Source organism: Pipistrellus kuhlii, unplaced genomic scaffold (assembly GCF_014108245.1).
Source record: "Pipistrellus kuhlii isolate mPipKuh1 unplaced genomic scaffold, mPipKuh1.p scaffold_m20_p_7, whole genome shotgun sequence".
Classification (NCBI taxonomy): domain Eukaryota; kingdom Metazoa; phylum Chordata; class Mammalia; order Chiroptera; family Vespertilionidae; genus Pipistrellus; species Pipistrellus kuhlii.
Window position 1 is genome coordinate 46,159,084 of NW_023425573.1, and position 124,305 is coordinate 46,283,388.

The 124,305-nt window shown below is 37.8% G+C and overlaps 2 protein-coding genes across 3 annotated transcripts; both read left to right on the forward strand.

Moving 5' to 3' along the window:
* Positions 1–18,783: 18,783 nt before the first annotated feature.
* On the forward strand, positions 18,784–82,909 carry LOC118709659 (fibroblast activation protein alpha). The gene is made up of 26 exons (XM_036421916.2): positions 18,784–19,051; positions 19,393–19,477; positions 28,424–28,525; positions 29,703–29,797; positions 30,695–30,769; positions 32,118–32,170; positions 36,744–36,816; positions 37,498–37,618; positions 38,401–38,555; positions 41,268–41,371; positions 41,823–41,958; positions 46,056–46,100; positions 50,990–51,094; positions 51,193–51,263; positions 54,240–54,293; positions 55,196–55,320; positions 58,901–58,948; positions 64,287–64,385; positions 64,846–64,915; positions 65,651–65,845; positions 70,557–70,611; positions 78,887–78,986; positions 80,014–80,078; positions 80,550–80,622; positions 80,885–80,958; positions 82,519–82,909. Exons 1-26 carry the CDS (start codon positions 19,046–19,048, stop codon positions 82,618–82,620), a joined length of 2,286 nt encoding a protein of 761 aa, XP_036277809.1. The 5' UTR covers positions 18,784–19,045; the 3' UTR covers positions 82,621–82,909.
* Positions 82,910–101,445: 18,536 nt separating this feature from the next.
* Positions 101,446–111,418, forward strand: GCG (glucagon). 2 transcript variants are annotated; one of them, XM_036422127.1, is made up of 6 exons: positions 101,446–101,575; positions 104,662–104,762; positions 106,487–106,648; positions 108,315–108,452; positions 110,162–110,302; positions 110,950–111,418. In XM_036422127.1, exons 2-6 carry the CDS (start codon positions 104,671–104,673, stop codon positions 110,954–110,956), a joined length of 540 nt encoding a protein of 179 aa, XP_036278020.1. In that variant the 5' UTR covers positions 101,446–101,575; positions 104,662–104,670; the 3' UTR covers positions 110,957–111,418. The 2 variants fall into 2 exon arrangements, with proteins under 2 accessions (XP_036278020.1, XP_036278021.1); XM_036422128.1 differs by lacking the exon at positions 110,950–111,418 and having other exon boundaries at positions 110,162–110,306.
* The last annotated feature ends 12,887 nt before the right edge of the window (positions 111,419–124,305 follow it).

Here is a 124,305-nt window from a genome sequence, read left to right on the forward strand (position 1 = left end):
CTTCACAGAAGCATTTACCTCCCTTGACTAAGAAGAAATAAGGTGTTGGAGGAGGCGAAAGAAAATTCTTCTGTGATTTTGATGGGTTCATTAAATTCAGTCTAACAGTAACTTTGGATCTTAAGAGGACTTAAGCAATGGTGAATATTAACCAGTCAGAACTCTTGAGAATGCAAGAAGGCAAAATAAGTTTGCGATTTCTTAAAATACCTTTTAAAACTCCAGCTGACTCCACTTAAAGTATTGCTCTCTTCTAAAACACTTTTGAAACTATGCAAGAAACCAAATGCATAACATAGCTAAATGTACTACTGTAACGTATGTAGACTGTTTGTAAGGTGTCAACAAATATCAGGGTTTTTTCATCTATGTTTCCCACTAATTTTTAAATAAAGAAGTGTTACCCTGTTTTCCCGAAAATAAGACAGTGTCTTATATTAATTTTTGCTCCCAAAGATGCGCTAGGTCTTATTTCAGGGGATGTCTTATTTTTTCATGAAGAAGAATACGGTACACATTTATTGTTAAATGAAAATAAAGGTAATTTATTACCTGTATACGGTACGGTAGTACGGTAGTTGTCAACACAAACCAGACAAACTGTTAATCCTACCGAATCAAGAATTTACTCATCTATTCAATGACAATTATGTCATCATCTTCTGGAACATCATCATAACAATCCAATTCCTGAATTTCCTGGTGAATTTCTTGTGACTCCATTTCTTTCAGAATCAGTGGACCAAATCTCTCATGTTTAGCCTAGGGGGGGCCTTATTTTCGGAGGGATGCCTTATATTTCACTCAGAAGGAAACCTGTAAGTAGGTCTTATTTTAGGAGGATGTCTTATTTTCGGGGAAACATGGTATTTCTACTTCAAAGTTTTAAAATATATGTTTCGAATAGTATAAAACTTAATATGTGATGGTACAACTCAAACTATGGTGCAACATATTTCATTAAAAAACAATTGCTAATTGTAGCATTTTTATTGATTGTTATTGAACAGTTTACTACCTACAATATGTTAGGGTCATTTACAGAATATGTTCATGACATGCAGACATCAGCCTGCAGTTGGAATCCCCAAGTTTTTTGTCACTATAAAACCTTTAGCTAGTTGGGTGATGTTGAGCAACCTCCTGTCACAGGGCCTCTGTTTCAACCTCATCTCATAGGACCTGTGCTTCCTCTCCAGGAAAATGAGATTGGATTAAATGATTTCAAAGGTCTTTTGTAACTCCACCATTCTCCTAGTCCAGTGGTTGGCAAACTAATTAGTCAACAGAGCCAAATATCAACAGTACAACAATTGAAATTTCTTTTAAGAGCCACATTTTTTAAACTTAAACTTCTTCTAATGTACTTCTAGCTGGAATCACGTGTCTCAAGGCAGGTTTGAAAGGCCTGAAAGTCGGGAAATTTTAGAACAACATGCATTCCCAAGTAAACCTTGTGAATAAGAAATGTAAAATTTTATACCAAAAGTTTGAGGTCATTGCAGACCATATGAAATTAAAATACAGTAACTCATGGTTTATATAAATAGCTTGAATTTAGTGCATGTCATGAGCAATTGCTGAAAGTGAAAATGCTGGAAGAGAGGTATTTTCCTCCCTGCAATGTAATATTCCCTACATCAGAGTCATGCTTTAGGGAAAAGTTGGCTTCTGGTATTGCTTTCAATTCAGTTGAAGGTACAGCCAAAGAGGATTTGGAGTTTCTCACCATTGTTGCTTTGAAGGTGTGAGAGACTTGAACACACTTATGTGCTGATGAGGAGGAGAGTGAAAAATATTAGTAATGTTCAACCTCATAGTAAATTCCTTACTGGGTATTATTGATATTTTCTACCAAATGCTCTTGCTACCGTTTTTTCTTGTCACCCTGATCCATTCTCAAATGTGGGCCTATGCACGTGGTTAGAAGTCCTTCTTCACCACCTCGTCAGCAGCCATCCTTCATGTTCTTCAAAAACAAAACCCCCGTGTCACCTCCCAACATCTCACATAGTTCACTTTTTCAGAACTGGAATGGGGAGAACATACAAAGAAAGTGATGCTCACTCACTCTGAGCATGATAAAGTGCTCGTTTCCAAAATCTGGTAAACAATTACATGAGTCATGGTAATAAAGAAAAAATAAGAAAATTATTTTATTTTCTTCTAAGAGTTATGAAGTTCATTTGGAATGATTGTAAGCTTTTGTTTTCTTCTGTTTTGGAAATTATCCTTAATTAGTTGTACTAGAGATACAATTTTGTAACTTAGTTTTTGTGGGGAGAGAATCCTCACTGGCTTTGTGACTTGGGTAAGTCATGTAACCTCTCAGAGACTGCAGGGAACTAATACCAACCTAGAGGGACTGGCATGAGAATTTGGGTGTGGCATGGAACATATCCAGCAATTGGCACTTAGCAGGCATTAATATATGGAATATAGTAGTGAGAGTGGTCAGAAAAGCAGCAGCAGTTGTAACACAGCTGTAGGTATAACATAACAATAGAATTTTTTAGACCTACATTTGATAATAAAAAGCCCCCACATCCAATATTTAGTCTAGATGGTTTATCCCAAGAAGTATATAGTGGTTGTAATGAAACATGAGCACTCTGAATAAATGTTCGGTGTAGCTACAGTGAGGATTTAATGTCCAGGAATTTTGGTCCAGCATAAGAGGTGGTTGCCTTTTATTTGTTTCTAATTCCCTAAACTTTCCCCCTCAGGTCACAGGTTATAAAATATAAAATACATATGGAAAGCACTGCAGATATATTTTTTTTATATATTTTTAGATATTTTCCCTAGCTGGCTTGGCTAGTGGAGAGAACATAGGCCTGTGGACTGAAGGGCACCGGTTCAATTCCAGTCAAGGGCACATGCCCAGGTTGCAGGCTCGGGACAGGCAGGAGGCAGCTAAAATCAATGATTTTCTCTCATCACAGATGTCTTTATCTCTCTCTCCCTCTCCCTTCCTCTCTGAAATCAATAAAAATATATTAAACTAATATTAATAATTTTTAGAAAATTCTCACAGAGTATTACTAAGTTCCCCTTTACACAAAATTAATCATTCCATATGCATTTCATTTAAAATGAAATTGGACAATGGTGAGCCCTCTTAGTACATTATTTTTATATCCAAGTTAAAGGCCAGATCCTATGTGGGAGTGTGGGAAGAGGGACAGACTGATTATAGGAAGTAATATAAAACCATGCAGTTATTAGAATATATTTGGGCCACTATTTAAGTTGAATAAACCTGATAATGTATATTTTTATTTAATAATTTCAAAAATGGACATTTTGACACTTATGAAAGAAATTTAAATGTTTAATTCAGTTAGTTATATACATATATAATAATAAATAAAAGATGAAGATTTTTTCAACTTAAATATCTCCTTTTGCTATTCCTGTCTTCTGATATTTTTTCTGAGGGCTTGTATTTTATCGACTATGTATAGATGAATGGACTGCTGAATGGCTAATTATTTCATTTTGAATATCTTAATAGGTCATGGAAATTATTGTAATTTATCAAGCTATAAGGATTTTTATAATACTAAAATGATAAAAACAACTGATTTACTGTTAACTTGAACAGGGTTGCCCACCAGAGATTAGTATCAATTCAGTACCACACTAAGGTTTCTACTGCTAAATTTACTTTTTTTCATAACATTTGACTTAGGTATATAATTGCATGATTTTACTTTGCACAATTCATACTAAATATCAATAACCTCTTGATTTTAAAATTTCAACTTATAACTTTCAAAGGATTTATTTCATAGATAAATGAATCCAAAAAATTTCTCTAACATATTGATGGTTCTTGTGTTTAGTTTAAATATTTTTTTCTTTTGAAAGCCACTAAGCTATGAGAATAAGTTAAGGTTCCATAAATTTTGTAATAAACAACTTAGTTTAGTATTTTATTTTTATCACTCATTAATTTTGAGATAACATGTAAAACTCAAATAAGAAACCAAAGTTTTCATTCCATGTAAAATAAGTTTTTGCCTGAGAAGCAAAAAAGAAAATAAAGGTTAAAAAATGAAAAAAAAAAATGAAATAGAAGCAAAGAAAATAAAAAGGGTACACTAAAATATGTAGACAAAAAAATGAGAAATGAAAAGGCAAAAATAAATTTAATAGGTTTATACATTATCTATATCTATATCATCTACATCTATATCTATATCTATATCTATATCTATATCTATATCTATATCTATATCTATATCTATATCATCATCTATATAAAAGGCTAATATGCAAAGTGTCCTCTCTGAGGTTTGACAGGGAGACCGGGAGTTCAATCAATTGCTATGATGTGTGCTGACCACCAGGGGTGGGGTGGAACATGGCAAGTGACCAGTGGAAGAGGGGTGCTGAGGGAGCAAGGGAAGGAGGAGGTGGGGAGTCCAGTAATCTTATCGACCCTGGTTGCTGGCCAGGCCTAGGCACCCTACTTGTGCATGAATTTTGTACACAGGGCCTCTAGTATGTAATAAATGACCAATTATTTATTTCACATTTTCATTATTTGATGAAAACCATTTATTAAATATTTTAAAGTCATATTATTTGTAAGGTACTCTAGGCACAGAAAGTAGTGAGAAAAATAAGGATCTTGCCCACAAATTCTCTTACACAATAGTAAGGATCAAAAGGTTATTGCTTTTAGGATTCATTTACAGAGATTTATCATGTGCCTAAGTGACAATAATATACAGAAGACAATAATACATGGTGCCAAAGGTGGGCAGGAGGAGATTATTTTCAACAGGAATGACAGAAAGATGATGGCATTAGATTGCAGTATCCAGGTGGTTACTTAAAGTCCTTTTGGGGGTAATCCCATCTTGGGCATGGGGATGTTAAGGTTGAAGAGTGTAAAGATAAGAAAAAAGGGGAACACCTGACAACTCATAAAAGAAAATTTTACCATTAAATATTGTTATGATGACCTCCCATTAAAAAGAAAAAGTCATTCTAATTATGTTTAGAATAAAATATTATTTTGTTTAAACTGTATAAGTTTGAGATAATTTTGTAGCTTAACATAACATTTTGTTTAAAAAATATTTTAAACTCTATTTACCTAAGTAATTATGAAATAGTGAAACTAGTATTAATAAGATTTAACTCCTCTGGAAGGGTTTGAAAAGGAAATAAACTAATGAAGGAGGATGCCAACTTCTGACTGAGAAACGGTCATGGAGAACGGTCAAGACTTCTCTGAGTGGAGCTAGAGGTAGGAGGACTGTGAGATGCCTGTGTTTCAATCATATCCGTCTTTTCCAAGATGCCTTGAGACCTAATTCTATTTTTCCAACATTCTCCTAGACAAAGGCCAGAGAACTGGCTCAGCAAAGTCACCTTCTGGCCCAGGGGAGGTCATTACTGGACAGCTACTGAGGAAAAAGCCCTAGTTTGTTCTGAAAACAGGATGGTAGGTAGAGAGATGGATAGTTGGTGGCATGCACACCTTTGTTCACAATACCCAATTGTTAGTATGTTTTCAGTATGCTTTACACTGGGTACCCAATTTGACTGAACTAAGTGATTAGACTAAGAAAAACACCTGTGCCAATTAAACCTTGTAAATAAGCTTCAACAAAGAGTGAATTTGAGGTGAAGAGGAAATAGATGTAATAAACATAAATTATCTTTAAATGGGCAGTGTTAAAAAAATAAAATAGATGGGAACATTTTTTTTAAAGGATTCTAAATTTCAAGCCTGTTTATAGGCCGAGGAGTAAGACACAGGGAGAAATTCAAGACTCAAGAGGAAGAGAAGAGGGTATAAGTGTTGAAACAAAATGCTCGGGAACAAGGAAGAAAATGAGACTAAGAGCACAGAAAAAAGTTAAAGTTGGATAGAGGGTGGCTGCTGCTTCTGAAGCAGAAGAAAAAGAAGTATGAATGAAAGATACAGTTAAGAAAAGGTACAAAAGTAGACAGCTGGTGGGATACATTCACCTGGCATCCATCACTAGGCTACCTGCTGAGTCAGGCTTTGAATTTGAGGATGGACATGGGGACATAAGAAAAGTAATAAAGATTTTTAAACATGTTTGAGGAAGGGAAAATGACTAACTAGAAACTGATAAGAGGACTGTCATGCAGTATTAGAACTGGCTGAAATGGAGATGATAAATGCAGATTTACTACAGCGATTTTCAACCTTTTTTTTTAAATCTCATTACTAAAATTCTGTGGCAAAAATGTTCGCCCATGTAACAATAAATACATAGGTATACTTTTGAGTTGTTCACACCACATAGTTATTATTGTGTTAGCTGTTATCATTTTTTTTTATTTGACAAGCTAAGGGAAAAGAGGTTAGTGCTCCTGAATAAATATTCAAGTATTGCATGTTTTAAAAATACTTGAGGCACACCAGTTGCAAATTGCTGATTTAATAAATATGTCCAATATATGAGACTAAGTTCTGTTACATTTATTATTTGGTATATAAAAGGAAAAATATCTGAATATTTAAAAATTTGAAGGATTCAAAAGCTTTAAAATGTTCTGCTCCAGTGTAATCCAAATAAAGCTGGTCCTCTCTCAGCAAGAGGTTGTATCTATTGTAGAAGAAATCTAACGTCAAAACCCAAATTAATTAAAAAGTCATTTAAATATTTCTGACATGCAGAAGTCCAAATGTATATTGCATATTATACAAATAATTTAAAATCTTTTTGAAGTCTTACTTTCCCAAAGAATTATTCATGATACTTTGGAAATACTTCACCACTTCCTTTTCCAAATCCTTAACATTACCTTCCTAAATACATCCTGTGTTCCTCTCTGCCTTTTCCACTCTTTCCCCAGTCTCTTTCTGTTATGTCAATCAATAGGCTATTGCTGTGTCCTTTCTTTTTCTTACTGTCCCTTTTCTTAGTCTTGATAAATGCCCAAACCACAAATGGCTTTTCCACCTTAGAAAGGTACATTGGGAAGTGGGGAATTTTTTGGTGAATATTCACACTAACATTTTTAGTCCCTGGAGTGCCAGTTAGCGATTTATTGCCTTTCATCTTCAAATTCAACCTTTTTATTTGCTCCTAAATGTGTATCTGGGCTCTTTAAATATTTTGGCTTTGCTAGTTGGCATGACATTAAACTTTGTCTTTAGAAGGTGCAGGAGAGACTGCAGGAAAGAAAGGCTTTGCTTCCTGGTTCTGGTGGGCCTGCTTGGCAAGCTTCGGCAGTGCTGGTGGTTTTTCTGGCTCTGGGTCCCTGTAGGACATGTGGTTTCTCTAGCACCAAGGCCTTGTATGGCAGCCAGCAGTGCGCAGTGAGCAGCAGCTGCATCTTCTCAGGCAGTTTTAGGTAGCTTGTCTCCAGGGAGAAAACAGCTTTCATGGGACCCAATGAGCATGTTTCCAGCAAGATCCAGAAAGCAGACATCCAGCAGGTTCTGGGGGCACCAGGGCAGCTCCTGTGCTGTCAGTACCTATGATTGTCCTGTTCCATATGGTCTGAATCTCAGCCTTGGGTGTGCTATCTCAGCCACCAAGGAAGTGACTGCTTTATACCCCTGCTGTTTCTAGACACTTGAGAGTTCTTTTTATTTCTTATTAGCTAAATCCTCTGTTATTGTAATCCCTTTACTTTTAATAAGTACTTATATTAAAGTGTACCTGCTCAAATAACTCTATGGTTTCTCCAACCAGAATGAACCAAGACTCATACACTATCTCTAAAGGAATAGGAGGATTTGTTCATAAGAAGTTATCATTTTCAAACAGCCAAAGACTCTTATATGTAAACATTGTATTTCACACAGGAAATGACTCAAGTGCATCTGACCAATTCTCCAACCAGAGAATTAGAAACAGGACAGAATGTACTCTGTTTTCTGAATCCAAACAAACACTTGTATAATAACGGTAGCGTAACCAAAAGTTCTTGCCTTGCATGAAAGTCCATGTAATGAATTGGTTTAAGGATTAAATGAGAAAATATGTGTATTGCAGAGAAAATAATTGCTTAAAACTGGGAGCACACCTCTCAAGGAGAAAAAGAACTATCTTTGTTTTAGAACCCGCACCCCAAACAGGGGTGTTCAGTTTTGAAGGCCTTCTTACGACTCCCTGGGTAATTAATCAAAGAGACAGATGAATTGTTTTGCATGAAACAGAATGAGTTAGGAGGCTCTGAAGAGGAAGGGAGAAATGTGGAAGAGAGCGGGAGTCCCAGGAGGAGGCAGGAGGCTGCAGCCCAAATGGAAATTATCTGTGGAAATTCCACCATCATTGTCCCCAAACACCAGTAAATCTGCTACTTACCTACTTAAGTTGGTTGCTATTTGGCACCAGGCCTCAGGGCCACTGGCAGGGCAATATGGAAATGCTGAGCATACACAGGAAAAGTGGATACAGAAAATTCCAGATAACAACTGGTAAATGATTTGTGCAGTGATGGACGAAAGGAATTCATTCAATAAATATTAGTTTCCCTTTTTTTGATTTGGGGTATAAGTTGCAACCTCTGACCTTGGGGAATTCACAAATTCATTTTGAGTTCAATGATTATAGGCACAAAATTATCAGAAAAAAAGATGAGAATACAACAGTTGTATAAATTATAGGTCTTGTAGAGTTCAGAAATTCATGGATCAACTGAGGAAAACTTCTGAATTAGAGTGAATAAGGTATTTGTTCAATTCTTATTTCTTTAAAATAATTTTAAAAGGGAAGAAGAGTACCAAGTGTGTTCTAAATGGAGGGAATGAGGAAGAAGGAGGAAAAAAACCCATATTTTGCATATTTATTGGAATGTCACACTGAGTCTGAGCTTGATTGGGTAATCAAAAATGAAGTCATTTTAATTTTTGAGCAGTGGAGTGACATATTTTGGAAAGATGACCTATAAAGAGTTAGCAGGCTATGTCAAAATAAAGAGAGAAACATTGGAAGGAAAAAGACCTAAGGACAGATCTGGCTGTGGTCATTCAGGCTGTAGTGATGAAAATGTGGACTTGGTTATTGGCAGTGAGAATGGAAGGAATGAATGGTTCTGAATGACGCTGAAATAAAACCATGCTATGGGAAGACATGGCTGGCATGGAATTGATGCCAATAAAGAAAATAAATACAAAAGTACAGAACTGTTGGTGATAGAAACAAATACAAGAAATTTCTTTACATTAACTCATTTTCTCTCTCACTATGACTAAAGTTCTGCTTGTTGGCATCTAGCGCCACATGTGGTGGTCATGGTCCTGGCACATGGAGTAACTATGTAATTGCACCCAATACCTTCCTCACTGAGCTCCAGCTGTTTCCTAGTCCACCTAATGGATTACTGAGCTGTGGTGGAGATAATTTCCTTGTCCTGAGGACAAGGTTTCACATGAGTCAGAAGCTCCTGAATAAAGCAAACCCTTTACTTCCCAAAGGTTCTGCGTCCTAAGAACAGCAAAGGGAATCTCATCTATTTCCTACTTCCATTCTTACTCTATCAATGGAGGTAGCCTGGTTGTATGACCCAAGTGCTATCTTGATATCTCAAGAACTAAGTATGGTGCTTTTGGGTTACCATTCCAGTAAGGCAGGGAAGTAAGTTTCTGGAAAGACGATTTCTTCACTCCCTATTCTGTGTTCCCTTCCAATGCTGCTCTGTCTCAGGCTGTAGTCTGAAATGATACCTTTGTTAGACTTTATGATTATTCTAGACTAGCTCTGCCCAATGAAACTATAATGTGATACACATCCCTAATGTACAGCTTGCCAATAGCAACATTTAAAAACAAAAAAAGATGACATTAATGTTAATAACTTATTTAACTCAATAAAATAAAAATATAATATCGGCATATTATCAATATTAAGTCATTAATAAGATGTTTTACATTATTTTTTTTCTTCAGTGCCCAAAACTTAGTATGTATTTTTTATGTCTGGAAATCTCAGTTTGAACTTGCCAAATTTCAAATGCTCAATATTTGGCTAGTGGCAATTCTATTATTTTAAGAAATCATAGAAAAGTTCAGCTTAAACGTGAAATTCCAATTGTTTTATTGCAAGTTATTACCTAACTTTAGATTCTCTCATTTTCTCTTAACTTCCTGGTTGTTCATATCTTTATATCTGATAAAACAATTACTTGAGAATACCTAATGAACACCATGATTCTCTGACCAGATTCTTCCTACAGGGCTAAGACACTTTGCTCCTCAGCTCACAGCTGCCCATCTTTCTGGGTATTACCTTAGGCTCTGGGGAACTGCCACACTAATGTTATGTCTTGAGAGTGGCTGAAGCCAAATGACTGATGAAGAAACACAAGCCGGTCCCCTTTACTCCATTTGGGAACACTCTGAACGGCTGGCCATCACACTCCTGAGGGCCCTGTAGGGTAAACTGAGACCACTTTGCAATTCTAGTGCGTCTCAATGTCTTCCTCTCCCCCATCCTGCCTTCTTCACTTCCCTTCACTTTTCAACCCCCCACCCACTTTCCATCTCCCCCAAAAACCATACTTGAATCTCTCCATCTCAGAGGTCTGTTTCCAGGGAGCCCAGTTTAAGAGAGAATATGAAGTAGAGTATAATCAGTTTGAATTGAGGAGGAGGAAAAGCAGGTGTCAGGTTTGATTCATTTCTGTGTATTATAACTATACCTCCTCCCATGTGAACTCTCTCTGACCCTCCCTCTGTTCGCTCTTATCTTTCTTTTTGCATAACGAGTCTTTCCCAAAGGCCAAAGTGACAACTGATAAAGGGTCTGATCAAAACTGGTGTTCACAAACAGCACCACATTGAAGCATGAGAAACATCCCCAAACAAAAAGGTGTCAGCTGCATGATACAGCAGCTCAAACATTTCCTGGCACTGACAGAGTACTGTTATCTTCCTTTGGTTGGCTCTCCAGAGCCTACCTGATAGCTCTGAGATGCAGAGCAGTGTGCAAGTTATGGTAACATGATCTTCTAAAGCCTCCACTTCTTTCTTCTCCCTCCTGGAAGTCCCACCTTTCTGGCCTTTCTATTTATATCCTTATGTTGGTGTCTGTGGGTCCTGCTGACCAATGGAGAAAGGAACTGGGAAGGCAGCTGGCTAAGAAAATTGAGCCTGAGCTTGGTGGCAGCAGCCCAGTGACCTCTCAGGGTTCACCCACCAATGGGATGATCAACTCCATTAAGAAGCCAATAAAGTTATGCTGGGCTTAAACAACAACAACAACAACAACAATAACAACAACAAAAAAACTCCCATAATTCTGGCACATGAATGGCACAAAGAGTTTTTCTAGCTCTCTAGCATTCCTAGAATGTAATCAAATGGTTGCTTTTGTAATTAAGTATATATACTGGTACAATTGTTTTATACAGTATAGTTTAAACTACAAGTTGCCAGAAAAAGTATCAGAGTGAAACATAGCAATAAATTAAATTACATATTCATTGAAATTTTGATAATTAGAATGTCAAAAGGAAGTAGTCAGGGAGTTAAACTAATTCTCACTTTACTAATCTATAAACAGATACTTCTTGTAAAGAGCTGGTAATCTTTCCTTAGTTCTCAGGAAAAACTAAATGAATAGCTGCAGTAAAGTCTCCTATTACTAATTCTCCATGCTATAATGAACAAAACTACAATTCATGTTGAAAAACACCCTGAAGCGGTAGCACAAGGATTAAATGACCATTGTTGGGTAACAATGGTTAATATACTGTATAATTGTTTAATAATAATAAGCTTGAGAGTTTAATGGTCACACCTGGAGATGCTCTCCTTAGTGTTATCTAACTTGGGCCTATAGTAAGCAGGGGGTGAGCTCCATTTCCTCTATTCCTCCCTCCCTCCCTCCTTTCCTTCCTTCCTTTCTTCTTTCCTTCCTTCCTTCTTTCCTTCTTTCCTTTCTTTATTTATTCATTTAGTCAGCAGTATTTATTAAGCACTTATTTTATGCCAACCATTGGTCCTACATCCTTGGGACGTATGAATGAGATAAGCCAAAAATGGAGCTATATGTGGGGCAAAGAGGAATAAGCAGTAAAAAATATGTACATACATATATACATAAATACATATTACAGGATATTGAGAAGTGGTAAAATATGTAGAGGGAGAAAAAAGAGAAAGCTAGGAAAAACTGCAATTTGAGAGTGGTCAATTTTAAATGAATGATTTAGCCAAGGTGATATTTGAGTGAGGACTACAGCCCTTGTTGTAATGTCTTTCCTATTTTCTGATCCAAAAATCTTACTGATGTTGTCTCTTAGGCACATAAGAAAATTATTTATATAAAGGCTTAAGATGGTAATGCATACATGTTAGGTTAGTGACAGTTTATTATTATTTTTTTTTTATGATAGCACATGATTTCTCTTGAAAGCTAAGTGGCCTGACTCTATGATATGACATGGATGTGCTACCAAAAGTTGTCTCTCTCCTGCTCTACCAGTTCCTTTACTGTTTTATAGTGGACTTCTTAAAGAAGTTGCATAATTTTCCCATCAGTCAGCCAAACTGTCTGAACTTAACATCATTAAGATATTCATTATGCTACAGTATTATTAGAAATTCTATTTTAAATTTAAAGTTTTCCATGGGAATAAAACTCAAGGCAGGGGGGGAAGCACATTCATGAAGAGAAAAGGCTGTGTCTGTGGCATAGATTTGCAGGTTTGTAGACAAAGGTTTCCTAGCTTATACTGGTAGACCAGGGATCAAATGGGGGTGGGGGGCAAGACATACAGATAGAGACCAAGCAAGAATTGTAAAGGTCTTAAACTTGGCTTCATACACTTTGTATAATGAACACACAGGGATGTTTGTTACCCCCACAAATAAATTTTCCTGACCATCAGGCCCTCTGACCTACCTTTATTTTCTCACAGGGATACCACTTTTTGACCTTTGTTGGAATGGCATACAAGTTGGGGTATGGTTGGAATGGAGTAGTCTGCTTCAGTAGTAAGGAGTATTTATCACTACAATTCTTTAGAATTGCTGGACAGGGTGATAATAAAAAGCAGATTGATTTTAGTGGGTTTTAGGATTTTTTCTAAATATGCTATAGACCAAGTACTCCCTTTATTTTCTGCTTCCAGAAAAGACTACGTCCACCACACACTCCCTTCGTCCCCAAAGCTCTGAGGAATGTCTTTCCAGAGTTTCTACTATTTGTACACCTACATAAACATTTTCTTCCTCCCGCCACAAAAAAATGAGAAGACTACGTCCACCACACACTCCCTTCGTCCCCAAAGCTCTGAGGAATGTCTTTCCAGAGTTTCTACTATTTGTACACCTACATAAACATTTTCTTCCTCCCGCCACAAAAAAGCAATAAATTGTAGATGTTTTCTATGTCAGTACATTTAGACCTGTGTCATTCATTTACATATTTTATTATAGCATATTATGCTTTTATTATTATATAAAAGCATAATATGCTAATTAGACAGGTGACCTTAAGGATGACCTTAAGGATGAAGCCAGGGCTGTGAGAGAAGCCTGGTCCTGGGTACCTACAGCAGCTGGAGGGGAGCCCAGGTCCCAGCTGCCAGAGGGAAGCCAGTGCTGGAAGCCAGGGGAAGGAAGGCCTACTCTCGCATGAATTTCATGCATCGGGCCTCTAGGATTCTATAATGGATTTGCCTAATTCTCTTTGGCTGATTTTCCATTTCTAGATATTGTAAGCTGAATTTCAACAACACTCTCTGGTTGCATATTTGTACACTTATCCAGTATCATCCTTTAAGTACATTTGTAGAAATAGAATTGCTATCCCAAAAGGAGATGACATTTACCCCTAAATGTACCCCTAAAAGTTTGTAGTACTTTCCTCTACCAACATGAGAGTGTGTTTTTTCTCTGCACCCTTTCTTCCATTTGTAAATCTGTTAATCCAGTAAGTGAAAATTATCCCATTTTGGTATTTTATTTTGTATTTCTTTGTTTTCAAGCAATATTTAACATTGCTATGATTATATTTTTATAATTATTCTATCTAATAAAAGAGTAATATGCAAATTAATTGTCACTCTAAGACACAAGATGGCCACTCCCATATAGCCAAAGATGGCTGCCCCCATGTGGACACAATATGGCCGCCACAAGATGACCAGCAGAGGAGGGCAGTTGGGGGAGACCAGGCCAGCAAGAGATGGCAGTTGGGGGGGGCCAGGCCTGTAGTAGAGGGCAGTTGGCTGGGGGGAACCAGGCCTGCAGTGGAGGACAGTTGAGGGGGACCCAGGCCTACAGGGGAGGACAGTTAGGAGTGACTGGGACAACAGAGGAGGGCAATAGGGGGAAGGGGGAGACCAGGCCTGCAGTTGAGGGCAGTTAAGGGGGACCAGAACAGCAGGGGAGGGCAGTTGGGGGGAACTAGGGATGCAGGGGAGACCAGGTTAGCAGGGGAGGCAGTTGGGGGGAACCAGGACTGCAGGGAGGGCAGTTAGGGGCAATCATGCTGGCCAGAGAGCAGTTAGTTGTCAATCAAGCTGGCAGTGGAGTGGTTAGGGGATGATCAGGCTGGCAGACAGAAGTGGTTATGGGCAATCAGGCAGAGGCAGGCAAGTGGTTGGGAACCAGTAGTCCTGGATTGTAAGAGGGATGTCTGAACATCCAATTAGGCTCAATCCTGGTGTAGCAATCAGACATCCCTCAAGGGGTTCCAGATTGGAGAGGGTGCAGGCTAGGCTGAGGAACACCCCCCACCACGTACACGAATTTTGTGCACTGGGCCTCTAGTATTTTTATAATTTGTGTACTATGTAAATAATGCTTCTGAACTAATTAGTTGGATAGAATTACATTTCTTTCTCTGTGGGTTCAGTAACATTTCTCATGCTTCTCAGTAGAGAATATTCTTAAGATTCTACTTTTATATCCCATCAGTTATGTGACTCTTGAGAGACTTTTTGCAAGTAACATGAAAACAACCCAAACTTAGAATCAGTTACTCAAAAAAGAAGATCTAATTGAGGATCTACGGTGGTAGTGGGATAGGTGGAAGTTAGCCTCACCGCCTCTCAGGAACACACTTGAATTACAACTAAGTTATAGAAAAACCAAGCTGAATAACCAACTGAAGACTAGGTGAACAGAAGTCTGAAGACCAAGGATTCACAGAAGACACATCAAAACGAGTAGGAAGGGTAGAGATACTAAAAGGCCTGGTCCCCCCCCCCACACACCTGAGATAGCTAAGCATTCAGAGGGGATTTTCAGGTGCAAAGATTTCCCCTGAGAAGTGTGGAGTCCCAGCCCCAGGCCTGGCTTCTAGACCCAGAGTGTCAGAGCAAGGAAGAGGAGTACACATATTACCAGGCTGTAAAAATAACTGGGGATTCTGTTCACAGGGAGAGAGAGGAGTCTGCTAGAAACACAGGCACCCTCCTAAAGGGCCAATTCACAAAATCTTATTTACAGTCACTCACTCTGGTCTCTGGCAGAGGGAGGGCAGGGCAGACTAGAGTGTGTGAGGAGAGATTGAGGTGTGGCTCCAGGAAGAGCTGAAGAGACAGTGGCCAGGCTCCCTGTGATGAGTCCCTCTCTCATACCACATACAGATGCCATCATTATTGGGTCAAGCTCTTCCCGCCATATGACATTAGCCTGAAGGAATGTATCATCCCCACCCTCAGGGAGCTCATGCCCTGCAAGAGAAGTCAGCTGCTTGGGCTCAGGGTGTAGAGGTCCAGAGAGACTCAAGGGGTGACAGACACAGCCTACTGTAACTCTGGGAGGAGGCCAATCCTTGCATGCCTGACAGATGAAAAACCCTCCATTTGCACAGCCAACACTTTGTCTGTTTGGGCCTGATAAAGTCTACTGGCCTCCCCTTGATGACTCCAGGAGAAAGGGTTCCCTTGCTTATTACTCATTCTTAAATAATCTTTCTTAGCTTTAGGTAAACAAATGCTTCCCTTTTTCTTTCTCTCTCTACCCACGAATAAAAAGACAACATCCTTACTATGCTTGCAGCATGGTCTTACCTTCACACTTTAGAAATATATAGCTGAGTGTATTTTCTAGGAAAACAACTAAACCAAAATAATTTTTTAGCAGACCTACAATGGCTATTACTAAATAGTTCTAGAGAACTCTTTTAGAAAGTTGAGGATTTATGTTCCAGTTAATTTCTCCAGAATGTAGTCATATTCCAAATTAAGTCTTATAAGGTCCATATCTGGGGGGGGGGGAAGCCCAGTTGAGCATCTATTATCCTAATTCTTGCTCTTAATTTTTACAGTCAAAGTCATACTTTCTACTTCTGTGGCATTCTAATAGATACACAGCTTTTTGAGAAAAGTTCCAGTCTGACAAAATTAGACTTGAGTTAAGGATTGTACAAATATGTGCTGTGTACATTCTGCCCCTCTCCCTGGGTCCCTGCAGAAATCCACAACCAGCCAGGGGGCTCTTTCCTGCTAAGCTCAATCCCAACTTGAGGCTCTCTCTCAGCAGAGCTCCAGGAAGGGGGAAAAAAGCGTATGTAAGAATTCACCTGCCACGATTGTCCTAGAAGGTAAGCTTTCTGAGGACATGGGCTGAGACTTTTTCATAATCTACCTCCTACCCCCCCACCACCACCCCCCCAAAAAAAGTCTACTGGGTGCTGTGTAAAATAAGAATAATGGTCAGTTTCTTTAATGTGTTTTTTTTTTAAGTATTAGCATTAGCATTTTCATTTTGACTTTAAAAGGAGAAAAAGCCAGTAAATACAGTCTAATGTAAAATAATCCAAATTTTTGTAGGATTCCCCATCTGGAGAAAAATTGAAACTCTTACACATTATCTCAAAAGGGTGGAGATGTGTCACTCTGTTATAAGTAATATATTATTAATTAAATGGGGAAAGAAAACCTCTTTTCAGGTTTCCTTTCCCCTTTTGATTAATTATATATTAATTTCTGTAGTCAGTTTCATTTTTCTCTTAAAACAGCTTATAACAGTAAGTTGCAGTTTAAAGCACCCAAAATTTGAAAAAGAAATCACCAGAATAACCCCCACAAACCCAAACAAAACAAAATAAACATGTTTTAGACTCATAATTTCCCCTCTCACAGTTTCAACTTAAAAGTTGTCCCTCTTAAAGCACCTCGATTTCTTCATGGGAGCTGTTTAATGAGTCGCCTGTGGATGCCCACACTTGGCTGCAATCCTAAGCGGCACACGGGCTAGTCTCATGTCGGTGCATTTTTAATTGTTAGAGCAAATACTATCCATTTTAATGACACCTTAATCATTTATGACAATCCGTTTTTCTTCAGAGCACTCAGTCTTTTAAATAACCCACTAAAAGGTACTATGGGCTGTGGGGCTTTGGCAAGCTGAGACAGAACTTCTGAGAACATGCTGCGTGGATTTTCCAAAGAAGGCAGTCAACTTGAGCGGTCCCACATGGGAGCAGTTCACTGGGAGCTGACTGGTGGCTTTTCCTTAGATTTAAGGATCTCACCATCACACGGAGATACCTACTGGTGTGTAGCATAACGCAGATATTGCTCTTAATGATTGCTTAATAACTGCTTCAGTTTGCAAAGAGCTGGCCCCATCAACTGCAAAGGAGGGGCCTCATGTGGAAGCAGGGTAGCTACAGCTCTCTGCCAGTAAGTGCTTAGTGACTCATTTTCCTCAACAGAATTTTCATGAGACTGGAATTCAGGGAGGGCTGTCTAGAGAATGTCTGAGAGGAAGTTCACAAGCCTCCGTCCTGCTGTCTGCTGGAGAAAGCCTCCCATGATAGCCACACCAGTGGACAAAAGCAAACAGCAACAGATTTCGGTAATGTTTCCTCATGGTCTTCCATAACATCCCCTGAAAGGTCGCCCTGGAGTTTGTGTTAGTCAGGTTGAGAACATTATAAACTTCAAAAGGAGAAAACTACTAGTGGAAAAACTAGAGACACAGAAGGCTAATAACTAACGATTGGTGTGGAACACAGGCTCTGTCCATGTGCATTGTACTGAACCAGCCAGAGTCCTCCTGGACCCTGTTGTAGGTATGTTTTCAATTCACTCACCCATTTTACTGATCTGGCATAGTGAGCCATTGCTTTGCAATTAGGTGGATTCAGACAAAATGAAATTGTACATATGGCTTCCTTCTCTTTTCAAATGTTTTTGTGTTTATTTTAAAGGCTTTATCATTGCTAAATGTTCTCCTCTCTCAGAAGACATTCTGAAATGGAAGCAAAAATATCACTTTCACAAAGCCATCTCCATTCTTCCAAAGGTCTGCTGGGAAATTATTCTTCCTGATCTTTCCATCTTTCTGGCCTGTGCATACACACCTAACCCATACTAAATTTCACCAGATGGCATTTTATTTCTTTAAAGGAAAGCAGCCGTGGGTTTAGACAGTTGAATTTTTAAACTTCTGTATTTACTGGAAGTGCATATGGTGCTATATGGACAAAGAATTTGTACTGAAAGGAAAACATTTCTGTCTGCAGTACCTCACAGTGTCTTAGAGGAAGAAAAGTACAGTTACATGGCATATTTCTCACAAAATCTTTCGTGGCTGTGATTTTCTTTCTCTCTTCGAAATTAGAGTATGTGTACTACACATACCTGAAATTTGGTGCTATTTTAATTCTTCTTTGGGTTGCAAATAGAAAAGTTATATGAAACTCAATAAGTTGCCAAAGTAATCTGTGAGAGATTTCTAGAAGAAAATGAAACATAAAACTAAACTTGTTAAAAAAAAAAAAAAAAAAAAAGGCTTAAAAACCTCTGTCTGTCAACGTAAGCAGATGTTGGTGTAGAATTTACAAGGATGAGAAGGCTGTAAAACCTCCCTGAAGCCATTCACAGTTCATTTCAAGGCCAAGAACGCCCCCAAAATCTGTTTCTAATTTTACAGAAATCTTTTGAAATTTGGCACGGTTCTGAAAAGTCCGTGGAAAGAAAAAAAAAGAAAAGAAAGAAAGAAAAAAAAACCTTGTCCTAACTTCGGCTTCCAACTCCAAAGAAGACAGACTTGCTTCCTTTCAACGGTTTTCACAGATGCAGTGACCCACACTCCGAAGTCAGAATTAGCTGACTTTCACAAACATCTGGAAAAATGAAGGTTAGTATATGCAAACTCAGGTGTTGCTAAAGAATGAGGGCTGGCAGAATGAGAATTAAGTGCGAACAATGTTTTATATTGTTTAGAAGGTGAGGATTTGTCCATAAAGTATGTACTTCCTGGAGCGGGTTGAGATTGGGAGATTATTCTAAATATACTGTAGAAACATTTGTCTGTGTGGAGCTGGAAAAATTCCAGCAATTATAGCCAGACCAGAGGAAGACAATCAAAAGTTTGTGTGAAGGAGAACTAAGATCTAACGGCAAACAAAATCTTGTTTTTTCTATTATACTACTTAGCAGAAACTGTATGTATATCTAATTCACTTTTATTTTACATAGACTTGGTTAAAAATTGTATTCGGAATCGCCTCCTCTGCTGTGCTTGCTTTATTGGTGATGTGCATTGTCTTGCGTCCTTTGAGAGGTAAGAATTTTTCTCTAATTTGCTCTGTCAGCCTTGGAAAATGCACTAACACATGGTCACAAGTTACTGGACATTTCCAAGGTGCTTATTTTCCAAAGTAAATCTGTTATTTCCATGAAGACGTATAAGCTCACAGATATGTTCTCGTGCAACCAGAAATCATGAGGAATTTCAGGCAGGAGTAGAAAGAGATTTTTCAATATTATTTCAGCAATAGAAAAACATAAGCACTTTCTGTATCATTCCCACACCTTCCCAAATATACACTAAATTACGAGCTTTGACAGACTTTTAGAGGCAATATTTTTTACTAACATTGCTTTCACAGATTGCCTCATGGAAAGTAAAACTGAGTATGAATTGAAAAGTTAAAACAGAAATGATGGCTTTGTGCTTGTTTGTTTTATTATGCATCTTTTCAAAAATTTAGTTGCAGTAGCAATGAACAATTACAATACATTAGAAAAAAAAAACATAAGCATTATGTTTAGTGATAAATGAATTCTTTTAAAAAGGGTTTAGATTAACACCAACCTCCATATGCTGAAAGTTGGAAGATACTATGGACTGATAAATTTAAATTAAGACTTTGTCTATACATTATCCAGCAATATTAAAGGTATGTTTCTGTAAAAGTTATGAAGAGAAGCTCAAATTATGAACCAGGGGAAAAACACAACAATAACAGGTCTTGTGCTTTGAGGGGAAAGTGTGTAGCAACAATTATTAAAAGCTTTTAATAGCTAAGGTAGGGAATACCTTTGGTTAAAAGTTAACTGTTAGTAAAGGAAACTCAATGACAAATCTTTAGCTAAAGAATCTAGGAGTCCTAAATGATCCATTGTTTTAAAAATTAAAATACAGAAAATACTTTGAAAAATTCAAAATGCTCATGGGATTTTCACAGAATTACAAAATGAAGAGGTTAACCAATATGATGAAGGCATTGTACTTGCATCTTCAGTGTTAATCTTCAATCCATTTCCTGCTCTCTGCCAGCACACAATTATTCTTAGGCTGTTGAGAGGTATTATGTGCATCCATATTTTTTATGTTTTTTCAAGTTAAAATTGTTTCCAGATCAGTGCTGTACCTCAGTGGCTTAGGAGCCATATTTCACTCATGCTAGCAATTGTCAGGTGACATGTTAGGTCCCACTGACCCGTTGAATGTCAATCTGTTCAGAATTACCTCCTGATTTTAAAAGGAACTCCCAGTACTTGAGATCAACATGTTGTTGCTCCCTCAGAAATGAATATTCTGAGTACCAAAGTGTCTGGACTAAATTGTGAGCTGCTCCCATGTTCACAGGCAAGGATGGCTTGCCTTTCCACTTTGCACTTTGGAATTTGAGCCATAATTTCTAATAGGAAATATACTATAGTTGCACATTTACAAATAATAGAAAAGTATACACCCACATAGATATTTGTGTAACCCTATATAATAAAACCCTAATATGCAAATCAACCGAATGGTGGAATGACCAGTCTCTATGATGTGCACTGATCACCTTGGGGCAGACGCTCAACACAGGAACTTCCCCTGGCTGGGAGGGAGGTGACCTGTGGCAGCAATTGGTAGATGATACCAGGCTGCTGGCCAAGGTGGGTGCCAGTAGGGGCCCCCCAATCAACCCTCCTGCCAGTTGCCCCACAGATGGCCCTGATCACCAACCAGGCCTAGGGACCCTACCCTATATATTGGGAACAGTCTCTTAGATTTAAAAATTAAAACCTGACAAGGATACTCACTGAAACAACAGGATGATGCAGCGATGACATGCATGGACTCTGGCTTGCATGTTTTGTGGTCAGCCCTGACTCTGACACTTATAACTGTGTGACAAAGCCAATTACTTAACTTCTCTCTGCTTCAGTTTTCCCACCCATAAGATGGGGAAAATGGTACTATTGCCTCAGAAGGATCATGTTGTGTACTATATTTTATAATCAGAGCAAAAAAAAAAATGTAGCTATCCATACAACAGCAAGATACCTTTCACCTGTATGAAAATTATGGTCGCTATTGCATGCAGCGTCCTGGATTGTGAGAGGGATGTCTGACTGCCAGTTTAAGACTGACATCCCCCAAGGGGTCCCAGATTGCAAGAGGATACAGGCTGGGTTGAGAATCCCTCTCCTGCATGAATTTGGTGCACCAGGCCTCTAGTTATTTATAAAATTAATCCTTACCTTCTCTCCAAGTTTAGACATGTATGACATGTACATAAATGTATGTTATAAAGTACATCTATATTAATAAAAGGGTAATATGTTAATTAGGATGGACATCTTTCAGACATCCATCCAGACAAAGCCACAGCTGCTGTGAGGCCTGGAGATCAGGCAGCCCTGGGCTCAGGCAGCTGAGCCCCGGCAGCAGACAGTGTGACAGCAGCATCAGGATGATGGGGGTGGTGCCTTCCCCTGATCAGCCCAGTCAACTCCTGCGAGGGAGGCCAGACTGTGGCTTTATTGTATTCTTCACCCTCATATACACATGCATGCAAAGATGATGACTAGGCCCCTCAATTTCAACAATGTTCTTAATTAAGAGAGAGAGAGAGAGAGAGAGAGAGAGAGAGAGAGAGAGAGAGAGAGAGAGTTGTGAGGTGTCTTTATCCTTGGGTATCATTCTTGTTCTTATTCCCTATCTCCTTGGATCAAAAATAACAAATATTTTTTAGAAACTTTTGTGTACAGGGAACTCATAGGAGACATCAAAGACATGAGGCAAAATTAGAAAAGAAGAGAAAAGATAAAGGGAGTTGGGGGAAGGGTGGAATAAAGTTGAGTGAAAGAAACAAAGGAGGGGAGGTGCCTCTCAGATCTCCCTGCAATCCTCTTGTCTACCTTTAAATGTTGTTGTTTTGGGCCTGCTGTGTTTTATAGAACTTTGTAATAGTCACCAATTTTTAAAAATTAGAGGGTTTCACATAAAAATTTGTATTTTTGGCTTCTCTTTAAATATTAAATCTGGCAGCATTGGGCCCATGGTAACAGTTCGCTAAGAAGCAGGTGCCTTCAGATGGGCAATGCTTTCTCCAGTTTCCCACAACTTTCTATTTCATTATGTACAAAATGCCATATTCATTCACAGTATCAGCCTGAAGTTTATAAACATTGGATTTTTAAACCTTGGACTGAAAAACAAAAAACAAAAAAACAAAACACTAGAAATGTATATGATGCCTCCTGGGATTAAAAATAACTATAATACTAAATATGAAAAACCTGAGATTAGTATCTCATAGTCATCCATTATCCACAATATTCAGTCCACTGTGGCCCCTGGTAACTTGGATTATTTGTCCAGCAATTACTTATTAAGTACTTTCCAGGTATCATCCTGTTATCTTTGCATGCATGACAAAGACTCTACCTTTAAGAAAGAACAGTTTGATAGTAAATAGGTAAATATATATATTAACATAATATTTCAAATTTTTAAAAAGTGCTATCAAGACCAACTGGAGTGGCCGAGCCAGTGTTGCCCAGTAGATGAACATCAACCTATAAACAGAGGTTCGATTTATTTCAGAAGATATGTGAAAATTAGATAGAAAACAATATTTTGCAAAAAGAAATATAATTTAGAATGCCCGTGATTTAGTCAGAAATCCATTGTTATTATTATTGTTACTATTACTATAACCTCAACAACTACTTTTTAGAATATAAGATATATGTGAGATGAAACCATCTTCACAGGAGATGAGAATATGTTTTTAAGGCTTGAAATGTTCCCAGTATCAACATTTAGAACTGTGAAACAGACTTCCTCAAACATCCTAAGAGTTTTAAGCTTATTTATTCACTGTTCTTTTGGAGGAAATATGGAGAAGTCTAAAGGGTTTAGAAAGTTCACAAACATAAAAGAGCTTTTGAGGTGAGGGCAAATAAATCAACTTTGCAGATTATATTTCTCTAATTTGCCCTTGGATTTTAAAATCGCAAAAGATGAATCTTGGCAAACTTTATTTGAATTCTGCCAAATTTTAAATAATTTAGAAAATAATCCAAGTCTTTGGATGATTTCCATAAAGCAGAGGAGGTTACCTGTCTCCTATTCCCAAAGCAAATTGTGTTACAACTTATACAAGAAAGTCATAAGTACACCTTGAGAAACACATGTTCTAAAGCTCAAATTGAGGATGTGGAATCAGAGCTCAAAGTTTTTAAGAAAGAGACACAGTCATGCAGAGCTTTAAAATACAGCAATAATTAACATTGTAGGGACAATTGAAATGATATTTTCATATAATATTTAAATACTAATTAACCTTTTTCAAATTTATTGCCTTTGTTGTTGTTAATCCTCACCAAATGATATTTTTCTATTGACTTTTAGAGAGAGTGGAAGGGAAGGGGGAAAAAACAGAAAAAATGATATTTTTCTATTGACTTATAGAGAAGTGGAAGGGAAGGGGAAAAGAAAGAGAGAAAGATTGATGTGAGAAAAACACATTGATTGGTTGCCTCCCCCATGTGCACCAACCAGGGCTGGGGATTGAGCCTGCAACTGAGGTATGGGCCCTTCACTGGAATTGAACCCAGGGCTCTTCAGTATGAGGTCCAATGCTTTACCCTCTGTGCAAAACTGGCTAGGGCTTACTGCCTATTTTAAGTAGAGAAAAGAAATTATTGTTCATTTTAGTATCCTGGTGAACTTACAAAAATTATGTAATATAAACAGAGTAACGAAATCCTCTTAAACCTTTATTCCTACCCTATCTAATAAGAAGGAAATATGGTAATTCACTGCCCTCTATCAAAGATGTGGCACCCACAGCCACAAGATGTTGTTGCCCAGTCCCCTCAGCCCCACAGCTGCCCAGGGCCAGCCTGAGACACAGGCAAGCCTCAAATGACGGCTTCCCAGCCTCCCAGGGCTGCTGGAGGCTCAGATAACCCAGTGTCTGCCAAGGCTTGCACTGCCAGCAGTGGCAGCAGCAGATGTGTGATGGGGAGTCGCCTTTCCCTGATTGCTGGGTTGCCTTGTGCCCCTGAGGGATCCTGGACTGTGAGAGGGGGCAAGCCAGGTTGAGGGACCCCTTTCCAGTGCATGAATTTTCATGCACCAGGCCTCTAGTGAATAATAAAAAGAATTTCTTAGTGTCTAAATTAAAATTTTTAATGCGGATTATGATTTTATAGTTGGTAGAAACACTGATGTGATAGGATTCTTTAAAAGAACAATATGCCTGGCCGGAGTAGCTCAGTTGGTTGAGCAACATCCTGTGCACTGAAAGGTTGCCAGTTCAATCCCTGATCAGGGCATATATAGAAGGCAGCCAAGTAGAGGTGACAAGGAAGAACTTTAATATACAGGTCTGGAATTCAAAGGAGAAATCCACTGGGGGGTCAGGTCAGGTGATGGGGTGAATCAGTCTAAAGCAGTGGTCGGCAAACCACGCCTAGTGAGCCACATGTGGATCTTTGGCCCCTTGAGTGTGGCTCTTCCACAAAATACCACGTGCAGGTGTGCACATAGAGTGCGATTGAAACTTCGTGGCCCATGCACAGAAGTCGGTTTTCGGCTCTCAAAAGAAATTTCAATCGTTGTACTGTTGCTATTTGGTTCTGATGACTAATGAGTTTGCCAACCACTGGCCGAGAGCTATGTGATGGAAACCTCGGGAGAACAAAATGGCCAAGAACAGAGGCTCTTCCTCAGACTCCAAATAACACCAATATGAGCCATACCACAATTTAAGGTAGAGATTAGGGGAAGATGAGCCGACAAAGAAGACTCAATGGCCCTACATTTCCAGGAATAATTATTCTACCTCCCTTGTGTATTGCTTGCTTTTTTACCTAATTTTTGTTTGGTTTGTGTTGCTGTTACAGTTATTTTATTACACATGTTTTTTTCGCTTTAAATCATAGTTTAGTGATAAAGTGCCCAGCCTCTAAAATCAGATGGAGCTGGATGTAAACCCCAGCTCTGTTATATATTAAGCAAGTTACTTTGCCTCTAATTCCCATGGCCTAATCTGTAAAATGAAGTTAGTTACAGTCCATCTCAGAGAGGTGAGTGAGGGTTTCATGGGACCGTGCATTTAGAGTGCTTGGATTTACAAAAACTTCTTCAATTACAACACTTCCTGTTATTGGTTTGAAGTTACCTCAGATCCATTTGTTCCCAGTTGTCAGCTTTTGCCCAAATATATTGGTTTTTAAATAGTAGATTCTACACTTAAAGTTTCCTACATTTGCCCCTGTGGTTCTTACTCCAGAAAAACAAAAAAACAAACATGACTTGAAGCAATGGCTAGAGATGATGCCTCCTTACCAGTATAGATAGTTTCTCTGCAAACCCAACAGTAAGACATGTGTGGTGTGCCTGGAAACCCACGTCACTTTCCTTAGTGTGGCTTATTTAGCATCAGTTCCGAATCAAATACAGAAATGAGAACAAAGGGACCCTGCCATTTGTGTGCACGCTTTAATAAACCATATTTTCTCATTTAGTTTGTCATAAATATTAGAGCTGACATTGAATGCTTCTGCTCTGGCACTGATCCCCAATTTTTCAATACTAGAAAATTAAATGGCAGAAATAGAAACAGAATCTTAATAAAGAATAAGCAGAAGGTTTTAAGAAAGAATTAGAATAGTGAATCATTATTTGTGAATCATTTCTGTGAATTGTAATTTCTTGGATTCATGATTGAAATAGTTTTCAGCTTTGCTTTAATAAGTAAGTGCAAATGCAAATGTATAGTTAATTAGAGTGTTTAAGCAGTGTATGAGGAACTGTGCTTTAAACTGGGCCAAGTTGACTCTAAGGACACTATGAGTAATTCAGTGTTAATCAAGGAAGTGCCAGTTACATATAGAAGAGAGATGTTTTCAGAACTCATTCCTACTTCAGCTCAAATATTTAGAGTTTAAAAATTATACATGTCAAAACCAAGCTTTCAAAACAATCAAAAGGTTATATTTCAATATTAAAACATTATTTGGGGAGGGGCATGAAAATCTAGTTATTCATTCAATAATTATTAGCAGCATCTTTTTTAGGTGACTGGAACTTGTTTAGTCATGGGGATGCATTTTATACTGACTTACATAAATACACACATTCATGACACTAGAAAACAAAACCCCAGTGCTTTCCTGGCAATCTTGTTTAAATCTAATCTGGGCCAGAATCAGACCCCTTCCCCTTTTTTCATTCTTCAAGGATCAGCAGAGGAAATGTACTTAAGAAGAATCCAATTGAGTGTAGCCTGAAAAGATAGTGGGCAAGAGGACTGAATAGGGGTACAAACATTATAGATCATTAACATTCCTTGCAGGCCACGATCAACACTTAGTTGTGAGGAATCTACATCCCTGAGGTATGGATTGCTAGTCAGGCCATGCCCATCCACATACAAGAGTTTATAGGCAAAGGGAACCCCAATTTTAGGCACAGGGCTACCCGTAAAGTACAATTCACCGAATAGATTCAGTGAAATCACTAAGTTTGGATTCTTTGCAGAAGAATATCCTGGAGGTTATAGGCAAAAATGGAAGTTAGCAGGACCTCATCCCCAGAGATTCTGAGCCATTAGGTTTGAGATAAGGACTAGGATTCTACTTTTCAAATAGCATCCAAGTGACTCCAGGAATTAAATTTGGATACATTTTTTAATTAGGGCATATCCAGGTGGAAATTTACCACATGGATAGGAGGGTAGAGAATAAGGCCAGGTACATCTTTTTTTTTTGGGGGGGGGGGCGGAATTAGTGAAAATAACATAAAATCTGTCAAGTTGATTTATTTTTTTTCATTCAAAAATATTTATCATGCTCCCACTATATGTGAAACATTATCCTAGCTGCTGGGCATATGACAGGAAAAAAAATCAAATAGATTTTTTTCTCTGTTCTCATGGATAAAGACCTATCCCTTATACAAGTCACATAAATATAGAAACAAAATGTTTTTATTCAATAAATTGAGCTTAAGTGTTGATATAGCAATAAACCAATAGCTTTTTCATAGAGCCCATTTCTGCTGATGGCTGGTGGTACCGGTCAGCATTGATAATGCAATGAAACATTACTATGTTTATAATCTTTCTAAATATAAAAGAACCAGAGCTAAGATTGGAATTTCTAAGTAAACTTTATGTTTTATACTTCTGAATATGTGACCTAATGCAACATCTCAGAGCAGACACATTACTTCATTACATTTATGAACAAAAAGAGCAGAATGACTAAATCAGAGTCTTCCCATTTGATTTGGTATCATTCTGAGCCCCACCTGACTCCAGCATAATCAATCACACCTCTGAGCCTCGCCTGCACCATATGAGAGGTCCGTACTCACCAAACCCAAATTTGTGCATGTGCCCTATTTCTGAATAGATATAGCTGGCTCTTCTGAATATATTTTCTATACATCTACACATTGCTTCTTGGGTGCTGGTGTGGCTTATTTTCATCATGATAATTAGTAGTACAATTAACGCATGATTAAAATTGCTATACAGGTAACTTGAGTCATAACATGACATATGCTAAGTTCTCTATATAGATTATTGGCATTTATAGCTACTATGAGCACATCCTATATACTAAAAGGCTAATATGCAAGGCTTAGATATGTTGGAACCTCACTTCACTCTTTTCTTAAAAAAGATTTGACAATTCTCCACAAACTGAACAATAATGCCCCCACTGCTTGGCACCATCCCCCTCCATATCCTTCATACTCCCCAATTTTTTCCCACCAGTTTTCTCTTCCAGACAAACCACCTGTCTAGGCCTCAGTTACCATGTTTATAAAAGTGGAGATAATACTTATATCTACTAAGACAAGAAATAAACAAGTGTTTTGCAGATGGCAATATTTTTATTATATGAGAAAGAATATATGCAAGAAAACCTTAGACTTGGAGTTATTAATATTCTTTTTAGTAATAATATGTTTCATCTTCCCCCAAAGATTATAACTCTGAAGAAAATAATACAACAAGAGCACTCATATTAAAAGATATTTTAAATGGAACATTTTCTTATTGGACATATTTTCCAACTTGGATTTCAGGTAGGTGAACTTTTTCTTACTTTTGGGATTATTTTTAAAAAGGTCAAACTACAGCGGGAAGGCAGAGAGGGTTGGAGAGAGTGGTAAGAGATCAACTGAAGGGCTTGTATGTATGCATATAAGCATAACCAATGAACACAGACACTGGGGAGGCAGGTAGTGAGGGCATGTGCTGATGGGTAGGGGAGGTTAATGAAGGAAAAGGGAGATATATGTACTACTATTTGTAATACTTTAAACAATAAAAAATAAATAAAAATATCGGAAAACATAATGCTATATATTATATAGCATTCCGTTTTTGCTTTTAGTGCCAATGTATCTTTAGGGTAACAAAAGCCATATCAGTTTACATGGGGGGGGGAGGGGAAAGAGCGATTATTTAGATAAGTCAAGTGACCAGAAAAGCACTTTTGACAGAACCTTTTAGACCAGATTTCATCCCAATAATGAGGCCAATAGGAGTTTAGCAGAAAAGTAAAAGCTGAGAATTATTACAATATTCTGAGCATATGGTATAGCTATTCAGAATGGAAGAGAAATACCTATTTAGGAGAAGTCATGAGAATTTTACCAAAAGAGAAATCCATTCTTAATCTGGATAATCACAGAAATGGATAAATCCTACCCTAAAAACAAATCCTTTAAGGGCCATAAAATTGATATTTACATACAGTTTTGTAAAATAAGATGCCAAATAAAGCTAATCAAAAATAATAAAGTCAACTAAATTATTTATGATATTATAGTTTGTCTAAACTGCCACTAAACAAAATAAAATATTTTTATTTTTTTATTTAGAAAATTAAATGCACTTAAAAAGGTTTTAAATTCAACCAAGCATAACCTGAATTAAATGAATTTTTATTGCAAAAGAAACTTAACATTTAAAACTAGTTTTTCCTCTTTGTAACACAGATGAAATGCAATTTTATTCCACCACACTGAACCGGTTAGGATAGGGATGTTAGTAACAAATAGGGCATCTTTGTAGAAAGCAGAAAAAAGTATTCTTTCTCCATTTACAATTAACTTATTTTAAATCTCACCAAGTAACATATACTGAACAAAGAGGAAAAATAAAATAAGTCTGTGAAATAGAGAGGTTTCTCCTTTTATAAATGTAGTTCCTCTTAAGGAAGATTATTTAAAGTTTTGTTTTCCTTCTCATTTAAAGGACAAGAGTATCTCCATCAATCTACAGATAATAATGTAGTATTTTATAATATTGAAACAGGAGAGTCATATACCATTTTGAGTAATACCACCATGGTATGTATATAACATTATCTTCTTCCTCAAAAGACTTTGCCAGCTCTTCACTGATCAAGAAAGAGCCCAAACTCTTAGCACCTGATCTGGACCCAGCCTGCCTTCTCAGCTCCATCCCACTATACTTCTCTTTTAATTCTCCCTTCTTCTCACTCTAGACTTCCCTCCTCTAAATCATCCAACATCTTTCTTCCTCTGTGGAAAGAATATAGCCTGTGATAAGAGTTAAGAACTCAATCCTATAGTCAAGCATACTGAGGCTGAAATCCTGGCTCTGTCACTTACAACATGTGGAAAATTGTTGTAACTAACACTATACTAACACTACCAAGCTTCAGTTTCTTCTATAAAGTAGAAGTAATAATACCTCTTAGAGTTTATGTACAAATTAAGTGAAGTAACTTAATTTGAAGGTGCTTTGGATAATGCCTGACATAGAATAAACAGGCACATGCTACTTGGTCCTCTTAGGCTCTCAACCCTCCTACTTTCTCTCCCCTCAAGAGCCCACTAATCTTTTAAAGCCACAGTCAGATGAAGCTCTCCTCCTCTATTCTATGCAAGCAATTGCTCTCATTTGGATTCAAGCACTTCTTCCTTAATGCTTTTGTAAAGTTATATCTATATCTCTTTTATAGAACTAATTTGCAAAGTAAGTTACTTATTTACAAGTTTAACATTATAAGCTTCTTGAAATCACCAAGTATATCTTTATTATATCATCCCCCCATAATATCCAATAAGTTTCTTCCTATACAGTAGGCACTACATCAATGCTTTAAAATTGCACTGAAGATAAATGCAAGTAGGATATATTGAAGATGTGTTATTCTCTTACAAATTAACATGGCTCTGTTATTTTTTTTCTGCATCTAATCAATTTTTTCATAATTTCAGAAAAGTGTGAATGCTTCAAATTATGGCTTATCACCTGATCGGCAATTTGCATATCTAGAAAGTGATTATTCAAAGGTAATCACTACTTAATTTGGATATATTTGGTTATATCTCTTATTAATTCACAGTTTGCTTTATAAATATGAGAGGAAGCAAAAGTCTATTTTTATCTCTAAATGCTCAAGAAGTTAACATGGGCTCTAGATGAGCCCCAAAAGCATAACTGAAACATAAGCAAATCATGTGGCTTACTTAGCTGGTTATCAGCAAGTGGTAGCAACTAGTTTTCTCTGGGCACAGATATTCACCAGAAAGGGGTGAATTATCTTTGTATTTCTAAAGCTACAATATTTGGTATCACAGATCATTAGTTAATTCCCACATTTTAAACTCATCAAAGTTTATTATTTAAAACGAAAAAAAAAATCAAGATGTGACTTATTTAGCTCAGTTGCACAAACAAGATGACATACACTTATTAATAGGCCAGAAGTTTAAATCTGTCTCCAAAAGCTTCGTGTAGCAGAATCCCACACCCCAGACCATTTGCCCTTACTTAATTTCCCCGTCCTGACGGAAGTTGCAGGGTAAGTTAAACAACTTGTTTTTTTTTCTATTTATACATCTTCAAGATAATTTTTGTTTTTGTAAAAGGCCAAGGGAATTTACTATTGAATTAAGCATTTAACAATTATTTTTAGATCAAGAACCTTTAGTTTTAACTATCATTTTTCATATCCTACTTGAGATGCAAAATTCCCCTAATATTCAGAATGAAATGTCCTTCTACTGGCCCTTCTTTGTCAAGAGTCCAAAAGCCCTCTTAAGAAACAAAGTTTAAAAATACCTGCATTGTTCACTAACCATGATATAAGTATACTTATGAGAGAAAAAAACACTAGTTTTTTAAGGAGTTACATGCTCTAGCTCCCCTACTTAAAAAAAATTCTATTAATTAAAAAAGAAAACATACTCAAAGAAAGGCAAACATTTTACAATAAAACAATACATTGAATGAAATTCTTTTTACGCTGTCTTATGAGTGTCATGATAACCAATGATTCAAGTGCAGGGTACTTCGTATGAGCCATGGAAATCATGGTGGTTTTATTTCAGTCAAGTAAAATATAAAGGGAAAATTCTATAGAGGATGTCAAGGAAAAGCTTGTTATATTAAGAAATGTCAACATGGTTATTATGGAGTGAGGGCTGAATTCTGGGATATGGACAAACAGCATAAAAGTCCACAGTAAAATTCTTTAAATGAAGACTAATTATGAATTGAAACATACTCTTCCTAGTGCCCTGTGAAAATAGTCCTTTTATAATTCTGAACTTTGAATTGAATGACCTATGACTATACATTCCTGATATAAGCTTTTAAAAAATTAAAATATATCTTTGCCTCTCTTCTTTCTGACAGCTTTGGCGATACTCTTATACAGCAACATATCACATCTATGACCTTAGGAATGGGTAAAACTTCATGTCTATTTATGAATACTACTTAACTCTATTACATAGACTTTTCATTCCAAACTCTGATTTGAGGTTGATTCCTGTTACTGATCTTAGCTTCTTGCTTCTTTACAATACATGTGCACCCATAAATTAAGAAATTCAAGGAAATATTCCTATGTAATATTCATCTTTTTACTTGGCTAATATTTTGCATTTTTATAGACAATATAGATCCCCCATAGGTCTGAACACCAAATTACAAATATACTACTATGTTTATTTCCATAAGTAGTATATTTGTAATTTTGTACTTTTACTACTTATGTTTATTTCCATAAGTAGTAAAAGTACAAAACATGCATGGGAATGATACACTGCTTCTAGGAAGGAGGCTACTTCCTGGGAAGGAATTAGTTCTCTTTGAACATATACTCTGTTAGTTGATTCTAAATTACGGTTTTTTAAAAAATTGCAAAATATTAATATCTCAAATTTAGATGGTAGATAAATTGCCATCTATTGTATTGTTTTCTTTATTTGTATGTTTAACTATTTACAATATATTTCAAACAGAAAAATATATACAAATAAGTCAGTAGGAGAAGAACTGAGAAAGAGAATTCCTGGCAGGAGGAATATTATCTAAAAACACAAAGGGAATGGAGAGCATGGTAGGTTCAGAAAACAGAAAGTAGGTCAGTTGAGTTGAAACTGGAGGAGGGTATGACTACTGGGAGGTGATGTAAGGCTGGGAAGGAGCTGAGGCCAGGAAGTCTGGGCCAAATAATAATGAGGAAACTATTAAAAGGAGTTTACATTTCATTCTGATGACAATAGGGAATCACTGAAGAGTTTCAAATGGGAAATGACATGATCAGATTTGCACTTTAGAAAAATAACTTTGACTAAGAATGGACAATGAATTGGTTTAGTTACTCATCTTAATGTGATATCCCATTTGTGTTATGTAAAAGAGAAAATAATTATATACCTTGAAGAGGTATTAAAAATCTTATGGTCTATTTCCCCTTTTATTTTGCAAGAGCACAAAAGTTCAAAAAAAATTTACCTACTTCTTTTAAATGTTCAGTGGAGACTAACTCTGATCTTCTTAAACTGTCAAAGAAATAGGAACTAGTACATAAAGTAGAATCTAAATTCATCTAATGCATTGAGTCTTTCTCTTCTCTGATCCACTGTGTCACCAAATATTATACAAGAGTTACTTACTGAGGACTTATTTTGTGAAAAGCATATAAGGAAGAGTACAAATGAGCTGAAGTTACCAACCCTACTCTCAAGAAATATTTAGACTTGTAAGGAGAAAACCTACTCTTTCAATACAATTTTTAAAAAATGTACTGAATTACTTAATGCTTTAAGTAAGTCATGCATTATTTCCTTACTTTTCTTTTAACCATTTTGAAATTCTCAAAGTCCTATGTTCAGATTCACCAAATTAAACAATTCCAAAAGAATATGGCAATACTAATATTTTAATCATGGTTTGTATAAGCTTTAAGGCCTAGAATCATTGTAGATGGTTAGCTTTTGTGCAGTGAATTTAATCAAACCACTATTGTTGGTTTTTTCTCTTCACAACTATTAATTTGACAGATTGTTTGCTTTTGTCAGTTAAATATACAATAATTTAGAAAGTGAGGGATGACAAATTTGTTGAGGTTTAAGACAAAATTGGGTACCGCTAACTGCAAATGTTCTGTGTGCCTTGGAAGAGTCTACAATTTACCACGGAGAAAATGAGCATGGTTCTGGTTTTAGGCAGGGGAAGGGATACTGAGGAAATGACTGCATTTGAAAAGCAGCCTCTGCCACGTCCTCTCCTGCTGTGAATTATTTAGAAAACACAGAAAATAGCCACCTGCTGACTTGCGGGTCATGAAGAGACTGTGTGCTGAGATTTGCGCTTGGTGCTGTCTTCATGACTGGGCAGATGAAGCTTGAGCCATGGCAGGGTGCCAGACAAGGCTGTCAGTCTATCCTCACCAAGATGGTTCAGAGCAAATAAGAGAATTGATGTAAAGGGAGAAGCCAGGCTGCCTTCACAACCTCATTCAGCCTCAGTATTTGGCAACATCAGGCAGTGTTACAATGTCAAAGGTCACAGGCACACTGGCTTGATCAGAACTGTAAATCAGGTGAAGAACATTTTCCCGTTGGGTCATTTCCTTGCCTGTGCCCTGGGATGACTTTCAATATGTTCCAGACCTCCCAGGGGCCTGGTGCCTTAAACTGCTCTCCAGCAGTCAGGATTCCCATGGTACCAATGGTCTTCTTCCTCCGGGGCCTCCACCCTTTCTCCAACCAAAGCTGGTCTGTCCAGTGGCCTGCTCCCTCATTGTCTGCTAGGCCTCATGCTGCATGACCTAATACATTAAGTCAATGTATATTATAAGGCTTCATAGTTTCCAAAGTTTAAACAAGTCAGGTATATGTTAGGTCCAGGTTGGAGGTATTTTGGAGAGTGAAGGAAGGGAGTCTTTCTTCTCTTTCTTCAGGCTTCTCACATTACACCTAGAAGGCAGGTCTTTTTTTTTTTAGAACTTTTATAAGAGTATTTTTAGCCAAATTGACAATGTATGCCAGAAGGCAAGATTCCAAGTGTTTCCCAGATAGGTCTTGCTTTGTGTATCCACAAAAGCATTTATTATTATTTTTTTTAGTTTACCGTATTTTTCGGACCATAAGACGCTCCGGACCATAAGACGCACCAGTTTTTAGAGAAGGGAAATGAAGAAAAAAAGATTCTGAAACAAATAGTGTCCTAAAATATTTCATGTGCATTAAAACCCAACATCACAGTCATAAACACATGTAATCAACCCTGTAAAGTAAACAGCAGCATTTAGAACCATTTTAGAGCCGGGCAAGCACACAGAGACCACACAGAGCCGGACAAGTAAAAAAACTTTTTTTTTTAAAGTATATGTGTAGGCTATATTTGGACCATAAGACGCAGGGACTTTCCCCCCCCACTTCTGGGGGGAAAAAAGTGCGTCTTATGGTCCGAAAAATACGGTAATTTATTGGGGGTAAATCTATACTAATAAAAGGGTAATATGCTAATTAGACTAGGTCAACTGACATCTTCCTGTCATCTGGTCCTCCTTCCAAACAAAGTCACTGTGGCTGGGGCCCAGGCAGAAGCAGTTAGGGATGATCAGGCCACAGGGGAGCAGTTAGTTAATAAAATTATATAGGTTTCAGGTGTATATTGTATTGTGCTCATCACTCCAAGCAAGTCTCCTCCCATCACCGTTTAGTCCCCTGTACCCTTTTCTATCTCCCCGATCCTCCTCCTCTAGTAACCACCATACTCTTGTCTTTCTATGAGGTATCTGTTTGCTTGTTTGTTTTGCTTAGTCCATTCATCTTTTTCACGCAGTCCCCCAACCCTCCCACCCCTCAGTCTGTTTTCTGTCTATGAATCTGTTTATATTTTGCTTGTTAAATTCCACATATGAATGAAATCATGTGGTATTTGTCTTCCTTTGACTGGCTTATCTCACATAGCATAATGTTTTCCAGGTCCATCCATTCTGTTGCAAAGGGTACAATTTTCTTTCTTTTTATGGCTAGGTAGTATTCCATTGTGTAAATGTACCACAGTTTTTTAATTCACTCATCTACTGATGGGCACTTGGGCTGCTTCCAAATCTGAATGAAACTATTAATACAATCTTCAAGAAGATAATTAAAACTTAAGCATTGCATCATATGACTCTTTAATACATTAAATCTGAACACATTCTTGCTGAAGAAGTACAAAAGCTCCCCAATGCAAGACAGCCCACTGATAATTTGCAAGATGACTCTAAGGATCAAAGTGAGGTTTTTGGCTAAAAGGATATTTGAAGTTTCCCTATGGGTTTAGGACTTTGCACGCTTAAGGCATACTGCCTAGTATGCAATCTGTTTTTCAGCTTAGCTTAGATCGGATGTTCCTTTCTGTTTCTGATTTCAAGTCAGATCTCTGGGGAAATTGTCAAATGGCATCTTATTTTCAAAAATTTGAAATGCATGTGCATTCACAGAGATGGGGTTGTACATGGGCATGTGCAAGAGTACTTATTAAACTTCAGCACCATTGTAGAATTTTAGAGCGGGAAGGCACTCCAGCGACCATCCTACCCTGGTGTGTACAAAAGAGAGCCAAAGACTTGAGTTTAATTTGGGCCTCTGCCAAAAACTAGTAATGTTGTTTTTAAAAGTCATACTATTTCTCCAACCTCACATTTCTTTTCTACAAAATGGAGTTCCTTTGGATAATTTCTAGAGATATCCCCACTTTCCCAGTCTATAAATCTTTAATCTAGTCATCTCCCTACAAAGGCTGGCAAACGGAGGCCTGGAGAACTTACATGACTTCTAAGTAGCTAGGAAAGAGCTACCACTACCGCCCCATCTCTCCAGTCCCAAGTGGCCACATCTTTCCATTAGGTTTGAAGAGGCAGAGAGAATGACTCTTTGTTTTTTATTGTTTAATTTTTCTGTTTATAAAGATTGTTTTTCATTGAACAGCAAGGTTTTGTGTGTGGTTTTTCTTTCCATCTTTCTTTCCCTCTAGAGATTTTGTAAGAAGAAATGAGCTTCCTCGTCCCATTCAGTATATTTGCTGGTCACCTACGGGGAGTAAATTAGTAAGTGTTTGAATGATAGAAGTGTTGAATCATTTACATAAAAGAGGAGCCATTTGGTTTTGGCCTTTGTTAAATTCCCTTGCTTAAAAGAAAAAATAAATAAATAAATGCATTACTATTTTTTTTAGTGATTAAAAACAAGAAGAGTTTTGATAAATGAAACCCATCTGAGAATTCCGCAAAATCTCAAGCTCATGGATAGACTTTAAATATCTCAGTCAGAAACTTTATCCTTATACTCAGCCAGAATGCGTTGTGCCAGAAAGCTCAGGAAAAATATGGTTTTCACAAGTTTCCCAGACTAGCTTCAGACAACATGAAATTTTGTCCAAGCTCTTATTTAAGGACTCTAAATAAAGATTAGATCTGGCTAGCTATTAATAATCAGAGATTGATTTTACTTTTTGTTAATAAATATATAATTATTTACTTGGGTAATAAAACCACAAATAAATAGTGACTTTATTCTTTATTTGATATAGACTTTAAAAATCATAACAGATGATAATGGGAGTCAGTTGTTTCTTGACCTATTAAAGTGAGGTAGTACTTGTGAGTCTTTTTGCATCTGAATTGCTACACTTTTAAAAGTCATTAGGTCAATAATTAACAAAAATATATAGACTTAATTGTATTTCTTATGGAATTTCCTTGTATTAACTAGCTTACCGCCACTTCCAGGCATATGTGTATCAGAACAATATCTATTTGAAACAAAGACCAGAAAACCCACCTTTCCAAATAACATATAATGGAAAAGAAAATAAAATATTTAATGGAATCCCAGACTGGGTTTATGAAGGTAAGCTGTCTCATTCTTTCTACTGCTGCTGTGTTGGTTTTTAATTGAAAATAATTGCATACATTTAGTAGCATTTAGATGAGTGCTATGCTGCTGAGATGAATGGTGGCATTTCTGAAAGCTGTTATCTGAACAGGACGTGCATGTTCTGAAAGAACAAAATCTTCAGGCTTGTAGAGTTTATTTTTAATGAGCATTATAAAGTGGCAGCAACAATTTAGATTCCAAGAAGTTTATGGTCCTTAAATGCTGTGTTAGTTCATTTTCTCAGGTTTGTTTTTTCTTAAGAAAGAAATATTTTTTCCAAAACTAAACAACTGTTTATATTATTTTGCAGGAAAATATCCTTAAGTTGTTATACTTCCATGAATATTCTTTTAGAAATAATATTCCCAGGAGAGAAAGTCAACATTCAATGTTTATGTTACTCTGTAGTACAATTACAGTTTCCTTGTTTTGGCTATTTTAGGTGACTATAAGAACCAGAAGTTGCCCCCAAAAGAAAAATTAATTCTTGTTAATATATTTATTATTTATTTTAAAATTACATTTCTGAATAATGTCAAATCCTAAGAAGACTGTTAGATAAGGGTATAAGGCTAAACTATTCCTCTAAACCCAGGTTATTTATCTTTTAATAACCAAAGTAGGACATATATTGCATCTATATTAAATAAACTATTTTGGGCAATAATGGATATATACAATGTATTTTGAAATGTTTATAATGATTTTTAGAAGAAATACCAATTATAATTAATATGCTAGTATTTATTTTTCAGAGGAAATGCTTGCTACAAAATACGCTCTCTGGTGGTCTCCAAATGGAAAATTTTTGGCATATGCAGAGTTTAATGATACAGAAATACCAGTTATTGCCTATTCCTATTATGGTGATGAGCAATATCCTAGGACAATAAATATTCCATACCCAAAGGTATGTAGAATACTTTTAGCAGATGCTTCTATTTCCTTGGTGTCAAAATGAGCAACCAATACCATGAATAGAGGTGGGATCAACAAGTTTGGAGAGCTTCTTATCCTTGTGCATTGTAAAGCAAACATTGTACTGTGATCTATTATTTATGTGGACATCTGTTGCTTTGGACATCTGGTTGTGCTGGATGAAGTAGTCTTTGCTAAATTCTATTGCAGAAGCTTTGAAAAACATATGGTCTAGATCATGGAGGAAAAACAAGCTTAACTTAAATTTAATTTTTCCATATTTCATGCTCCAAATTCAGGGTAAAGTTCTGTTTTGCAGTTCCTTCTTGAATTCTCATGTAAATGCAAGCTAGAATGGGGAATACAAATGTTGAACTTGATGTTCCTGTCAGGTAGAAGCAAGCATGAGTTATGATTTTTTTCTGGGCATACAAGGTGGCTTAAATTTGTGAGCCTTGAGTGAATTAGACTGGGTGTGAGCCCAAAGATTTTTGCATAAACATTCTAGAAGCCTTAGTGTGCATACTTTTCATTCATTCCCACTTCTGGAGAGACCTGTATGTGCAGTTGGAGAATGGCCAGATCTCAGTGCAGAGCGTCATGTCATAATTTAATTTAGACAGTAAATTTGAAAGGAGATCAAATCACAAATTCTCCTCTTGCACAAGGCATGAAAGTGATTTTAGAATGCAGTGCAATGTCCTTTCTTCCCCGTTGTTTATGCTTGCCAGGAACACTGCCATCGATGGATCCAGTGGGTCCCTACGTGACAAAGAGGAGATAGATGTACCTACACACAAGCAGATTCCAAAGTGGCCATCGTGACAGAAATAGAAATGTTAGACAGTTTAAAATTCACTTTAAAGTCATTGGAGAAACATTAAGGAATAGAGCTGAGTGTTTAGGTAGGAGACCTTTCAAGGGCTGACTATAAAGTCTGGAGCTGGAGATGATTGGAAGCATGAGGTATAATACTTGGGATCCATGATGTAAAAGGACTTGGATCTTTAGGGGGATGAAAGGGAGCAGGAAGCGATGAAGAACTGAGGAGTAACTGGCACTGGCAGAGAAGTCCAAATTCCCATGTTTCTTTGAAGACTAAAGTTGCTAAACTCATCTGACTTTGGACTGAGAGGTGAGACTAGTTGGAAGAAGCAAAAAGTTTCAGCTGAGCCTTCAGTAAAACAGAAAGTCAGAGGAAAATGTATATAAGTCCTTAGATAAATCCAAACAGCATCTATTCATTTAAGACTACTGACCTAAATAGTTGATTTAAGTTATTTAACAACTACAAGATTCTCTTTTTCTGTGGTAAAATAACAGAAAAACTCTAAGAAACTGTTTGGGTGTGAACTATACTGTCATATAAATTTTTATGTATAATAAATTTTTATATATAATAGCATAGAAAACACAAAACAAGAAAATAATCCTATATAATAAAGAGCTAAATATGCAAATAGTCATCATGCTGTCATGCCAAAATGGCTCAAACACTCAACACTGGGCAGAGACGAATGGGGACCAGCTAGGCACAAATGTCCTTGCAAGAGAAGAATGGGGACCAGTCAGGCTGCAGCCAGGGAGAGGGAGAAGCTGCCTGCCCTATAGTCCTGGGCACCAGTGGCTGTGGCTGCGGCCTAGGAGAAGGACAAGTCACCTGCTCCATGGCCCCAGGCCCCAGCAGCTGGCTGTTCTTGGGCCTGTGGCCTGGGAGAGGGACAAGTTGCACACTCCATGGTCCCAAGTGCCAGTGCCAGTGCCTGCAGCTGCAGCCCAGGAGAGGGACAAGCCACCCGCCTAAAGGTCCCAGGTGCCAGCGTCTTTGGCTGTGGCCCAGGCAAAGCTGGCCTAGGTACTGGGTGTTTGCAGCCAGCCATAGGGAGGGAAGCCCAGTCCCAGGAACCTGCGATAGGCTGGAAGAGGGAATCCTGAGTCCCAGGTGCATGGCAATACAGAGATGGTTAGGGATGATCAGGCCAGCAGAGGAGCAGTTAGGGGAGATCAGGCATGCAGGCAGAGGTGGTTAGCGGCCATCAGGCAAGCAGAGGTAGTTAGGAACAATCAGGCAGACAGGCACATGAGTGGTTAGGAGCCAGCAGTCCCAGAATGCGAGAGGCAGTTGGACATCCCCAGAGGGGTCCTGGATTGGAGAGAGGGCACTGGGCCTCCAGTAAATTCCTTATTTGGAAATGAAACTTTCCTAAGTTTGAAGGGATGATAGCAATAGTAATGTAACTAGCTGAGAGATTGAGTATTTGGTGATTTTTCTGGACCAAATTACAGGGTAAAAGCAAAAACTATATTTTACTATGTATTTTTACACTTTCCTCCCAACCACAATCTCTCTAGCAGAGGAAGAAATGATAATAATTATCATCACCATCATAAATGGGAAATAATCTGCCTTAAAAATCAGAAAATATTGATTACAGAACTGTATTTTTGTATCCAAAATATTTTTTTCATTGAATCAAAGCTTCTTAACTAATCACTTAAAATATGTGTTTTCACACTGATTGACACAGTATTACCCTGCAAGTAAAATTGAAGTAAAAATCCTGGTCATGTTATATTTTTTTTCAACAGAAATATACCTAACATTTTTATTTTATAAAAACATGCCTAAATTCCTAAAATGTCTTTCAAATGTTAGTGATAATTAAAATTTTATGAGCTGTTCTACCTTTATTTTTTTTGTCAGGCTGGAGCTAAGAATCCTGTTGTGAGGATATTTATTGTTGATACCACTTACCCTGAGCATGTAGGTCCCATAGAAGTCCCAGTTCCAGCAATGATAGCCTCAAGGTATATTCCTCTCAGATGCTTTCCACCTTTGAAATGGAATTTTAACACAAATTTCTTAATCAATTTTCATATTTATTTTCTAGAGAATTAAAGATGAGTGTATATACTATAAGCAAAAATTGAGTTTACCTATGCATAAGAGCTAATTTAATGCTTTTTCTCCTATATGTTGACTAGTAGCTTTGGCTTTATGTCTTAAATTCTTTTCTAAAATAAACTCAAGTATAAAATAATTTCATTAGATGGATGAATTCTTATGGATAGTCTTTAAAAGTCAGCAGGTATATTTAAACTTATTCAGCAGAAAGGGAACATTTTGCCTTCCTTATCTATGGAATAAGTATTTAACTTAATAATAATAAAGTAAATCCTTTAGAAAACATAAATTAAAAAATTACTTGAATGTGATATTTGTTTATGGTTGTGACAGTCTGTTTTGATTTATTTGCAGTGATTATTATTTCAGTTGGCTCACGTGGGTTACTGATGAACGAATATGCTTGCAGTGGCTAAAGAGAGTTCAGAATGTTTCAGTCTTATCTATATGTGATTTCAATGAAGGGTGGCAGACATGGGATTGTCCAAAGGTAGGTTATTAAAACATAGGTATTTTTCTGAAGAATGTTCAAGAATGGGGACTTATTTATAGCCAACATTCTATATAATAAAAGGCTAATACGCAAATTGTCCCCTCGACTAGGAGTTTGACTGGGAGTTTGATCAGGGGGTGGGGCCAGTGAGGGGGAGGGGCCATGGGAGGTTAATCAGGAGCAGGGCTGGCCAGCCAACTAACCATGGTCCCTCCCCCGAGCTGGCTCCACCGCATGGTTCCTCTGCCGAGCTGAGCCAACCTCCTCTGTCCCCTCCCTCAGCGAGTCCAGCTTGATCTGCCGTTATCCGGGTGGGCAGCCGGATCCCACCCCTGCATGAATTTGTGCACCAGGCCTCTAGTTTATATTATAAAGCCAAAATGACCGCATCCAACTCTGGATTGCTTTGCAAAACAAATAGCAAAACAACAACAAAAAAACAACACTCCCTATTTTCAGGGTCATTAGTTTTATTAAATAAATAATATGCCACTTCTTTCTTTGAATAATTTTAGCCTTTGTTTAGAATAAATAAAACAACTAAATAATAATATGTTATTTGGAAAATGACATTGGAAAAAATCAAGTATCTGGTTCTGAATTAGGATGGAAATTCATACTTTTGATATTACAAAACTGACAGTCCACAAAAAACAAAACAATGAAGATGAAAAGATAAGCTGTGTTTATTAGGAAAATATTTGCGTTCTGTTCAAAAGAACTGAAATAACATGCTCATGGTGGTACATGCTATTCAATGTCAAAATAAAAGAATAAAAATTATAAAGAAAATGAAAAGAAAAAGCCGAATATTCCCAGTTTAAAATCAAAAGTAGATAACTGAAAATATGAGGTAAAATATTAGATCAAATTATCCTGCAACCCTATATTAGGAGAGTGCTTTATACTGTGCTAATTTTAGGGAGAAAAAAAAATGTGAAAACCAGGCACAGATTTATTGTTGAGTTTTAATTGTTTCTATTGCTCAAATCCAAACATAATCTGTTGAATTAATGAGTCAGAAAACTACTTCACCAATCTAAAAGCTTTATAATAAACTTGTTCATAAGTACTCACATTAGAGACTAAGAAATATAAAAATGTTTTCTTTAAATAGGAAATTTGATGGGTACATTTCATGAGACTTCTAATTATAAAAAGATGTTTCATTAAACCAAATATAGGATAAACCTATTTTGTAAAGTGAGAAGCAAATCACAGAGCAATCAGAGCAAATCACTGAATTCTATCTAAAAATTAGGACATTATGTTCTGCAAGAAAAAAGTCATGTGAATCTGTCTGGAAATGCATTAAGACTATAATGGTCAAGTTACTCAGGCTTAAAAAAATATATTTTTTTAATCACTACTGTGTCTGCAATCAGCTTGACTAATTTTGATGAGATATGCTAGAAGTTTATTTTTATCTTATTTATATTTTGATATGCAAAGCAGGAAGATGTTGGCCATAATATAGTGTCATACACACATGCACAAAAGAGAGAATATATTTGATTGTGCTAGTTAATTAGAAACCATTGGTCTGATTAGTCAGCTTTAACATTTTCATTGAATCTGGGTGTTAAAAATTATTGTTTTAATGTGTTAGTTTAAAACTATAAAATTGGTCATTTAGATACCATTTTAGTTATTAAAACAAAGCATTTAAAACTATTATTGCCTTGGAATATAAAATTCTAATTTATTAAAACCTGAGACTATTTTAATACAAACTGACAAAACATATAGATGCTTGTTGACTAAGATGTGGAATTACCTGGAATATAAACTTTAATTAATGGCCCAAAACAGAGATTACATTTAGAATATCAGGTTTGAATAAACTTGGGATTTCAAAACAACCTCTTTTTCAAAATAATCTGATAATTGCATGGAGGAACACATTTTTAAATTTAAGAACAACAGAGTATTAAATTTTCCAGCAACCAGATTCATGATTGATGTGTGTGTGTGTGTGTGTGTGTGTGTGTGTGTGTGTTTAAAACAAATAACATTTAAGATTAATTGACCTGGCAACATTTTATTCATTTGGAAGTCATACCAAAAAAAAAAAGAAGCAAAGGATACTGTTAATAATTACTTGTAATAGAATTATATTAATAAGATTTATTAAGAAATGTATAACTAGGGGGAGGAACATCTTTCATATTATTCTTTCTTCTCTGAAAATGGGATCAAAATTAATCTTAACTTTATGGCTAAAAGTAATGAATCAAAATGTTTCACTATTTTTTCAAGTCATATCCTCTCAGAGGCACTACAGGAGAAAATCCAAACTGTTTTTTTAAATTTATTATTCCCTAACTTTTTATGACAGTACTTTTCTCATGATCCCTTTCCTACTTCACTGATTCTTCTTTTCCTTTCCAGCTCTTCTTCTGACTTCTCTAGAAACCTTAATATTCTCCAAGTTAATATATTTGCAAGGTAGGCTGTTATAACAACAGAAATAATAACAACAAAATACCTCCAATAATTCATTGGATTAATAAAGTATAAATTTTGTACATTTATATACCCACCTAATAGTGAATCCAAGTAACTGGGGACTAGTGAGGGGATGGAGGATGGGGTGCTCTGCTTCACACAGTCAGTAAGCAACTCATGTTAATGATATTTCTGCTATCTTCATCCAGTGACTACCTACGCTAGTCCAAGGTTATTTAAATCTGATCATCAACATCCATCTGGGGTCTGAAAAAAAGAATAGAGGATTGTGTGTATGAGAGGATTTTTATAGATTAGGTCTAGAAGTAGCATGAATCACTTTTGCTTCACACAATTGGTTAGAATTTATCACATGACCACATCCAACTGGAAGGGGGCCTGGTAAATATAGTCTTGCTATCATCGTAGTAAAAAAAGAACTTGTTTCATGCACCAAAAGGTTGCTGGTTTGATTTCCAGTCAGGGCACATACTCATATTGTGGGTTCAGTCCCCATTGGAGGCATGCATGAGAGAAAATCAATCTCTCCCTCTCTCTCTCTCTCTCTCTCTCTCTCTCTCTCTCTCTCTCTCTCTCTCTCTCTCTCTCTCTCTCTCTCTCTCTCTCTCTCTCTCTCTCTCTCTCTCTCTCTCTCTCTCTCTCTCTTTCACACACACACAAACAAACACACACACACAGATAACTAAAACATATCCTCAGGTGATGGAAAAAAAATAATAATAAAAAGAAATGGTTGTTAATTCTTTCTGATGATTTGAACTTTTAAATATCTCTGGCAACATCTTCTCTGCTCCATCCTTACTGTTGCTATCTAGACTTGGGTCTTTACCATTCTTTTCCAAACAATACAGTAGCCATCCAACCAATCTGTCTGCCTCCTTCTATCTTACCCACTTCTAATCTATTTTCCGTATCATGTTCACAATTGTGTTTTCCAAATTGTGATTGTGAAATCCTTCGAAGGATTTACCAACAAGAGAAATTTAAACTTCTCTTTGGCATAAAAGGGTGGCATAAAAGTTTCTCAGAGATCTTGCTGATACCTCTGGATGCTCCCTCATCTTCTCTTTCCCTTAGTCACCCTTCACTCAGTACACTGAATCCCCTGTAGTTTACTAAACTGGCCTAGTCTCTACACTGTTCATTCTACCTACGATGCTCTTTCTCTAATTATTGGCCTAGAAAAGCCTATTCATTTTCTTAGGCTTACTAAATATTTGTTCCATAAATGATTGATTGTGCCAACCTAAAATATATACCAAAATAAGATTTGGTGCAAACATTAAGATCCCTATATGTCTTTTTACCTATGTGACACCAAGTACTTGGGTTTTGCTAGGCCTTTGTTGATGATGTGGTAACTCTGTATCAAAGAAAGTTCAACCAGAATTATTAAACGTTTGTGATAAAAATCCAGCCTTTATCCATGTGTGTACAATAGTGCTGTTGTATAAGATTTTGAATATAATCATCCTAAACTCAAGTGTGAAGTTAGTAGACTATTGATAGTACACTCTGTTGAGGCAGCTTAAGTGGTTCAAATGTCCAGATTATATTTATAAAAAGCAGTCTTCCTAACACTAACTCTAAGCTTTATATGATCTTTCTTTTTTTTTTTCTTTTAGACCCAGGAGCATATAGAAGAAAGTAGAACTGGATGGGCTGGTGGAGTATGGTTTTTCTATCTTTTCTTTATATTTTAATGACACTTGACAGATTCTCAGCTATGAACGGACCATTTGAAATGTATTCAAACTGGCAGTATTTTTTTTTAATAGAAAAAAAACATCAAGGTAAAAAATACAAAGGTAGTGATCCCTTCAGCAATTTGTGCTAGACAATTATAATGTACATTTAGAATTTTCTGAGAACAAGTCATTTATTTTCTTCACGTTCCAACCTTAAATTTTTCAACAAACTAATATGCATAATTAATATTACTTCTTAAACAAATACAATAAAGATAACTTTTTAAAAAGTAATATAGTCCCTAATTTGCCTAAAATTATCTTATTAATCATTAGCCATTTAAATTCAGGAAAAATAAACATATCCTTTGTAATTTAGATACAATCTACCTCTCATTAAATTTTATTATAAACTGAAATTGCTTAAAAACTGTAGATCACTGCTTTAAATACCCTAGTGCCCTGGCCAGCATGGCTCAGTATCAACCAGGAGGTCATGGTTCGATTTTCAGTCAGGGCACATGCCCAGGTTGCAGGCTCTGTCCCTTGTGTGGGGCATACAGGAGGCAGCTGACATGATTCTATCTCATCATCAATGTTTCTATATCTCTCTCTTCCTCTCTGAAATGAATAAAAATATATTTTTAAGAAAGATGCCCTCAGTGGAGGGACATAAGTGTCCTTTGAGGGAAGATGAGGTTCTTATATTAAATCCAAAGTCATGCCAAAATGAATCTAGTGAATAAATAAAGTATTTGCAGCACATGATTTTGTGCCAGATCATTTTATACATGTAGCTTTAGAATTCTATTGGGAAACATTATTTTTCTTATTTACAAATTTCAATCTCTTAAAATTTATCCAACAGTCAGTAAATTTTATAAAAACCAGAAGTGGAATTGTCAAAAATTCTTTGCAATGATAGCTTTCACAAGTATGTCCACACTCTCCCAAGGGATCTACTTTGAAGAGGTCATTCTTTAGATTTTATAAGTTCAGACCTGCACAACTTTATATAGTCATAGCTCCTTTGCCTTAGTATGCTGTTTAGCTTCCTTGAACCAATACAATAATTAAACCAGTGACTTAAAAAGTTTCTCAGAAATATGCCTTTCTGACATTCGTTCAGATAATATTTATGAGGTTTGTGGACACAGTGTGCAGGCTGATTCTTCTGTTAGAACTTACCAAAGTGCTTTAAACTGAAAAAGACCCTCATAGATTACCTAAGAATTAGAAAAATGATATTAAATGACTTGCTAAAAGTAACTGACTTGTTTAGTTACAGGCACAAATCTAGCAAACAGTTTAAGAGCATTATCATTTCCCCCCCCCCCCCCCAGCATGAGATAGTCAGTGTCTTAACTTGGGGAAAATAGTCTATTTTTTTCTGTATTTAATCAGAACGATAACAACAAATTCACTTTCAATAAATCTTTTTTTACTCTATAGAAAACAGACAAAAAGGAGGATGTAATCAATGTAGCTGGTATTTAATTACTAAATTTTGGGGAACAAACTCTACAAAGCAAATACTTAGACTGCAAAGCCACATTTAAATGATTTCAAAATAATTAAGCAATACACCACACCTCCTTTAGACTGTTGGCCAAATCCCTCATTTTGGAAAAATAAAAGTTCTACCTGATGCTTGGCAGCCTGTGCTTTGATTACACGTGGACTCAGTTCAGGCATTAGCCTTAGGTGCGTAGGTCATTTGCCAACCTTAGCAAGAACATATCTGCTGGTAAATAATCTTACCTTCCAAGTAAAATATGTTGAATGGCTTTGCACATAGAGAGAGTAAATTATCAGAAAATCTAAGCAAGGTTAAAGGGATCTGTGAAGAGGCCTGGTGATGACTGTGATTTTCTAGGGTCCAGATGTGACTTGTTGCCAGAAGCACTTAAGTGAGCTTGCAAGTGGACCTAGCCCTGGCCAAGTGAATGAGGACATATTTCACACTCTCTTTACTGCACCTAAGTTACCTGTTTATCTAAAGTAGGTGTCTTTGATGTGTGCAGCAAAAGGGGAGAAGATAACAGTCTTTGCTTAGCAAAAAATATTCTTCCTGTTTGCTTGACTCTAGTATCTTAAAACATAACACTTTACCCTGTTATTTTTTTTTTTATGAAAATTAAATCTCAACTAACTGCAGGTGTGAGGAGAATATATTTTTTTTACTCTAGCACCTGAAAATATTTTGTGACCCCAGTTCTGTTTAAGTAGTTAAGACAACGTAAAGCCAGTTTTTTAATTTTACCCTGAGGAGTGAGAGGGAGGCATCGTAAAGTGGTTGCTACTAAGTATGTCATCATTTGCTAAAAAAGCATAATTTTTTTCTTCTAGAGTAAAAAAATGATTGTTGTCAGACACACACTAATGAAATTCTGTCCACAAAACTGCAAATCAGAATTTCCTATTCTTGGGACTCTTAACCCTCAATTTCACTTAGAGGCACTAGTTTTAATACACAAAATGCTACCAAGGCCGGTTTTATTAATGAATGAAACTAATAGAGGCTTGGGCAAGGAAACCACATTTTCTCATTTTTCCATTTTCATTTTGTTAAAGATTTATCATTTCTATGCCAAAGTGATAAGACCTCGGACACTGTTAATTGCCTGGGGCTGCTGTTACAAACTTGGTGGCTTAAAGCAACATAAATTCATTCTCTCACTATTCTGGACTTAGAAGTCCAAAGTCAGGTGTCTGTGGAGCCAGGCTCCCTCTGAAAGTTCCAGCAGTCCCCGGACCGCGGGCAGAGAGTGCCACATGCGCGCGCACGCAGACCTCCCCACTTCTCGCTGTGAAAGTTCCAAGAAAGAATTCTTCCTTGCCTCTTCCAGCTTCTGACAGCTGCTGGCAATCCTTGGATGTGCTGAACTTGTAGCTACATCACTCCAAGCCCTGTTTCTCCATATCTCTCTCTATCTCTTTGCATCCTCTTCTCTAGTCATCGGATTGAGGGTCTACCCTGATCCAGTCTCACATCTTGATTCGTACCTTGACTACATCTGTAAAGACTATTTGTAAATAGTGTCATTGTCTTAGTCAGTTTGGGCTGCTTCAACGAAGTGTCATAGACTGGGTGGCTTATTACAATAACAACAGGAATTTATTTCTCACAATTCTAGAAACTGGAAGTCCGAGATCAGGGTCCAGGATAGTCACATTCTGGTGAAAGCTCTCCTTCAGTTGCAACTTCCACCTTGCATCCTAATGTGGCAAAGAGCAGAACAAAGGCTGAGACCGGTTTGGCTCAGTGGATGGAGTGTCAGCCTGTGGACTGAAGGGTCCCGGGTTCGATTCCAGTCAAGGGCATGTACCTTGGTTGAGGGCACATCCCCAGTAGGGGATGTGCAAGAGGCAGCTGATCGGTGTCTCTCTCTCATCGATGTTTCTGGCTCTTTATCCCTCTCTCTTCCTCTCTGTGAAAAATCAATAAAATATATATTTTTTAAAAAAAAGAGCAGAACAAAAGAAGCAAGCAAACTCCCTGGTGATTCTTATAAGGGTATTAATCTCATTCATGGGAGTGCCAACCTTATGATTGCATCTGACCCTAATATCCTCCTAATACCATCTTTGTGGGGGATAGGTTTCAATATAGGAATTTGGGAGAAATATTCAGTCTCTAATAGTCCCCTTCTGAGGTTCTGGATGGAAATCAATTTTAGGGAAGACTATTCAGAACACTACAGATACCACATCAGATAAATTGCATTTGAAAAGTCACACAATCATACTCAATTTTATAAAAAAAAAAAAAGAATCAAGTATCAGATCACCCACAGGACCATCACTACAAAGGAAAACATCAACTTTCCCTATGTTCTTAGTCAAAAGGGAGTCCCAGGCTGAGTGTCAACAGGATAGGTGTTTGCAGCTAAAAGATACTGTAGTTATTTGGCTGTTGCTGCTTGCTCAGCTCTACAGGAGTTGAGCATCATGTTCACTGTCATATGAAAGCACTGGGCTAGAGAGAGCTGATTGTGGATCAGCTGTGGGAATATCGACTCTGAGTGAGACAGAGTAGCTCCTCCATCATGTAGGTCTTCCACCACTTTACTGCCATTTCAAAACCTGCTCACCAGAATTGTAAATTCACCAGCAAATGTAAGATGAGTCTACACGTTTAATGGGAGTAATTACCAGCTAAAATTTTGTGTGAGGACCTTGGCAGGATTTTGTTTATCTGTACCATTCAGGATGTTGACTTGTAGCTGGCTCTGCTCCAGGGCACACCAGAACTGAGTGTCAGAGACTCCTTAGGTCATTAAGGGGTGCCCAGCAGGGTCCCTGCAAAGAAGTCAGGGATGCTCATGAGGTCTACTCTGCTCCCCAAGTTAAGGATTAAATCCCCCACTTGCTTGTCCTGGGTAACATTTTTCTCTCTAGCTAGAAGTATCGTCCTAGCAGGCCATGATATTTAATATTTAATATTTCAAATGTCTTCATTGAACCACTGGCATTAGGTACTTGGCATCATACATATCAATGTGGCCAAATACCATATTTTGAAGACTGACTTGGTTAAATACCAACATTCATGTGTGATTCTTTCAACTCTCTTTCCTTTCCAGTCCATCACATAATCTCAGAACATACAAATTAAACACTCAATCAAATTAAACTTTTAAACCCAGGGGCTTGTAGTAGCAATTAAACAGTAGTTGGAATGTACCAGTGCCTGTTAAAACCACTAGAAAAGCCTTCCACCTAAAATAATGGAACTCCAGATGTGAGTAACGGAAGGTGGGGGAGGAGGAGTGGGGAAAGGAGGTGTTCTAGTTCTTATATACGTTGCTTTTAAAAAATCAATAGTTTTAGTTTGGTTTGTCTTTTGAACATAACCTTTTCTTTTTCAGTTCTTTGTTTCAACACCAGTTTTCAGCTATGATTCCACTTCATACTACAAAATATTTAGCGACAAGGATGGCTACAAACACATTCACTATATCAAAGACACCGTGGTACGCTCCTTCCAATATTTATCTCCTCAAAGATCATTCACTTGAGGTTGCTCAAATAACGCTCAGCTTCACACCACATAATGTTTGTCTTTTTATAGGAAAACGCAGTTCAAATTACAAGTGGCAAGTGGGAGGCCATAAATATATTCAGAGTAACACGGGATTCACTGTAAGTATTGCATGAGGCATGTTGCCCCAGTCAGGGTTTAATTAGCCAATGGATGTCCAAGGGATGCTGCACCACTTCTTTCTATTAAGAGCATTTTAGTTATTTACTCTGTAGTTTAGTTCAGACAGCTGTGCTTTTCTGAAGACTGTACTTTCTTTAACAACCAGGAAAGAATATATGGCAGGTGGTCATTTCTTTTCTGATATGTGATAGGTACCTATATAAAAGTGTAAATTTAAAAAGTCATGATTGGTTCTGAAGACAAGTTTTACTCTTCAGCGCCTGAAGCAATGAGCAAGCTTGAAAAATCCACTGATGGCAACCCGTACATAGAAAATATTTTTGTAGTGACTCACTGCTATATAAATTTGTTATTATCTGTAACACCTGTAGTTGATTGAACAATTACTGTGTACCACATGCTGTAAAGTAGAAACCATTATCCCATTTTACAGATAAGAAAAGCAATATTCAGAAAATTAACTTGGCCAAGGTCACATAGTTCGTGGCAGAGCTAGGATTCAAACTTAGAACACATTCAACCTAACATTCTTATTGGTAACTTCAACATGGGTACTTCTTTCCTTTCCAGTCCATCCTGCATACAGTCTAAATAAACCACCTTAAAAAGTCATTTGTGCTCAAACTTCTCTAATCCTTTTCCTCACTCCTTGTTTGGTTCAAATCCAGGGTACTCTGCTATAATCTGCCTACCATTAGCTGGGATTCTAAGAGCAAAGAGGGGGATCATTAGTTCAGGCTCACTGGCTAAAACCTGCCAGAAACTATTGCCAATTCATGAAATTCTTTGAACAGTCAGCAAAGGAGTTTAGTCATTATAGGGAGCATCCATTAAAATCACCAGCATTAGAGGCATGGCAAGATAAAAACGGGATTTCAGATATAATATTTTCAAAAGGTAGGGGGAAACTGAAGGCAGGAAGCCCCAGGTATGGTCATAATTTAGGCCTGAGGTGACAGAGACATGAACTAGCATAGTGGCAGTGAAATACAGACTCTGGGGGGGGGGGGGGGGGGGAATTATGCCTTTTTTTTTTTTTTTTTTTTTTTTTTTTTGCATCCTTGACATTTGGCATAGTGCCTGACACAGATCCAGAGTTCAATGAATATTTGTTAAACGAATGAGAGCAGAGATAGATAGATAGACAGGAAAGACAGATGGAGGCTGAACAGGAGTGGTGAATTAGTGGCTGTGAGGGAGAAGGGAACAACAAGAGGGATGTGGGTGCTTTTGCAAGTGTCAGAGATGAAGACAGTTGTGAAACCTTTGACATCAGAAAACTGCAGGGGGCTGTTTGGAAAAGATACTGAGTAGTTTATTCACAAACAATTTGAGATGATGTGGGAACGGCAAGTGCAAGTGATGACTGGAGTCATGTGAAGTCAGTAAAGACATGTAGAAGGATACATTTAACACTGTGAGTGAGCTGTATTATGTTGCCTTTTCCTTTTATTTGGGAACTAGAGGCCCGATGCACAAAATTCATGCACTTGTGGGGGGGGGGGGGGGGTCCCGGCCTGCCCCCTCTAGCAGTCTTGGAGCCCTTGGGGATGCCTGCCTTCCAGCTCAGTTCCACTCCCCTAAGCTGGCAGTCAAACATCCTTAGCAGTGCCACAGAGGCAGGAGAGGATCCTGCCACCCCTTATGAACTCATCAGCTATAAGCCCAGCTTCTGGCTAAGCAGCACATCCCCTGTGAGAGATGACCATTAGGGGGCAGCTTCTGCATTGAGCAGGATCTGGCCCAACTGGCTCTCCAATATCCCCCAAGGGGTCTCTGATTGCTAGAGGATGCAAGCCAGGCCAAGGGATGGGGGGGGGGGGGGGGGGGGGGACACGGAATGTTGGCAAGCCAGGGAGGGACATGGGAGGACTCCAGGGCTTGTCTGGCCCATCTCGCTCAGTTGGGATCAGCCGAACCCCAGCAGCAAGCTAACCTACTGGTTGGAACGTCTGCCCCCTGGTGGTCAGTGCATGTCATAGCGAGCAGCTGAGCAGCCTTATCATATCATTAGCATATTACTCTTTGATGGGTTGAATGAGTGACTGGATAACTGGACACTTAGCATATTAGGCTTTTATTATATAGGATAGCAAGACTTTTATGATAGGACAGGAAAGTACCTGGGCTGCCAAATAGTCCTCATAATTAAAAAGTGATAACCAAGCCTTGGTTATTCCAAACTTTTCACACCCTCTTATGGTCTTCCAAAAATCAAACAAACAAAGGACAAGACAGTTACTTTGTAATAATCAGATAAACTTACTCACACGATTTTCTATGAGTGAAAATCATGCTCAAAATTGGCTTTACCACCTCATGGCTGTATTAAGACAAGTTAGAACTGGACCAGATACTTAAGCAACAAGTATGTTTTCTTGTAACATGTTTTGCATCTGGGTAAATTAATATGCTACTTTGTGTGGAATCTCAGTGCGGATGAGTTTCCTGGTTTATAGCAAACCTATGTATTGCCAGGGCATCTGTAAAGCAAATTAAAATGTGTTTAGAATAGTACACAAAATCAAATAATATAGCATAGATAAACCAGTAAGCTGTTAATCATGGAAAAAGAAATGGGTGATATTAGTCAAATATCTTAGTTTATTTTTTGTGGTTCATAGGTAGTGAAATGGAATATAATATACCTATAATAAAAGGGTACTCTGCATAATTCAATCCTCTATAATTTGAAAGTCAGAGTAAGCACACAAAATTAAGTTATAAATAGTAGAGATTTATGAATATAAGTGTCAATCAGTAAACAGTTTCATGGACTGGCTATTAATACTTCAGTTAGTATTAGTTTACAAGTTAACAATTAATTTATTATTTTTTAATAGAGTAGTTCAGATGACTATTGGACTGCATGTTTAATATATCAGAATTAGTACTAACAATCCTATTACCATTTAGTTATGGTAGTTATTGAATAACTCCTGAATATCTTTTAGGTTTTATTCTAGCAATGAATTTGAAGGTGTCCCTGGAAGAAGAAATATCTACAGGTAATTTACGCCAATTCACTTTAGTATACTTCTATATTGATGCTTGAGTAAAATATGTCATGATCCTCAGAATATACAGAATATTTTTTAAAAGCCTGAAACGAAGCAGGGATAGCTTGTGAATTAAGGTTGGCTTGTGTAAAAATGTGCAGAACGAACATTCCCAGGAAGAGCTTCCCTGAGATCAAATGCCCTGCCTTATAGAATGAAAGGCACAGGAGAAACACAAATTGTGGTTTCTTATTTCCAATTTGCTTATTAGTAATTTCTCCTTCCAGTTATATGGTAAGAACAGATTCCCCTTGTATGTTTTGCTTGTGGGAATACAAAAAGAGAGGTGGAAAGAGGAGGAGCTATGCATTTCCAACCACTGTGTGAAGTGTGAGAGATGAATGGCTATGAGAAGTGATCACCTCATGTCCATTCGAGGTGTTAGATACTTCCCCCACCCAAGGAAATCACAGAGGGCTTCTTCTTCAAGGCTTGGCCTATTCAGGCAAAAATGGAAAATCAGGCTATATCAAAATGCTAAGAATTCCCTTCACTTTATTTTTTTCATGTTTTTATTGAATTTTAGGGAGAGAGGAAGGGAAAGGAATAGAGAGAGACCTTGATGAGAGAGAAACATCTATCGGCTGCCTCCTGTATGCCCCCTACCAGGGACTGAGCCAGAAACCTGGGCTTGCGTAATGACCAGGAATTGAAATAATAACCTCCTGGTTCCTAGGTCAATGCTCAACCATTGAGCCACACTGTCCGGGCTCCCCTTCACTTTAAATGACATTGACACCAGAAAAATTGAGTGGGTTTGATGTCAATATGTAAGTCAGTCATTTTATAGGGAGTAGTACATTTTGATAAATATGATCTTAAATTTTAAATTTATTTTCATTTTTCTCTAGAATTAGCATTGGAAGCAATCCTCCAAGCAAGAAGTGTATTACCTGCCATCTAAGGCAAGAAAGGTGCCAATATTACACAGCGAGTTTCAGTGACTACTCCAAGTACTATGCACTCGTCTGCTATGGTAGGTAATGGACTTAACACAAGCTTTACCACTTCACTGCCACTGTCATCCTCATCACCACATCTGATCAATCCTTAGCCACAGATGAGTAAGCAGGATTTGAATTATATCGTACAGGAAGTGTTCTCTGATAAAATGGTTGCTGGACTTCACCCATTTGACTGGAGAAATGTCAAACTCATTCAGCCCAGGAAAAGAACAGTGGCCTAGAAACCAAAGCTCTTCACTTGGAGGCCAGTAATTCTTTAAAATGTAGTTTCAAATGGGATGGGAAATAAACTTTTGTCACCAAGTATTTTTTTAAAAAAATTTGGGAAACAAAATAAGTATTAATTCAAATATTTTTTAAAAATCATAGGTAATAAATTAAACATTTCCAGCTTGCTTAGGCCATGTGTACATTTGGTGAATAATTTCTATCCAAATAATTTTATACATAAAATATTATTTAGATCTTGATCATTGGGTAACACTAAAATATAATAGGTTAAATTAGGGGATGAGTAGGTGGATGAATTATGTTGGGATTTTAGGGGGTTTAGAAAACAGACTTGGGAAATATCTATTTGTCATTCTCTGACCTATTCCCCAGTTAATCCCTGAGTTTCCCCAGTGGGGGACAAAAAAACAGGAGAAGTTATTACAAAATGCCCATTATTCCCCTGTTTCTGGTTTCAACTCCCCATGTGAGGGTGGGTGGCTAAAGCAACAAATGGAATCTTTGATTGAGATCCCTGCCTAGTTTCAAAGGACCCTAAAGTTCCCTTTACTTCCCAGAAGGAAGGTACCCTTCTATCGCCACTTCTATCACCCCAACCTCCTGGCCCCAGAGCCTGCAACCCAGCTCATTTGACCACATGGAAATGAATGAGTATTTAAGCCCAAATGCTCTTTCAATAAGTCAGTTGTATCAAATGTTTGGCCAATGGCATCTTCGAAAATTCAAGAGATCATTGCTCTTGATATTTGTGTAACTATGGCATTTAAGGTATACATTATATGTAACCCTTTTTCCATTCAAGCTATGTATTTGTACAACATATTGAAAGCTTACATGCCAGGCATGTGGTATTGAACTAATTGTACTGAGTTGTCTGTCTGTCCTTTTCTCCTGAAGACAGACTCTGCTTTCTTTAAATCTTTATAAGCATAAGGCCAAGAAGAATGGCTAATGGGTAACAGACATTGAATACTTGCTGAATTGAACATAAGTGCTAGAAAGATCAAAGTATTGCTGCCTTTTGCAATCTACCAAAAGACTCATTCTATTCTGATGTATTTCCATTTATATTTATACGCATTCTGCCTTTATCCAACACCTTTAACCCTTCTTGAAAGCACTACATCACTTTGACTGCTTAAGCTAGAATGCTCAGTGAAGGGATAAGAAAGCAAAAACTAAGCTCTAGTCAAAAGTTGGTGGAAGAGTCCTTTCTGGAACTTGAATTGCCTGACTTTTCCACACTCACTCTTGCTTGGCAGTATGGTAATTTCCCATTTAGCAAAAAATATACTGTGTGGGAAGCATCACATCGTCTGGTGTTTTTGAAGCTCCAGTAAAATGAGTCACCGCACCATCATAAGAAAAACCTTGAAATCTTTCCCTTTAGGATTAAGAGTAAAGCCTCATTATGTAACATCAAACGCCCCAAGAGCGATGGTGAGTAAATCCCAGATAATAGGATTAAAATGGGGGGAAATCACGTTTATGATGCTGATGGAACAGAAGCAGTGCAAAGGAAGAATTGTAGACAGTTGGTGCTTAAGCCATAAGCATCACACCCTTGGGCCATTTTTGTCAAGGGCAGCCAGTCATTAGTTTGTCTTGTAGTTTGAGCAAAAAAAGATATGCCAGTTGTCACTTCTGGAACTGCATACCCATGAAAATTCCATAGGGCGGATACTGATTGACTAAAGTCAAGAAATCCAGATTTATGTCTCATTTCCTTACATCCTGACCAAAAATATAATGTGTGCTTGTTCCTTTTAATAACTTGGAAGAAAAGCAGAACAAAAATCTCTGAAAAGACATTCTATAAAATTCTGAAACTCCGTACAATACAGAACTCCTGAGTTTTGAGGGATCTTGATACATAATATCCCTGCTCCTTACTCCCAAGTTAGACTTGAGGTTTCAGGAAGGAAATCAAAATATTAGCTTTATTACAAGTAAAGGTTAGTTGGGACATGTGGCTAGGGTGCAGGTTCCTAATACCGTACCCCAGAATTAATTACATAAATGTGAGCACAACTGGATGGCCACTGGCTTCTCCCATGGTGCCTGGCACTGTCACACACAGGGCACTGAGGAGCAGATCAAAAGCATGTTTCTGCAGGTGAAAATGCCTGGAACAGGGCAGAACAAGGAGTTACTTATGCTCTGGTCTCCTCAGACCTCCCCAAATAGGTCATTCCCCTCTGCTTGTTTGGGACCAAGGTGCTTTTCTAATAACAAACACTCCTTCTACATCAAAGGAAGCAAGCTTCCGGAGGACAGATGTACCTTCACCCCTAGCTCCATGCTTACTGCTTTTAACCCACTGACTGCTTGAGCAAATTTACCCTTTTAAAGGATATGTCCGGGTACTGTTTTATTCTATATCTCAATTCTGTGTAGTGTGTAACGGTTTGTACATCTTGTTAAAATATCTAGTTTCCACACAGAGAGCCTGCATTCCATGTTGGGATAGAAAGTAGACACTGACGTGCCACCCAGACCTCCCAACTTCAGGACCAAATCCCTCCTTTCTCCAGCTGCTGAGAGTTCTGATGGCTGACACCTCACAGCCCAGACCCCTCTCCACCTCCTGGGGATTGCTCTCAACCCAGGCTGTATCCAATGACTGCTCCACCATGCAGTGTACACTCCAGCCCCATTGACCCTATTTGAGGCAACTCTTCATGCCATCAGCTCCTGAGCTCTCAGGCAGTTGACTCGGGTCTCCATTGTGACTGCACTAAAGCCCCCCCTCCCTTGTAGCCCAACTTTCCCCTCCTCTCCCACAGGTGTGTATTCTGAGACCTCCCCCCAGGCAAACTTCTGCCCCACAAAACTCCTTCTGGATCTGTTTCTTAAGGAATGTGACCTTCCACAGCTTATTGGAACAGACAGCTTATTCTATATTAATTTATTTCTTTGTGCATCAATACTATAAAAAAAAAAAAAAGATGCTGGATTCTATGCACCACAATGAACTGAACCAAAAAGCCAGATTGAAAATATAATCTGGGTACTGGTGAAGGTCACTTCATAAAGACACAGCTAAAACTGGCCCAAACAGCATAACATCTTCCCAGAAGGCCACATACCACCGCTACTTCTGGGTCCATCTGTAAATAGATCCGAACTATTCAGTATCTCTCTTGGAAAAGTGCACTGGCAACTCCTCCCTCACATCTGTTCTTGGAGTGGGCTCTGATCTCATGCGTTGTTTAAATGTAACTTAAAAGGTGGTGTTTCCTTCTCTATGAGAGAAAAAATAGGTGCAGAATTAAAACATGTACTTGACATTAATCACAAATACTATTGGCAGTTCTCACGGCAAACGAAGTTATGTGTTTGTTCTCCTTTGGTGCACAGGCCCAGGCCTCCCCATCTCCACCCTCCATGATGGCCACACTGATCAAGGTACGCTCTCCTGCATGCTGTTGTCCCGTCCATAGACAGCCTGACACCACCCCGAAGGAAGCCAGAGAGTTTCCACACCAACAAGGGGAGTGTGATGGCATCCTGTTATGACCCAGCTGATTATTACACAGAGTTGGATATTCTTTGAGTCAAACCAGATCATATAACATTTAATAATTATTTGCAGTAAGAACTTGACATAACACAGATGAGTTATATCAGAGGGATTAATTCTATCTTCCTCAATCAACTTTATAAAAAGCACAGAAGCTTAAAATTTGAAGAAAACTTAGAATATTTGGTATAACTTACAATATTCCTTTTTTGTTTTGTTTTGTTTGTTTGTTTTTGGGGTTTTTGTTTGTTTGTTTTGTTTTGTTTTGTAAGATTTCAAACTGGAGACAAATTCCAGCTATAACTCCAGTTCAAAGCAGGGGGTGACTATCATGCTAGCTTTTTTGTTTTAACAGCTAAGTCACACTGTTGTCACATATGAAAGCCCCAAATTTGTAGGCTCTCTCCATATTCAACTGCTACCAAGATAGTCCTCGTCCATCCTATATTTGTAATATCGCTTCAAAATAGCTTACAAATCACAGATAACCCTTTTTGTTCTCAGCAGAGTTATCCAAGTGTATAATTGCCCCGAACCTGTTCCTGAAGTTCCACATACCTTCGATGTACTATTAAACAGCATGATAGGGTTGAAGCTGATGGTGACTTGGGACAAGGAGGGACTTTAGCACTCATGCCTGCAGTCACAGTTACTGTGACAAGCCAGGAGACTGCTTTGGGATGAGATTGGCAGTCAGCTTGAAGGCTCAAGGATAGGTGAAAATAAGGGAAGGAGGAAGTCAGAGTCAACTGCACAGTTCTGGGCAGAACAGGCATTGTAATAATGGGACTTTGAATTTAGTTTCATGTTGAAGGTTATTTTTGTTTTCATTGTTTTATTTTGGGTCTAATAATGAAATACATTTAAGAATAACATTGTATTTCTTAGTTTGGCACATCACAGTCTTCAGAACATAAAGCAGTTCCACTTTCAAGTCTGTAACTTTTTATTTTAATGGAAATCACTATACATGTGTAATTCCCATTTTTTAATGACTGCAAAATAAAGTTCAGCTTCCCTTTTCCCAGACACCAATTACTGTAAGGCTCACAAAGCTTCATGATTTTACCTAATACTTAGAAATATACATAATACATATTATGTTTATATGATTTCCAACTTGCAAAGTAGAATGCAATTTTTTTTAGAGCACAGTTCTGCAAATGTGTCTAATGATAAAATTCTCCAGAGATGTTTATTATAAATACTCTGAGGCTCTTCCCAGAAGATGCAATTCAATAGATCCTAGATTAGGTTAGGTAATCTGTGTTTTTAATAAATTCCCCAACAAATTTTGGAATTGCATTTTATAGCAGATGGTGTGTCTTCTATTTATTTGTAGTTTTTTCATTCATTTCCCACTGCATTTGGTGCCACAAATCTTCATTCCACAGATCTTTATTAAGCACTTCTCACACTGTGGTGAATTATAGATTCTTAAAATGAACTGGTATTGGCTCAGCTATGGTCTCTGTCCTCAATGAGAATATAGATCAATGGAGAATGCAATTGTGTGAATGGACAGTTAGGATGCAGTGGGGTACAGTATTAAGAGCATGGGAAGCACGTAAGTAGGGCAGCTCACCTGGGTTTTGGGTTGGGAAATGTTTCTTAATGATAGCTATATCAGATTAGTGGCTCATACAAGTAAAGGGAATTGATGTTGCTTGGTCAATGGAATGATATTGATGTTGTTTATTGACATTAGTCACATGGTTACCATGATCATGAAAGCAGATAAACAGCAGAGTGGGGAAAATGAGGGAGGGCAGTGATAGTGGAGAGTAAGCTTAGGCTGAAGCTGTATAAAGCACCAACACCAGAAATGGAAAGAGAAACATGAATCTGTAAAGAAGACCAAGAGGGAAAAGAAGGAGGAGGACAACCTTGAGAGTATGTTGCCACAAAGGGTGGGGCAAAAGAGGATCCCTGTCAAGTGCTACAGAGAGTGAGGCCTGCTTTAAATCCTTGAATTTAGCAAGAGGGAGATTAGCATTCGTTTATCAGACAGGTTTCAGTGAAACAATGGAAGTGGAAGCCAGACTTAAGTAAATTTAATTAGGAGAACAAAAGGGGTAGAAGACTTAAGGAGGGAGGTCTCTGAGAGGTTGGGAAAAGATGGAGTCCAGAGACAGGTGGGGGGATTGATCTCTGGCATTGTGAAGAGAGAGAGTGAAGAATTATGGATGCAGTTGTATGAAAGCTTGAAGACATAGCAGAAAATAGTACAACAGCTTCATTTTCCCCGTGAAATGGGTAAGGTCATTTGAAAACAACAGATAGTGCTTGAACCAGATGCTGCAGAAACTCAGAAGAGTTGGCACTTGACATTGAGGGCCCCGTTGAGGACTATTTGCTTCAGGCACAGCAGGTGCTCATTAAAATTACCCAACTGATGGAATGACCTCATTTATCAGCTTTCAACAGATTCTTCACATAATTTAATTAATAGGCAATAAATGCTAGTGAATATGATTTAACCAAAAATCTCATACATGATCCATCATTCTTACCACTTAATTTTATTATAACAAAAAGTCTACAAGTATGCAGAGAAGACATACTGCATGTCAGGTACTAGTTACTGAATGCTGGGCATTGCACAGGCTATACAATGAGTGGAACAAGGTAAAAGGTGCACTCTGGACTATGGCACTCCTTTGTCAGAATACAGGCTTTTGATGCAAAGCTACATAGAGAAGACCAATCGCCATGCTACCATTCCTCACAGCCCTATAAAATTCCATTTTGCTCCACAGGGTGAAAAAAATTACCCTCTTCTTAGTAAAAATGCAACCTTAGACCATAAAAATATTAGTAAACTTTTAAATTAAATTTGGCATTTCAATAAGTCAAGAATCAGAAAAGTTAAATAACTAGGGACAGAATAAAGATGAAATCAAAGTCAAACTAATCTGGAAACACTTATTTATTGTCTCTGATTTCTAGTATGTGTTGGAAAAATTATAATAATAGTAAATAAATAAATAAACATAAATATAAATAAATAAATAAATTGATCTTATATAATAAAAGGCTAATAAGGTAATCAACTGAATGGTGGAACAACCAGTCACTATGATGTGAATTGACCACCAGGGGGCAGTTGCTCAATTCAAGAACTGCCACCTGATAATCAGTGTGCTCCCACATGGGGAGCACCACTCAGCCAGAAGCTTGGCTCATGGCTGGCGAGTGCAGCAGCTCCCGCCTCTACAGCAGTGCTAGGGACCCCTCTGGGGAGGTCTGCCTGCTGGCGAGAGCAGGCTTAAGCCGGCAGGTGGACATCCCCCAAGGGGTCCGAGACTCTGAGGGTGTGCAGGCCGGGCTGAGGGACCCCACCCTAACCCCAGTGCATGAATGTCATGCACCAGGCCTCTAGAAAATAAATAAAACAAGCAATCACACTCTTTTTGCTTCACACAGGATTTCCTGTATTCATGATAGTTCAACATATAAAACACACACAAGGAGAATGAAGAGCAGGCTTCATTGTACTCAGAATTGTGTATTCCATTTATTTATTCATATATATAATTTAATGTTGACTTCTTCTTTTTAATCCTTACCAAGGATATGTTTTTTTCAATGATTTTTCTAGAGAGAAAGGAAGGGAGAGAGAGAAAGGAGAAACATCAATGTGAGAGAGAACCATCGATTGGTTGCTTCCTGATGCCCCTCACTGAGGATCAAACCCACAACCTCAGCATGTGCCCTGACCAGGAATGAACCTGAAACCTTTTGGTGTATGGGACTATGGGACCATGCCCCAATTAACTGAGCCACCCAGAAAAGGCTAGTTTTATCTCTTTTTATACATTTATTTTTTTGCTAATATTCACCCGATGATATTTTTTTTCCATTAATTTTTAGGGAGTGGAAGGAAGAAAGAGAGAGAGAAAAACATCGATGTGAGGGAGACACATTGATTGGTTGTCTCCTGCACCTGCCCCGATGGGGGCTGGATATTGAACCTGCAACCGAGGTACCTGCCCTTGACCAGGAATCAAACACAGTCCTTGGGAACATGGGACGATGCTCTAACCCTGATCACACTGGTCAGGACTGGTTTTAACTTTTAAGATGATATAAGTATCTCTTTCCTGATGGATTATCCAAAGCTAAAATAAAACTTATTATGTGTCTTATACAAGTCACGCCAAAAACATCTATAATTGTTCTAAGGTTAAATATAACATGTTGGAGCAAAATGCCATGAATATATGAAAACTGAGAGTTACAAGGGAAGTGGTTTGGCAAACTTAGGGTAGCATCAAGTACTCCCTCCTCCAGTTCCTCATCTTCAAGGACTACTTTTCTAAAAGGCACAAAAACAAGAAGTTCACAGGATGTCTTACATAGAAACCTCTATATTTCAGAAATTATTCAGACCTGCTTTTTAAAAAAAATAAGGCTACAAACTCTACATATTATATGAAAGTTTAACTTTTCTCTAGAAGATGCCTGGTATAGATTCCAGCTCAAAATAAAGCTTACAAAAAGCCCTGTATTGCTGAAAAAAAAATCATTAAAGATTAAAGTGTGAAATATAACTAAGCTTAAATATAAACAGCTGTTTTTTTAGGGAATTTTTAAGGTGAAAGGCAGAAAGAGATCATAGTGTGTATATATTGATGTTTTATTAATACATATAACTACTATGAGAAAAAGAAGTAGAATAAACACTAATTCAGTACAAAAAAAGGAATACCCTATATCAATCAAGTATACAGCAGGAAAGGGTTAAGGAAAAATTACATATAAAAAAAACCAGAATGTATTTGAAGCAACACGCTAACATTTTAAAATAGCTTTCATAACCACTTAAATAATTCTTTTAAATTTGGGGTTTCAGAAATATAGATTTTATTTCTCCTGTTTTTAGTGAGTGATAAAATAAATGTGACCAACTCAGGTCATAGTTATGTTAAAAAAGAAATATTAGAGATGGGAAATATGGCTTAATAAACATTCTTGCTTCTGTGAGTCTGCTCAAAATGTGTTTTGATCCTGTGAGACTCCGTTTAGGAGATAATGGTGCCATCCTTCCTAAGCTCATACCTGTTTTAAAGGCTGGAATCAAAACGTGCTTGCCGATGTGAAACTCCTGAGGCAGTCCTTACATTGTTTCCATTTCGGCCACATTAGACACAAAGGCATTTTTAGAAAGGAGTTTTCAAATGGAATGCTGTTAATTAAAATGGACATTTTCTTTTTTTTAAGAAATTAAAATCCTGGAAGAAAACAAGGAATTGGAAAATGCTTTGAAAAACATCCAGCTGCCTAAAGAGGAAATAAAGAAACTTGAAGTGGATGACATTAGTAAGATCTTTTAAAAACTTCTCATTTCCAGATATGAAGTTGAGCACGTATCTTGCTTTTAAAAAATGATACCGTAAATATTATAGTCCAAATCTGACATTATTACTGGATCTTAATTAAAATAATCTTGCTGTAACAACAGTTACAATTTCACAAAATATCTTTAATATGCATGTAAATAGAGTTAATCTTATACTTTTCTATAGTCCTATTTCAAGGCTGATTTTTTTTTTTAAAGAGCTTATCTAATTTTAATTATAGAATGTGTGTTTCTAATAAACCAATAATTCAAGATTTCTGGTAATTCATAAATTAGAACAAAATGTAAAAATTTATTTAAAAGATATTCTGGATTCCTAACAGTTTACTAGTAACAAATTGATTTTATGTTATTAAAGGAAATAAATAACACTGTGAGTACACTGTAATAAAGATTTTTCTCTTTTTTTCCCCCCCTAAGCTTTATGGTACAAGATGATTTTTCCTCCTCAATTTGACAGATCAAAGAAGTATCCCTTGCTAATTCAAGTGTATGTAATATTTTCTTTGGTGTAAAAATTATTTACTGAAAATATGTTGGATTAAATACACATTTATGGGATAGAATGAACCACTCTCTTTAGTAAGATTTCCTATTGATGCTGTTTTTATATATCCCTCCTCTAATAAGAGTAAATAAAATATGGCTATTTAAATAGATTGAGAAAGTTTTGAGATTTTAGATGGACTTGCTTGCATTTGCTGTGCTGAATTTCTTTCATATGGCAAATTGCCGAATGTGTCAGAATACCTTTGAGATAAATTGCAGCCAAAAAATAATATTGTAAATCATCTTAGCATCTTATGTAATTGAGTTAGAAATGAAATAAGGGAATGGAATACATTTAGTGGAATAACACCCAAAATCAGTGCTGACCTACACACAATTTGCTTAAAACACCATGCATTTTTTTTAGTATATCTTATGTCTGCTTTTAGCAAGTGGCAGGTGGCAGAAATGACGAAAAACCCACACATATTCCTTGAAATGCCAACCTTAGATGTATCCGTTTTGGGGAATAGGAGAGGCTGTGTCCCAAAACAACTTCCTTATAGCAAACCTCTGGGAAAATCCTGGTCCTCTCTTGGTTTTGAGCCAGCTCTAATGCCACTGTTATTGAAATTTTATCATACAAATGTACTGGGAAATACTAAAGGCAATTCTTGGCCATGATGGGAAGTTGTTTTACAAATGAATCAGAGATTCTATTTTTTCTTTTCTTTAGGTATGGTGGTCCCTGCAGTCAGAGTGTAAGGTCTGTGTTTGCTATTAGTTGGATATCTTATCTTGCAAGTAAGGAAGGAATAGTCATTGCCTTGGTGGATGGTAGAGGAACAGCTTTCCAAGGTGACAAACACCTGCATGCAGTGTATCGAAAGCTGGGTGTTTATGAAGTTGAGGACCAGATCACAGCTGTCAGGTGAGCACCTGTCATTCAGACAGAAATTAATGTGCGACCAAAGTCATGCAATTGCTATTAGGTTTCTCACCCTTAATGACTTAATTCTTTTTTTTGTCTATTTTTATAATGTCCATTTTTTTTAACTCATCTAAAGCTATCTTTAATCTTAAAAGGATATTTTGGTCCAAGATAAAAAAAAAAATATTATTCATGGAAAAGAGCTGACAAATGTGTAGAAAGCTGATTTATAGTGATAGTGACAAATACTCTCTTTCGATGTTTGTTATTCTAACATCCTCTCATTTATTAACATGGCTTACAATAGCAGAAAAATGTATATAGCTCTAGGGATGGTCTGTGTGAACCCAAACAGCTGAATTTGCCAAGTACTGTGGATTCTAACTCACAAATTTAGGAATTGGTCAAGATTTCATCAGCTCCCTATACCTATAGATGTTTAACATTTATTTGTAATAAACCAGCTGTGAAGCACGGTTGTGTTAGCATAATAGTGCTTCCTTATTTTCATTTGACAAAAAGTTCATTTAAATTATAGAAATTATATTATGAAAACATTTAGAGGAAACACAGGTTATTACCTGAGTCCTTCTCAACTACATTCTCAACCACAATTTATGGATCTATCATCTTTTCCTTAAAAAACAAACCAAAAAAAACAACACAAATTATAGTCATCAATATTGTTGCTTATTTGAAAACACTGTTCAGAATTTTTCTGGATATTTCTCTATTGTTATTTGGTTTCTGTTATTATTGATGTGAGTAGATAAAGGTAGACAATAGTAGATTATAAATGTAAACGTGAACAAAGGCTGATGGCACTCTTAGTCACACTGTGTCACACCAAATAGCAATTGAAAAAATTCATTAGTACATTTCTTTGATCATCTTAATGTTATTAATAGTCATTGATTTCATTTAGCATATACAACACAGATTGTATTTTACATCTAGGAGCCAGGCCCAGACAACACTTTTCTGTATTTTGTCTGTAATCAAAGCAGAAAAGTTTAGACTCAAAAGTAATTATTTTTTAAAATAGAAAAGTAATCATAACCCATATGTTTTCCAATTTTTCTTCCATTCTGTGAACAGTAATACACACAAAAAATTTTGATTAAAAACAGACTCTGAGTAAAATCTTACAAATCAGTAAGTAGATTATCAAATAACACTTCACAATCTGTAGGGCATCATTCATGACGACGTTGTAGGAAGTTCCATCTTTCTTACGAATCCAGATTTTTTAAATCTTTCTGCTATTAATCTTGGCAGAGTCTTCAGCCTGATGGAGAGAAATAGAAGAGATAGTTCAAAGAAAAACTCCTCAGGGAGACAAGTTTCTCATATAAAGACTATGGTGTACCTTACTGGGAATATTAACACAATTGTCACATTATAGACCTAATTCTTTTCACACTGCAGCTCAAATCTATTTGTATTTAAACCATACAACAAGCACCAAGGACAGATAATCCTGGGACTACATCAAAAGATAGAGATGTAAATTGTGCCTCACTTATAATCAGTTAGCTACTTTCCAAAATTCATAGAGCTGCTTGTATTGGCATTGGTTAAAAAACAGTCCCATGATCATCATTTTATCACCACAACCTACCAATTACAACAAAATTTGACGTTATATTTTTGTGCGTTTATTTGCCACCAAAAATGCAGCATTCAAATATAAGACTACCTCAAGAAGCAATACAGATCGCTTCTAGGTGTCTCTTGAATGGAATGGAAATTTAAATGCGCAGCCCATGTATAAACCTTAAAAAATATTGTTATTTCTGATGTTCAACATATAGCACAAGGAGCCAGAAAGTCTACTGATTTTCACAATAACATAAGTAAATGTCTTTGGCATTTAGAATTGCAGGTGGACCAGTGGCAGTAATTGGCCACCTTATCTCCAGTGAACCCAAAGAAGGTCTCCTGCTATAGATCAGGCATATGTTCACTCATTGACTCAGCCATTCAACAAGATCGAATATTAATGCATGCCATTGAAATGCACTCTGTATAAAATTATGCCGTTTACAATCTATTTTCAATGTACTTACAATCTTTGTAAAGTGGTTAAACCACCTACCCTAATGGGACAGCATTGCTGTTCAATAAAACTTTCAGTAAACACTCAGTGAAGAAGAGATAGCTATGTGGTCCACACCAAGGACCTATGCAACAGTGAAGATGCCAGTTGGGGCTGGCCTTGACTTTGCTTGACACTATTATTCTGCATAAGTGACAGGGAAGCCTTGAAATCCAATGCTTTGAGAAAACAAAAGCTGAAAGGGATAGATTTATAATGATAATCCTGGAAATAACTCAACCACAGGTTTACCCAAGAAGTGTTTTGGGAATCTGACACTGAATGTCTGACCTAAGGAATTGGGATTACAATCCCTCTGTGGTAGCCCTCACATTACCTCCCCACAAAAGAATGAAATTTGACCCTGTGAATCTCTTATAAAATTCAATCTGGCTAAATATTTTACATACTAAAGTAAAAATCATATGCATATGCTTGGAAACAATAGTAAATTCTAGTCAGGGTCAAAAAAAGAGACTCAAAGAAAAAACAGGAAAAATAAGTTTAAAAACAAAATGCACTACCTCACAACTTTTGACTACACAAAGGAAATCTTTCAAAGGAGTTGCTTGTGAGGTCAAAGAATAAGTAAAACTGGAACCTGTGTTCTTCAGGCTTCTCTGCAAATGTTACATAGGTGAGAGCCAAAAATTCTGGTAGATATAGAGTCAACTCTGCTCACTTAGGGTATATTTTTCATTCCCACAGTTTGGAAATTTTCATATAACTTGAGATCAATAATAAGGAAGAATTATGCGATAAAAAAATATCTCATACTATTATACTTGGTATCAGTAAGAGCATTTTAAAAATAGAATAATAATCGATCACTAGAACACCAAATTGACCTTTGGTCTAGGGCCATTTTTCATGAGAGAAAAGTTGTAAAGTTCAGTCCAGCATCCCAAATTAGAGAAACATGCTTTTTCATTTGTTCCTAACATTTTGTTGATTTAACCACATTATCAACAGTATTTCTGATAACCCTTCTGAAAGCTCTTTAGAAATTGGAGGTAGGTTTTATAGAGCCTTGTTGATCCCAAACTGCTCATATTATCTTGGTAACCTTTAACCTAGTCCTGCCACGTTAAGTGTTAATGTTTCATTTCCATGTTCACTATTGCACTATCATTTCCTATAAACGTCATGGTTTCAGAATAAACCTAGAAAGGGAGCTGTTAAAAATTTCCTGTTCGCATGTATCACCTGTCATTTGCTTTTACCCCAGATGCAAGGTTATATGATTGCTAGCTTCTGGGAGATCATAAAAATCACGATTGGTTTTATGGCTCAGTAGGGTCATGCTTACTTTTTTAACAAAGGAAGTGAGCCTTTTCTTCTTTCATTGGGTTTTTGAAGTTGGAGGGAAGAATTGCCTTAATGCCACAGTTGGCTGCTGCACATTTTCGCTGCTTTACCATGATCAGCATCCACACAGGTAGCAACTTTCCATTTGCCACTGCATTGCTTCCCTATACACTCCTGTGTCTCTCAATGTCGGTGTTGGGTAAGCTGTGACTGACTGATGGGGTTTCTTCCCATCTGATCGTCCCGGGCATTTACCCAACTCCTGTGCACACTGGAGATGTACACGTCGAATCAATGCAACAAGCAACATAGTCACTGTAGGGAAGCTCATTGTTTCAACTAATGAAAATCATTCCATCCTGCCCTTGGACAAGAGCCAGAAAGAGCACTAACATAACTTCTTCCCGTTATGGCTGCATCCTACCCTCTGCAATGGCTCGTCCAGTTTGTCTTGATCTCCCTCTTCTTCTGTTTCCCTGAAAGTTTCCTGAGTTTTTATCACACCATTCCCGAAATAAATCACAATTGCTCTGGAACACCAGCCCTCAAGGGGCACGGGATAAATTAGCTTAAAAAATATTGTCTGTGTGTGAGCGCGCGCAAAGTTCCATTTCTGAGGGCTTCCCATGACTTTTAAAGGTTGCCCTTCAGCATGCCCCTTGTTCCTAAGAAGAGATTTTATTTTCAAAACAGTTTTCAAATGGAGGCTCTTCTGTGACTGAGCTCAACTGAATCATGTCCATGTGCTAAAAGATACGCATCATTGTTCATACCATGATAAATTGAGGGTACTGAAGTACGAAATGGGAGAGGGATGACTATTTTCCCATAGATGGATATGACCAGCAATGAGATGGTGATTATCATTAGCATCTAAGCAAACAAGGGCATGATAAAATAAATAAAACCTTAAAAAGCAACAACAAAAATATTATTTTCAAAAGCTAGGGATTTGGAAATATGGTCCTAGTCATTGTGCTGCTACCCCTTGTGTCACTGTGAGCCTGTCTCCTGACCTCTCTCAGTAGTACACAACTCACCCACACAATTAGGAGATGAGGCCTTCCAGCCCTGGAAAGCATTACTCAATAGATGTACCTTGGAGTCTAGAGGACCCTTTTATCTTTTGCAGAAAACATGATAATATTCTTTTAATTATTTGTAAATGCAGCCTGATTATGCATATGTTTAAACAAAGAAAATGTAGCGCTTCTATTAAGTTTTTGAATTAAATATGCTTGTGTAATGAAGTAAATGTCATGTGTACACACTTAAAATTCTAAAAATTTGTTTCTTTTACTTTAGAAAATTCATAGAAATGGGTTTCATTGATGAAAAAAGAATAGCCATATGGGGCTGGGTGAGTTGTTTTATATGTTTTATGCTTGTTATTCAGTTCACCAATCATCATTTTCTAAGTTGTTAGCTTATAAGATTTCTCATGAAATGTTAATGTTGCAACATAATTTAATCTGTCAATGAAAACAGTCGATTTTAATAATCTGGGCTTCAAAGTGATGGCTATAATTGTTTGTTGCTCTCCACCCCCCGCCCACCCCCCATCATTTCATTTCTTCCCGGTATAGCAAATTAACTCATGATTAACACATTTCTATTTAGGTTTTGTTTTGTTTTGTTTTTGGTATTAGATTATGTTTTAATGGACTGAATCATATTTATCTGAGGTTGAATTCCCTTTGTCATATTCAGGTTAATATATACCTTTTATTTTATATTTCATGATTTTATTTTTATGAAAACCTAAGCTAAAGTTTGAAATTATAGAAACATTCAGAATATAAATTCCCTAGTATCTTTTTTTTTATTTTATTGATTTTTTACAGAGAGGAAGGGAGAGGGATAGAAAGCTAGAAACATTGACCAACTGCCTCCTGCACACCCCCTACTGGGGATGTGCCTGCAGCCAATGAACATGCCCTTGAGCAGAACTGAACCTGGGACTTTTCAGTCTGGGGACCGACGTTCTATCTATTGAGCCAAACCGGTTTTGGCCCTAGTATCTTTTTTATCCAGGTCATATCTTATTTGATTTGGGAGCAGTGGGGTAATCAAAATTTTTTACCACACTTAATGTTAATTTGTGCTAGTTATAGGTCCTGACAATAATTTCCCATTTCTAAGGAACTGTGCAGGTCTTTTAAAGGAAGTAGCAAAAGTTATCAGTTATGGGAAATGAAGCCACTAAAAAGTTTAGAGAAATATTGGAAAGGATTTAATTTGCCCACTATAAATTATGATAATTACTCTTCAAGAAAGATTTCCTGTTTCACTTTTTGGTCTAAATTTGTACATTTGCAAGTCAATTTGCAGCCATTTGTGCTTGCGTTGTTTTTCTTGGCTGTTTTCTGTGAGAGCGGCCTGCACACGATGGAGGGAATGAAACCCAATATTGAAGGGAATCTGCAGAATTCAGCGCAAATCTCAGCTCAGTGACCAGATGAAGAGCTGTTGTGAATTTGTGGAAAGTTGTTACTTCAGGCCATTTGGTGCTCCTTAAAACCATCAAATGTTAAGTATCTAAACAGAATGGGATTCAAAGGGTGTAAATAAATAAAATACTTTATAGTGAAATATTTCAGATAAGACCCTTCCTACCATCCATTTTCATGAAGTTTTCTAAAGTAAAGCTTTGAAAGATTCAAATTCCAAGCTGAATACTCACATATAATCATTAACATTTTTCTTAGAGTTTTACTATGCTTTTATTGTAGGCTTTGAAATAAACATAAAGTAGAACATTTAATTTCATTTCTGGAACAGTCTAAGCATTAATTTGGTAGAGAACCATCTATGTGGGATGATTTTAGGAACCCACTCATCACCCCAAAATACATCCATATCAGTCTGAAGTTCTTCAATAAGAGATTTTCACCATATCTGTGCAATGCTTCTGAAAGAAATTGTGTATTAAACCCCCTTTATTGCTTACTTTTCAATATGGCAGTGATTAGTAGGTGGGAGAAGAAATGAATGAACTGCTAAGGGATATAATACTTGAGTAGACCCTAAAATCAGCAGGAAAACCTAGGAGTTCTGAAGGAAAAAGACCTTAACATTGATTTATTAGTTCTTTACGTTTAAGATCAATTCATATTTATTAATCCACCCATCTTATCGTTGACTCGTTCATTCTTCCTTCCATGTACAGAAATGTTAGTGGATCTCAACTAGATCCTCTATTAGGTTCATTAGAGGATGAAAAGGTGAGTAAGTTATCTCCCTGGATCTCTAGTAGAGAACACAGAGAGTAAGAAAAGAATTGCTCAGGAAATTTTCCAAGTGTTTAGAGAGATAAAACTTGTGGAGAACACCAGGGAGAAGAGTTGTTAATTCTGGCTGTGAGAGCTCAGGAGAGATTCAGAAATGAGGTAACATTAGAGCTTGATGAAAGGAAGTTAGTTAAGGGGCATTTCCGGCGGAGTGAAGACAACATTGCCCAGGTCCTAAGGTAACAAAGAGCATGGCCTATGGGGGGGACCTTGAGTTTGTTAGAAATGCCCAAAATTTTAGAAATATAAAGTATATGATGAATAAGGTATAGGTGCATCTGAGTAGATAAGTAGCCAGATACCCAAAGTCCTTTTAGGCCACATAAAGGAGAATGGGCTTTATCCATAGCTCTGTGACACGTTTCTCTTCTCATTTTCCTGTGTCTCTATGGTCATTACAATCCACTCATTCTTTAATTGTTGGTGTTTTCTCTGGGCCTGTGTTGGGTTCTCATTGTTCTTCATTTCCTTGGAGAAACTCATGTGGTTTCAAGGATAATGATGAGTGCCAGACCCCTGCCACTAACCCACTTATCTCTTCTGAGCTCCACCTTTCAAATACCTGCTGATCATCTCTTGAATATGTCTTAGAGGGGCCTTATGTTTAACTTGCTCAAGCTAAACTTGTGTTGTCTACTTTCAAACAATCCTCATCTTTATGCAGGACCTCATCACACACCTAGTCTTTAAGTTCAGAGCCGTTTTCAACTTTCCCTGCTCCCTGACTGCAAGCATTCTTGGTTAGTAAATTCTGTCAATTCTACCTTCAAACATTGAAATCTTTTATCTTTCCCACTGACATTGCCGTGGTTCTTCATGTAATTTAGGCTAGAGCTTCTCAAATTTGGGCTGCATATGTATGCGTGGAGAACTTGTTAAACCCAGTTTCCAGGACCTTGTTATCTAAGATTATGACTCAGTACTCCAGGTGGAAGCCTGGATTTTGCATTTCTAATGGGATATCAGGTAAGGCTGATTCTTTTCGCCTGTGGTCCATAGGTTGTGTGGTACCAGTTTATTCCAATTGGTTGTGTGATACCAGTTTCACTATTCTTAACAAGCCTGACTGCTTTGGACACCCCAGCTTCAATATTTCTAATGAGGTTATTGTTACAAAGCACGACTCTTACCAAGTTGCTTTTCTGCTTATATATTTTATAGAGCTCACTCTATTACATTGACCTCACTCTAGTCCCCAAACATATTTCCTTGCATGTAAAGTCCTTGACAAACTGGTTGCAGCTTAATTTTCCAGTCTCATCTCTCTTCACTTTTCCCTGAACCTGCTGAATAGTTTGATTTATGTCTGTTTTTCCTCGTTCCAGTGATTTTGTTAGTCCTGTTCCCTGCGTCTGTCCATTCTCTTTTTCCATTCTCTATCTATTCCTCAACCCACAATGGATAATTCTGACTTGTTCTTTGAGACCTAAATCACATATGACATGTTTTGTGCTCCATTAGACCTTTATACTGTTTTTATAGGAATTGCAATGTTTTGTCTGTCTCTTGGTTTCTCCCATAAGAATGTAAGCTCATCAAGGGAATGGTCTTTGTCTTTTCTTTAGCTTTGTTTTTCAAATGCTTAGTATAATACTTGGCCATGTCACACACTGATGATGTTGTTTATACTAAATTCCTCAAATGTCTTCTATCAATACTAAATCCTGTGCCAGTGGAAACCGGTTTGGCTCAGTGGATAGAGCCTCGGCCTGTGGACTGAAAGGTACTAAGTTCAATTCCAGTCAGAGGCACATGCCTGGGTTGCAGGCTCAATCCCAGTAGGGAGTGTGCAGGAGACAGCCAATCAATGATTCTCTCTCATCATTGATGTTTCTATCTCTCTCCCCCCCATCCTCTCTGAAATCAATAAAAATATATTTAAAAAAAAAAGAATCCTGTTAAATTTTGTGTAATACAGTATTACCAAAAAGTATTTGATTCCAGGGATACTTCTTTTTGAAGTGCTCTGGAACTCAGTAGAGAGTGGAGTGGTGTATCAGAAAGATTCTGGCTACAAAGGAAAGGGTGGTCTGCAGTGCAGGGAAAGAGTGGGCTAAGAAGTGAGGCAGCTAGTGATACTGGCAACAAATACCAAGGGCCTTAATTTAGGCAGCGAAGTAGGGGGTGTGATGAGGTCATAGCTCTGAGTGCTCGTCTATGGTATGGGAAATTGGAGAGGGAAAAGAGGAAGACACTGAGAATGACCATGAGGGTTATGTGGTTATTATTGTGCTCCATATTTGGAAAGGAAGTTTCTGATGCCATGAAGTTTTAGGCATGCTAGCGGTCTGAGAAATGTGCTATAGCTAGCCACGCACAAACATTTTTTGAAGTCAATTGGTCAATAAGCTGCAAATCCTGTTTCCTTCCACTATCCAGATGAAGAGGAGAAGAGGAATTTTTATCTTACCCTTTCATTTTTTCTAGCTCACACAAACCAAAGTCCAGTCCTGTTTTTAGCTGCTTATTGCCCACTATGCCCTCAGTATTGTGCCTAGGAAGTGTCTGTTGTGACAGAGGTTTTTAACTGGGCAGCTTTGTCCCTCAGATGACATCTGTCACTATCTAGAGAGATTTTTGGTTGTTACAACTGGTAGTACTACTGGCATCTAGTGAAGAGACACCAGGGATGCTGTGAACTATCCCACAATGCACAGGACAGATTCCACACACACACAAAAAAAACTATCTGCCCCAAATGTCAACAGCACTGAGGTTGCAAAATCCTGGTTTATGCGAATAAAACTTGGAGCAATTATTTTCTGATGACTGAAGAACAGTGGGGGTTTTGCCTAAATTATTAGAATAACAACCTCATTTATGGGATTTGCTTTGTTAATATAGGCCTAGCCAGGTGGTGTTGAATAAGCATTAGTTCATGATTTAATCTTAGTTCCTTTCTCTTCCAGTGACTAATTATAAGCAATTTGAATTGCTATGTGTGATCAACGATGTAAAAGTAGGACAAATGCACCTCTAATGAGACTATATCAGATTCTAAACTTAAAGCTCCCCAAAGCGTTTGCTCTAATGTAGGGCTGCAGAGCAAGCGGCATAGGTTGTAGAGCCTGGAGTCCTGGGGCTGATCCCAGCTCTGCTGCTTACTGAATATGTATCTGCTCTACATTGACTCTGAGCCTCAGCTTCCTCATCAGGAAATTCAACAATAATTTCTTCCCCACTGGGAGGGTTAGATGACTTAATAGGAAAGTCATATATTAAACAAATGTATCCCTTCTGGGTTTTAGGCCATATTCCCAGTGCTGGGGATAGGTTCGTTAACAAGACAGATAAAAATCTCTACCTTTCTGGAGTTGGGAATGGTTGAGAGAGAAAGACAATAAGCAAGATAAATAAGTAAAATATTTAGGATATTAAAATGATGTTAAGTGCTCTGGAGGAAAAAAAAACAAACAAACAAGAAAGAAGCATGGTGTGCAGGGTTGGTTGGTTTTTAGATTATTATAGAAGGACAGGTGAATCCCCCTCCTTTTTTTTTTTTTTTTTTTTTAAGTTAAGACTCAAAATGAAAAGGAAGTAAGCCATGCTGATTTCTGGGGTAAGAGTATTCTAGGCAGAGAGTGGCATCATTTGCAAAAGTCCTGTTTTGGAGAGTTCAAAGAACATGAAGATGGGCAGTGAGCAAGGGGAAGGTGGGAGGTGGGAGGTGGGAGAAGGGAGACATTGTGTGGGACCACAAAGACCTTTGCAATACGTTGGCCATACAAACATTAGCTCATTGTTATTGCCCGTAGATAAAATGTTCCAATATGCATTATAGTTCACATAAGAATATTCCATAAACCCCTAAAAATTCTGTGCCCTTCTAAAAATGTTCTAAAGACATCCTTCATTTAAGCAAAATGGCAAGGCGTCTAAGTGCAAAGGACAAACTTCTAGAATTCTCATGGCCAATCTGCTCCGTGGGTTCTTTTCTTGTGGCAGCCACCCACTCTGCCTTGGAGCCCCACCCATGGGAGAGCAGAAAAAAGTTAACTCTGGTGTTTTTCCCCTCTTCCTTGTACAGAGGAACAAGCTTAGAGAGACTGCCTGAGAATTTAAAGTATACCTTCTTCTGTTGTGCTGCCACAAGAGTAGTTTTGTTTCTGCACATTCTTAGAGAAAGCGTGTATTCATCCTGAAAACATGGACATTTTATTTAGATATAGCACTACCCTGTTTCCCCGAAAATAAGACAGTGTCTTATATTAATTTTTTCTCCCAAAGTTGTGCTAGGTCTTATTTTCAGGGAAAGACGGGTATTATCTAATCCCTGAGAAGATACAGATTAAGAATTTCTAAGATTTTGAACAACAATGTTTAAAAACCTTTTGCTCTATGCAAATGCTTTCAATTTCCAATCTTGCTCCATGCTATTTCCTGTTCTGAAGCATAGAAGAGGAAAGGCAGGATCCAGTATTATTATTTGCAGTGAACACACTTTCCCAATAAAACCTTAAGCAACAATGGTTTTTCTAATGGACTTCAGCTTACTCTACTCTCATTTGAACTGGCAATTAAGAAGGAAGGAAAGATCTGTTTCAGCAATACTTGTTGCTAACCTACTCATCAAAACAAAACATCTGGGTATCAGAGGTGAAAGCTTGAACTTAATAGTGATTTTCACTTACCAAAATGATTTTGCAGCCCAAGTGTTTCTTCTGTTTTTAAAATATATTTCCCCTATTGTAACATGTTTTAGTTTTCCTCCACGTAGAACAAAAAGAGCTCATGGTAGAACCAGAACTGCCTCTTTTATTCTGCTTTTCAGAGTCAAGGGTCTCGGTAAAGCTCCCAGCAGCTGGAAACATAAAACTGTAAACTAGGTAGAGAGTTCTTTCTTTATCTATTGTCGGGGTGTCAAACTCAATCAGAGAAGGGGCCAAAATCTAAAATCCAGCCTAAATTGCGGGCCGAATGGTTTACTGAACAGTCATAAACTGTCATTGTGATGGAAACGCAGCGGAGTACAGTGATGACAGCGCGGTGCGGGCCACATTGCAAGGCCTGGTGGGACGGATTTGGCCCGCGGGCCTTGTGTTTGACACATGTGATCTATTGCATTCAGCAAGATTGCTTAGCTTATTCCCCCATTTTGGCACTGACCTGCTGCCATCGTCACATTTGTCTGTCTGTCCATCTGGCCATCGGTCTTGCTCTGTAGAGTTTTCACTCTCACTCTTTCACTCTCTAAAGACAGACTTTTCTGTACCAAAAAGCGGTAGGATCTCTCCTGACCTGAGGAAAATTATTTCCAGAAATTTGTGATAATAATATTTTAAGAACAAGGTACATCCTTAGTTGGAGGCTTACATTGACCTCTTACGTCTTGTGGGGATGTCCCAGCATTGGGGCAAGAATAGCACCAAGATTCACTTCCTAAATGCACATGTGTGTGGGGATTGGGGGGTGGGGGTGCAGGTAGGGAATGTTTCATGTTCTAGAACACTGCTTAATCCATGTTTCCAGGAGTAGTACCCCTCCCGGCTGTGCTTACAGATCAGGGAGAAATGCGACCTTACTATGATGCTCTGCTTCTTTCTTCATTTTTTTAGAAAAAGGTTCATATTTCCAGCAACATGGACAGACAGCTCCTTCTGTTATTAGAGTACCTTTTCTGAATTACCTATAGATTCTTAGGGAAGAAAAGTGATGAAAGCTAACCTGCTCTTTACTCTTAAATTTGTATTTCCATGTGTACTTCTTTGTTTTTCTATTATATTTGTGAGTGGGTGTATAAAAATGTTTAAAACACTAGTGGCTTTCCCTTCTTTGAGCTGCCTTGCCAGAAATTCTTAAATCAGAATATGTAATGTGAAATCCACACAGACCCTGGCCATGTCTTAAACAATGGTTTAAGGTACTTACGTCCTTCCCTTGCTGTTCTGTTATGAAAATAGGTAAATTCACAGATACCAGTTCTGCCTCACAGGACTTTTGCAAACTATGGGAAGTAGCTTGCATTTACATTTTAGGAATAATCTTTTTTGGTGCATTTCTTTTCAGTCAAATCCTGTTTTTGCTGTAGCAAGGCCCTGGTTGGAAAAATATAGAAGAGAGAGGGGGGAAAAAAGAAATGTTTGCAGAAAAATTACAATTATATCCATCTTTTAAACTGCTCCTACCATGTGCTGACCAACACGCCAAATCTTTGTCACTTACTAGGGATTAAATTAGTCATTTCTGGTGGGGCTTGCTGCCAAGGGTGTAAGGTAGACATTTAACCTGCCCTATCCATGTCCCCCAGTTTCCATGAGCACTTATTGTGAGCAAAGTTGCAGTAAAAATATAGAGGAGAACTTGTGAAAGGAAATGTGGAACTTACTCATACCAATGTCTCCACAGTCCTATGGTGGTTATGTTTCATCACTGGCCCTCGCATCCGGAACTGGTCTTTTCAAATGTGGGATAGCGGTAGCTCCAGTCTCCAGCTGGGAATATTATGGTATGGAAACATTTCATAAATGTTGCTGCCAAAGCATTTAACACATAATTACTCTATATTTGAGGTTGCTAGGAAAACAAATTATGCAGTAGAATTCACCCCAGCATCACCGGGGAAATGCAGTATATAAACAAGATTATTTATATGATTCATTATAATCGTGTTGTAACAATCAAAGACATTTTAGAGTGGGAAGAACTTTTCCAAAATCCAACATGTCTCCTTCTCTCAATAAATATTGCTACTTCAGCTGAACCAAACCTTTAAGATCAGAGCTAGTTGTGTTTCTGCAGACACACAGTTGCAGCATAGCTGGCTTCTAAGCACATCCTATATCAAGTCAGATGAAGGCCAAGTAATTCATCTCTATACCACAATCTGCAGCTTCCAGAGATCAGAGCAATAACTATCTGTTCAAAAAGTACACCTCCCCTGCTGTCTATTTTTTATAATTTATATCAATGCAGGTGGCTGTTTGGAATTAACTCTAATAATTTTACAAAAATTAGTTCTCATCAGACCCTCATCCCTGTGTTGGGGTAGAAATGAGACAGTTGTGACATGTAGGGAATCCTTATTCAGAAAAAAAATAATAATATGTATGTGTATTGGAGGACAGTTGTCTATTTACGATACGATTATTTAAGACATGAAGGAGAGTAATACAAGAGGCTGCATTTGTGATTTCTTTTAAATAATATCAGGTTGTCTCATGGGGTCATTTCTAGCTCAACACTCCCTCAACCGACACACTTTGGGTAGAAATGGAAAAGCTAAGAATCAGCCCTTTCTAATGATAGATGCTCCCGTTTCCATAATCTCCTCCTCCGTTCCCACGCTAGCCCAATAGGAGGGAAATTTTAGAGCAACAGCCTTGGGTGGAGCATCGCAGTGAAGGACAGTAAGAACCTTCCTGAGCAGCTGCGCACAGGAGAACTGAGAGGCAGTCATCAAACCAGGGGGGTCTCACAAGTCAATGAAATGACACATACCCTATGCAAACAACATGTTCTTATATATTTTATAGCATCTATCTACACGGAGCGATTCATGGGTCTCCCAACAAAGGATGATAATCTGGAGCACTATAAAGTAAGAACCTTTTGTTATATTTAGGTCGTTCATTTACTTCAGATGTGCACAATAATTCTAAAGCTGTCACTCATCGTTTTCACTTTTGCTGGGTCCCCAAACAAATATGATGATCTTTTGTTTGCTGCAAAACACCTCACTAGAAAGGAATTTACTCCTTTCGGATTTTATTCTCTCCTTTTCCACTCTCCCTCCCGCCCCCAACCCCTCCACAGCTTGAGCAGGCATCATTTATGCCTAAGGTCTCACTCATATGTAACATATGACACATAAACTTTCAGTTTTTCAAACCAAGAATCAGATGGAGGTAATGCAAATGATGAAGAAAATGTGTTGCTCTGACTCTTAAATATTTATCAACCAAAGCAATACATAATTTCAGTATTGGTGCTAAGTCCATTGCACAATGATTTAGCTGGTTTTCTATTAGAACTTGCAGCAACTAAAATGTTAATTTTTCCTCTTTTCCAGAATTCAACTGTGATGGCAAGAGCAGAATATTTCAGAAATGTAGACTATCTTCTCATCCACGGAACAGCAGATGGTGAGGTTTAAGCAAGACTCTTACACATAAAAATACTGAGCCAGCATCACTTTGTTTAAGAAACATTAAGCATCCTCCTATGCCTGTGCTCAGGGTCAGTACCTAAGAGTCAGGGGCATTTCCATAAACGAGTGTTATTCCGCACTGCTGACAATGTCAACGGCATGACTAGATAATTGTCGGTGTTCATTTCCAGGCGGTACATTGTCACTCTGCGCTTTCTGGTATTTAACAGCACTTTAACTCTCTCTCTTTGTTGCAGATAATGTGCACTTTCAAAACTCAGCACAGATTGCTAAAGCTCTGGTTAATGCACAAGTGGATTTCCAGGCAATGGTACATAATTTCCTACTCGTGTTCACGGCCTTAGACCCCTAAGCTAAAAGGAGGAATCTTATTTTTAATTCTTAATTGTTTTTTTGTGTGTGTGGTTTTTTTTTGTTGTTGTTGTTTTGTTTTGTTTTGTTTTACAAAACCTGACAAACAGGCGGAAGGGTAGAGTAGGCATAACATTAGCAAATGAATCTTGATCTTTCATTAACTTCCTGAAGGACGCTAGGGAGGTCCTGGCCCCTCTGGTGGTCCCTGTTGAGTCCTGTATAAAATAAAGACATCCACAAGGTTAGATTATCTAGCTCACACGTCCAATAGTTTTGTGATCCTATATGCTAAGAGTCCCTGCAAAACCAGGGAGTCCCCAAGCAGCTAGAAGATTCTGTTTATTCTGTAAGAAGCAAACGCAGGAAGCTATCAGAGACCCCGAGGCTCCCTGAAGTCATGCCGCTCCACTCAGAGCATCTTCCCTTCCATGTGTCCTCAGCCCCTGGCATGTGTGTGGCCCACCAGGGGACTCCCATTTTCACTGAGGGAATGACTGACCGAATGAGCTCATCGTAAAATCCAAGTTGCATGAGGAATGGGAAATGAAAACAGAGGAAAATTATGTAAAAACCAACACAAGAGAGGCAATCCCTCATGCCCATCCTTCCCCCTCTTAGGAAGCCTAAATTCTTCCTCACTTGCTTATATTGAACAGAATCCAGAAAAGGAAACCCCCACCTTTTGGAAATTTGTTGTGTGTCTGTTTTTTTAATAATGGACAAAAGGTGAGATTTTCCCAGTCTTTTTTTAAAATATATTTTTATTGATTTCAGAGAAAAAGAGAGATTGATAGATAAAAATGTCAATAATGAGAGATAATCATTGATCGGCTGCCTGCTGCATGTCCCACTCGGGGCTTAAGCCCGCAACCTGGGCATGTGCCCTGACTGGCAATTGAACCCTGACCTCTTGGTTCAGAGGTTGATGCTCAACTACTGAGTCACATGGGCTGGGCTAGTTGTTTATTGTTATTGTTGTTGTTTTATTGTCACCTCCCAAGGTAAATCAATTTATAAGTTCATAGTATTACATCATGGCCACTAGCCGCTTTTATTTAGTGAAAACAATAATCTTACCAACATCTCTCCAACAATAAAGTTTAAATCTATAGTATCATATTTCTGATTTTTCAGAAATATTTCTGGGTGTTTTTGTTCGTTTGTTTTGTTTTTAAATATATTTTATTGATTTTTTTACAGAGAGGAGGAGAGAGGGATAGAGAGCTAGAAACGTCGATGAGAGAGAAACATTGACCAGCTGCCTCTTGCACACCCCCTACCGGGGATGTGCCTGCAACCAATGTACATGCCCTTGACCGGAATCGAACCTGGGACCTTTCAGTTCGCAGGCCGATGCTCTACCACTGAGCCAAACCAGTTTCAGTAATTTTCTGGGTGTTTTTAGCTAGAATTCCAACTATTACATATTAGAAAAGTGAACCAGGTCCTAGAGCCTAAAAAGGCCACGGCATCGTGCGGCTGCAGGAATAAGGGGCTTCTTCCTTTTGTGTTTCAGTGGTACTCTGACCAGAACCACGGCATCTCCGGCCTGTCCACAAAGCACTTGTACACCCACATGACCCACTTCCTGAAGCAATGTTTCTCTTTGTCAGATTGAACACGGTGCCGATACAAGCCTGTATCACCATCTGAACACGTCAGATAAACGCCTCAGACTGTTTGCTTGTGTTACTCTTTATGCTGTTAAATGTGGGTGTAAACAAACAAGGGAATGTTCTTTGAATGGCTGGCAAAAAATTAGGTGGACCCGAGAGGTTCCATGGGAATAGCGTTTACATTTTCCTGTTACTCTGTGGAAGAAGAGAAAAGGGAGCCGTGCCTTTTGCTTCAGACACAGTATTTTAGCACCTGTTTGAGGGGGAAATAAAGTCAGAAGTTCAAATGCTGTTATCTTGTCTGCGTTCATTGATCTCAGTTTCCAGTCTCGATGGCAGGAAACAAGGGATTCTGTGAGGCAAGGGCAGGGGTAACATCAGGGTGTCTGGTATACGGGGGAGGGTCCAGAGGGGGATGTTTCGTCATGAGGACTCTGATGCTGGGTCAGAGTACCCTCCGCTATGCATAGATCAGCCAGGGAGGCACTGGCAGAGGCACTCGGATGTTGCACCTATATGTTTCCTCCAGGAAATGTTTATTGCGTGTCTCCCAGGAGACTTTCTCATCATTGCTAAGAGCACTGTCAGAATTTTGCATTCGGCTCCCTTTAAGAGACGCATGACAATTGGACACATACCTATTTTGTATCCCTTTTTTTGAATTAGCAATAGTAACTGCCTTTGGATTGCTAAACCACACCAGCCTAAATGAACCCCAAAATTAAATAAAATGGACATCAACAGATGAAAATCTATGAGATTTTCTGGGGTTTGACTTCTACGCTATAGAGTTCATTTTGAAAAAGGAAAAGCCATCATGACTGAAATCGCAAAGGCAGTGCTCTGCCAGGAACTGTTCCCATCAGTGAGAAATGTGTGGGCAGCTCGCCATCTCAGTGATTGCCACGGGATTATAGACAGCCACGCCAGGTCAGCGGAAGCTGCTTCTTAACGGAATGTTGGAAGTGTCGGTGCAGCCGGTGCCTAGCGCTTTTCATTGCCATCTTCCCAGCCCTGAGAGCCCTGGCTGATGTCTCCCCACCCCCAGCTTGATTCTTCCCGATTGTAGGTGGGAGAACCCCGTGCCTTCTCTCATGCTCTGTAGCCAGAAGAACCAACACAGACATAGAACATTGAGCAGGAAGGGGCCTCGAAGGTCAGAGAACAGACTCCTCTAGAGTTTTCAGATTTCTTAGTCCAGCACTCTTTCCACCACTATGTTCTGAAATCATGCCTCTCACTCATGCCAGATGGTCCCACCTCAGCCCTCAGGTACTTTGTGGTGGTCAGGGGGCCTGGACGCACCCTCACAGATTCAGGGCTGGCCACTGCCTTCTTCCTCCACAGCAGCTGCAGGTGCCCTGAGGGTCAGAGAGAAGCTAATGCCTTCACTTCCCCTTCTGCTTGGAGCAGCCTCTGAAGCAAGCCCATAGGATTGCCTCATAATTTCCTCATCACTCACTCTCTGTAGCCAGGGAGAGGAGAGAAACCACCAGTCAGAGACAACAGAACAACCAAAAGTAATAGACAGTCTGGTTACTCCCACTGGTTTTCTGCCGCGGGGAGATATGCATTTGGTATCACCACGCAGCAAGCGGTCTTCTCCTCACTGTCACAGAGACAATCTCTGAAAGGCAAATCCAACTGTGCCATTTGCCCATGTAGAACCCTCCAAGGTCCACCACACGGTAGTGTAGGTATCCGATGTAGACTGGTGCCATCATCACAAAAAGTGCTATTGGCAGACCGTATCCTGGGACGCAGCCAAGGACAGGGGCTCGCCCACTGAGGCATGGGTGAACGCCTCTGTGCTCACGGGACTCAGGTTCCCCACATTTCTGTCGATACAGCCTTCCTCGATCCCCTCCGGCAGAGTCATGCAGATGCTCCTCAGGACTGTCAGCGCGTGTTTATGTCTTTATTCATTTATTCAGCAAACACGTATTGAGTCTGTCTATGTATCAGACACTCTGCAGGACGTTGAGGCCACAGCAGAGAGCAAGGAAGCAACTGGAGAGGCAGTGTTTTGGGTGGGGTTTTTCTATTGAATGTTCACATTTGGTAGAGCTTTTCTAAATTCTTCTTTTGGCTTGGAAGATAAAAAGTACACAAACCACAGAGGGAAAGATTTTAGTAGAAAATACCCAAGTAAAAGGGATGTTTGAAAACATCTTACCTTTTGTATTTGTAGGAAGCAGATTGTAATAACTACTGTTGGTCACATTTTATTCTCACACATGGAGTTTGGGGTGAAGAGTGCCCCAACACCCTAATGAATGCACAGTTATCCTTCATATATGACAAACTTCAGATTTTCATTCATTTGTTCGACAAATGCCATTGCAAGCCTCTATTTCAGGACCCCCATCCTCCTGAAACAGATCAGTATATTAGAGAGGATGCTTGTATAAAGGCAGGAGTATCAGGCCTTGTAAAAGTAAGAAATGAGTGGAATTACAATCAAGTTCAAGTGAGATTGGTACTGTAGGGATGGGATTTTAGTATGTGTTGGAAGAACACTATAAAATATTATGCCATCTCAAAATAATCTCATCTCTTAGTCTCACAATGCTGACTTTAGACATGTTTTTAAAGGTTTCAAAATTTTAAGTGACCATCTAATATTTCTTTTTAAAATGTTTTTATTGATTTTTCTGAGAGAGAGGAAGGGAGAGGGAGAGAAAAATATCCATCGGTTGCCTCTGTCCACCTCATCTGGGACTGAACCTGCAACTTTGGTATGTGCCCTGACCTGGAATCTAACTGGCAACCTTTCGGTGCACAAATGACACTCAACCAACTGAGACACACTGGGCTGGGGCATTTTTTATTTAAAAAAAAAAAAAAAAAAAAAAAAAAAAAAAAAAACATTTCTCAGAGTGAATGAGAAAGAGGTAGCAAGAAAATGGATATTTTATTAAATTGAACACAAATGAAGAAACTTTTTTGAGGTTTTAACTTTTTAAAAATCTACCCCCAAACATAAAATGTATGGTTTATTTCTTCACAAATACTCTTTTGAATATCCGTGCCATGCATAGCAGTACTCTGCACGCTGCAGAGGTTACAAAGGTGACTTCTGTGACAATTCCTCCATTTCCGGACTGTTTCAGTAAAGGCGACTTAACGAATCTGATTTTCCCAACACTTGAGCATTTTTCAGAAACTGACAGATCTTTATGCAAATGTTGTTGCCAAGCTGTTTGTAATGGTGAAATTATACTTTGACAGTAACTCTTTAAAATATATTAAACCCTGCTAAGGTTTTTTTGGAAATGTTGCCAATTAAGTGACTTTAATGAGCTTCTTGATGGTAATGTAATTAAAATTCAGATGTTCTAATTGTAAAACAAAAAATACAGTTCTGGGAAAGTTAACAGTAAAATAAGCAAATGAAAAATGAATTAGGGCTAATTTAAATAGTGATTATGTGGTCTTCTGGGAAGATTCTACCAAAACAATGTTTTCAAATATGCTGTTTGTAAAGAAGAAAGAAGGCTCTTACCATATCATTGAAATTTATCCAATAGAGTAGTAGATATTTTGAGTTTACCCAATAAAACAGATAAAAAAAAATTCTGAACACAGTAAATCAATCCCAGCTTCTGAAAGGAGAAATACTAAAACTCTTCCTTGGCATTGAGGACAGGTACCTTAGCAATTGGAAGTGGAATAATTGCTGATTCAGGAAGAAATAAGTGCCTGAACCTTGCCAAGCTGCTCATAGAGAAAGTGATCTCGCCTCTAGCAAAAGTCTCTAATGACCACCTGCTCAGATTATTGGCTGGCAGCTCCAAATTCTGGCCATAAACAGGTTTTTTTTTGACAAACAGGTAATGTTTTTGGCAAGTTAAAGCAACATAATATAAGTCAATTAGCCTCTAGTTAATACTCCATTATTTACTTTAAAAAATTGCTTTGACAGTATCTGTTTTCACAAATATTCATTGGTACAGCACTCCATCCTTCGTGCTGTGGTTATAAAGTCTGTTTCCTGTGAGTAAGAGAGAGCGATAATTAAGCCAGGGTCATGCCACAATGGTTTGACAACTCATTTTTCTTCTCTCATAATTGCTTTTAATTGACAAGAAAAAAAAAAGGAAACATCTTTACTAGCCATTAATTATTGAGGGCAGTAGTTTTTTAACTGCTACATAAGGTGGATTTTTTAGATAAATCTCTTAATGAAACATTTAAAATCATATAAAAACTAATTGTTAAAAAAATTACTACCCATTCACACATCTTCAGTTTGTTATTAAAACATCTGTTAAGACATTAATGGACATATTTTAGATATGTCATAAAGGTTGCTTCTATCACATGAGAACTAAGCTAAGTTTTCAGTTTTAAGAGATGATAAAAAGTGATTATAGTTTAATATATCAGAGTACTTTATATGCGTACTAACAGGAAACAATGTGTCTCTCTTGTTTGTTTATTTTTTTTAGAAGACTAAAGTAATATTTTCCAATATTGCAATTTGCTCCTTTTCATAGCATATAAACTAGTTGTTATTTGTAGAGCTAACAGTGTTTGGCATACGGTAAGTATTTTGTAAGGGTTTGCGACATACATAAACTACTTTTTAGTTAGTATTTTCAATAAATGAATTCTCAAGAAATTAATAGTCTGATGCAGAAGCCAGTAGTTTCTTTCCCAAATCAGTGAATGTAGCTTAAGTATCAGAACCACCAATCAAATTATAAATTAATCTTTATCTTTTTCTGAAAGAATGGGGCCTTTTAGGAATAACCAATATAGAAGTTGTGAGTGTCTAAGGAAGCTCATCGACCTTGGTACTTTATCTTGAATGAGTTGTTCATCCTTATATCCCAAGACCTGTTTGAAGAGTCAGATATTTGATAGTGGTGATGGAAACACCTTTGGGAGGACAGCCAGCCAGGGAAACGTGTGCTTTAGGGACAAGGACAGTTCACTCACCCCAGCTTCATGCACGACCTAAAAGCACCATAAAGGCCTTCTGCTCTGGCCTGATCGCCACCACTCTCCCAAGGCCAACCACACCGGCCTCCTTTCTGCGTGTGTGTGTGTGTGTGTGTGTGTGTGTGTAAAGCTTTTTTCTGTTTCAGGGCCTGGACTGGTTTTCTCAAATTCTCCCTTGGCTGTGTCCTTGTCCTCCAGGTCTCAGCTCATGTGTTACCACCTTAGAGGGGATTTCTCTGGTCGCTGTATTCAGAGATTTCCAATTACATTACCTCACTGTTTTCTTGATATTACATATGAGCATCAGAAGTTATTTTACTTATGTGTGTTCTTATTTGTTACCTATTTCTTCCATTCAAATATTATCTCCCTACAAGCAGTGGCCCTCTCTGTCTTTTCAAATCTCTGCACCCAGGGCCTAGACAGTCCTGGAGTAAGATGTGAGGAGCTTGATGAATGTGTGCTGACTCTATTTCCATGTTCTGTGCACAGGGGGACCCATAAAGCTGGAATCTTTATGTGTGATCTCGTAGTGGAGACAGATCTATCTCACCCTTTCTGGAAATTAGTATGCAATAAAAACTTGCTGTTTCCCCCTTAAAGCAACAGAGATTTTAAAAAATAAATAAATAAATAAATAAATAAATAAATAAATAAATAAAATAAATCCCTGAGCAGCAGGTAACCCACAGTCAGAAGAATGGGGTTAGGAAGGACATGAATCTTAGACAGAAATCTAAAGGCAGTTGGTCTTTCAACAAAAACAATTTGATAACACAGCTCACTATACCATCCTACCTCCAATTTTTACTGCCTCCGAATGAATTGTCAGTATGTCATAATGGAGAATGTTTGGCAAAAATGTTCAGACTGGTAAAGGTCAGATAAACCTCCAGAATGATACTGGTTACTCTAGCAGCATTTATTTTAAAAAGCACACAACAGTATTGTAAAAAATATATTTCAAGTACTAATGGTTACATTTACATTATAAAACAATGATACCATGCCTTACACTGTCTAAGGAAAAAAATCAGTCATAAGTTCAGACCCTGAAAGTTTGGTTGGTTGCTCCTTTTAAATGCAGTTTATAAACTTAGAATCATCAAAAGTAAGCCATTAGGGGATAGATAGATAGATAGATAGATAGATGATAGATTCTCAAAATAACTGTCATCACCATCACTATCTACCATCTTCCTTAATGAGATTGATTTTATATGAATTAATTAAAGGTTTAGAATCTTGTATTGGGAAAATGTAACAGATGCCTTAGCATACAGTTCCCAATCTCACACAACTGCTGAGGCCAGTGAGGCACCCGGAATGAATGAAGCAAACTAAGGCAGTGTCAGCGCGGTCTCTCATAACCTCAGGGAGGGACACCAGCAAGCTGGTGAGCACAAATGAAGAGGTAACTACTGGTTCAAATCGCTGCCATGTGGGAACATGGGCCTATTGTTTGCTGGCCACGTTTTTATCAAGAAAATAAAAAACACATACACACTAGATTTTAAAATGTAAAGCCTCAATTTTGAGCACTTGGCAGCTAATATACAAGTAAATAAAACTCATTTGTGTGCCAGATTTAACCTGTGGATATTCATTTCTATTTTGGAAGTCAGTTATATATCAAGGACTTCATATACATTGTTTCATTGAATTATCCAAATCCTGTAAATTAGAAATAAAAATATGTGTACTTCTGATTAGGGAAATAAGGTACAAGTTAGGAAACTTATTTGAGATTCCATAGGTTCATGTGTTCCTAACACCATCATACCTTCGTGTGACACAGGCAGCACCATTGGTCAGCTACTGCAGGAGTATGTGGAATGCCAACCAGATGGCTTTGTCACATATTGCCATCATTAATCAAGTGTTCAATACAGAGTTCTGTATAAATAAACAACCCTAGTAACAGACTCTTATCAGTCATTATTAGAATTTAAGCACAGTTAATGAAGTAGCATTGACTGCTTAAATAAACATGTATAGGATGGCTTTGAAAACAGAATTCTGTGCCTCCCTCAATAACTTCTGCAGGGTTTGCAACTTGTTTCTGGCCCCAGCAAAATATTGTGTGTGTACAAGCAAGCTATCCAATATGTAAATCCAATTCGTGACTAGGCTCAAAATAACATTAGCGTTCCAATCTTCCCATCACCTTTTCTCTGCTCATCAGTAGTTTCTCTCGATGTCTTCTCTCTAATGTTACCCCTGCTCTGTGTCTTCCCACACCTGTTCTCCTGCCAACTCCTACACCATGGCCATGAAGCTTCAGAAGGAGGCAGCTTGGGGGGGGAAGCTTTAAGATATCACACAAGAATTGTCCCCAAATTGGTATCGGTTGTGTCTTGCCAACAGCACGCAGGCTGCCAAAGCAGAGTCTCCAGAAATAAAGAACAATGAAAGTATAAACCTGAGGTTTTTCATTCCCCCAGATTAGCTTTTTAGAAAAACGAAAAGTAAAAAAATTTAACTCCATGCAAAATAAGTGTTTTGTATCTCTTCCCTGTTTTAGTTAGAGGCTGTCAATGTATTCTGTAAAAAAAAAAAAGAAGAAGAAGAAGAAGAAATTTGTGTGCCTCTAAGTTGCCAGGCACTTTCAAAATATCCAGAGTACTTTTATTTACTTTTTCAAGTTACAGCATCAGGAGCCATAAAATATTGTTTACATAATCTTCTCTGGTAAAAAAGCTGTGCCCAGTGAACCCTGCTATAGGAAACCCTGGTATCAGTTTCTTGATGTAGACTTACAGTCTTATGCATGGTATATCCTCTTACCAAATACTGGGAATTCATCATTAGCAAAGTGTTAAAAATTTGTGGTAAATCTTATAAATAGCTAATCAATAGTCACAGGAACCTTGTGTCATATTTCCCAGAAAGTGAGTAAACAATAAATTCAACTGTAAGCATGTGTGATTTATTAAAATGTATACTTTTTCATTAGAATTTTATTCATTTTGAACAATTATTTAATATGGTATAGTCATATTTTGTATGTTTGTATGTACAATATACATATACATGTTTAAGTGTATGTATATATATTTATTTTAACTTTATTTGTAGAGTCCCATTATCTAGACTACATAAAGTATTCAACCACACAATTTTAAAATGGGCAAAAGTTATGAATAGATATTTCTCCAAAGAAGATATGCAAGTGGCCAACAAGCACATGAAAAAATTCTCGGTATCCTTAGTCATTAGGAAAATGCAAAGCAAAACCACACTGAAGTAGCAATTTACACCTATGAAGATGGCTACTTAAAAAAGAAAAGAAAGGAAGTGTTGGCAAGAATGTGGATAAATTGGAACCCTCACACATTGCTGGTGGGGATGTAAAATTGTTCAGCTGCTGTGGAAAACATGGGAGCTCCTCAAAAAGCTAAACATAGAATTACCATATAATCCAGCAAATCCACTCCTAGATATATACTCAGAAGAATTAAAAACAGGTTCTCAATCAGGTACAAATATACAAGCATGTCCATAGGAGCACTGTTCACAATAGGCAAAAGGTAGAAAGAACCCACAGGTTTATCAAAAGATGAATGGGTAAACAAATCACCATATATACATACAATGGACTATTTTTCAGTCATAAAGAGGTATAACATACTGATAAATGATATGAGGTATAAACTTTGAAAACATGCTAACTGAAAGAAACCAGACACAAAATCCTATTGTATGATTTCATTTATGTGAATTATCCAGAATAGGTAAAGCCTTAGAGATAGAAGGCAGATTGGTATTTGCCAGAGGATGCAGGAAGGGAAAAGGAAGAAAAAGTGCTTAATGGACAGGAAGTTTTATTTTAGAATGATAGAAATATTTTGGTACTAGTTAGGGGTGTAGGTTGCACAACACTGTGAATGTACTCAATACCTATGAATTGTTTATTTAAAAAGGTTTGATTTTGTTATATACATATAATTTCAATAATTTTAAATCTGTTTTTAAAAAACTGCATCTACAATAATTTTCAGTATAAGTAATCTGACTTACTTATAAATAATTATGGCTTTATTTCTAGAATCAGTAGGTAGACTTGAGCTTTGGAATAGACACCTCTCCCAAGAAGACATACAAATTACTAACAAATATATTAAAAGATGCTCACCTTCACTAGCCATTAGGAAAATACAAATCAAAACTACAATGAGGTACCACATCACTCCTGTTAGAATGGCTATTATCAACAAGACAGCTAATAACAAGTGTTGGAGAGGTTGTAGAGAAAAAGAACCCTCATTCGCTGCTGGTGGGAATATAAACTGGTACAGCCACTGCGAAAAGCAGTATGACAGTTTCTCAAAAAACTAAGAGTAGAGTTACTATACGGCCCAGCTATCCCTCTTCTGAAGATCTACTGGAAAAACTTGAAAACAGTTATTTTCAAAGATGTATGCGCCCCTATGTTCATTGCAGCCTTGTTCACAGTGGCCAAGACAGAGAGACAACCAAAGTATCATTTGATAGAGTGTTGGATAAAGAAGATGTGGTACATGTATACAATGGAATACTCCACAGCCATAAGAAAAGATGAAATACTGCTATTGCGACAATATGGATTGACCTTCAGAATACTAGCTAAGCAAAATAAGTCAGTCAGAAAAAGCTAAGAACCATGCAACTTCACTCATATGTGGGATATAAAACTGAAACTTATAAATGCAGACAATAGTATGGTGGTTACCAGAGGATAGTGGGTGGGGGACAGTAGTAAAGGGAAAGGGAGACCAAACATATGGTGACAGAAGGCGATTTGACTGTGGGCGGTGGGCACACATCACAATATACAGATTATGCATGCATCTTAGAAATGTATACTGGAAACCTGAGCTTATTAACCAATGTCACCCTAATAAATTTAATTTTAGAAAGTGAAAAAAAGGAAATGAAATACTGAGATATGCTACAACATTGATGAACCTTGAAATTATTATGCTGAGGAAAAGAAAACAGATGCAAGAGGCCACATATATATTGAGTGAGTCCATAAATGAAAAGTATAGATTACACAAATATAATTAAAGAGAAAATAGATTAGTGGTCATAAAGGGTTTGGAAAGAGGCCATGGGTACCTACTATTAATAGGTACAGAGTTTCTTTTGGAGGTAATAAAAAAGTTCTTGAAGTAAACAGTAATGAGGGTTACACAACATTGTGAATATACTAAAAACCATTGAATCATGTACTTTAAAAATAAAAGCTAAGCTGTAAAGTATCTGGGATTGCCAATTGTTTAATCTTTAGATGTTTTGCTACCTTAACCATCTGGCAGCTATGAATAGATTCAGACAGCAGTCATGGCAGATTCTGAGGTGGTGAGAAGCTTTTGCTGGGACTCCTACCACACTACCTTGCAGAGCCTCGCTCTAGAAAAGCACTGTGTGCTGAATTCAGATACAGCTGTGGCTTTCAAGAAATCTGTTACTAGTTCTAAAGCCTCCCCTCATTATTTATAAAATGAACTCAGAAATATTGTGAGGAATGGACAATAACATACTCAAGAGTTTTGCCTTTAGTAGGCATTAAATAAATGGTAGTTATTTCTATGATTTTAGGGAACTCTTCATCTCTGACAAGTAAAAAATTCTGACTTAAAAGATAGAAGTATCGCCGAAAAACAGTTTGGCTCAGTGGATAGAGCGTTGGCCTGTGGACTGAAAGGTCCAGGGTTCGATTCCAGTCAAGGGCATGTACCTTGGTTGCAGGCACATCCCCAGTAGGGGGTGTCCAAGAGGCAGCTGATCAACGTCTCTCTCTTCGATGTTTCTAATTCTCTATCCCTCTCTCTTCCTCTCTGTAAAAAATCAATAAAATATATATTTTTAAAAAAGATATCGATAGAAGTATCTTTTAATCCCTTCAAGTTATTATTGTTTTCTATATTTGTTGCTGATAATTAAGTCTGAGTATTAATTTCAGGTGAAAAGCGAAAGAAATTACCTATTCAGGTGTTTGGCACTATGTGCTAAACATGTATGAATGGCTATTACACTTTCACCCAGGTGTTTAGTCAGATGCAGCCCTGAAATGATAATTGTTTTCATCAGTGTCAATTGTCCTAAATGACACATTTATGTAGGGCTTGTCCTTCAACATTGCAAATTGGTACTTAATGAATCAAACCAAATTTTAAGATTTTCACTGAATCATCTTTTGCTATGCAACATGCCTAATGTTGAGAGGAAGGGGTGCAAAGAAAGAGTCATGTCCTTTGAGTTCTAGCCTTTAGTTGATCTATGTTCCTGGAGAAGGATGTTAGTGATCATGGGCCAGATTTATTAGAAAAAGAAAAAAAAAACGTATCTTTCTTCAGCATTAGAAAGGGCTCATAGTTGTGCTCTATCAAGAAAAAAAATTATTAAAATAAAAGTGAAAAATCCATCTTTGCTTCCTCTGATAATGTGACAACAAAGAAATATCTTACTTTTTTTTAGCAGAAATCAGGATTACATTGCAGTATTGAAGACTTACTGGTTATAGATGTATTTGAGTGAAAAAAAACAACAACTTACTTTGGTGATTTGTTACAAAATGAAATTATAAAAATTAATTATTTATATTTGAAAAATAAAATAACCAAACAATGAATTATGATAATTTTTTTAAATTCTGCTTAAAAATAGAACAATTGTATATAGGGCGGTATAAATTATCCTCCACTCTATGCTTATATCATTGCAATGTCACCAAAACACTGGGCATATATTTGCAAAACATCTGATAAGGCAGAAACTGGTTTGGCTCAGTGGTAGAGCATCGGTCTGCGGACTAAAAGGTCCCAGGTTCAATTCCAGTCCAGGGCATGTACATTGGTTGCGGACACATCCCCGGTAGGGGGTGTGCAAGAGGCAGCTGGTCTATGTTTCTCTCTCATCGACGTTTCCAGCTCTCTATCTCTCTCCCTTCCTCTCTGTAAAATATCAATAAAATATATTTAAAACAAACAAACAAAAAAAACATCTGATAAAATATGAGTGGGCAATACTGAACAAGTTTCAGGCAGGGGGCAATTTTGATACAATAAAATTGTATCAAAATTACACTATATAATAAAAGCTTAATATGTTAAGTGTCTGGTCATCTGGTCATCCATTCAACCAATCAAAGCATAATATGCTAATGATATGCTAGGGCTGCTCAATCACTCGCTGTGACATGCACTGACCACTAAGGGGCAGATGCTCTCACCAGTAGGTTAGTTTGCTGCTTGGTCTGGCATATTGGGACTGAGCAAGAGGGGCCCTCAAGACATGCCCAGTAGCCCTCCTACTGGCCAACCTCCTGTATCCCTCCCCAGCCCCGATTGTGCACCATTGGGGTCTGTCAGTCTGGCCTGCACCCTCTTGCAATAGGGGACCTCTCCGGGATGCTTGAGAGTCAGTTTCAGCATGATCCCTCCAGCCAGCCCAAGGGACCCCACTGGTACATGAATTCATGCACCGGGCCTGTAGTAATGAATAAAGTAAAGTGCTTATAACACCTTTTTGCATTTTATTCATTTGATTTGTATACAAATTTCAAACTTTGAATTTTCTAATGGCTGAAAATTTGAAAATTTTGAAAAGTTTTAATTTTTTAACTGGTTCACACTAAAGACTCTTACAAGCTTGAAGAAGAAAAAGTCTTTCCAGATGAGCAAGAGGTTGGATAAATGTAATGACATATGGTTTGCTTTTTTATAGCTACAATATGTGAAAAATAGAAGCATAACACATGTATTCAATGATATATATGTATTTATACATATAAATATATATTCTAGTTACAAATGATGAGATAAGATTATTTTGTACAAATGTGATTGTTTTCTTTCTTTTTCTTGTTCCCTTTATGAATAAAAATAACAACCAAAGCTTAGAACAATTTTAAACATCTCATTATACCAGGGACCTAGCAAAGGATAAAAACAACGTGTGCAAAGCCATGATGCTACAGTCCCGGGCTCAGACGTGTGAACTCTGGTCTCAGAGACTCAAGGCAGAAAGACTGTCCTCTGAGCTGATTACCAAATCTTCCCCCACCCCCGAATCCCAGATGGATGGGTCACAACTGTCTCTTCAATATCTCTCAGAATATTTCTCACATCCTCAGGCAAACTCAAAACATCCCAGAAGTTCTTCCTTTATTGCCTCTGGATCCCTGATCCCATCAGGGCCCCTCTAGAGTGGAAAAGGACATCTGATCCTTACAGTCTGTGTACTCAACTTTGTGAATTTTCAAAGCCTATTTGAAGTGACTATACTTTTTTCTTCAAAGCTAAAAAAAAAAAACCTCAATGTAAACTTTTTTTTTCTTGTGTGCTATACATAATTTTAATTACTTTAAAAAAATCTTTTGAAGGCTCACTTATTTTCAGAAGACCCTTGTTATGGAGAATTGTGTTCTAATCTAGGAAGAGCAGGGCATACTGAGATGATTACCTCCTAGAAACAAAAATGGACCTCAAACTCCTAAGAAAAGTTTCACTGGACTTTACTAAATCTCATGTAACAGAGTGGAGGCACACCCTCAGGACAGGCCTGGAAGAAGATTAAAACATGGAAGCTGAAATCATTATTCTCTTATCTCTGAATGAATGGTAACTCCCTCGCCCTGCCTTCATTGCAATTGTTTTTCTATTGCTGGGCCCTGCCCTGTGAGACCATTTTACCTCCGAGCTTTGATGCTCCCAGTTGTCTTCAAGTTACATTTGCTTTACCTAGCTCATACTTAGTACCTGAAGGGTAAAACTCTTTAGCTTCCAAAGTAACTGATTAATTGGTGCTAATGCCCCACCCACACTTATTTTATTATAGTTTTAATTTAACTTTTTAGTTTGAAAATTTTTAAACATATATGTAAAGTAAGCAGAATCTCATAGTAAGCCTTGTCTATTCATCAGTCAGCTTCAATAATTCTGCCATGCTTGTATTGCTTATTCATTCACCCACACCCCTCTTTTAATTTTACTACTGTTTTTCTATAGTTAAAATTAACATAAGTTAAAATAGCAGATCTTAGCTACAGTATTTTGACAATCAAACATACCTGAGTGACACACACCCCTTTCACAATATAGAATATTTCTGTATCTTGAGAAAGTCCCCTTCCAGACTATCCTTGCCCCTCCTCTTCCAAGACACAACCACAGTTCTGAGTTTTATTAACTTTAGTTTTACCTATTCTTGAGCATCTACAAATTGGTTCATGCAGGATGTAACTTTTTGTGTCCAGCTTCTTTTACTCAGCATAATACTATGAAATTCATCCGTGCTGCTACCAGTATATTATTGGTTCCTTTATGTTATTATTATTTAATAGTATCCCTTTGGATCAATTACATGCCATAATTTGTCTATTCTTTCTTTTGTTGATGGATAGTTTGGTTGGATCCACTTTTTAGTTATTGTACATAATAATAATAAAAGCAGAATATGCTAATTAGACCAGATGTCCTTCCGGACGACCTTCTGAACGAAGTTGGGACTGTGAGGGCTGAGGCAAGCTGCCACAGCTGCAAAGGCTGAGCCCCTTGCACAAATTTTATGCATTGGGCCTCTAGTTGTATATAAAGCTGTTGTGGATATTTTTGTATGAGGCTTTTTGTGGATACATGTTTTCATTTCTCTTGGATAAAATGCCCCAAAGTGGAATTATGCATCAAAGTGTAGTTGTACTTTTAGCTTTAAAGTTTAACCTTTTCTCAAAATGGTTGTAAAAAGCTTTGAGGGGAGGGGGGTTAACTTGATAATTAAATTAAATGGTCAAGAAAATCAAAACACCATAACAAGTGGAATATTACTTTCAAGATGAGGAATATTATTTTCTCCTTGTTCCTGTCTAACTCACTGCTTCAAACTATAGAAAAACATTTTCCTTAGGTTTTTGTTTTGTTTTGTTTTTTGGTGTGTGTGTGTGTGTGTGTGTGTGCATTCTTCTAATTTTTAAATACAATTATGAGTAAATAAACACATTTGTCCCCTTTCATCTTGTCCTACCAAAGTTAGCCTACTATATATCCATAATGCATCTTCCTATTTTCCCTTAACAATGTATCTTGGTGTCTTTCCATATTGGTGAACAAAGAGGTTATTCCTCATTCTTTAACTAAACACTGGACAAAGCTGCAGCAGCTGGGGGCAAGGCAGAAGCAGTTAGGGGTGATCAGGCAAGCAGGCAAGCAATTAGGGTGATCAGGCAGGCAGGCAGAATAGTTAGGGCAATCAGGCAGGCAGGGAGGCAAGCAGTTAGGGGCAATCAGGCAGGCAGGCGAGTGGGTAGAAACCAGCAATCCCGGATTACAAGAGGATGCAGGATGGGCTGAGGGACCACCCCCTCCCCCGCACCAATTTCATGCAGCAGGCCTCTAGTTTTTTATATATATGATTAATTTTCAGAATGGTGCTTTAGCATCAGGAGACCAGGGGTTACAGGTATTTATAATTTTGATACTATTGTCAAATTGTGCCTCTAATCATTTATGACATGCATCACTTCCATCAATCTTGTCCATATTCTTGCCAACAGAGTGCACTGTGTACCTGGATCTTCACCATTCTCAAACATTTCAACCTAAGAATCCTGAACAGCTAAGAAAAACAAACATGAAAAAACCTCACCCGCTATGATTTTGTGAGGGGAGGTACTAAGCAGGACCAGCTACATAATTTGGAGGCCAAGTACAAAATGAAACAATGGAATCCTTGTTTAAATAATTACAATTTCAAAATAGTAAGAGAACAGCATTAAGGCAAGTATGGAACCCTTGTAAGCATGTGTCCTGCTGCAATGGTACAGGTCATAAGCCCATAAATGCTGTCTCTACTCCTAAGCATCATAATAAAAGCAACAACAATAAAAAATCTTTGAATAAGTACCTTATTTTATCTAAAATTGTGTAAATTTTTGCACTCTACTTTATATAGTAATTATGCTTTTTATTACTTATATCAAATTAAATTGACCTTTCAGGAAAGCATACTGGCTCAGAGCAGAAGGCACCTCCCTTGTAGCCTGATAGGAAAACTATAGGTGACATCTTTCAGAACTTCCCTACTTCCAGACAAGCTTTTTAACACTAGTCATATAAATACAAGGCCACTACTTTTCTTGACTCTCATCTAAATAAATTACTGCTATGATGGGAATTGGATGCCAAGTGGAAGCTGGTGTTGGGACAGTATTGGAAGATCTATACATTCAAAATTGCACTTGATGTTGGTCTTAATGTCTCATAATGCAATGTCCATAAGAGCTTGAATTTCCCTTCTTAGAGCAGTGCCCTATATAATAGAGCTCTTAATGCCTCTATATTCTCAGAATGCTTATCATCATGGTGTCCGGCACCCTGAGAAGCAGTGTTGGTGGGCTGGAGATGAAGCCAGAGGAAGTTTCCTAAAAGAACTTGGGATCGTCACTTCTGAAATCATAGAAAGCAAGTGAGGTGGAGGGAAAGAGACAAGTTTCCGTGAGATATTGGGAGAGGACATTTACTGTGATGCCAGCTGTTGTGTTGGCTTAATATCTTTATACCTTATATCTTTACATCATCTGCAGAGCTCCCTTCTTAGGATGGTGCTACAAACAGGTAGTACCTGAAAAGGAAAGAAAAACAGAGACACAGAGAGAGAGGCAAAGCAACATCTACCCACATTGGCAAAAGAGAAAAAGTAGAACTGAATGCCAAACAATAAACTATAGCCAATATACTCATGAGGATCAGGGCAAGAGGGAGGCACAATTTGATCATATGTTAAATTAATTCACACTTTCATGCCATTACTGCATTTATGTTCATCCAGATGGCCCTGTGTCACTGTTCTCTGCTCTTTTGCCACCCCCTGCTGGCAGTGCCAAGGAGCAGTCCTCAGGTCAAACCTGCAGCAAGCACCAGGGAGGAGGTGAGGAAATGAAATGGTGTTTTATGCAGCTGTGCTTCACAAACCTTAATATGCATATGAATTGCCTGGGAACCTTGGTAAAATGCAGTTTCTTATTCAGTAAGTCTGAGCTTGGCCCAGAGTCTACATTTCTAGCAGGTGATTCTGGTCCATAGCCTATGCTTTGAATAGCACCATCTCCTATCATCAGAAACCACCAGCATGAAAACCCCTTCCTGAGGTTTTCCAATTTCATGGAGAATTAGTGCCTATGGCATGTAAGTAGTTCTGTATCCAATGGTGGATCCAGTCCACAACAGAAGAGTTTAAGTTCTTTGGAAATGTTCCTCCAGTTGTATCAGTGATTTACTTCTGTACAAGTCATCAGCTTCATCACACTGCTGATGAAATTAGAAGATTGAAACCTAGTTAGAAAATGCTGTGATGGCTTTGCCACATAGAATTAGATTTTTATTTTAGAAGGGTCGTTTAAGCCGCCCTCTCATTTTATAGCTCCGGAAGCTGAGGCACAGAGAGATGTGTGACTGGACCACAGTCACACAATATGCTGACAGCAGCCAGACTAAAATCTAATTACACTTACAAAGTCCTCTTGCTGTCTGTCCAGTCACTTCCTATTTGTCTCTTTGTCTAAGTGATCAGACTCATATCTGCTAAATTCTATAGATCATTGAAGTCCTAAATGGCAGTTGATGAAGCTCAAAAAATACATATGATGGCATGTATTGTCCTTTTATAAATTAGTGTCCAGCTCTCTTATCAGTAGAATTAGCGTTTAAATATCCATTAGAAGGAAAAGAAATACTAAACCTTGTCTTATTAGCATCCCCTATCTTGGGTGTTTAATCCTCATTTTGATTTATCCTTCTTCCCAACTCCAATTTATTGCAATAGAACAGTTTAGGTTACAATGAATATTCTTTAAAATTTCCAAAAACAAAAATAATAATAATAATAATTCCATATAGTGGAGATGGAAAGATTACTAATCATGTTTTAAGTGAGTGAGGTATTTATTTGGGGAGATGAAAGGATTATATTCAGAAATATTCATCAGAACTAAGTAGCAAAATGGACAGACTTATAAGACCCTTAATTGAGGCCATCCTCAAAGAAAGGTTAGCCATCAACTAAGTAATTTCACATCCGCAGCATCAAAATTCACTTCAGAGTGAAGCATAGTAACCCCCATCTTGAGTAAAAACTGCTGTTTAAAATTTTAACCCCGCTATCCTGACTTCTGTAAACATTTGCTTGCTTGAATAATAGGGTAATTGGCCCAAGTGACTCCATTTTGACCTCCGTTTCCAGAATAAGACCTGGAAACTCACATAAATCACCCCATTTTGCTGCCAGCCCCATTGTAGTCTTACAAAGGCCATTCTTCTGTGCCTGAGAACCAGAACCTCAAAAAATGATTCCCATTGACCCAGTAGCTTCAGGGCCTGAAACTATAGGTAACCTCAAAAGATAGCTAACATGGCTCAGTTTGGCTTCTGTACAAACCACTTTCCCAAGGTAGTTCCACATTCCAACATCTTAGCAGGATAGATGGTTTTTCCTTTATAAGCTTGTTCCTGTCCTCACTCGGGGCTGCGAGATCCGGAGAGCTAACGCCCCCTCCTAACCGCGGGCTTTTGAATTGAAGACTCCTTGATTCGATTTTGCGACTGAAGCATCCTCTGTCCGACCAACGGGCACATCACAACAAGAGTTCGTCAGCAATTTTCATGCCTGACTGGTGAGTGAGAGGTGAATTTCCCACTGTCCTTTCCATTCTCCAGGAAAGAAAAAAAGAAAAAGAAAAAAAAAGGCACGAGAGTAAATAAAGTTTCCTGGCCTCTGAGATCCCACCCAATGCAAGCGTAGAATGAGATGAGCAAAGTGAGTGGGCGAGTTAAATCGTTTGTAACAAGAGCCCATTATTTACAGATGAGAAATTTATATTGTCAGCGTAATATCTGTGAGGCTCACCAGCGCTGGGGAGTATATAAAAGCAGCGCGCTTTGGGGCAGAGGTACAGCGCTCAGGACCCAGCTCAGCTCCAGCTCCAGAGGGCTGGCTCTCTCTCCACCTGCTCTGCTCCGCTCCTGGTATCAGAAGGTAAGATTCCTACTGAGCGCCTGTAGGACTGTCTATTCTGATTTGGGTGCCGTTAAGTATTGTTAAGGGGATAAAATGTTATGAATTCAAATGTTGTTCTTTCATCTGACACTTTTCACTAACAATGCACAGGGCAGAATTGAGATGAAAAGGTGATACAAAATGTATTTACATAAACGTCAACCCAAGGGAAGCCGCAAAATGAGTGGGGAAAATAATTCAATAAAAAGATATGAAGTTGAAAAAAAAAAAAAGCGAAGATTCTAATCAATGCTTTACTGCTATGAGAACTGTGTGTTTAAAACAAGGGGTAACGTTTTAAAAATATATTTCTTTATTGATTTCAGAGAGGAAGGGAGGAGAGAGAGATAGAAACATCAGTGATGAGAATCATTGATCAGCTGCCTCCTGCACCCCCCCCCCCACTGGGGATCGAGACGGCAACCCAGGCAGGGGTAACATTTTAAGTATATAAGTATTTTTCTTAGGTTTGATTAATATGTATATTACTTTGAACAGACGGCGCCTTTTACATTCAACAGAAATGTGTCCATTAGAGAGGCTATAATACCAATTGCTCTTTACCAATGAAAACTTATCATTTTCCAAAAGAGAAGAATCAACATCACCTTTCAAATATTCAAATATCTTATAAGTCTATCAAAAACTCAAAGTCCATGAAATTAGCTGCTTGAAAATAACACAGCACATTAGGTGCAGTGAACTAATCAATTATTGGAAATTCTTTGAATGGAGCAGAGTGAAACCTCCGATTAATAATTATCTACTATGTATTGAGAACCAGTAGCAATAAATAAAATGTCTAAAATGCCCACATTCTGAAATAAGACTTTAGTAAATCTCTATAGAAACAAAATCAGATGTTCTAAAATACCTATTTAAGCCCTTGGGGACAAAGAATGGTTTTACAAAGATCCTCAATGGAGTAAATGATCAAGTGGTGTGTTTTCCCACACATACCCAGGACCTACGAGAGGAAATGAGCTGATCAGTTTTTAAAAAGTATGTATTTAGCTTACAGCACCAATACACTTAGAGATATTATATAATGTCACTTGCCTGTGTCTAAGAATAATCTTTCTAAAAGACTTCCTACACAGAGAAGTCTATTGTTCCCATATTTTCCCTTTAAACTTGAGTGGAAATGTGTGGTTTTTACAAACCTACACACTCTCTCCTTAGGCTATCCGAATGAGATGGAGGTGAGTAACTGGAAATTCTTCTATTATTGAATAAAATTTTGAATCTAAAATAATATAAGCATTTGCTTTCTCAGTAGAGGCATTCAAACAAACTTATTCTCAAAGTTTTTCACAGTTCTGTAAACTTACAAATGAATGAATGAATGAAATTTTAAAAATCAGTTTCTCTTTCAGTAGAACTCAATTCACTGCCTATAGAGGATTTGGAACATTCACTTGTTTCCCCTCCATCAGCTCCCTCAGCAGCAGAATAGCACATGCTCTAAATCTCCCCTCATATAGAATATAATGAAGATTGTGTAAAACCTTTAGGGACTTTGCATAGAAGGAATTACTTAGGACTAACTTGTTTTTGCAACAGTGTTGTCATTCTAAAAGAAATCTTTTTTTTTTTTTTAATTCCGGGAAGCATGAATTTATAATTAAGATGTATAATCAGAAGACACTACCTACATAAAGAGCAAAGTTTCCAAAGTTTGCCAACTAGATCACCCGAAGCATAGCAAAATGCCAAATTAGAAATTTCATGTTGATGAATGAAGAAGGGTGAATATGTAATTACAATTATGTTGCTTTGTTTAAGTAATTGCTTAATCTAAAGAGACTTAATATTTCAAAGGAAAAAAAATACCACTGCTGGTATTCCAGTCTCCATGTTTTAGTGCCAAAGTTAGACAGTAAATATGGCTAGGATGTTAAAGAAAAGATTGATAGTTTGAAATGATAATATTTGTAAAATCCTTATTTCAAACCAAATGCCATTTGCTAAAAATACTCATTCACATTATTTATGGATAAACACAATCAAACTTGGATTGAAATCCCCACTTCTCACGGAAACATGGTGGGACCTGAGTAGCAGAGAGAAGTCCATGACAAATGCTGGACTTGAGGTTTCTATTTAAAAATAGAGTTTTCCCCGTGGGGATCTTCTGCCCCAAATTCGTTTTCATTCCCACTTTGCACATGGTATCATCACGCCCATGGCATCCTGTGGCTTCATGGGGCATCTGCTTGCGGTACAAGGACAAGCGACCAGGTGTATCTTGCAACTAGGCCTAGGGTGTCACAAGCTCTGAGTGACATGTCCTGGACTAAGTCCAATTATAAAACAACCTGGGGACTTCCGAGACTTCAGAAACAGACATTCATTTTTATTATGACAGTGATCTCTTGAGTTTCTTACTTGTGATTGTTCAAGTTGCCAGAAGCATTAGTGCTTGTTGCAAATTGCTTGTCTTTAAAACAATTTTTCCCCCCTTTAATTTAGAACAGGTCAAAGCACCCTAAAATACCTCAAATCTGTTGGCCGCTTTATAATTACAAAGTCTAGACCAAGTTACACTATTTAAAATATAAATGAATAATACATCTGAACCGACAGCTGGTATGCCAAGTTGTAGCCCGAGGCTGCTTTAAGATGGTTGAAATGCAGTATAATGTAAATGCTTGGGAGTGAAGGACTATTAATTGAAAGCCAGACTGATAGTGAAGGGAATGGCATTATGGATAAGGTGACATTCAGGCTAACCATATGTAGCATATCATCTACATTGGGTATCTTAAATGTTTATCATAGACATTTTTAATTCCAAATCTGGAAATGAGCCTTCTAATAATTCAGAGAAGTGTCCTACATTAATGAAAAACCTTAAAGGTGGTACACATTTTTTAAATCCTTTTTTTTTTTTTTTTGCCACCAAAAAAAAAATCTGGGGGAAAATATACTTTTTAAAATATACTCAAAATAAAATGGATTTTCTTTTTATTTATAACATTTACTTCATCACAGTTAAATTAATTGAGCCTGACGTGTTTAAATATGGTTGCCTTTCTCCCTCCCTTGTCTCTGCGCACCAACAGGCAGCAAAAATGAAAAGCATTTACTTTGTGGCTGGATTATTTGTGATGCTGGTCCAAGGCAGCTGGCAACGCTCCCTTCAGGACACGGAGGAGAAGGCCAGGTATTCAACTTTAGACTTGAACTCACATAGCACGATGGTTATAATACAGCCCGTGAAAACCATGATTTGTGAAGTGGTCTCAGTAACTGAGAGTAAATACTCTGTACAATTTTAAAAAGTTTAAAATATCATTGTGATAAAGTTGTTTCTGGAGTATAGATCAGAGTATGTTGTTTCACAACCAAAGGAGTAGGCTATGTTGGAAAATGTGTTACATGGGAAATTATAGCTTGTTGAAATCTTCAGCTGATCCTATCTATCCATTCATTACTCACACACTGCATAGTAGATTATTTTAATTATTCACACCAACTTTCTCTTTTTTTATTCCTTTTTAAAAAAAAATAACACTGTTTCTTACTAATTGTAAAAGTCATACATGTTCATGATACAAAATATGCAAAAAATATTATGTATGTACTGAATATAGAATATATCTCAGATCATTATACAGCTTCATATTATGCTTTTTATCTTAGCATTGTATTGTTAGCTCTTTTGTATAGCATTACAAATATCAAATGTATTATATGATATTTAATAGCTGCATACTAGTTCATCTCATAAATGTACAATATTTATTTAGCTATTCCTCCTCTATTGAACACTTGAGTTCTTTACATTTTCCCACAAAGAATGCTGCAAATAACTTTTCTCCCTACATTTTTTACTTTTTCCTGAGGCTAGATTTTTGGTACTAAAATTACTGTGTCAAAGAGTTTGAATAAGTTTAAGTCTTTTATAATATCTTGCCAGCTTGCTTTCCAGAAAAGTCATACACATGCACACTCTCATCAGCCTTATAGAAATACTCCTTTCATAATACCCTCCCCAAATTTAATCTTTGCTGTTTTGACCTGTGAGAATAATATATCAATTCTATTTCTGAGTATTAATTCTATTGAATATTTCTCCATATTTGCCATGGCAAACAACTGTTGATTACTGGCATGTGGATTACCCACTACACAGTTTGAAATTAGCAAGTGGGCTTTTCTTGGCATTCTTTAAATTTTAATTGTCTTTCTCTTTCATCATCAGCTATCATGTAACCAGGTAATGGAACTACATTTTTATATTAACACATACAAACAAAATTCAGAACACAGATCAGCTGTCTTTGGGATTCTTCACTCTTTTAAAATAGTCAAGTCATTGCTCTCTTTTACTAGCAGAATCACAAGTACATTAATTACTTTTAAAAACTATTTACTTAATCTCATTTCAGTAAAGAGGAATCCAGTTAAAAATCTGCTACCAGGCTGAAACTGGTTTGGCTCAGTGGATAGAGCTACCAGTCAGTCTGTGGACTGAAGGGTCCCGGGTTCAATTCTGGTCAAGAACATGTAATTGATTGTGGGCACATCCCCGGTAGGGGATGTGCAGGGGGCAGCTGATCAATGTTTCTCTCCCATCGATGTTTCTAGATTTCTATCCCTCTCCCTTCCTCTCTGTTAAAAATCAATATATATATATATATATATATATATATATATATATATATTTTTTTTTAATCTGCTACCAGGATTCATAATCAGAGTGTATTCAACTCTAATATAAAGCTCTGAGATTCCCATAGCAAACAAGGCATCTCTCATATCAACTGAAATGCTCAAGGCACCTGCCTTTCAATTTCATGTGGCCTTGTGTTCTGTAGAGAAGATGCTTCTTGAGTGAGTCCACTCGAGGAGAGACTAAGTTGCACCGATCACTTTTCTTCACAGCTCCTTCCCAGCTTCCCAGGCAGACCCGCTCAATGATCCCGATCAGATGAATGAAGACAAGCGCCACTCCCAGGGCACTTTCACCAGTGACTACAGCAAGTATCTGGACTCCAGGCGTGCCCAAGATTTTGTGGAGTGGTTGATGAACACCAAGAGGAACAAGTGAGAGTCTAAACCTAGCTCCAAATTTGCACACAAATGTATTACTTAAATATGTCTAAAGTATCTCCTGACTTTCAGTATGTTATCATGCTCATCAAATAGGGCGGATAAGCTCTTTCAACTTTGATGATTTCAGGGTTGGAGATGCTATCCTTCATACTAGCCTCTGAAAGTCCCACTTCTCACCCTGCAAATGCCTTACCCACTCTGTAATAAAACGTAGATTTTAAATTATTTTCCCCACTGTGGTCTTAGCAATATTTACTCTCTTACCCATTTTCTATTAAAATTGAAAGCTGACACTTTTAGACCTGAAAGGTTAGGAATCTATTTTTTGACCAAAAGATAAGAGCAAATTCAACATTCCCTTGTAGGGTTCAAACTCACAACTGTGATCACATTTAAAGTAACCCCTAGCCAAGTTAATCATGGTAAGGAATGGAAACAGATGCAGTCGTTTTCTTGTAGCATACAATCCGAGATACACATTTAAAATCATAGCCTAGCCGCCCCGCATAAAGAGAGAAGAAGGCCAATAAGAGCACAAGCCCTTCGTAAGGCATACATTTTAATGCTGGATTTTCGTTGACAGTGTTGGGTTTTACGATGCATGTAGGCTACTGAAGGAAATCTTCCACGAAGGTTTCACAGAGATGGTGGAATTTCACAATTTCTTTGGAGAGTGGCCCACAGGGGAAGGGGGGTGTGCATACAAAGTAGCTGAAGGAATCTAAATATCAGGATAAGGACATAGATTTGCCTGGAGATAGAGAGAGAGAGAGAGAGAGAGAGAGAGAGAGAGAGAGAGAGAGAGAGAGAGAATGCATATGGGTCAGCAGGAAGAATTGGAGAGACAGAGTGGTTTACCAAAAGTTCTTAAAGTGGAGAGCGTGACAGGAAAGATGGTGGTCATGGTCAGAGCAGACATTGGAAGAAGTCCCTGTTAGTGATACAGACATGACCACTGGTGACAGAAGAGAAATCCCAAATCTGAAAAAAAAAAAAAAAAAAAAAAAGAAAGAAAATAATTATCCTCATTTCTGGAAAGGGAATGCTACAATTTGGTAATCTAATATAAAATAATCCTAACTCTCAGGTAATTTCTGTTATGTGTTTAAGATGAAACCTTTCAGGGGTAATAGATGCAGGAGGGCAGCTGGTCAACCACCTTCACAGATCACATTTGGGGATGATATGGAGTCATCAGATTAGCTTCTTCACTGCTGTCCCATCACATTTTTCCTTTCATCCATTATCATGTGGTCCTTTTGAGGACATTTTGAGATGGTCCTTAGCTTTCCTTTACTCGTTTAACTATTTAACTATGTCTGACCCCGGAAGTATTAATAACAAATAGCTGCTTGTTTGCAAGCTGCAAAGCACAGTGATACACTGAGGCTGCAGGAAATGCAACAGTGATAATCAGTGGCACAGATAATCAGAAGAGGTGAAAATGGGTGTTATTTGCTATTACCTTAATTGCTATTATGTCTCTCCCATCAATTGTCAGTTCAGATAATTCATGTAGTTTCAAGACGAGTCTCCTAACGACCCTCATCTCCTAAATCTCCCTAAGCCTCTTCAACCCCAAGCTGCCACTACTTATAGGTGAGAACCATATTGCTAAAGAGACAGATCTTCAATGTAACGTTCACATTTCTTTCAGGAATAACATTGCCAAACGTCATGATGAATTTGAGAGACATGCTGAAGGGACCTTTACCAGTGACTTAAGTACTTATTTGGAAGACCAAGCTGTCAGGGAATTCATTGCTTGGCTGGTGAAAGGCCGAGATAGGAAAGAGTAAGTCTGTACACTCTTATTTAACTTTATCTTTTTTTTTTTTGCTTGATGTTGAAAACTTACACTACAGTTATCTATTTATGGATTTTAGTTATAGAAGCAATTAATATAGTCTCGCAAAGTAAGGACTCTTATTGGTGGGAGACAATCAACAAGAATTTAATATGTTTTATCTGTAGTAGCAAGTATTAATAATGGAGTCAAACAGGTGGTATTTTTATCCCACATTAGAGTTGTGTTATAATTAGGCTATTAATTTGTCAATTGAAGACACTTTTGAGAATAGGGTGCTATTGAGAACTATATCAGGATGATAAGCTTAAACTAGAAAACTAGGGATAAGGAAAAAAAGAAACAATGCTGAAAACTTAAAGTTTGACTTTAGGTATTAACATATATTTGTGCTACTGTTTAGCTAATCCTACATAATAAAAGCCTAATATGCAAATCAACTGAACAGTAGAACCACTGGTGGAATGTCAGGTCTCTATGATGTGTACTGACCACAGGGGGCAGATGCTCAGTGCAGGAGCTGCCCCCAGCCCACAGGCCCCAGGCCAGCCAAGGAGGGTGCCAGCGGGGGCTCCCCAATTGCCTTACTGGTCACCCTGCAGAGGGAAGCGACCAGTGGTGGCAGTGGGGATGGGGCTGGCTGGGGAGTGGGGCCAGCAAGTGGGCAGCACCAGGCCGGCCAAAGCAGGTGTCAGTAACACCCCTCCATTATCTGACCGGTTGCCCCACAAAGTGGCTCTGATTTCTGGCCAAGCCTAGGGACCCTACCCAGGCATAAATTTTGCGCATCAGGCCTGTAGTAATCTGATAAAGACTGAAAAGTATTAAACTTAAGACGTTTAATAAAATGACATTCAAAATATAAATATGTGCAAACATCCATATGTTTAACAACATCCCCATTTCTTATGGGACTGTCATATAAATAGCCATTAAAGTTTCACAGCTGAAAATGAAACTAAGCCCATTAGGTACCTTCTTGGATCTTACCACAACCAAACAGACCCTGGAACCATCTCATTTTCTCTTGGCCATTTTGATTGACATTTGAATTGAATGAGAAGCAGAAAATTCATGTTCAACTCAATTTTTTGTGAGATTTAAAACAAGCTTACTGAGATTTGGAGAAATCTTAAAACAAAAGGGATTGTGTTACAATTTAGCTCATAACCTGATATTGTCACTGCTTTTTAAAACATTGATGACCCAATTTACAAAATCGATGGTAACATAGTCACTTATACTTGATGATATTTTATAATATTCTAAAGGGCACCAAAAAAAAATGTTGCTAATTAAACTAACAAAAAAAGAAAATCTAATATAAATTAAAGTTTAAACCCTTAATACTGCACTTTGCAACGCTGTTCTGATAACCACTAGTTTTACATTTCTCTGAATTTTAAACAAAGTAATAATCTCCTGTGTCGCCAATATATTAAAACTTTGGAGCAGCTGGACCACTGCAGAAAGCATGAAGTTACACAGGCTGGGTTTCACATCCCTGCTCTGCTCTTTCCTACCTCCAGACTTTCCATTCATGTTAGCTCCAGTTCATGCAGGTTCCTATAGTCTGCCCTCTGTAAATAGAACATCCTGTTTTCTCAATGACCCTCACATGTTACCAGTGATATGCAATCAGTAAACAATTTTAAAGCATTTAACCAAATCCCGACTTTTATCCCCCTTTCCCTCAGCTTCCCCGAAGGCACCATTGCCGAAGAGCTCCGCCGCAGACATGCTGAAGGCTCCTTCTCTGATGAGATGAACACAGTTCTTGATAATCTTGCCACCCGGGACTTTATAAACTGGCTGCTCCAAAACAAAATTACTGACAGGTGATTTCATTTTAGTGCATTCTTAAAGCCATCAAAACTTCCATCAATTGTATCATGCAGCTACAGGTTGTTCCTTGTGTGGGGGAAGAGAGACTTTACTCTCTTGGTAGATAAGCAAAAGTATGACTCATTTAAGAATACATCATTGTATTTGTTTTAGTTAATTACACTTTTACTCATTCACCCACTTACTCCAAAAACATTTCCTGAGTGTCAATTAAGGGACAGGGCATTAGGAACACAGATAAGAATAAGAAATGGAAATATACGGCATTCACATGATAATGTGACATTCTATATTGCTCTGTATTTTGAATTTTTAGCACAAATAAATTTGGTATTACATACTTAATATAATAAGGATAGTAATAGAAATCTAACCACCAAAAGTAACCACTTACCTTGGTGGGTTATAATGGCTTTTTATAACTATTTATACACTTTATATTTCTTGATAGGGGAACTTTAGGATGTCATCTTTGAATGCAAATATTTGAAAAGTTCAGAAGGCTAAGGGATTCATAAGACAAAAAGATTAATAAATAACTTTTTACCAAAATAAATCTTTAAAATATTTCCCGGATAATTTAACTACATCATCTGAGTATGATAGCTCTTACATGACTGTCTTTTTCTTTTATCTTTAGGAAGTAAGTATGTCACTACTCAAGATCATCTTCATAACGTCACCTACCAGCCACATGGGAGTTTGAAATTTTAAGTTCTGTGAAATGTAAGAGGTGTATTCTGAAGCCATGTTGCTTTGCATGCCAATGAATAGATTGTATTTTAAGGCTGTGTTGCCAAAAGAGTATAATGGAATAAACTATTGTCAAACGATTGCTAAAATGTCAGCTTTAAAAAAATCTCTTGTTTTCTTCTTATTTTGGATGAAGTACCCTAACCTGCTTATAGTTAGCAATGAAATTGCTTTTCTATGATATGATTTGTACATATAACTTATTCCAATCACAGCCTCTTTGCATTAAAATAAGGATTGGGCTGGTAGCCAGAGTGGTGAAACTGGAAAGAAAACTTTCTTCTTGAAACTTTTGTCATAAAAATGCTCAGCTTTCAATATATCAAAGACATACTTAAATAAAATCTTCAAGCTTCTTTGCTATTGTCTGTTTTCTCTTCTTCATGCCCCCGCTCCTTCCAAACATCTCTTCTTCCTGAGCCTGAAGTCCACAACCCAACTCTGGTACTCAGGCAATGCTTCATGTTGTTAACATTCTGAGCCAATATTGGAAACACATGATATTTTATATAAATGTATTGTTTTCTGGCTTCTCTTGAAAGATTAGGACATCAGACAACATTAGACCCACAAAACAAAACTCTTCTGGAGAGAAATACCAGCTGCCTCCTTTTGAAGAGTCACAGCTCATTATTGTGCCCCCTACACACACACACATACACACACACACACACACACACACACACACACACTGCACACTTATATGCGCTCATATACCCACACCCATGTAATGTACACAGTAGGCACTCTTCCCTGGCCTACTTTACTTATGCATCTCACTTACCTGGCACCTGCTGACATTTAAGTAACTGTCATGCCCTATACCTTATCTCCCCATCCTGCATTGTCCAGTTTCTTGGGCCAGTCTGATGTCATTGCCATGCCAAACATTTTTGTTTCTTATATACAGCATTGCCAATGCCTTTCCTCTCTTTTTTATTGAAATACTAGAAGCCCAATGCATAAAATTTGTGCAAGGATCTCAGCCCCTCCTACTTCCACTCCCTCCGTGGAGGCTGCCTCGGGCCCCATCTGCTGTGGCTTCATCTGGAAGGTCATCCAGAATGACGTCCAGTCTAATTAGCATATTAAGCTTTTATTATTAGAAATAATCAGCATACAACATTGTGTAAGTTTAAATTGTACAATGACCAAATTTTATACATTTATTTATTGTAATATGATTACCACCTTAGTTTTAGCAAACCTTCTTGTCAAGTTACATAATGATTTTTTCTTAAGGGCATGAGAACTTTTAAGATATAGCTAGCAAATTGTAAGTAAATAATACAGTATTGTGGATTTTAATCGCTATGCTCTGCATTGGATGGCAGAATTTACTCATCTTCCAGTTGCAAGTTTGTACCCTTTGAGAATGTGTCCCCAATTCCCCCACCCCTAGGCCCTGGTAATCACCATTCCACTCTCTGTGTCTATGCATTTGGCTTTTTAGATTTCACATATAAGTGATATTATACAATATTTGTTATTCTTTGTCTGGCTTAGCTCACTAAGCATAATATCCTCAAAGTTCATTCACACTGTTGATAAATGGCAGAATTTTCTTCTTTCTCAGGGCTGAGCTGACAGAGTAAACCGACAAGAAAATCAATAAGATCTGATAAACTCAATCAACTAAATACACTTAACATTTATGGTATATTGCACCTAAGAATAATAAAATTAATATTTTAAGTACACTTTAAATATTTACCAAGATTGACTTATGCTGGATCAAAAATCTTCAATAAATTTCAATGACTGAAATTATTTAGAGTATGATCTTTGACCCAGTGGAATTAAGCTAAAAATTAAAATTAAAAAAATACCTTACCTATTCACAACTGCTTGAAACTAGGCAATCACGTCTATATAACCCATGGGTCAAAGAAGAGATCATAGTAAAATAAAATTAAATATTTTTGAATTCTATGATAATGAAGATATAATAAATACAAACTGGAGATACAACTAAAGCAGTGCTTATGGCTATAAGATAGCTTTGAATACATTTTTTAGGAAAGAAGAAATTAGAAAACAATAGCTTAACTTTTTACCTCAAAAAACTGGAAGAAAAAAAAATCAACTCTCAAAAAGTAAACAAGAGAAAATGAAAAAGATAAGAGAAAATAATGAAATACACAAAAATGGGCAATAAAAATGAAGAAAGCCAAAAGTTAATTATTTGATCAGATTAGTAAAATCAATAAGTTCATAGCAAGACTAGGCAAGAAAAAAAAGAGAGAGAAAGTTACCAGTATCATATATAATAAAAGCATAGTATGCAAATCGACCGAACGAACAACGGCAGAATGACCAGTCAGCAGGGGGCAGGGCCAGTGAGCAGGCTGTGCCAGGCCAGCCAAGGTGCATGCCAGCGGGCAGAGGAAGGGAACAGCCTTGTGGGCGGGGGCAGCACCAGCAGCAACCAAGGGGCAATAGAGGGGCCAGCACCATTCTCTGATAGGCCCATCTGGTCACTTCCTGCAGAGGGAGGCCAGGCAGCAATGGCAGGGTGATGGGGGCAGCGTTATCCTCTGATTGTCTGTACCATCACCTCCACAGAGTGAGGCCATATATCAGCTAGGACATCCCCTGAGGACTCCTGGACTGTGAGAGGGCTCAGGCTGGACTGAGGGGACCCCCCTGCCCCCGCATCTCAGTGCACAAATTTTCACTGGGCCTCTAGTCTATAATAAAAGGAGAAAATTCTAAAGATTTTACAGACAATAAAAGAATAATAAGAATATACAGGGATGGACAAAAGTAGGTTTACAGTTGTTCATATGGGAAAAAACACATGTGGATTATGATTATTACAATAGCTTTATTAACTTTGTGTTTAGCATATTCATAAACTATAAACCTACTTTTGCCCACCTCTGTATAAAAGTGTATGCATTACAAATTTGGCAATTAGATGAACAAACTCTTTTAAAATATTACTAAAATAGACACAAATACTACACTTGATCTTAGCCAAAAAATACAAATAATAGGAAAATCTTAATAGTCCTCTTTGTACTCTAAACGTTGAATGTGTTATTTTTTTAAATTTTCCAGAAAGAACTTCTGGCCCAGATGGTTTAACAGGTGAATTATTCTAAACATTTAAGGAAGAAAAGACACCAACATTACATAAACTCTTCAAAATAAGGGAAAAATAAGGAATATTTCCCAGCTCATTTTATGAGGCCAGGATAATATTGATACAAAAATCTAACAAAGATTTTATAGAAAAGGAAAAGACCAATGTGATTAATGAACAGAGGTGAAAAATCCTATACAAAATATCAATAATCAAATCTAGCAATATATAAGAAAAATATAACAATACAAACATGGTGCATTCTAAGAATTTCTGGATGGTTTATCATGTTTTGCAAATCAATGTAATTCACAACACTAACAGAAATAAACAGGAGAAAATTAATATGCTTTTTTCAGTAAATGTAGCAAACACACCTGATGAAATTCAAGATCCATTAACATTTTGTTAAACCCTCAGAAAATAGTAATAAAGTTAAAATCTCTACTAAGGTAGAAAAAATAATTTTAGGAATAAATTATCAAAATTAGGACTTTATAAAAAGTAATAAAATAGAACAGCATTAGCCAGCCTAAGCAAAGAATAAAAGTAAACAATAGAGGGCTTAGCAAAGTTACAGTTGTGAGTACACAAAACATGGAGCTTATTCCTGTATTATTATTTCTTAATTATAGTATTATTTATTTGTATTACATCTACTTTTCTCAGCCTTGTATATAAAATAAAATTAATTTGGAAATAACCATTGAAACAGGTGAATTAAAACAAATTTGAGACTGCTGAAAGTGCTGAACAAAAATTTTAAATCTAAGAGATACAACTTTTAATGAAATTTTTAAAAATTGTCACTAGTAGAGACAAAAAGCTTAAACAGACTGATTTCCATAAAAGAAGTATTCAAAAGTATTAAAGAACCAACTCATAAAATGGTATAAATCCAGATGGTTTCACATGGAATATCTATCAAACTTTCAAAGAGTGAGTAAATAACATGCTTCATAAATTATTCCAGAGGCTGGGGGAAATAAGGAGAAGAATGACCTAATTCTTTTAATAAACTGAGTATAACATTGAAACCTATACTTGATTAAGCTAGAGGAAACAAAAAGAAAAGTATGGGCTCATCTCGCTTATAAATCTTGATTTTGAAATCCTAAAAAATAATCAGCAAATAGAATTCAACAACATATTAAAAATATTAATACACCATGACCCAGTGTAATTTATTCCAAATTACCAAGGGTGTTTCAATATTAGGAAATTTATTGATCTAATTATATCATATTAAGACATCTAAAATTTTATTTTATTGTTATCTCCACACATGCTGCATTGCTGGAAAATAAATAAGATTCACTAAAAAAGAGATTTGACAGGAAACCAGGAAGGCTGGTCAACAACCTTAATTGCTCTAATCTTTAGTTGAGACATTGTTAGCCGAAGCAGCCTCCACCTTGTTTGTCCTGTGTAAGTTTCTGTTATTTCCTGCCTAAGGGCTCCATGTAAATTTCTGTTTATGTTGCCTAAGATGTTTTCCCCAAAGCCTCAATAAAAGGGTATGGCAGGGCCAAAGAAGTGAGTAGTTCTTTCACTAGAGTTGGACTACCGCCTGGCCCTCCATGTCGCCAAGTTGAATTTCTTCAAGTCTCAAGACTCTTCATTTGTGTGCGGCCGTTCTCCAGAACCTGAACCCTGAATTGGAACTCTTTCTAAGCCGGCCGTGAAAGAGAGTCCTATACTGCATATATGTGTTTGTCTGTACAGATATGTATAATTATATATGACACCCAATGTCATTGATAGTTCTGTGCCTTTAAGAGGAAAAAAAAAATACAATGAAACTAATTTTACTGTAGGCCAATTGATACAAACAAGAGTTAAGTTCCTGTGGCATCTCATCAATGTTACAATAAAGCAACCTTGAACAAAACAATATTATTTAAGGACTTGCCGTAAACACTGAACGAGGTTTTTAGAGGCTGGAGGGGAAACAGAACATTTAGTTTGGTCATTGAAAAGATATCCAGTTGGCTTCCACCTCTATCCCTACCCCACAAGGACCTACTAGAACTTGTCCCACAAAACAATGGTGGAGATGTACTTACAGTGGGTTAAGAAGAGACAAAATGAAATGAGGGGTACAGGTAACAAAACACTGTGGTCTCTGTGGTCTTCCAGGTTTTTCCCAAGAGAAGTGTCCTTATACCTAAGGAGGACATAGGAGCAGTATGGTTGAAAGAGGGGGAGGACTTGACTCTACATTTGAAAACTGTATTATATAAAATTGAAAAATGTATATACCTACTACTAGTTCAGGTGGGAAAGAGGGAAGGGGGGTGATGGGTAGAACGTGAGGATTTGCTGTTAGCTGGTTTGATGTGTCAGCTGATGCCTTCAGAAGAGATGCCTGGAGAACAAAGTTGTATCTCCTCCCAGCCTGAGCAGTCTACGTGTAACACAGAGCTGGGAAAGGTGAGTATTCAAAATGCAATTGCCCTCTCTTCTCTTTCCAACAGAGAGAACTGAGAAGAAGAGGGCACAGGGGAAAAAATAGCATGTATCCTTGGCTAACATGTCCAGTATGTAGGTAACAAAAACCAACCGAAGAATAATACAGTTTCATAAAACTTGATAGGCAGAATATGAGTTTACACCATAACTTTGCCAGATATTAATTCAAAAGTTTTACTCTTGAGAGAGGATTTTTCCCCCCTAGGGGAATTATAGGTTCCTGCCAAAACAGAGAGAGTTTTTGCTTTTCCCTAATGCTTTTGAGTGATCCCTCTGACTTTTCCAACAATCACAATTTCAATTTTGATGTTTGAAATCATTTCCATCTGACATCTGGAACAAGCACATGACATTTCTAGGAAACTAGCTTTTCTCCCCCAAGAAAGATACATTTATAGTAACACATCTTTCCTGAAAATTCATGGTGCTGCAGATTCTTAATATTCTACCCCAGATAGAGAAATTGAACACGGAGCAGTGACAGATCAACGTGGCAGAGCAGAGCGAAGACGTGCTTTAAAATCAGGCAGTCTGGGCTTGAACATCAACTCTGCCTGTGACTGGTCATGCTGCTTCCCTTCTTCAAGCCCCAGCAAAACAGGGATAATAATGCCTACGTTGTGGTTTTGTTGTGACACGTAAATAAGATAGCCCACTCCAACTTCATAGTGCAGTGCTGTGCACATAAATCCCTTTCAATACAAGAAATCCTCTATTACATAAAATACTTTAAAACGATTGATAAGAAGTTAAGGTTAGCAATAGTCTAGTGGAAACTTACTGCTTTGGGCTGCAAACCTTGCACAGCTCCTCCGTGGCCTGGAGGCAGGATGCCTTGGGCCAGAAGGAGGTGGAGTAGGTCACTGAACAATGGGTGGGTTGGAGTTTGGAGGGAGGTGGCAGTTCAAGCTCCTGCCAACTGTGCCCAGGCGTTGCTCCTGTGCCTCGAGTTTCTTGGAAATGGCTGAAATAGCTTTTGTAACTTTTGGGTTGTCTATGTAACTGTCTTAACTCCCTCTTGTGGCTTCTGAGTATAAATTTGCTGTAACACCTGTGGTCTGCAGGGCAGTTCGGCCTTTACTGTGGTGAAGTGCTGCAACTGCAGTCGCTGGCCAGCTTACTAAAAGCTCATACATTTGACCTCTGTCTCTGGTGTTCATCTCTTGCGGGTCGCCCCATCACACCACCAGGGTTGTTGTGAATTTGGGTGATGGGAACATAATACTAAGAAATATTTATAAATCCAAAAATGATCTATTAAATAAAACCATGAAGTTCAAAACAAGTGCAGGTATTTTCACGAGTCAAAGTTGTGCTCATTTCTTATGGCTGCTATAACAGATCACTGTAAACATATTGTTTAAACAACACACATTTATATTACTTTATAGTTCTGCAGGTCAGATGCTCAAAATGGGTTTTCATTAGGCTGAAATCGAAATGTTAGCAGGGCTCTATGAAAAACTTCATATGCTGGCCTTTTCCAACCTCTTAGAGACGGCCTGCATTCCTGGGCTGTGGCCTCTCCTCTGTATTCCAAGTGTACGTCTCTGATCTCTGCTCCCATCATCATATCTCTTTTCTCTCTAAGCCTAACCCGCCTATCTGTCTCTTCTAAGGACACTTATAATCACTTGAATTAACCTGGATAATCCTTATCACAACATCATGAAGCTAATCACATCTGCAAAGTCTTCTTTTCCATGTTAGTTAACATAATCACAAGTCCTGGGGTACAGATGTAAACATCTTTTTGGGGGGAGGCGCTTATTTAGCCTACCCCAAAACCGAAGACACATTATACAGATATGACATGTAGAAAGTAGAAGGCTTCAGATTTATTGTGGAACAGAACTTAGTCCAGAAACCAACAAACAAACAAACAAACAAAAAGAACTGATATAACTTAAACAGTAAATACAATACTGGGATAAGACAAGAAGACTTTTTAAAAATATATATTTTTATTGATTTTAGAGAGGAAGGGAGAGGGAGAGAGAGAGAGAAACATCAATGATGAGAGAGAATCATTGATCGGCTGCCTTTTGCATGCCCCACACTAGGGATCAAGCCCCCAACTTAGGCCTGTGCCCTGACTGGGAATCGAACCATGACCTCCTGGTCCACACATTGATCCTCAACCACTGAGCCATGCTGGCAGAGTAGACAAGTAGAAATTTTTGCTATTATTTGAAGCCAATTAGAACTTGAGCAGAAATACCATTACCAGTTTTATACAGTGAGCTATAGGAGAAAAACTTTTAATTTAAAAAGTCTTTATAGATGGAGAAAAAAAAGTCTTGTGAAAAATAAAAGAATTGCAATTGTGTAGTTTGGGGAGGGGGAGAGAAATAGCAGAAATCGTAATGATTAATTGCAACAGTATGGAGTGTGGACTAGAGATAATTAGTAGGAAAGGTTGATTGTGTACTTACCATATTCACAGAGAGCTGGAGAGAGAGAGAGAGAGAGAGAGAGAGAGAGAGAGAGAGAGAGAGAGAGAGAGAATGAGAATGGGGCACACTGCAATGCAAAGATGGGCTTTTAAAAAAGGAAGTTCTTGACCATGAAGATCAGACTATCAAGGGAAGCTGTGTAATCTCTATCCTTAAAGAGCTTTAAAAATAGTATAAACAGCCATCTGCACAAGATGATTTATGCATTGACCTTCAGGAGGCGGGCCCAGATCATCTCATGAAGTCCCTTCCAAGTGTGGGATTCTATGATTTAATCAGTATGTGATTTTCTCAGCTCCACATTTTGTGAGATAACCAGCAGATGGAAGCCACAAATTCCCCAACATCATACCAAAATCATGGTTCCTCACATTGGTAGGGCCCGGTCAAGCTTGCCAAATTGGCACCAGTTGTAAAACTCATTGAAGGACCCACCTCAAACATTTATTTATCTCCTCGTAGGTGTCTGGACCACCCATGTCCACAAAATACAGACAATCCGTATATTGATACATGTGCATTTAGCTTTGATTTAGCCTAGGAGGGAGTTACTTATGTTAGAATTATTTGTCTGGTTTTGAAATCTGAGGCTGCAGCTCTCAAATAAACATTAACAGAGATTTACAGGCCTCAGCTTAGCAGGAATGAGACTGATTGGACACTTTGCTCTGAAAAGATCTGCAGCTCTCTGGGGACTTAGTGTTTCTCGCTTAGACAACAGATACGGCTCTTCTTGTGTATTTATTTGCTCATTGAACAGATATTTGAGCGCTGACTATACTCCAGGTGATGCACAAAGCATTGGCATGCAGCGGTGAGGCTGGCCCTGCCCTTTCCTCAGGGAGCTTAGAGTCTCCTGAGAGAGACAAGCAAATTAACAGACCATTGGGAAACAGAGTGATAAAAGCTACCATGGGGTCGGAGTCACAGAGCTAACAGAGGTAGAAGAACCAAAACTCAGCTGGAGCAAGTGGCGGATGAATAGAACCTGCTGGTGGATGAGGGTGCTGGAAGAGTATGTCTTGGAGAGAAAGCAGCCTGGCTGAGAGGCTGGTAGAATGCCATGGCACCACAAGTAGGAGTCTTTGGGTATGGCTCGAGCATGGAAGGTGGAGGAAGAGGGGGCAGGGGACATGAGAGGAGGCGGAGAGCTAGGGAAAGTCAGCATGAGGCGTGGGAGATCATGAGAAGCCTCAGAGGCCATGCTAAAGAATGTGGACTCGATGTGAAGGTCATGAGCAGCCTCTGAAAGATACAGATCGGTTTTGTCCTGCAAAAGATGTATTAGTACACTTGAATTCGAGAGAAAGAATTTTTTACATTTGCTTCAGGAAAGGGAAGTTTATCAGAGGGCTGGTTGGGCATAGAAGAAGACCAAGGAGAAACTGACTGAACATCCAAGTTTAGCAGACAGCAAAGGCACTTGTCAGGAGCAGGGACAGGGGCATCGGTGCTTCCTTCCTCGCCCACTGCTGCTCCTTTGGGCTTCCTCCCCTTCACAGGCTCTTTCTGTTTCTCCCGTTCTATTAATGGTCACCCAAAGCTCCTGAATCTTAAGCTAACCCAGGACAGAATGACCCAGTTTTCTCAGTACTGAATCCAAAACGCCAATCCGCAGGACGCCCGGGCCCAGCTTTAGTCTGGGAGCTCCCCTCCGAAGAGGAGCAGAGCACATGATAACAGGGCACCTGTGCTGAGGCCACTTGGATGGGAAGGCAGGCTTGTTCCCGGAAATGGAAAGGCTTCATTGCAGACTCGCCCCTGGGTCCTTGTAGCCATTTAGCTGACGGATAGAAAGCCTGAAGGTAGAGCCAATGGGGAGGGGATTGCATGTGTGAGCTTCTATCCAAGGACAGTGAGGAGCGTGGGAGCCTACACTAACCCCAGGAACTGTACGGCCACAGTGGCCACAAGGCCAGGAGAGCTCTGGACTGCCATGCGGCTCCATAATCCTGAAGGCAGTTTCCAGGACTGAGTTATTATTCAAAACTGTGACTACTGGCAGATTCTACTCCCACCCAGGAATTTTCATTCAGCGTTCTCTTACTTAAATTGTTCTTTTATTTCATGTTATTTTAAAATGTCTGACAGGTTGGCATGAGTGTCTACAACTGTAATTTCTTACATTGTTACTTAGGATCATTATATATTTGCTACCATTTATTAGAGTCTCGAAAACAGTGAAATCGTATTATCCGTATGACAAGATTTTCCTTAAATTAGTGCTGAAATGGGAGGTAGAAGTCTTTTTATTAATGAATAATTTACCTCCCTGGAGTCTCCTTCTGTTTTAAATTTCTGCCAATAGATGCTGCATTAAGCATATGTTTGCAGTTATCTGTTTTGCCACTAGATGGCACCATGTGTCTTTCCTTCTGATTTTATCTCAAAGGAGCTGATTAGCAATGGAATTTGCTTTTGTTTGTTTATTGTCTTCTAAAGAGCTAATACACCTTTTCTTTAGTAGCCTTCAGTGTCATTATTTGTTTGTGATACTGCCTTTAGTTGTATACTAAGTTTCTATATATGCTACACTATGTTATTAAGTAATTTTGTTATGTTTTTCTTTTAATCCAAAACCATGCTGTTTTAATAGTCTTAGTTTTATAATACATTTTCATATTCATTATAACCAACATTACCCCTCAGTATTGTCTTTAACTTTAAAGTGCTTCTTATCTGTTAATTTGTCCACATGATGTTGGGCTCATTTTATTTCAATCCACTGGCACTTTTATTGGATTACCGTATTTTCCAGTGTATAAGTCCACTTTGAAACGAAAAAAAAGCCTGCTCAGATTGGCCAGAGTCAGAGAGGCGGTCTATTAAAAAAAGAACTGGTGTTGCCTCGGAAGTGGGGGGTAGTCTTATACAGCGAATATAGGCCTAAACCTATGTTTTAACTGTAAAATGAGGGGGGTCGTCTTATATGCCAGAAAATACGGTACCTAAAAATATAACAATATATGTCTAAGTAAATTTGGGAGAATGTTAAATCTTTGCAATATTTATTTTCCTCAGTAAAGTATATAGATGCTTTTGAAGCAGTAATGTAGACAAGAACATATTCACAGGTTTTGGCATGCACCAGTGTATGTGTGTGCATGTGTGTAGAATAAATGACCATATAGAGAGGGACACATTCAAATCCTATATAATAAAAGCATGATATGCAAATAGACCCAACGACTGAACAGCAGAATGACTATCCAACTATCCAGACGACCATCTGGGACACCCACCGGCACCAGGCCAGCCAAGGCAGGCGCAATATGATTGGTCAGGAACCCAGCCATCGCCCATGATCACCCCATAAAGGGAGGCCCCGGCCACTGGCTGATGGGCTGCAGCAACTGGGCAGGGCCTCTCTCTGCGAGGGAAGCCTGGGTCCCAGGTACTGGTGATGGAGGGAAGCCCAGGTTCTTGGTGCCAGCAGGAAGCTGGCGCAGCAGCCAGGGGAAGGAAGGCCTACTCTTGCACGAATTTCATGCAGTGGGCCTCTAGTATTCTCTATTGGAAATGGGGGGCAGGGAACTTCTCCTGTCCAATTAGAGCAGACTGGCTAAATAAGTTGAATAATCTAAACATACCTCACTACATAGAATGATTTCAAATTATATCAAATTAGAAAATGCTCATAATAAAAGGCCAGGTAAGAGTAGTAAATATATACAACATGATAACTTTGTTTAAAAAGACAAAAGAAAATAGATAATACAGTAACTCATCTCTGAGAGGTAGAATGATAAGTAAGTTGTATGTTCTTAACACTTAATGTATATATAACATGGTGATTATAGTTGATACCACTGTATTATAAATTGAAATGTGCTACCATAATTGAACTTAAATACTCTCAGTAAAAACAAAAAAGAACAGTAAATACGTGAGGTTCGGGATGTGTTAATTAACCCCATATACACATATCAAACCATCCCATTGCAGACTTACAATGTTATTTGTCAGTTGTACCTCAATAACGCTTGAAGGACAGGAAGATTTTGTTGACAGAAAGATTTTGTTGATTTTGTACAGAGAGGAAGGGAGAGAGATAAAGAGTTAGAAATATCAATGAGAGAGAGTCATCGATCAGCTGCCTCTTGCACACCCCCCACTGGGGATATGCCCGCAACCAAGGTACATGCCCTTGACCGGAATCAGACCCGGGACTCTTCAGTCCCCAAGCCGATGCTCTATCCATTGAACCAAACTGGTCTCGGCGAGGACGGGAAGATTTTGGCTGAGACTTCAGCCTCACCTGCGTTTATGGTTGGGGAGGATATGCTTCCAATCTCACTCAAGTGGTTGGCAAATTCAGTCTCCTGGAGTGGTAAGACTGAGGGATTTGGTTTCTTGTTGGCTGTGGATTGGAGACCACTTTCAGCTCCTCCAGGACCTACTGGGGTTTCTTAACGTGACACTTACTTCCTCAAAGCCAGCACCCAGAGAGCCTGGGGGAGGGCGCTGCAGGTTTAAAGGGGTCAGTGGGAGAATGAGAGGAACATTTGTAATACTTTCATCAATAAAGTCGAGCTGATGTAGTTCAGTGGTTGAGCATGACCCATGAATGGGGGGCCAGGAGTCACAGTTCCATTCCCAGTCAGTGCACATGCCCAGGTTTCCTACTCAATCACCACTAGGGGGCATGCAGGAGCAGCCAATCAATGATTCTCATTATTGATACTCCTATCTCTCCCTTTCCCTTTCTCTGAAATTAATAAAAAAAATAAAAACAACAATAAAGATTTTTTTTTAAAGGGGGAGGCACTACAGTTGTATATAAGAGAACCATAGATTCACATATATCTTATGAAATTTGGCATATTCTGTTGGTTGGTGTCTTCAGATGTGTTCATGGAAGGGACTGGCAATAGGATACTTCAGACAATTTATTTGATAGACTAAGGGAAATCTTATTGAGAAGTAAATATTTTAGCTGAGACCTCAAATGATGAGACACCGGCTGTGAGAAGGGGGGCGGGGGGTAGAAGGAACAGAAAGGAGGAAATGTAGCTATACCCACAGACAGAAAATATTATCATACCATTGAAACATTGTGTTTTATTTGTTTCTGTGTCTGATTTCTCCATCATCCTGTAAATTATCTCAGAATCCCTTCAATGTCTATTGTATTACATAGTTGACACTTGGTAAAATTTATTAATAAATTGGTGGACCTTAAAGTAAATAAACAAAAAGTTAACACAAATAACTATTTTTTATGGGA

Coding starts and splice junctions, on each gene's coding strand:
- LOC118709659 (XM_036421916.2), top strand. Junction 30,770..32,117: donor TAGAAAGTGATTATTCAAAG/GTAATCACTACT, acceptor TCTTTCTGACAG/CTTTGGCGATACTCTTATAC. Junction 41,959..46,055: donor AGACATGGGATTGTCCAAAG/GTAGGTTATTAA, acceptor TTTTTCTTTTAG/ACCCAGGAGCATATAGAAGA.
- GCG (XM_036422127.1), top strand. CDS start 104,671: ATGAAAAGCATTTACTTTGTGGCTGGATTATTTGTGATGCTGGTCCAA. Junction 106,649..108,314: donor ATGAACACCAAGAGGAACAA/GTGAGAGTCTAA, acceptor CATTTCTTTCAG/GAATAACATTGCCAAACGTC. Junction 108,453..110,161: donor AAAGGCCGAGATAGGAAAGA/GTAAGTCTGTAC, acceptor CCTTTCCCTCAG/CTTCCCCGAAGGCACCATTG.